Consider the following 111,736-nt stretch of genomic DNA (forward strand, 5'->3'; position numbering starts at 1 on the left):
GGCGCAGGAAGGGAGGAGTCCTATTTTGGTCTTGAATCTAAGCACTGTTGCCCCATCTAGCCCTAAATACCTATCACACTTGATTGAACTCAGTTTGTATCTATTGTCAGTCTAGGTTAGAACCCAGCCAGATGATTCGTTGGCACCTTCCCTCATCTCTAAGAGCACATGGGTCTAATGTTCTTCAGCTTTCCCAGACTTGGGAATAGCTGTTTTTGTGGAAGCATTGCAAAAGGGTGTATGAGAGGATGTCTATAAAACACTCAGATCTTTAGAAGAAAGGCCCCTAAGATTCACAGGGGACCACTAGCATAACTATGCTTCCCAAGAATATGTTCTTTTTTTTTAAAAAAAGATTTTATTTATTTATTTGACAGAGAGAGAGATAGCCAGTGAGAGAAAGAACACAAGCAAGGGGAGTGGGAGAGGAAGAAGCAGGCTCCCAGTGTAGCAGGGAGCCCGATGTGGGGCTCGATCCCAGGACCCTGGGATCAGGTCCCGGGCCAAAGGCAGACGTTTAGCGACTGAGCCACCCAGGCACCCCCAAGAATATGTTCTGACTTGTTCCCAAGGACCTGTCTTTGATCTGTCTTTTGATGTCTGTGTTTAAATGCACACAGTTAATGATTGGGTTGGTGGTAAGGGTGAGGGGATGAGCATGGATCACAAAGTACCCCACCTATTCCCTCTGTCTTCCTCCTTCTCCAGCTCCCCTAGAGCATCTGACAAGCAGAATTAGCTCACATAAAGCAAAGAACTCTCTTGTTAACTTAGCCCCCAGGTGTCAGAAGAAACAGCCTAAGTCCCTGAAACGTGAAATGAAGATGTGCCCCCCAGCTTAATGATATAACACCCCATCCCTCACACACCACACACCGTAGGAAGCTCTAATCACATCCGTTAAGGACCCAGTGGCAGAGCAGATATCAAAGGAACAGGGCAGGACTGAGGAAAGACAGTTATGTTTAACAAATGAATTTAAACAATTATACAGCCACCCACTGAGAACAGAGCTTTGAGCTCTGCTTCAAATGGGATATGAAAAGAATCAACTGAGAAATTGTATTGCAATCAAAGCTGGCCGGCTCTTTCAGAGAACTTTTTCGCAGGATCCGTATGCAGACATTATTGGTTAGAGAAATCTAAAAGGTGCTCTCTTATCAGATCTCTAGTGAATCTACAGTAACCGAGTCTCTGTAATCATCAAAAACCCAATAATAACCATTTCAAAACAGTAAAACCCCACTCCTGGTGGTCAGTGATATTTACTCATACTCATGTTTGTCATAATTTGCAACTGCCAGCATCCTTTGGACACTCTTCCTACCATTGAGGAATTTTCCCATTTTACCTTTCTACCCCAAAAGAGAAGCCAGGAAAGTACTTTCTCATTTTATCTTGCAAATGATAGAAGGATGTGATGTAAGTTCTGCCAATCAGATGTATCCACATGAGGCTTTGATGGGAGAAGCAGCAAGCACCAAGTAGGTAGGATCTGTTTCTAACGATGGAGGCGAAGGACTGGAGTTCTCTGAGCAGCCGTGGTCATGGTTCCATCCAGGGCCCACTGTTGGGCTGTCACTGCAGTATCTCCCCTGGGCAGTCCTGTGGGGCTACAGCCCCAGAACCTGGCATTGGCTCTCTGGGGGTTCTTCAAGACCCCCATTAATGTTGAATAAAGTCCTTTTCTGCTCATATTAGTTAGAACATTGACTGATACACATTGCTTTTCAGAAGCTAAATGATAGGAGAAAAACTTGTTAAGTGCTCTGAAAACTATAAAAGGCTGTACCGATCTATGGTAGCAATTACAGTACTTGGATTTTAAAGGCAAGAAGCATCAACCCAAGCTTGCAAATAAATAGACCACTCATGAGCTTGCTGAATTTTTGGCATTCTGCAGAGTAAAACATGGGTCACAGGATAAATGTCGTAGATGTTCCTTTTAGGCACATAGCAGGAAGTCTCACCAGGATGACGAGTTGGGTTTTCGGAAGTTTTCCAAAGCTACTCTTGGTGTAGGAACTAACTGAGGTTATTCCTGCACCCATACTCTGACATTGGACACTTGTCCTTTGGGGGGGCAGACAGCAGGAAACCCCAAGTTGGTGGGGCTGTGCAGGGTTTCAGTCTAGCCCTGATTGAGGTCCCAGCCGAGAGCCAGCATGAACCACCAGGCACGTCACCCATGCTCCTTCCTTTGTAAGGCTGAATAATCTTCCATTTTATGGATTTACCACATTTTGTGTGTCTGTTCATCTGGTGATGGACACTTCAGCTGCTCTTTCTGACATAGACCTTTCAATTCATTTCGCACAGCCCTTCCCTCGGACACAGCCCACTGGGATGGCAGACAGAGCTCTTCTGTGTCAGCTGCCATGTGACCCAGCACTGAATCTGCTTCCTTATTCCCACAGTGATTTTTCACTCATAGCCTCATTGCCCTACTCTGATTTGGGGGCTTGATTATCAGAGTTACTCTGGCACATCTTTGAACTTGCCCCCACTTGATGGAGGGACAGAGTGCACACTACCATCAATGGGAGAAGGAAAATATGGCTTCTTTATTGTCTTATCCATTCTTGCTCATGGAGCTCCGCCTTGTAGGGAGAGTGAGTGGGGGGATTTCCAGTATCGCAGCCTCTTCTCCGTTAAGTAGAGTGCATTCAAAATCCACCTCCCTCACTAGGTGGGGTTAAACACTCAATTGCACCATGCAGTCTTTTTCAGGTAAAGGCACTCTCTCTCTCTGTTCACGTTCCTCCCTACCATGGGTCTGGGTGTAGGGTGGGTAGGGACTGGAGGCTGTGGGACACAAAGCCCTTGGATTTGTGCTATGTCTTGTGGCACTGGAGGTCTTTGCTGCAGGATGCTGGCTTGTGGATGGCCCTGTGCACATCTCGTAGGCTCCCACTGCTGGAGGCTGGCTCCTATCATGAATTCTCTGAATACTGTGGCCTGTTCATCCCAACCCCATTCCTCTTGGTCTTCTATCTGCTCTCCAGCAGGAGCTGGGGGTGGGGGAGACTCTGGGTCATCTGCACACCACATAGACTGTGTGGAGCCAAGAGCTCGACTCAGCCTCTTCTGTCTGCACCCCCATATCTCCCTCCACTCAAACACTAAGCTTCTTGACTCAACTTTAATGACAGGAAGAGTGTTCTCAACACACTAGGAAAGAAGAACGTGGAGTCTCTCAGGTCTGGCTCCTAGAAGGTTGAAAGGAAGAAGCTTTTACCAGCTGGGGATTCAGAAAAACTCAACTTTGAGACTCAGATGATGAATGACCTCTTCGATTTCGGTGGTACCTGAGGTCCTTCCTGAGACTTCTGGCTCTGCTGTGGGGATGGAAGTCCATGTGGGAATGTAATTTCTGGCCCAAATGAGATTATTTTGACTTCATTTTTGAAAAAGATAATGTCCATTACTTGATTTCAATCTTAGAACAAGCAGAGTTGTTGTTCCCTTCCCTTTTGGAGACTCTGTTCTGCTGCAGCCAATTTCCCCACAGAATCCCAGCAAATCTCAATGATCACAGGGGAAGGTGGACATGGGTCCATTTACCAAAGAAGGTGAGGTGGGAGCTCTACTTAGATGAACAATCTGGTTATACCCCCACCATCAAAGAATGGGTGAACATTTGCTTAACTTTTTGTTCCTTTTTAAGGAATTAAATGTAAATTACGTTTCCATCTTCAGAAACCAAAACTTGCCAGTAAATCCCAAATGGCCCATCCCAGATTATTAAAACCAACTCCCTCTTCCCTCAGCTCTCTGCCACGCTGACATCTGCACCTCTGACCCAGCATCCTGAATCACTGATGAAGTCTGACGTCCTTTCACTCACACCTGTAATTGACCCAATTCATTCCCAGTCTCTGCTTTTTGAAAGTCTGGAAGGCACAGTAATATGCTGAACCAAAGTCCTTGAATGGACACAGAAATTCCTTGCAAATACCCACAAATATCCTCAATGTCTTCTCTTTGTACCTGCTGTCTCTCAGGTGCCCAATCTCCCAATAAATTTCTGTAAGTGTCTGTCATTCCATTTAATTTGATTTTGTGTATATGCTAGAATTAATCTTTATTTTTTATTATTTTGAGTCAAATGTACAGTGTTTAAAATAAATGACAGATTAAAAACATTTTTGGGGGGGCTTACATACAAGTCAGTTATTTTAACCCACCAATTCACAAGCTAACTTTCTTTAATATCGTAGGAAAAAATATATAATGTCAGAAGGGCAGGGAGAACGTCCTCTTTGTTACTGCATATCTCTTGTGTCTTGTACAGTACCTACCTGTTTATTTATTTATTGCATTTTAGTTATTGATATAATAATATAATATTATGATTATATTTCATATATGATATTTAGTATATCATATTTTATATTATTATTTTATAATTCTGCATTATATTATATATTAATACATATATTAATATTTTATGTAATAATTGGTATTCATATCAAATACTAACTATTTATTGAGGCAGACTCCAATAAACATTGGTTGAATAATTAAGGGTTCAGAAACAATATCTTTAGACTCACACATCAGTATGCCAATGTCAATTTCAACAAATACTTTGTAAAAAGTCTTTGTTAAAGTGATAGAAGTCCTAAGGCTGCTTGAGTCTCTGTCACCTTGAAATCTATTAAGCAGAATTCCCAATAGCTAGAGGATTATGCAAAGGGAAGGCCATCAGTTAATTTAGGGATGAATCCTGGCATTCATGATTGTGTCTCATCATCTTGTGAGAAAGAAGAACCAAGAAGGTGTTTAATAGAAGAAAACAGAAGAAAAAAATCATCACATGGTGGTTAGGGACATAAGTCCTAGCCATGGTTTTGCCATATTTGCTGTATGCCTTTTGTGAACATTTAACTTCTAATGAAACTTTATCAATAAAATAAGGAGATTTGCCTATTCTTGAGAAACTATCAAAACAGCACTTTTCAACATTTAAATCAATGGCACCCCCTTTTTTTTTTTTTAAGCAAGATTACCAGCTAATCAAGAGAATGGGAAGATAAGCCACAGACTGGGAGAAAGTATTTGCAAAACACATATCTGATAAAGGATTGATATCTGAAATATACAAAGAACTCTTAAAACTCGACAATAAGAAAACAAACAACACGGTTAGAAAATGAGCCAAAGAACTGAACAGACACTTTATTACAGAAGATCTACAGACGGCAAATAGCAAATGAAAAGATGCTCAACCTCATGACATTAGGGAAGTGCAATTAACACCACACATATCAGAATGGCAAAAATCCAAAACACTGACAACCCCAAATTCCCGCGAGGTTGTGGAGCAACAGGGGCCCTCATTCACTGCTGGTGGGAATGCAAACTGGTGCGGCCACTTTGAAAGGCAATTTTGCAGTCTCTTACAAAACTAAACATACTCTTATCGTAAGATCCAGCAATCACGCTTCTTAGTATTTGCCCAGATGAGCTGAAAACTTATGTCCACACAGGAACCTACACAAAAATACTTTTTTTAAGATTTTATTTATTTATTTGAGAAAGAAAAAGAACACAAGCAGGGGGAGTGGAGAGAGACAAGCAGGTCCCCTGCTGAGCAGGGAGCCCCATGCGGGGCTCGATCCCAGGACCCTGAGATTGTGACCTGAGCCGAAGGCAGACGCTTAACTGACTGAGCCACCCAGGCGCCCCCAACAAAAATACATATAACAGCTTTATTTATAATTGCTAAAACTTGGGAAAATGCAAGATGTCTTTCAGTAGGTGAATGGATAAATGAACTACGGTACATCCATACAATGGAATATAATTCAACACTAATGGTGGAGATCAGAGATGGAGGAATTTGGCTCTCTCCTGTCTCTTCCCACAAGGGCAATAATCCCATTATTAGGGCCTCAACCTCATGACCTAATAACCTCCCAAAGGCCCTATCTGTAAATGTCATTGCACAGGGGATTAGGGTCCCAACATATGAATTTTGAGGAGGGACACAAACATTCAGTCCATAGCAGAACCTAAATAAACTCTTTTTTATTTTTTTTCACTTCAAACATTGAGAATTTTATTTTATTTTATTTTTGATAATAATATTTTTTATTATATTATGTTAGTCACCATACAGTACATCCCTAGCTTTTGATGTAAAGGTCCATGATTCATTACTTGTGTATAACACCCAGTGCACCATGCAATACGTGCCCTCCTTAATACCCATCACCAGCCTATCCCATTCCCCCCCTGCCAAAGCCCTCAGTTTGTTTCCCAGAGTCTTTTTTAAAAAATAGTAAAAAATTAACTAAAACCCATTAATGTAAAAGAACAAGAAAAGTACATTCTATTATTATAGATTCATTTTGTAACTGCAAATGTATAATATTTACTTAATATAGTCAATCACCTAGGGTGATAAGAAATGTGGAATCAGCAGTTACGGTTAACAATTTGAGTCAGCATCTAAACTATATTTCTGTTTTATTTTGTGTTTACTTGTGTTTTGTTTCTCGAGAAAAATCTGATTATAGAGATAAGTGATTGTAGGGAAATGCTGACTCATGACAATTTGCCTTAAAACCTCAGGGCACTCTGTAATTCAGCCCAAAGGCTTGAAGAAAAGATGACAAAATCTTTGCTTCAAAGTTGAATCACTAAGAACATTTCCTAAACAGAAACACGAACATTTTATTAAAGCAACTGAAATTTACACCGTCATGTGTTAGTCCCTCACTTGCTCTTGTAGAACGGTTCTCATGTCCCGTATGTAGACAGCATGAAAATCCCAGGGAAGAACACGAATCAAGCTATGCCCATTGGAGCAAAGCAAGTGCACATTTAGCATCTTTGCCTAAGGTTTTATGGGTTAACAGAAAGAGACATTTTTGGCTAAAAACCAGCCTGTGCTTTGCTCCCCAAGCAGTCTGCACAGCATGTGCCCAAAAGAAGGAGCGTCTTTTCCTAATCCACACACAGGCATCATATAAAGGTAATAAGGCACCATATAGTCAGCAGTGTGAGGGGTAGTTATGTATTCACACATACAGTTTTGATTTTATATGCACGGATATTCACAGGCCTGAATTTTTTAAGAGAGCAATTCAGAGTTTAAATTTTCCTAGTCAGTGGTGTATTTGGAAGCTGGAATATATGCACAATAATTCAGAGAAAAAAATGTATTCAGCAGTCTGTATGAGGATAAATGAATAATGGCTGCATAAGTAAATGTGGTGGTGGAAATTCAGAATATAGCACATCTCGGGGCGCCTGGGTGGCTCCGTCGTTAAGCGTCTGCCTTCTGCTCAGGGCATGATCCCGGCGTTCTGGGATCGAGCCCCACATCGGGCTCCTCCGCTGGAAGCCTGCTTCCTCCTCTCCCACTCCCCCTGCTTGCTTTCCCTCTCTTGCTAGCTGTCTCTCTCTCTGTCAAATAAATAAATAAAATCTTAAAAAAAAAAAGAATATAGCACACCTCGAGTGTTGTCATTATTTTAATAAAAATATTAATAAAAATATTTTTAAGATACATGAGTGAAGACTAAATGTGCAGCCTTATAGGCTATCTGCATAAAATGAGGTCACATATCCATTTCATCGAAATTAAAAATGGCTTAAAATTCTCAGCCCCTTCCCCAGAAGGATTTGAACGTCAAGCATTGCTGGAGCTGTTGCTTGGGATGCCATTGTTGGCACTGCCACCTTGCAATGACAGAAACATGCACAAGTTATTACGGGATCATAAAGAAGAGACACAGAAACCTGATTTAAGGGAAGAGGGTGAAAAAAATATGAGGGAATAACTGAACTCTGCATCAGAAACTATTGATACACTATATGTTAACTAATTAAATGTTAATAACATAAGAAAAAATATCAGGGAAGACGAGTAACCAAGTGTTTTTTTTTTTCTGTATTCTGATGCTTTGACAATCAGAGGCCTTGCCCACGCTGGAAGGACTGCCCCTCCCAGGGTTGGTCAACTCCTAGAGAGAGTTACCAACTCACCTGGGAGTGTGCTTTTTAATGCAAAGTAATGAATCAAGAGTCTGAATCCCTGACCACCTTCTCTGTGGAACTCACATTCAGGGCCCTAATCACCCCAGGGCCAGGTACCAGACAAGCAGGGACAGCCCCTGTACCCCAGCTCCTGCTGAAAGTGTTCAAACCAGCCAGTCCTAACCTGCTGTCCCTGCTTCCCCCATTCCTTCCTGCAGAAACCACAATAAAGACCCTTACCCCCACTCCCATCCTTCCCTGGTGGCTTGGCATGCCCCCTCCTTCTGGGATCTGTCAGTAACCAACTGTCTTTTCAATAGCAGAGGTCTCCTGGTCTGTTGGCCATACTATCCCTAAATAATAATAAAACCCGTAAGTCCAAACAAAGACTTCCTGGAGGAGGTGATGTATGAGGTATACGATGTGTGAAGAATGTCTGGTAGTATTATCTTTGTATCACAAGGCAGCAAATAGTGTTTTAGGCACAGAGAGCAGTAGGCATGGCCACCTGCAGGTAAGAGAAAGCCCAAGCCATCCAAGAATTCACAGTAGTTACTGTGGCTAGAGCACAGAACAGGAGGAAGGAGTGGATAAAAGTGGAATTGAAGAGATTGTGTAAATGGTGGAAACTGTTGGCTCTGTGTTGAGCCTGACCACCGTGCTTTCTCGTCTTCCTCTTTCTGGGGACAGGATGCCATTCCCTCTGGGTAATTTCTCCCATGCTTTATGCAGTCTGAGGGGGGGCACACATATAAACACACACAGTGATTGGTCCGCCTGACATCAATAGGACCAATCAGAGTCTCGCTGGGATTGATATGTAAATGATGGGAATGAGAGGTTCTCTTTTTAGCCAAGTTGTGGGCTTTGCCGGAGGGGATTCAGGAACTGGCAATGGCCATCTTCCCTTACACTTGAAGAGACTCTGCCGAGACACGAAACCAGCCACATGGAGACAAGTAAACATGAGACAGGGACAAAGAGGAAAATTTCCAATCCCTAGCTCTTGATTCTGAAATTTTAGTTCTGCAGCTCTTCTTTTGATTTTATGAACGACCACGGTATCCTTCCCTACAAGAACCTGAACATTCCTTTGTTTTGTTTTGTTTGCTTGCTTTTTACCTTGTGTTCAATCCGGTTTTCTTTGGATTGCTGTCAGTTGCAACCAAAGGGTCTTGCAAAAATCCCACACCAAGGAAATTTGCATGTCCTTAGGAGATACTCATTTTCAATAAGAGAAGGAAATAATGAGATGTGCATTTTAGAGTGATCACCTTGGAATAAGTTTAGAGGATTAATTGGTGTGTGTGTGTGGGGGGGGCATATGGCTGGGGATGAGACGACAAATTGGAAGACTGTTAGAGTAATTCCGGCAGAGTGTGGTGAGTGCCTGAAGAGGAAGAGAAAAAGGGGCAGTGGAAATATTAAACATACACAAGTGAGAAGATTAATGAGACTTTGTGAAATCCAAATTTGTGAAATCCAAAATTGTGTTAGGGTTTTAACACATTTATTTTGGGATCAAATATTTTAAAAATTTCAAATGATCTTTGGTGGTGATGGCACCATGATCTTTTCAGTGATTAAGAACTCTGAAATCTTAATCTGGCCTGGTCTATATATTGTCAACTGGGCCTTGAGCACAATAAAAAGCCATTGAAGGGTTTTACACTGGTAGGTGGAGGATGGTCACGGGATTCCTTTTGCATTTTTAAAAGGTCATGTTGGCTGCTGTGTAGAGAATGGGTAGAATGAAGGCAAAAATAGAAACAAATCATTCTTCAGTATTTATGGAACACCTACTATGTGTCAGGTACTGTTCTAGACCCTAAAGATAGAATAGTTAACAAGAGACCAAATAAATTTGGTGCCCCCGTGGGGCTTTCATTTTAGTTGTTGAGTGAGAACATAAACAAATAAATATACACATATGTCAGGTGTTGACATGGGCTAGAAAGAAAACTAAGCTGAGTAAGGGGACATGGAGGGTGGGGGTTTAAGGGAGCAGGTTGGTTTTTTCTATAGGATTGTGTCAGGGAAGTCTCCCTCGTTTGATCCAAGACCTGGAGGAAATTAAGAAACGGGCAATTGTGCTATTTGGAGAAGAGCATTCCTAACAAAGCAAACAGCAAGCTCAAGGTGGGAGCACATCTCGTGTGTTTAAAGAATGACATGCTGACCAATAGTGCTGGACAAAAAATGAGCAAGGGGGCAAGTGGTAAGAGATAGGTAAGGAGGGCAGTGGGGTCAGATCACGTAAGGTCTTGAAGGCCATTGTAAAGATCGGCCTTTAACTTTGTGCCAGATGAGAAGCCCTTGGATGGTTTTGAAGAGGCTTGACTTGACTTAGATGAGAAAAGAATCACTCAGGCTGCTGTGTGCAGAACAGATTTGTGGGGTGGGGAGCAGGGGTGGAGGCAGGAGATCAGTTAGGAGGCTATTTGCATTAAGGTAGATTGATATTTCATGACCTCTGTACCATTGACATTTGGGGTCACATTAATTTTTGTTGTGGGGGGCTGTCCTGTGCACTGCACGATGTTTAGCAGGGCTCCTGGCCTCTGACCACTAGATGCCAGTAGCACCCTTTCCCCCAGTTGTGATGACCAAAAGTGTCTCCAGACCTTGTCAAAGTCCCCTGTGGGGCAGGTGCACAACACTCTCCTGGTGGAAGACCACAATCTGGGTGAGAAGTGGTATTGGCCTGGACCAGAGTGGTAGATGTGGGGGTGGGGAGAAGTGGTGAGAGTCTGGGTGTATTTTGAAGGTAAAACACACAGAATTTATAGATATATTAAGTGCGGAGCCTGTGGAAAAGATAAGAGTTGGGATGATTTTACGATTTTTTCGGCCTGAGGCACTGGAACAATGAAGTTGCCATTTACTAAGATGGGAAAGACTACAGAAGAAGCAAGTCTGATGGGAAACAGGTGTTTGGTTTTGGAGAAGTTACATTTGAGATGGCGGTTGAATACACATGGTTATGCCAAGCAGGCAGTTGAATACATGAGTTCAGAGTTCAGGGATGAGGTCCAGGCTGGAGACATAAATACGAGCGTCATTAGGATACAGGTGCTATCTCAAGCCCTGAGAAGGAGTGGACTTACCTACACAGGGAGTATGGACAGAGGGGTGTTCGGCAGCATTCTAAGGCAGCTTCATGATATCTGTCCCCTTGTGTTTGTCCTGTGCGTGTGGGCAGGAGTGTGGATGGGACCTCGGACTTGCTTTTAACCAGCAGAATTTGGCAAAGTAAGAGGATGTCACCATTATGATCACATTATATGAAATCAGACTCTGTTTTTACTGATTGGAGTGAGAGGTTTTCCTGCTGGTCTTGAAGAAGCAAAGAGCCATGTTTTGAACCACCCGTGGAGAGAGTCATATGGCAGGAAACTGCAGGCGGCCTCTGGGAGTTGAGGATGGTCTGGAAAATCTCCCCCCGACCTCCCACCAAACCACACAGGTGCAAGGAAATGAGTTCTGCCAACAACCTGAGTGAGTTTGGAAGCAGAGTCTTCCCTAGTGGAGCCTGCAGGTGAGAGCACAGCCTGGGTGACACCTTCACTTCTCCTTAGAGTGAGACCCTGAGCAGAGGACCCCAATTAACCTGTGCTTGGCCTCCTAACAGACAGAAATGGTAAGAAAATAGACTGAGTCGTTTAAAGCACCTAAACTTGCTATTATTTGTTATGAAGTAATTAATGTAAACAAGACAAGAGGCCCCAAATGGAGTTACTTATGCTAAGCCCCACGTCACCCAACCGAGACTTAATTCTGACTTCAGCTCTCCCAGAATTGGAATCTGAAACCAGTCAATCAGGCATCACCTGATCGCACTCGTTAGGTCATCTGCCAGACAGACTCCTGCCATCCCCGGAAGCAAAGTCCCCTTGCCATAACCAACCTGCTTTTTTGCCTAATGTGACTTTCTTGCTCCTCCTCCTCCCCTCTGCCTATAAAAGCCTTTCATTTTGTGCAGCTCCTCGGAGCTCCTTTCAGTCTGCTAGATCAGATGTTGCCCATTTCATGAATCACTGAATAAAGCCAATAGGTTCTTTAAAATTTACTCCGTTGAATTTTGTTTTTTAATGCAACAGGAAACTCAGACTGAAGGTCTGAGTCCTAGTGCACACTGATGTTTCAAGATCAGGAAGTTCAAGAGAACCCAGCAAGGAAAGGAGCCATCGGTGAAAAAAGCATGGAAGAGAAAGGGAGAGCCAAAATCTCGATGAATAAAATACAATATTTCAAGAGAAGTGAAGGGACTTCTGTGTCATTTAGGACTGATGGGTTGAGTCATTTGAGATCTGAGAACTAATCGTTGGATTTGGCAATGTGGTGGTGATTAGCTTCGTAGGTGTAGTCATGGGACCAAAGCGTGTTTGCAGTATCTGAAATGCAAAAGAAATTCAGGGTTTGGGTTCAAAGGGGAGCAGTGGTTATGAAGAGCAGTGATCAAGTCTGACTTCTGTTTTGGAGGTAAAATCAATTGGCTTTGCTGATGGATTAGATATGAGATAAGGGAAAGGGGAACTCATCCCAGGGGTTGAGGGTTTAGCCAGTAAGTAGATGGGGATGTTATTTACTAAGATGGGGAGACTGGCACAGGAGCAGGTTCGGGAGGGAGCAGGTTAGAAATCACGGTGAAAATAAGACTCTTGTTACATATTCATGGAGAAATGCCGCAGGCAGCAGGACAGTTGAGTCTCAGCTCCAAGGGCAGGTTAGGATTAGAGACGCTAACTTCAGAGCCCTCAGTTTACACAAAGCACTTAAATCAACGATGCTGGGTGGAATCATCTAGAGCAGTGGTTCTCAAACTGGGACTGGGAAGCAGGGGGTTTTGCTCCCAGGGCAGATTGAACAATAATTGGAGACATTTCTGGTGGTCACAAATGGGTCTGGGGTGCTACTGGCATCGCGTGGCTAGAGACCAGATATGCTGCTAACTTAAACATCCTGCAGGACACAGGACAGCCCCACAGCAGAGAATAATCCGCCCAAGTGTCAATAGTGCCAGGTTGTGAGAGCACGGCTACGGAATACCCAGAATCAGGCTCGTCCGTGGTGCAGAGATGAGTTAGAAAAGCAGGTTGAGAAGACAGGTCCAGGATGATAGGAAGAGAAACCACGTGACTAAGAGGGCACTAAGGAAGTGGGAACCTAGAGATGCAGAGGGTATGTCCACGTTCGCTAGTAGTAGGCATGTACGGTGCGCAGACCCGCCCACGAGAATTCATGCGCCCTGCACATTTTGAAGTGGACCTCTGAAAATTTTAATCATAAACTATTCATCGCAGTTTGTGTATATTTTATTATCTAGACGTTGAAAATATTAAATGAATATTAAAATATTCATTTAAAGAATGAAATAGGAAAGGATTGACTTCATTGGAATAACATTTTCCTGCTACGATTTGATTTTTTAAAAAGCAGGACAACCTAGTTTTCTGTTATTTTATTTACCAAACCACACTGGAATGGAACAAAATCATTAAAATGCTTATTTGTGTTTTTTCCTATTATGTCCCTAAAAATATATCGTTTAATTTAAATATAAAGGAATCAGTGTCACTAACCCAAAATGATTGTTTTTTTGATTTCAGAGCACTTCAACATCTGCCCAAACACGCTCTTTCCAATACTAACCTTCACCCTTAGTAAGGAGAGGAAGCCCTAAAGTTGGAGCCCCAGGATTACCCACAGAAGGACGTTATTTGAAACAAAACTGGCATTTCAACTTTGGTATCAGCCCAAGTCCTCTGCTCTAATAAGATTGGGGAGGAGTGTGCCAGGAAGTGAGAGCAGTATCGTGGCATCAGACCCATTTTTGGGCATATCAGTTATACTAAGAGCATACACAGAGTTTGGATCTAGAAATGGACTCCCTTAAAATGATCTGCACACGAGGATTCTTCAGAGATTTTTCAAGTATCCTTGGGGACACGGTATCCTCATAGGGCACCCACAGGTGTAAAGAAATATTTTACAAGTTATGCTGGGAATGAGGTAAGGAAAGAAATATAGAGGTTGCTGTGGGAAGATAGAAGCTTAAGGGAAGTCTTTGTTTTGTTTTGTTTTTTTATTTTTAAGACAAAGGTCATTTGTCTGCTGACTGGAAGGATCCATTGGAAAGAGACCTGGATGTGAACCATGGGAGTGGAGTCCTGGCAAGGGCTGGAGGGAATGAATCCCAAGTACAAGGAAGGGGACCCAGCTGGGTGGGTTAGAGCAGGGGCACACACTTCCCTGGGATAGTGTCTCCCTGCTCTTTTCAATAACCCTGCTCTATCTTCAGCTCTTTCTGTGTTTCTTATACATTTCTCCCATGATGCCAGGAACTTTTCTGTGTTGTTCTCCACAGATTTACAAACACTCAGGGCAGTGTGTAGCACATAGTAGGTACTTACTAAATATTTGTTGAGTAAATGTTTAAAAACAAAAAAAATGGATACAAATGCAAGTAGAGATTTGATTTGATGGTGTTAAGATAAGGGAATTCCTGCATAAGCGGTTTTATTTTCTTGACGTGTGACACTAGGGCAGGAGCTGAGAGTGAGGGGACATTGTTCAGAAGAGGTGGGGGTGGGGGTTGTTGAGGCAAGTCTCGAAGCTATGAAGTAGTCATCCATTAGAGGGAAAGCAAACCCACTGGAGAGACAACAGAGTTTGAAATCAGTGTTGAGTATCCACTGGAGGTTTGTGGTCAAGTGTTTTAAAGTACAGCAGGTTGGCTCTGTTGTGTGATTGATTCCTGGGTTTCTGGTACAGGCCATTGGCATTGGTGGAGCCATTTCTAAAGAAACAAAATGACGGAGGATAAGCAAGTCCTTCAGAAAAGACGATGAATCAAGTCTTCGAACATGCTGAGTTCTGAGGCACCGGTGGGACCTCACAGCGAATTAGCACAAGTAGGTGGTCGGTCACGTGGGTCTGGTGGGGAGGAAAGAAACAGATGGTAGTGATACAACGGGAGAGGTGTTGGCTAGGGCATGGGAGGTGAAACCAAGGGCACAGTTGATATCTCTACAGGAGAGGGTAGCATGGAAGAGAAACGTTAACTGAACCCTGAGAAACACTGATGGGAAGGTCATGTACATTTGTCAGGCACGCCAATGTCGACACAGACGACCGTAACCCCTCAGGGCCAGGCACCAGGGAGGTCTTCAAGCCTCATTCATTCACCCCCTCTGCCATAGCTCTGGCCACACAGAAGGTAATTCTACAATTCACTCGGATTTGATTTCTCTGCACTTTTCATTTACCAGAATCCTATCACAGTTTAGTCCTGGACATGCTGCTAGTGTATCATTTTCTTAAAAAGATTAAATAATGACCTTTTTATAAATATAAGCTGAATGCTTGTAGAGATTTTATTTAATTCATTCGTTAACAAGGCAACCACTAAGATGTTACCACCACTTCAAGGGAGAATCTCAAGAGCAGACACATATACAATCGGTAAGACTTAAATGAATTTGCTTTGATAGATGCAAATCGATATGCAAATAGAATGCAAATGGATGCAAAAGTGGCTTCTACCAAAGGAAAGGGGGTCAACTGTACTTCCAGTGGACAAAATTCATTTGCATGCCTGTAGACAAGATCATCTGCATCCATAGCAATTATGTACGATTTATAGAGTTGCAAAATAGCTCAAAGACAAGAAAGGCACAGATTATCCCATAGAATCAGTTAGTCCTGAATGGTATGTGAGGACAACACCTGTTTTCCCTTTGAAGAGACACTATAATCTTTTAGGTTCATTTCAAAGTCTTTCATGATTTTCCTTATAGTGCTTAAAAAAAAGTTATCCCTATCATTCTTATTAGTTTGAAAAAACACTAATAAAATATTAGTCTGTTATAAAATACACATGGAAGAATGTTCTGGCAGTATCATACCCGATCTGGGGTACTAACTGATTAGGGAGATGAGGCAGAATTTGGGAGCCCCTAGGTTAAATCTGTTTTCTAGTTGGAAGGGGAAATATTTAAGAATCAAATCAAATGACCTCAAATCCACTTTGGAATGAAACAGGGTATAACGAAAATATAGAAGATGTTGAAATGGCCCTGTTGGCTCATTGTGAGCTTTCCTGGTCGAAGGGAGCCCTCCACCATGATGCTAGTCCTCCTGTCCCACCTGCCCCACGCCTGCTATCCTGACGCTGAAGGACCGCAGACTATAGGATCAGCCTGCAGTTCAAAATGGAAACCCTCCGTTCCCACAGTAGTGAACAAGGAGGACTCTGGTTGCTGGTGGAAGAGTCAGCTGCTTTAGTCCAACAGTTCAAGAGAGGATCAGAAGAACATAAGGATGATATTGGAGAAAATGCTCGAATGAATTTCCGGAGCACAATATTTCTCTTTGCAATTTTCGAGTGTTCTGTAGCAAACCTGCCAAAAATGTGACAACTATAAATAGAGAAGAGTGGGAAGGAGAAATGAGGACCTGTCACAGTGCCAGCAAAAATAGGGAACCGAGAATTTTCCAGAGATTCAAAGTCAAAGGGGGTTAATATTTACTTAGAAATGAAGTTGTGGGCACAAGCTTTAGGATGAAATGAAGGCAAGAAAGACAAATTAGGCAATAGAGAGAGAGAGAGACCTGAAGATAAAAAATGTCAACTTAAAGTCTCAGTCCTCATTAAGGAAAGTACAGATCAGAGAAGAGGGGAGAGATTAGGACATACTGACTGCCGGTTACATCTGGCACTGATTAGCAGCTTTGTATCTATTTTTTAATTTAATCTTCCAGCTCCTGTTTCCTGGATTCCAGCTCCTATGGAAATAAGATGATAGTAAACATCTAACAGTAGACAAATATTTAACAGCACAGATAACTAACCAAACAAAAGCTGGCCAGAGGACCCCTGCTGAGCCACGTGTTACCCTTCCAACGGCTGGATCTCCAGGCCATGGTAGGGATCTCAGGAAGGGGTCGGGGTAGCAGGGGGACACACAGCAGGCTCTGGCCAGAGGCTAGTCACCAAACTTTGCGTGGCTGAAATGGTGTGTACCAACTGAATATCCGCTCCAAGCGGAAATTGAGGACAATGTCCTTTGGGCAGGTTTCAGCTTACTTTCCCCGCCTTTCCTTTGTCCTCTCCAGGGTGTTCCATTGGCATCTGGGGTCTTTCCTGTTGCTCCTGGCTTTGGTGGGCTGTACCACTGCCACAGCCTGTGGCTCCAAGTGGCAGCCCACTGTATGGGGTCTTGGCTGTTCCCTACTGACTTTTGGCTGTTCCCTACTGACTCTTGGGAGGAGAGCAGGCAGCAGGGATTTTCATTCTTTGTTGGCACCTAATCTCTTCAGCATCCCCAAGATTAGCACCCCAAGCTGCACAAGTTCAGGCTCATGTCTTTACCAAAGGCCCGGCAATAATTTCAGAAGGGAATTACAATGAAGGTAAGAAAGAGATCAATTACTAGCTCATCTAGACTTCTAGGGCAGGCAGTCGTTCCCAGATGTCTTTGTTTGGTCTGCCCAGCATCCTCGCCCCTCCTCTTGGTGCTTGGTGAAGACTGTGGGCTTTGCAGTTCGTGCTGCCTGTACTTGGCACTTATTAGCAGTGTGGCCCTGGGCTAAAAGTCATGCCTTTCAGAGGCAATCTAAATAGCTTATTAGACCTATTAATGTTGGCACTGTGGGCCTGTATGGAAGTATTATTTCTTCTTCATCTCTTCTCCTTCTTCTGCATCTTCTTCTTCCCCTCTTCCTCCTCTTCCTCCTTCTTCTTTGATGTGTAAACCAAGGTATTTGGGGAGCAGGGAATGATGTGCTGTTTGGGATTTGCTTTAAAATATATTCTAGACCTCCCCCCTCCAAAAAAAATATAGGGTGGCGCTGCAGGGGCCGTGGTAGGAGGAGGGCATATGAAACAGATGACTGGGGAAGCAGAGTGATGAGTACATGGGAGGCGGGGATCCTTTTGCTCTCTACACTTTTGTGTATGTCTGAAAATTTTCATAATAACAGTAAACAAACAAAGACCAAGTAACAAGGCTTTCATTCCCTATAATCCAAACAAACATAACAGGAACATAGAGTGCACTTTTCATAATTGTTCCTCTGGCAATTTATTCTGATTCTCCAGATAAGATTCCAGCTCTCATCCTATCTATCATATTCTCTGGGTATTGGCTGGGAATATTTTCTTCAACAAGGCTTGCGAGGCCCACTGCTAGGAAATATATTGTTTCAGATTCTATAACCCACGTTTTTAAAAGGTGACCAGTTTCTAGTTTGGAGTGACTTGAATATAAGATTCTCATTACAAGATATTGTCTTCCACTGTTCCATCCCTTCATAAGGACGATTAAGGGTTAATGTTATCTCTAGGAGAACACAGCATTGGGAGGGGCAGCCTGGGCCTGGTTCATCACAGCAAGGCTGCAGAGTAGAGTGTGAGGTGAGATTTGTGGTTTGAGGTATCAGAGTCTCAAGGAGAAAAAAAAAGAGAAATGAATCATCAGCATTTGACCATGGCATTCACACTAAAGGGGACGACAATGGGAGAAAGGGCGAGGGAAGAAGAAAAATCTCAAAATAAATGTGGGATGGATGGGGGGAGGAGGTGGGAGTCTCAGAAGTTGGGGGGAGGTGTGGCGATTGCACCAGTGCCGGCCACAAACGCACAGTTTCGCCCATTCCTGGCTTAGATTAGAAGGAAACATGCATGCACATCTATTTGTCGGCTGTGTTTTGTCAGCCGGTAGCGACGCGCTCCTTTAAGAGCCTTGAGGACCCGAAGTTGTGCTCAGAGGCTGGCCACCCTGGAGCTGAGCCCGAAGTGGAGCAGGGAGCTGCCCGGATGACCCAAGGCTGCCCAGCTGACCACCTTCCTCCCTGCAGATCGCTGGAACCGAGCCCAGGGGAGGAGAAGCTATACTCGCCCGTGGGGGCCGGGGCTAAGGGCTGAGGCCAGGCTCCCACAGCGGCCTGGGCGCCCAGGCGGCAGCAGGGGCGGCGCACTGGGACCGGAGGAATGGCGGGATGATGTGCCCAACTCTGGAAGACCGGCAAAGGGCCAGCATCCCGCCACGGCTATGCTTCCCGCGGAACAATCTCGGGGAGAAGACACTGGAAGAGCCTAGCAAGCCGATTTTCCAATGGAAATGGTGGGGTGGGGAGGGAGCGCCCCTGACCCTCCCCGCCTGTCCCCTCCCGGGCTCACCCGGCCTAGCCAGCGGGTGGGCTGCCCCCTCAGAAACGTGCGCGAGGCCGTAGTGCCGCCCTCCGACGCACGGGGGCAGCACCACCTGCCGGCTCAGCGGCGGCGGTCCGCGCGCCTCTCTTGGCGGCAGCAGACGGAGGCGAGCCCGCAGCGTCCTCGCTCATTGGCCGCGGTGCGGGCGCTGCCATGTTGGCGGAAGCGGTGTGTTCTGTGCCGTGGAAACTGGCCGTGGCTGCGGCCGCAGCGTCAGGGAGAGCACCCTCCTACCTTTCCTCCTCGCTCGAGTCGCGGCGCTGAGAGACGGCGGCCGGCGGGATGGAGAAAAGTAGGATGAACCTGCCCAAGGGGCCAGACACGCTCTGCTTCGACAAGGACGAGTTTATGAAGGTGCGCGCCGGGGCTCCGCTCCCCGGAGCCGGGCCGTGGGTGGCCTGCCCTCCTTTGCCCTCCGGGGCCTCTACTCGGGCTTCTGCGCGCTTCCTGGGCCGCGTTCTCCCCGGACGGGCCCTCGGCGGGGACCTCGCTGCACTTCGCAGTGAGTCTCTTGGCCTCAGGTTTGGTAGGTGCAGCCTGGAGAAAGCACTTCTGTGAAATCGTGCACATTGAGTGAAAAGGCCTGAAAGTTCAGGGCCAGTGGTTTTGAGCTAAACGTAAAAGCCCCTATTAGGACCCGACTCTGTTACCATGCGGTACAGTCAGACCGCCGGTCCCCTGGCCTGACAGAAGTCTCACAGTTCCTTGCACCTAGAAGCTCAGCGAATGTGTGTTGGACACATCTCTGAACGCGCGTTCTTACCCAGGAATCGGGTCGGGTGAAAAAGGCATTTTCCTAAAGTTTTTGCCTAACTTTCGTCTAAAGCTCCTGGAATGAGAAATTTGAAAGACTGTACTGCCCTTACTGATTCTGTTGCAGTACTACAGAGCAAACCAAGCTCCTGTTCTAAAGTTGCCCTACTTCTGTTCCTAAGGCCAACTCGAAGCTGGTCTGCAGATAACTGTAGGACATAAACTTACGGAATAGAAATTTAAACTGAAAACATTTTACTGACAATAAAGGTTCATCGGGCATAGCCTTGAAAATGTCCAAAATTTGAATCAGAGCTAGGAGGAACTTTATTTTGTGTATCCCTGGGGTCTGTACTTAAACTACCAAAAAATATATGTTTAATTTCCGAGGATTGGGATTTAGTAGCTGGTTTCAGTGTTAGAAAGTTAAAATGTTTTGGCTCTGTAGGCACCTAAAATTTTGAAAGAGGGAGTTTTAAATTTCTTATTTTTTGATGACTTGAGGTCATAATATATTTTTTTTCTTTCTTGGGTTAACCAGCTAGTCCCTTTTTGATATTTGCATTCAGATCACATCTCCCAAACTTTGGCTTTAAAAAGTGTTTGGATCTTCTGCAGTGTGGCCATATTATTTTTAATATGTAGGGCTGTCTGGACGAAGGAATATTGTACCCTTGTTCTTGCACAGTGATGTTTCTATTAAACCACTGTAATAGAAGGTGTGACTTGAACGGAATGTCTGAAAGAGGGTACAGAGTGAATTCACTGATCCAGAAACCTTTTGTTAACTAAGGGTACATGATGAGGGGAGGTCACTGGAAGAAGAAAAGGCACACACAGAGACTTAAAGAATCTCAAGCACAGAAATCTTTGTCTATCTTTGGACTTCTTCAGGCTTCTTTTGGGCCTAACACCAGCATTTTCTCAGACTTACTAGCCCCGCCATCTTTCTCACTCTGAGCTAACAGAATGCCTTTGGTCAAAGCAGCTTTGGAAAATAGAAATCTCAAAATAGAAGTTCTAAAGTAGGACTCAGAGGTAGGGAGAGAGCAAACTGGGAAACTGGCTAGAATGCCAGCAACTCTGTGTTCTTTCGTGGCTCTTAAACTTCTGAATGTAGCATACAATTTATAGTGCTAATGAACGTGACCATGTCATACGTAGAAGAAAAATACACAGAACAGCTGTTCTGGGTAAAGTGTTGTTGATTTTCTAGGTGGGGCCTGGAGATAAAGGTGATTTGTAATGTGTGTTTCCTTCAGAGAGACATTTTAGAAGTTACAGTTTCGTGGTAGAAGTGATGAGTGGAGGGCTTGCCGTCGGGGTTATATTTCTACATACATGTCTCATTCAGCACATTTTGGAATGAGACTGGGAAGACAGAAAGGTAGATGGGGTGGGGCTGCCAGTTGTACCTTGGACAGTGCAGTGAGGTTGTTGTACGTTGATGCAGTATTTATTGTGGAGTTACGGTCAGGTTTAAAGCAGGAAATTGCACGTCTGTTGCATTGGAGCTGACTACAGGAGACTCCTTAAAAAGTCATATTAATGGCTTTTATGAGATCTAATGAGAAAGACAGAGGAGGGGAAATGTATGTGAAAGACGTAGGTGATCAAAATGCAGGAGTGGCACATGGGGAAGAATCACCTGGGGCAGAGGCGGTGGCAACATCATACTTTGTCAGCTTAGAAATACAAAAGTCCTTAGGGTTGACAGCCAACTAATAGATGAATAGGGTATAAGGTATTGGTAGTGGGGAAGAGGAAGTGGCATAACAGAGATAAATTAGACCCATTTACATGGGTGTGCTGTTGACATCATAGCCCCTTCCGTCGTAGCATATGACTTCATCTCCAGTTGTGCAGAAAAAATAGCAACCTTCATATGGGAGCTCCTTCATCCTGCCGATCACAGTCCCGTTCTTGTATTTGTACCCTTCTCCTCCTCTCCTGGTATGTGGAGGGGCTCTCCTTCCTCCTCAGGTTAAGTGTCCACCCTCGCTCAGAGTCCGCGCCCTCCTGGCTTTCAAGGACCCCGTGAGGGTCCTCTCCCCTGCGCTCCTTCCCATCCCCTGCACACATGCTCCTCTTCTAGGCTCTTCCACTTGACCCTCTGGCCTCTAGGTGTTGCCTTATCATTCTTGCGCATCACAGCCAGCGCTCAAGGGTTGACTTTACTTTCTCACCTTCCACTCTTAAGGCCCCATCGTTCCACGAAAAAGTTCTTACCAAAGCTAACTAGGTGTAAGTCAGTCCAGCAGACCTTTTCTGTCTCCTTACTTGACCTTTCAGCTGACCAAATGCTTTGCGTTGCTTTCTGTTTTCTTCATACCTCTCTGGTGTGTCTCCTGTGCATAATCATGCTCCTCCTGGTCGCCACTACATGGCTGGTTGTGGGCTCAGCCACGTGTTCTCTCCTTTCCCTAGATGACCTTCTTGGAGCTTCATGACCACCTATAGGCAGGTGAGGCCGATTCCTGTCTCTGGCCCAAATGCCTCCTGAGCGCCAATCCTATATACTGAACTTGCTGACATCTCTTCTTGGCTATGTCTGTGGCCCCTCAAACTCATCATGTTCAAGACTGAATTCTTAAGCACCTCCTGCCCTGAACACCAGCTTTCTCGTCCTCTTGCCTCTCTCAGTAAACATCCCACCATCCATCTAGTTCGGAGTCAGAAAACCGGAAGTCAACTCCTCTCTTTGTCTCCTTTCCAAAATCTAGTCTGTTACCAAGTCCTGTGGATTTCACTTCCTAAATACGCCTTGATTCCGTCGACTTCTCTCCATCTCTTCTCATACCTTCACAGTGCTCTCTCGCCATCACGCTGTAGAGGCTTCTTACCCAGTCTCTTTGCACCTTCCTTGTCTTTTTCTGGCCCATGGTCGACACTGCAAGCAGGGCACTCTTTTCAGAATGCATATGTGATCTTGTATGTAACAGGTGACTAGTCAGTCCACTGGCCCTTGAAAAAACATTTTCCAGTACATTTGGACATATTTCAAAGAGACTCCATTCCCCGTGGGGTAGTTTTTATTGGTGAACAGTTTGTTTCTGTGCTGAGCCAGTCTGCCTTGTTTGAACTTCTCTGCATCAGTTCCTCTCCCAAAGCCCCAGCTCGTAGTGGCTTCGTTGGCACCCCGGTGGGTAGGCACACAGTACTTTTTTCATGAGAAGCAAAATCAGGAGCCCTCCTTATGGTGACTGTAAGCATGGACCGTAGGTTAAAGGATCGGTGGGGGTAAGTCATCGAGGCTCCTCCCCGTTCTAATTGGGTGAATTGGGAATATTGAAACAGGAAGCGTGTCCGGAGTGTCCCTGTTCTCAAGGAGCATGCATTCTAATGGACAAAATGGAAAAGGGAAAAATGACCAGGTGCTCAGATCTCTTGGTATTGTGAGAGTTTGAGTAGCTGTGACCTGGAGGTGTGGGTCCCACTTCAGCTCTGCTGTCCGCTTGTGTGTGACTTGGGGCAAGTCACTTGCCTCTGGGCTTCCGTTTGCTTGTTAGTATAATGAGATGTGCTTATCTACATGGTCTTTGCAGTCTCTTCCAGCTCTTGACATTTTGTGCTTCTGTGAAAAAAGGACAGTAGTCCATTTTTTTGGTTTGCAGATAAGGAATCTGAGGCCTGAGGTGTCATGACTTCCCCTAAAGTCACACAGCTAGCTGGGGCAAATCACAGGCCTTCTCCTGACCCCCCGCATGCATCAGTCCTTGGAAATCATACTGTAGCAGGTTCCTTTCCAGAGGCCACAGGTGGGAACTTTGTGAAGTGGGATAATCAGAATATTAAGAAGAGCCCAAGGATGGCACAGCATCCGTACGCTGAAATGCCTGCATTCACCAATAGGGCCACCTCTTGCTTAGAAGAAATTCGACAGGGCTGGTGATCTGGACTCTCGGCATGTAGCTTAGCTACAGCAAACGGGACCAGAAGGAAAAGACGGCTGTTTGAGGCAGACTTTGTTGATGGCAGCAACAGATAGCGGCCAACAGAGAAGGAAGAGGGAAGAGTCACAAATGGCAGACAGCAGCGGGTAAGCATGTCAGCCACTGTTGCCCACCGTCCCCCATTCCTGGGAGTCGCTTTCCTGTGACAGGACCTGAGCGCTTACCCTGAGGGTTCTTAGTTTGATGTCACGTCTTGATGGCAAGATTCCATTCCCTTCCGCATCAGTTTGAGACAGACATCATAATAAAATTCGCATTCGCCAAATATGGAATATAAGGCTACATCTCATTTTATAGAGAAATTTTCTTTTTCCTTGATGATGGAGGATTTGTATCATCAGACAAAGTTTATCAGATTGGCACTTGGTAAGAAGAGGTTCTGGGAAAAAGAAGTGTTTTTTTGTCGTCCTCGCTTTTGATTTTATTCTTTTTTTTTGTATGTGAGCAATCATTTATAAAAAGATACAACAAAATTTAAAGTGATAACAAAATATCAGTTTCAAAACACCAAGAAGTGAGCACATAACAGAGGAAATGAGTAAGTAGAATAATTCATGCGATAGCGTATTGCTTGTATGAACTGCCAACAGAAAAAGTGGGTAAAAGAAGGCTGAGGAACTCTGTCTTTTAAGAATTAGAACCGAGGGGTTCCATCATCATCTGGCATTCGCTCAATGTTGTATCTACACTTAGAAATGTCCATGGTGTGAACTCCACGGATCTTTTGCATCTGGGTCAACTGATGAACACAATGTAACACTCTGAATTACTGTCTCTGCTAAGCGGTCATCTGCATAGGTTCCCTTGTGTGTACATGGTAATCGTTCGAATCTTGGATCCTTGGCAATCTTTAGAGCCCCTCGATACTTTTACCCCACTTTCTCAGTTTCAGCCGTTACACAGTCAGTTATACGATGGATACACTTGGCATACAGTCCATCACTGTACCAGGTCAAGCTTGGCTTTAATGGAAAAGTTGATTAAGTTGGTATCAACCAGGATGCGGTAAGCTGGCCCGGCTGTGTGTGTATATTGGAAGACGAAGCAGGAAGGGTGTTGGGGGACTTCTCTTTCCTTGAGTGTGCTGGGATCTTTCTTTCTAGGTTTTAATCTGTCCTCTTTAAGCCTCTGATCTTGGAGCTAAACATTTACTTCATTGGTCACATACTTCTTGCTTTCTTTTGCTTCCCCATGTTCTCGCCACACTCTTTTCTCCTTGCTTTTGATTTTCTAATTCATTCTCTGTAATATTATAAAACTTATCATTCGAATAAAATGTTGGCCTACTGACTTACTGATTATTAGTAATTTCTTTTTCAAAATTTGAGAGCAAGAAGCATTATGTAAATATATCTTTTTGTTATTTGACTAGTCTTATAGCATTTAGCATCAAATTTCTTTAAACATTTAAACAAATTAATCACAAACTGGAGCTTGGGCTTTTTCTTTTTCTTTTTTTTTTTAAGATTTTATTTTTAAGTAATCGCTACGCTCAATGTAGGGCTTGAACTCACAACTCCGAGATCAGGAGTCACACTGACTGAACCAGCCAGTTGCCCCTTGGGCTTTTTGTTTTAAAGTTCCTCAGGTGATTCCAATGTGCGACCAGTGTTGAGACCTCTGGAACTAGATAATTCCACTAAATACCTCAAGAAATTAAGTTGGAAAAGCAAACTAAAACCCTACATAGTTATGATTGGTGTTCAATTGGGAAAAGGAGAGGTAAAGAGAAGAAATCTGCTGGAGCAGAGTGTAATTAGGTACTCAAATATTTATTAGATGGATGAAAAAATTTACAGGTTCTCTTTGTCTTTTCATAAATATGTCAAACAGCTATATAAATTGAACAAAGGAGTTAGATATAAAATTGATTAAAATGTTAGAACAGAAGTTCCTTTAGAATTTCACTGTTAGTATTTCATGATACTTTTAAGATGATCTCTCTGTAGACAGTGGGAAGAACTCATTAGCAAAAGGTTTTAATTTCTCAGGCTTGAATAATTTAGTCACCAAATAAAGATTTAGAGTGAGTTTTGGGAGACACAAGTCCTAGACGTGTCACGTGCCTGTCACCCTACCTGGGTGAGAGATTTGAGGGCAGGGGCAAGAGGGAAGAGCTCCAGGGACATTTTTGCACACATGCTGCTCCCTCAGGCAAGAGCACTCTTCCCACACTTGCTGTGGCTAGCTCGTTTGTGTTATTGGGATCTCAACTCAGATGGTCATTGTTCTGTAAGTGTCTTTCCTGATCATCCAAGTTAAAGTACATCCCCTTTGTTACTTTTATGGTGTCCCGTTTTCTTTTTAGCTTTGATCACTCTGCATTCGTATCATGTTTGTTTACATGTTTATTTTTTCATTTCTGCATCAGAATATATGCTCCTTAAGAGCAGAGACCTTATCTTTCCTTTTCATGGCTGTGTCCCCAGATCTGAGAGCAGAGCTAGAGTGGCATGATAAATATTTAAGTAATATTTTTGGGATATATAGGGGCACTTATTCATCTGTGTTGCCCACTGGTCTTCAAGAATGTTTGGAAACATATGCTAGCTTCTTATGTCTTTCACCCCCTATATAGTGTGCAGGTTAGTGCTTAACTATTTTGGGTTTTTTTGTCTCAGTGAAGTGGAACATGTTTCAGGGCAGAGATCATAAATTTCATGTGCCCTTTTAGTACTTCTCATAATTACAGATACAGAGTGATGGTGCCAGGGGGATTCTGGTTCTGTTGTGGAGATAGTAGGTAGTGATTTTATAAGTCTGTGTATTGGGGGGGGTGTTTTACTTCTTGGTGGCTTAGAGAACTTTGATCTTTTTCAAAGTTCTATGTAATTTTCTTTTTCTCTTTTTAAAGATTTTATTTATTTATTTAACAGAGAGAGAGACAGCGAGAGAGGGAACACAAGCAAGGGGAGTGTGAGGGAGAAGCAGGCTTCCCGCTGAGCAGGGAGTCAGATCCAGGGCTCGATCCCAGGACCCTGGGATCATGACCTGAGCCGAAGGCAGACGCTTAATGGCTGAGCCACCCAGGCACCCCTAAAGTTCTATGTAATTTTCATAGTGTTAAAGATACTAATATTTGGATTTTTGGTAAGTTTTAAATGATTAATTCCCAAATTGTTTTGAACTAGCCTTTGTTTGCCATCCCTGAAAGCAACTAGTTAGTAAAGTAGCTAAACTTTTGAACTCTATATGGTTTTAATTTTGAGTGATATCACTGCTTCTCTGATGGTTGATGGTTCTTAAATTGCCTGCAACTCATCTGGTTTGCTGAGTTCTTTCCTGTATTCCAACACCTTTTGTGATTTCACAACCTCTGGCCTTTTGGGGGATTTGTACTTTACCTGGGTTCAAGTAGGAGATACCCCTGAGTACAAAGAGAAGCTATTTTTCTTCTAATTTCAGTATCTCCTATTATTAATGTCTTGCATTGTTGTGGTACATTTGTTAAAACTGATGAACTAGTATTGATACAGTGTTAACTAAAGTCCATGGTTTACATTAGGGTTCACTCTTCTGTCTATAGTTCTGTGGGTTTTTACAAATGTATAATGTTTTTTACCTACTATCCGTATCTTACAGCTTGGTTTCACTGCCTTGAAATCCCCTGTACCTCACCTATTCATTTCTTCTTCTCTGTCTGCAACCCCGGATCTTTATACTCTCTAAAGTTTTACCTTTTCCGGGGTGCCTGGCTGGCTCAGTCACTAGGACATCTGACTCTGGATCTCGGGGTTGTGAGTTTCAGCCTCCCCCACTGGGTGTAGAGATGACTTAAAAAAATAAATAAAAAATAAAAATGCTGGTTAATTTTTACCTTTTCCAGAATGCCGTATAGTTGGAATCATGTAGTATGTATTAGCCTTTCAGACTGGTCTTTCACTTAGCAGTATGCATTTACGTTTCTTCCAGGTGTTGTGGCTTAATAATTCATCTTTTTTTTTATTGCTGAGTAATCCATTGTGTGGATGTGGTACAGTGTATCCAGTCACCTACGGAAGGACATGTGGATTGCTTCCAAGTTTTGGCACTCAGGAATAAAGCTGCTGTAAACATCTGTGTGCAGGTTTTTGTGTGGACATAAGTTTTAAGCTCTTTGGGGTAAATACCAAGGAGCACAATTATTGGATCTTATGGTGAGAGTGTGTTTAGTTCTGTGAGAAACTGCCAAGCTGTCTTACAAAATGTCTTCCATTTTGCATTCTGACCAACAATGAATGAGAGTTCCTGTTGCCATGCATCCTTGCTAGCGTCTAATATTGTTAGTGTTTTGGATTTTTGACGTTCTAAGTCATATATAACAGTACCTTGTTTAAATTTGCATTTCCCTAATGACATACATTGTTGAACATCTTTTCAAATCTTTTCTCTTTTTTTTTTTTTCCCAAGATTTTATTTACTTATTTGACAGAGATCGAGCACAAGCAGGGGTAGCGCAGGGAGAGGGAGAAGCAGGCTCCCTGCTGAGCAGGGACCCTGGGATCATGACCTGAGCTGAAGGCAGACACTTAACTGACTGACCTTCCCAGGCCCCCTCTTTTCTCATCTTTAAATTAGGTTTGATTTCTTTTTTTATTTATTTATTTGAGAGAGAAAATGAGCAGGGGGGAGAGGCAGAGGGAGAAGGAGAAGCAGGCTCCCCGCTGAGCAGAGACCCTGGGATCATGACCTGAGCTGAAGACAGATACTTGACCAATAGTCACCGAAGTGATTTCTTATTGTTACTAAGACATCTTTATATATTTGGTTTTAAGTCTTTTACCATGGATGTGTTTTGCAGATATTTTCTCCAATCTGTGATTTGTCTTTTCATTCTCTTAACAGTGTCTTTTGCAGAGAAGTTGAATTTTAACAATGTCCACCTCATCAGTTTTTTTCTTTCATAGATCCTGCTTTTGGTTTTGTATCTGAAAAGTCATTGCCGAATCCAAGGATCCCTACATTTTCTCCTATATTATCTTTTAGAAGTTTTTCGTTTTACGTTTAGGTCTTTGATCCATTTGAAGTTAATTTTTTATGAAAGGTGTGAAAAGTTTATGTCTTTATTCTTTTTTTTCGTAATGTCGATGTCTCATTCTCAGTACCATTTGTTGAAGACTCTCCTCTCCATTGAATTGCCTTTGCGTGTTTGTGCGGATCTTTACCTGGGCTCTCTGCTCTGTTCCATTGATTTACTTGTCTCTTTTGCCAGCACCTTTCTTAATCACTATAGCTTTAAAAGTAAGTCTTTTTTTAAAAAAATATTTTATTTATTTATTTGAGAGAGAGAGAGAGACAAAGAGAGAGAGCACGAGCTGGGGGGAAGGGCAGAGGCAGAGGGAGAAGCAGACTCCCCACTGAGCAGGGAGCCCGATGCGGGACTTGATCCCAGGACCCGGAGATCATGACCTGAGCTGAAGGCAGGTGCTTAACCCACCGAGCCACCCAGGCACCCCTGATAGTAAGTCTTGACATTGGGTGGTGACAATCCTCGGTTTCCTTTTTTTTTCCTTCGGTATTGTGTTGACTACTCTGGGCTCTTGCTTTTCCATACAGACGTTAGAATCAACGTGTTGATATCTACAAAATAACTTCCTGGCATTTTGATTCGGATTGCATTGAATCTGTAGGTCAATTTGGGAAGAACTGACCTCAACAGTGTTGAGTATTCTTATCCAAGATTATGGACTGTCTCTCCATTTTAGATTTTACCTTCCTTGCTATCTTTCATCAGAATTTTGTACTTTTTCTCATATAGATCTTTTGCATATTTTGTTCAATTTGTACCTAAGTATTTAAATTTTTTTGTCTGCTAATGTAAATGGTCTTGTGTTCTTAATTTCAAGTTCCACTTGTACATTGCTGGTATATATGAAAGCAATTGACTTTTTAAAATTTTTTATTTAAATTCAATTTAGTTAACATATAGTGTATTATTAGTTTCAGGGGTAGAATTTAGTGATTCATCAGTTGCATACAATACCCAGTGCTCATCCCAACAAGTGCCCTCCTTAATACCCATCACCCAATTACCCCATCCTTCCCCTCTCCTCCAGCAGTCCTCAGATTGTTTCCTGTAGTTAAGAGTGTCTTGTGATTAGCGTCCCTGTTTTTCTTTTCCCTTCCCTTCCCCTATGTTCATCTGTTGTTTCTTAAATTCCACCTGTGAGTGAAATCATATGATATTTGTCTTTCTCCCTGTAGTTCCATCCATGTCATTGCAAATGGCAAGATTTCGTTCTTTTTGATGGCTGAGTAGTAGTCCATCATGTATATATACCACATCTTCTGTATCCATTCATCTGTTGATGGACATGTGGACTTTTTCCATAGTTTGACTATGGTGAACATTGCTGCTATAAACATTGGGGTGCATGTGCCCCTTCAAATCACTATGTTTGTATCGTTTGGATAAATACCCAGTAGTGCAATTGCGGGGTCATAGGGTAGCTCTATTTTTAACTTTCTGAGGAATCTCTGTACTGTTTTCCAGAGTGGCTACACCAGCTTGCTTTCCCACCAGCAGTGTGAGAGGGTTCCCCTTTCTCTGCATCCTCGCCAACATCTGTTGTTTCCTAAGTTGTTAATTTTAGCCATTCTGACTGATGTAAGGTGGTATTTCACTGTGGTTTTGATTTGTATTTCCCTGATGCCGAGTGATGTTGAGCATTTTTTCGTGTGTCTTTTGGCCATTTGTATGTCTTCTTTCGTCTGTTCATGTCCTCTGCCCATTTCTTGACTGGATTTTTGGGGTTTGGGATGTTGGGTTTGATAAGTTTTTTATAAATTTTAGATATTAGCCCTTTATCTGATACGTCATTGGAAAGCAATTGACTTTTGTGTATTAACTGTGTATCCTGCAACCTTGCTATAATCACTTGACTGGTTTCAGGAGGGTGTGTGTGTGTGTGAAGTCTTTGTATTTCTGTGGAGAGTCATGTCGTCTGTGAACAGAGTTTTATTCTTCCCCAAATTGTGCGCCTTTTATTTCCTTTTCCTACCTTATTTCATTGGTTTGGACTTCCCGTACAATGCTGAATAGTAGTATTATGAGGGACGTCCTTGCCTTGTTCCCCATCTTATATTTTCTCAGTATTACTACGATGTTAGCTGTGGGTTTTTTGTTTTTGTTTTTTTTTTTTAAGATTTTATTTATTTATTTGACAGAGAGACAGCCAGCGAGAGAGGGAGCACAGCAGGGGAGTGAGAGAGGAAGAAGCAGGTTCACAGTGGAGGAGCCTGATGTGGGACTCGATCCTGGAGCGTCGGGATCACGCCCTGAGCCGAAGGCAGACGCTTAATGACTACGCTACCCAGGCGCCCAGCTGTGGATTTTTTGTAGAAATTCTTTATCTGGTTGAGGAAGTCCTCCTTCTATACCTAGTTCCTGAGGGTTTATAATGAAGAGGTGTGGGTTTTGTTAAATGTTTTTTCTCCCTCCATTGATACGATCATGTGATTGTTCTGATGATGTGATGGATCACATTGATTTTCTAATGTTGAACCAGACTTGCATTTCTGGAATAAATCCTACATGATCCTGGTGTATAATTTTTTAATATACCGTTTGCTTTTATTTGCTAATTTTTGTTGAAGATTTTTATATCTGTGTTCATGACAGATGCTAGTTTGTAGTTTCTTTCCTTGCAGTATTGGTTTTGGTATTATGGTAATGTTTGGTTGAATTTACCAGTGATTGAGATTGGTAGTCCTCCTTTCATCTGATGTTAGTAATTTATGTCTTCGACCATTTTTTCTTTGTTCGCCTGGCTAAGGGTTTGTCTATTTCATTGATGTTTTCAAAGAACCAGACTTTGGGTTTATTGATACTTTAAAAAATTTCCTGGTTTTAATTACATTGATTTCTGCTCGTTTTTTATTTTTTTCTACTTACTTTAGATTTGGTTTTTTGTTGCCTGAAATGGAAGCTTAGATTATTGACTTTATATCTTTTTTCTTTTCTCATATTTGCATTCAGTTCTATAGTTTCCCTTTAAGCAGCATCCCACACATTTACTTAGTTCAGAATACCTTCTTCCTTCTCTTGAGACTTGTCTCATGTGTTATTTAGAAGTGTGTAATTTAATCTCCATGTATTTTGGACTTTTTCAGCTGTCTTTCTGTTACTGATTTTTAATTCCATTGTGGTCTGAGAACATACTTTGTATAATTTTTTTTTTAAAGTTGTGTTTTGTGGCCAAGAATTATTCTGTCTTGAATGTTCCATATGAGCTTGAAAAGAATGTGTATTCCACTGTTAATGGATGAAGTTGTCTGTGGATGTCCATTGTATGTTAATTGATGGTGGTGATGAGTGAGCTATGTCTTGACTGAATATCTGATCTGTCAGATCCTTATTGCCCTACTGCTAGATCTGTCCATTACTGATGGAGAAGTGTTGAAGTCACCAGCTTATAATGATAATGGATTTGTTTATTTCTCCCTGCAGCTCTGTTAGGTCTTATCTCACCTTTGTTGATTAGGCACATATACATTAAGGATTATTGTGTCTTCTTAATTTCTTTATCATTATGTAATGCTCCTCTTTATGCTTGATAATTTTCCTTGCTCTGAAATCTGCTTGTTCTGAAATTCATACAGGTACTCCAGTGTTTTTGTGATTAGTGTTACTTTAAATTTTTTAATGTATCTGAACATTTAATTTGATATTTAAGTTGTTTCATTTTTCATTGCGATATAATTCACAAAGTATAACATTTACCATTTTATTTATTTATTTATTTATTTTTTTTAAAGATTTTATTTATTTATTCGACAGAGATAGAGACAGACAGCGAGAGAGGGAACACAAGCAGGGGGAGTGGGAGAGAAAGAAGCAGGCTCATAGCGGAAGAGCCTGATGTGGGGCTCGATCTCGTAACGCCGGGATCACGCCCTGAGCCGAAGGCAGACGCTTAACCGCTGTGCCACCCAGGCGCCCCAACATTTACCATTTTAAAGTGTATTCTTCACTGGTTTTTAGTATATTTACTATGTGTGTGGTGCATATGTCACCACTGTCTTAATTCCAGAACACTTCCGTCACCCGAAAAATAAACCTATTAATTCCGATTCTCCCCTCCTCTTATCCCCTGGCAATGATGAATCTATTTTCTATTTTTATGGATTTACCTATTCTGGAACATCTCATATAAATGGAATGATAATACGTGACCTTTTGTGTCTGGCTTCCTTCAACCTTAGAGTAGAAGGTGTTTAGAGTTCCCTCATGTTGTAGCATGTAACAGTACTTTATTTGTTTTTATGGCTGTGTAAGAGGCTCTTCCACATTTTAAGTATCCATTCTTCAGTTGATGGACGTTGGGTTTATACTTTTTGGCTGTTACGAGCAATGCTGCTGTGAACATTCATGTACGGGTTGTGGTGTGAACATCCGTCGTCAGGTCTATCAGGTATTATACCCCTAGACGTAGAATTGCTGGTATGTGTGACTTCTTGAGCAAGTGCTGAACTGTTTCCACATTAGCGGCACCATTTTACATTCTCACCGGTGATATAGGAGGATTCCAACTTCTCTGCCTTCTTGCCAACACTTACCTGCTTTTTTTTTTTCTGTTTCTTATTTTATTGTAGCCATCCTAGTGTGTGTGAAGTGGTATCTCAGTGTGGTTTTGATTTGCATTTCCCCAATGACTAATGATGTTGAACATCTTTACATGTGCTATTGACCATCTGTGTATCTGCTTTGGAGAAATGTCTATTCAGAAGTCTTTTGCTTGTTTTTAAATTAGGTTATTTGTCTTTTTGTTGAGTTGTAAGAGTTCTTTGCATATTCTGGTTTAAATTAGACCCTTGTCAGATATACGATTTGCAAATACTTTCTCCCATTCTGTGGGTTGTCTTTTCACTTTCTCCATAGTGTCCTTTGACACACAAAAGTTTTTATTTTGATCAAGTTCAGCTTATCTATTACTTCTTAATGCTTTTTGTAGCATATCTAAGAGAGCGTTCCCCAATCCAAAGTCACACAGATTTTCACCTCCGTTTTCTCTAAGAGTGTTATAGTTTTTGCTTTTATATTTAAATCTCTGATCCACTTTGAGTTACATTTTTGTGCATGTGTGAGATTGGTGTTCCAAATTCGTTCTTTCCATGTAGATATTCACTTGTCCCAGTAGTAGGCACTTGAAAAGACTGGGTTTTTTTCCACATTAGATGGTCTTGGCATCCTTGTGAAAAATCAGTTGACCATAAATGTATGTGTTGTAAATGCTTTCTTTTCAAATACTTGGTAAACCTACACTATAAAAACCCATTCCTGGTAAGTGAAATATGTCTGTATTAATGCCACTGTGAGTTTGGACTTGCTCGTTGTCATAGCAAAAGCTGCCTAACCCAGTACTCACAGACGTTCCGAGTTAGTCTTGTGTTATGCAACATTTGTTTATCTGAGAACAAATACATCAATGGTAAGTTGAGTACTAATATTACCTAATAGCATTTTTTCAGTAGGGCTGAGTTATACAATTAGAATGCCATCATGAAGTCCAGAACTTCAAGGAATATATAACTGAGGCAGGCAAAGTGATCAGCCTGAAGGCATATAGCTGGTCAGTAGCACAGCCAGGGTTAGGAGCTGAGTCCTGCTCCCTTGTTCTTTCTCTGATGTGCTACATAACTGTGGTGGAAGGTGTTGTCTGGGAGGGTCTCAAGAGACGAAAGTCCAGGCAATTTCTGGCCCCAGTTTAAGAAGCAGGTGGTTTTCAGTCGATGACTGTGAAATTATGGTTTGGTTTGAAGTCCTCTTCTCTGACATTCTCAAGGTTGGTGTTTGGTTGATTAAGAAAGTCAGTTTAAACAGGTACTCTTAAGGAATGGTGCATGTAGTTCTTAGCATTTTATTTGAAAAAAAAATATATATATATACATACATTTATTCTCCGTTGGGGTAGTGCCAGGCTCTTTTCTTTGAAAACTGGTCTGCTGATTAGATTTCTAAGTTGTTGGGGCACCTGGATGTTTCAGTTGGTGAAGCGTCAGCCTTCAGCTCAGGTCATGATCCCGTGGTCTTCGGATCAAGTCCCACATGGGGCTCCTTGCTCAGCAGGCAGTCTGCTTCTCCCTCTGCCTCTTCTCCTGCTCATGCTCTCCCTCTCTGTCTCAAATAAGTAAATAAAATATTTTTAAAAAAAGATTTCTATGTTGTCTTTTTTGCATTCAGTTTCAGTTTCTTTAACTGAATTGAATGAGAATCCTATGATCACCCCCTCCCTACCTGGTACATGGTCATCTCACCCATACCTAATTTAGCAAAAATGTTCTTAGTGATTTCATTGTATCAAGTCTTTCCAGAGTATCTGCCTTAGTTTTCATAAGAACAGTGCTCTTTTTGCACTCATGTTTTGTTGGGTTACACAGTGTTTAATAAAATTACATAGTTATGAAGTAAGTGTAAGTGGCCTTAACTGGTTTGGGAATCATCACATCTGATTGTTGCTGACTACACAGCCCAATGAGTAGCAAAGTCACAGGCGAAGTACATAGTAATTTGCTGCCTCGAAGCATGTTAGCCTACCAGGGGCATCACAGTGTTCTAGAGGGGAAACGGCGCATAGCTAATCCTGTGAGACCAATACTTGGAAATTGATTATGAAAGATTCGGAACATCTGTTCAATGGAACACTCAACATCCACAAAAAATATGAATAGAAATGTATGTGTTTTATGAAAAGACAATGAAGTTATATTTTTAGATGGGAAATAGTTTAGAAGAGCATGAGTATTAAGCTTTGTGTGTGTGTGTGTGTGTGTGTGTGTGTGTGTGTGTACACAGAGAAGGTCTGGGGTTTCTGTTCACGATGGTGGTGTAGGAGGATCTTGAACTCATCTCTTCCGTTGGATACACTGAATCTATAGCTCCATATGAAAAATTTCCTCTGGAAAAACCCCTAAAACTAGCTGAGTGACTCCTACACATTAGATGAATAAGAAAAAACCTACATTGACGTGAGATTCAGTCTTGCCATAAACCCCACCCCTGGCATAGCGACCCCTGATTGGGAGTGTACTTACAACCCCAGGCTTCTCCCTGAGGAGCAAAGGGTTTGAACCCCACATCTGGCACCCCAGCTTTTAAGACCTGCATCTGAGAGACAAGACCCCAAAACATCTAGCTTTGAAAGCCATCAGGGCTTGCATCCGTGAGACCCACAAGCCTGTAGTGAACTGAGAAACCGTTCTTAAAGCGGTTGTGTGAGTGGACTCACCCACCCCAGAACTCAGCACAGAAGCAGCTGACTGAGCAGTGTTCAGACTTTCTGTAAAAGAGGCTCATTTGCTTATCTTAAAGCCCCGAGGGGCAGGTATCTAATTTAACACACATCCTGGGGGCCTAGTAAGGTTTTCTCCAAAGGTGGAGCCGGCAGGTGCCATCTTTGCACTGTCCCTCTGCCTCGCTCCTGGTATCTCCTGGAAAGGAGCTTATATGCTCGTATGATGCCCTAGGTTTTGTAGTTGCTACCTAGCGAGTACCTCTAGATACCTGGCTCCAGTGGTCAGCAAGACTTATACTCAAAGTAGTGAGTGTTGCAGTATTTGCAAGAGCCAAGACTTGGAAATAAGTGTCCACCAGTGTGTGAGTGAGTAAAGAAAATATGTGTGCATACAATGGAATATTATTCAACCATAAAAAGAAGGAAGTCTTGCCATTTATAACAACGCGGATGGACCTTGAGGATATTATGCTAAGTGAAATAAGTGAGACAGAGAAAGACAAACACTGTATGACCTCCCTTATATGTGGAATCTAAAAAACAACAAAATGAAGTCATCAAGAACAAATTGGTGGTTGCCAGAGGCGGTGGGGGTGTGGAGGGAATGGATGAAGTGGGCAAATGGTATAAACTTCCAGTTAATAAGATAAGTTCTGGGGATATAATGTACATCATGGTGACTGAGTAAATAATACTGTATATTATTGTATATTTGAAAGTTGCTAAATCTTAGGAGTTCTTAGCACAAGAAAAACAATGTGTGTGTGTGGTGATGGATGTTAACTAGTCTTGTGGTGATCATTTCACAATAGATAAAAATATGGAATTGTTATGTTGTACACCCGAAACTAACATGTGTCCATTATATCTCAATTTTTTAAAGTAATTTATATTTTAAAGAGAAAGTCCAGGGCGCCTGAGTGGCTCAGTTGGTTAAGTGATTGCCTTCGGTTAAGGTCATGATTTCAGGATACTGGGATCGAGTCCCACATCAGGCTGCCTGCTCCACGGGGAGACTACTTCCCCCTCTGCCCCTCTTCCCACTCGTTCTCTCAATCTCTCTCTCTCTCTCTCAAATAAATAAAATCTTTTTAAAAAAGTAAAAAATAAAGAGAAAGACCAAAATAAAGTCTGGAAGGATGTGAATCATAATGTTAAATAGTGAAAAAAAAAAAAACCCATTAATAGTGCTTAACTGTAGAGCATCAGAGAGTGGGTGGTTTTTATATAATTACTTCTTTGTTGGTTGAAAGTTTGTCAATAAACATTTGTTACTTTTAAAATTAAGAAGATGAAGCTGTTTCTATTTTGAAAGGAGCCTCTTTGATATGTATAATTAAAAAAAATAAAATGCCTTGTATAATCTAGGCAACAGGAGAGAATGCTCTTGGTGAGGGGGCCCCTTTCCTGCCCCTTTATGAAGTGAGCAGACCCCTGCTGTCCCTGTGTGTACTCAGAGGCACTTTTCCCCTGCAGTAATATAGTCTCTTAAATGAATAGAATGGCATTTCTCTCTTATTCTTTCTCTGATTTTACTTTTATATGTAAAGTATGATATCAGTACACTCATTTTTTCTTTCTGGTTTGACTTTCAGGAAGATTTCGATGTCGATCATTTTGTGTCTGACTGTAGGAAGCGTGTCCAGCTGGAGGAACTGAGAGGAGATCTGGAACTCTACTATAAACTTCTTAAAACAGCCATGGTCGAGCTCATCAACAAGGATTATGCAGATTTTGTCAACCTTTCCACAAACTTGGTAAACCTGAAATTCACAAGTCCTACACACACAGACACACTTTCTCTCTCATTCATATTTATTTTTAAAAGTACACGGTGTTTTTAGAAACCTTTCAGTTGATTTTTTCCCCCTTCCAGGAACTTGAAGAGATTACCAATCTCATTAATAAAAGAACTAAACTTTTTGGAATACACTTTTTTGGTTTTAGTTTTTATTCACTTAAGGCTGCTCTCACTTGATTATGTTTTGAATTCGTTAGTCAGTAGTGAAAAGTAAAGGATAATAATACCTGAGTTGTTGTTTTGTTAGTTGCTAAGTGATTACCCCTGAAGTCTTACTTGGTTTAGACTAATTTGCAGGAGCAAATAACTACTCGTAAGGAAATGGTTTAATTTACTCCCAGGTGTATGTGTTAGCCAGAGCTAGGTTGAGGGAACATTGGCCAGTATTGATATTTAGAAGGTTTGGTTTTATAAAAATGTTAAGAGTGATTTGTAATGAGTATATCAGTTGTTTGTAAAAGCTGTTTAGAAATGTTGAGTTTTATTACTTGGCAAAAAAGTCTCCTTGTTGATGTTTCGTTTTGTTTTAAATCTGTTTGTCCAGAGAAGTACAGAAAGTAGCAGCTCCATGGGAATTTCAGGAAGCATTAAAATTAATGAGGCATATTTGCTTTTGGGAAATACACCACTAAGATAAATGTTCCAGTAGTATTAGAAACCTAGAAAATTTTATTTCTGTTCTATTTAATTTGGATTTTTCTCAAGGGTTATAATAATGTTTGGGAGAGACATAGCCCATCAGACTTCCACATCAGCTGGCTGAGTATCATATATTACAGACAGAGAGCTGTTCACCTTCCGTGAAAATTTTTCACATTCATTTAAAATGTCATCTAAAGGCAAATTGTTCATAAAGAAGCTTTCATTTATCATGACTTCCTTTATTTTTATAGTTTCATGTATATCAACAGATTTTTTTCATATTCTGTGAGCAACATTAATGGCAAAATAACATTTCTGTTGTTTAGCTAGTGACTTAGCAAAATATGGTTGTGCCAAAAAAATAACTTAAGCCTGGTACTGCTTTGATCATTAAACAGATGTGTCAGTGTTACTCCTGATTGTGATGTGTCTGTGCCAACCTGATTTTGCCTTTAGGTTGGCATGGACAAAGCCCTCAATCAGCTTTCTGTGCCTTTGGGACAGTTACGAGAAGAAGTTCTGGTAAGTCTCCAAATGATATAAAACAGTCTACCGTGAAGCATGTTGTCCTCGTTGGCTTTTCTCTAAGAATTCCTTCTATCCGTTAGGTGGTTGTTGGTGGTTGTTTTTTAATGGTTCATGATTATAGTATTCACCTTCAGAAAAGTTGTAAATGGTTTTCTATTTTTGCATATGCTATTACAACCTAAAAAACATGTTCGATTTGAAGAAGACAGATTCTCCGAGTAGACAGCCTTAAAATGTCAGGGGAGAGGAAGTATATTTCCAAATTCAACTTATTAATGCCACTTTGCTCATATGTAAGTGGTTTCCAACTTGTGGATGACTTGTATTTTAACAATTTGTAATCCACCCCCCCCCCTGTAATTTACATGTGGTTAGGTTCTTAGACTGGTCTGCAAAAGCTATGTAATCCCTAATGTAACTGAAGTCTAATATTAATATAATATAATACCTAATAAATGTTACATTTTAATGTTTAACTCAGAAAAATCTCTGCTGTAGAAATGAGGCTTTCCACCTCTAAGCCATTGGGAATAGGAACTCCACCTGGGTGAACAGTAGAGGGGGAGTTTGGCATCACTTCCAACAGAAAACTGTGCTGACCTGTCCTCCTCGCCTCCCCCAGTCCGTGTCTGGTGCCCTGACTTCCAGCCTTCGTCTGTTCTGATGCACTGTCATCAACTTGGTGCATGACACCATCCTTCCTTGTGTGTTTCCTCTAGCTTGAGTGGCCTCATGCACCTAGCCCCTAAGACAGTACCTGCAACCTAAGAGACTATAAGTAAAAGATAATTTAAGGGAAGACACAGTGCATGGTTAGAACCAAGAAAAATGGAGAGTAACAGAAATGTCAGTGCTGAGAAGCCCGGGGAGGGCTAGGCAGGGAAGAATGTGTGAAAGAGGTAAATCTTGAACTGTGCCTTGAGTTAGCCAATACTTTCCATTGTTTATGTCTTGTTTGAATTTTACATAATCTTGTTAAGGTACTTTCCCTTGGAGTGGAAGTGATTTTTGTGGTCTGCTGCTGGATTCCACACCAGCCACTGTGTGGCTCTCCCGCCACCTTTTTGGTGTGCCTCTTCCTCCCCCAGCCTTGTAGTGGTGCTGTTTTCTGAGCCCAGCCTTCCTTTGGCCTCCTACTTTTCTCTCGAAACCCCCTCCCTGGAAGCAGATTTGCTCTGCTCCCACAGGCTCCCGTCCCACCTCGCCCCCTGCGAGCACCGTAGCCCCTCCCTTTTCCATGGCCTATCTTTATAGCCACTTTTGTCCTGCCCAGCCACAGCCCTGACCTGCCTTTCTGGTCCCAACTCATGAAGCTACTCTGTGAGATCCTAAGATCACTGAGGGATACAACTGTTTCTGTCTTCTTCGTCATTGTGTCCCCATGGGCTACCACAATACTGACGTCCAGGAGGTATTTCATAGTGGTGATGGAGTGAATTCACCTTCCTGTAGAATTTTTGTGGTATGTCCACTTTATTCTAGTTGTTTCCATTACCTTTGTTTTGGCCCTAATTCCTAATTACCTTGTACTTGCCTTCATTCATTAGCTTCTGGACATGTTTCTCCACCTATGCACTCTCCCTTTTTCTGGCCTCCGGTTCTTATTTTTTGATTCCTGGTATTTCCAAAACAGCATTTCATCGTGATGCATCAGTGCTTTGACATTCTCTAGTTCTCCAAAATGTGCAGAATCTAAAGACCTCATCTGAGTGAAGTCCTCCTAAGTTGACCCTCCCTTCCTATTTCTACTTCTCTCCAGAAGGAAGCCTGCAGTGCACACGGCTGTGTGTCCGTCCGACTCTGACCCCGAGTGCGAACGCACTTATATCTTCTCGACATCCCCTCCCCACCTCGGCAACACGCAGGCTTCCAGAGTCGGATTCGAGCCCCACATCTTTTCCAGACTGTCCTATACTTTGCTTCAGATTAGCCGCTCTCTGCCCTGACCCCCGTGACTTTCTCTGTATATGTATTATTATTCTTCTGGCTGTGCGACCCTGCCTTTGTGTCATTTTGCCCCCAAATCATGAGTACCCTCAACAGCAACTGTGTCTAGTATTTCGTGGTTTTGTCAATATCTGGGTAGTACTGGCGTGCAGGTATTAACTTGTGTGGAATTGAATGAGACGTATAAACTTGATATGTGACAAAACAGTTTCTACAACACATTTTCTCTATTCTTTTAAAGAGTCTCAGGTCATCTGTCAGTGAAGGAATTCGGGCAGTAGATGAACGAATGTGTAAACAAGAGGACATAAGGAAGAAAAAGGTATCCTCCAGTAGAATTCTTATTCTGCATGCCCGTTAAAGCCCTCTCGTCTTGTCTCCTCATACTTGTCAGCACTATTCAACTTTTTTTCCAAAACTCTCATGCATGTGCGTATTACACATTATAATGTCACGTTATCTACTTGAAATAATAAGACAGAATTTTAGAGGTACCCACATGGTCTCAAGATCACTTTTTCCAGAACAAAAAACAGTAATAACTGATGTCGGCGAAGCACTTGACAGTTTAACCGCCATATAAATTTTCAGCACTGCTGAAAAGAAAACATGCCTGCTTAGAGATTAGGATAGAAGTGGGCTTTCTAAAGCAAACTTGGTATCCTGCTGCAGGTTTGTGTTTTAAAAGAAACAGTATGTTGCTCTCTCGTTCTGCCATGTGTATTTCTTCTTTTGTTTCCCTCCCTTAAGTAGACCTCTGTATGCACTGCCTTTACTGTTCAGTGTTCCTGGGTTTTAATTTTATTTTCTGATTTTGTTTTCTTTATGTTCTGGTGTTAACTTTTATTTTTTTAATTCCCGGTAGTTAACATGCAGTGCTGAATTAGTTTCGGGTGTGCAAGACAGGCAGCGGCTCCGTGCATCCATGGTGCTCACCCCCGGGAGTGCGCGCCTTAGTGCCCATCACCTGTTTCACGCATACCCGATTTTATTCACGATCATAAAGATGTACGGGCACAGTGGGCATTGGGATGGCAGACTTCTCACCAGCCTGCTGCTCTATACGGTGTTTCCCTATGTGTATTTATTAGCATCTTTGTTAAAATCTCATGGGGGAGAAGCCTCTTTGAGAGACCTTCTGTTTAATTCTCCTTTAGATCTCCTCTCAGCTTTTGTCCAAAGAATTCACGTAGTGCGTTTCCAAACAAAATGATAAGCTTCATGAGAGCAGGGCATTTTTCTTGTTTAATTCACTCGTGTCCCCACTGTCGGGAAGAATGTAAGCTCCCAGGGGGTGTTCAGTAACTATTCGTTGAATGGATGACTTTGTATTTTTTTGTTCTTTTAAGGATGAGAGTTCTCATAATGTCCCTCAACCTCTTCGATAATATTTGTAGTGCAGAAGGTCTTTAATGAGTCGACACTTGGGCATATAGGTGTAGCATGCACATGTAGACTGAGAGGGTAAATATGATCTGAAACTAAAATTAAAGCATGAATAAAGGGCCATAAGAAAATAAATGGAGGGGCGCCTGGATGGCTCAGCCTGTTAGGCTGCCGACTCTTGATTTCAGCTCAGGTCGTGATCTCAGGGTCATGAGATCGAGCCCCAGATCGGGCTCCGTGCTCAGCAGGATGTCTGCTTGAGAGTCTCTCTCTCCCTCTGCCCCTCCCCCACACATGCACGTGTACTCTCTCTCTCAAATAAATAAATAAATCCTTAAAAAATAAGAAAGAAATGGAGTGCCCATAGGTTCGGGATGGGAAAAAGAAGAAATAAGAGTACAGCATATGAGAAGGCAAAAGTCTAGGGTGTTTCTTTTTTTTCTATAAACTTGGAATAGAATATTGAAATATGCTTGTTTTAGAAAGCCAAAATTAAGCTCTGTGTTTTTAGAAATATTTAAAATGTAGGATGCTCTGTATATTTGAAGTTGACTTTTGGTTTTATATTTTTTGCATTTAGCATGGGAAATAAAGATGATTAAGAATAAAGATCGTAACTTTTTTTGTTTGCTTAATTTTTATTTTTACAGATGTGTGTGTTGAGGCTTATACAAGTTATTCGATCAGTTGAAAAAATTGAAAAAATCTTAAATTCTCAAAGTTCTAAAGAAACATCTGCACTAGAAGCAAGCAGGTAAGCATTTTTGTATAAATAGCACGTTAATTAATACATCATATCCAGTCTGATTTGGAGGTGTTTTTTTTTTTAGCTAGAATTCATTTCTGAACAAGAAGAAAATCCCGGTCTGTGGCTGAGTGTTTTTGGATGTAGCTCCAGGAGAGTGGAGCCCATGAAATGGCAAAGTTTCTAATACGTCCCTATAAACCCTTTGGCTATAGGCCACAGTTCTGACATGTCACCTTTCAGGGGGTCAGAGGCAGTGTGCTTCCAGTGGAAAATTTTTATATTTGGAATCACCTTCCCTGAGGACTAACAAAATCCTGTTGATCTTCAAGGTGTACCATTCATCTTTCTTAGATTTTTTTTTCTACACATGCCCAGAGTATTGCCATCGATGTATTTTGCACCAACATTATATCATTATGAAACTGTATAGGACACATTTAGTTGAAATGTATAAACAGGAAAGCAAAAGCTTATGAGATAAGAAAAAAATGATGGCTTTCTTTTTTTTTTTTTTAAGATTTTATTTTATTTTATTTGACAGAGATAGAGACAGCCAGCCAGAGAGGGAACACAAGCAGGGGGAGTGGGAGAGGAAGAAGCAGGCTCATAGCAGAAGAGCCTGATGTGGGGCTCAATCCCATAACGCTGGGATCACGCCCTGAGCCGAAGGCAGACGCCCAACCACTGTGCCACCCAGGCGCCCCAAAATGATGGCTTTCTTTGTTATACTGTAACTGTCTTATTCCCTCCCTGGTGTGAACTTTCAGTCAGCCAGGTAGATGAGTGACTCAGAAAATGAGTTGTTAGGTCCTGTCAACGCCAGTGGGATGCACGGTGGTGCAGTGGGAAGAGCACAGGCTTGTCCTGCATGTACCAGTTGGGCCTCATGAGTCAAGGTCGTCCAGTGCCTTGTGTCCTCTGTCATGTCAGGCTAACAGTCACTCCACCTGCAGGGTTATCTCGACCGCTGAGATACGCTCAGCCATTCCGGGCATACACAGGCCCTCATATGGGTCAAATTTCGGTCTCACGTGAGCTTTTCTTAAAATCACATTGATAGCTGTAATATTTTTCCATGAGTCATATTGGATAACCTGCAAAACCAACCAACCAAATCCAAGTTGAATGCACCCATAGTTCAGAGGCTTGGTCATCCTTTAAAGGTATGTTGGATTTCTTAATTTTAGGAATTAAGTTTTCAGATTTGGAAGGGACTTTAGAGACCGTATGCTCCGCATCTCTAATGATGTAGCTGAAGAACGGAGACATCCCAAAGGAAGCGATTCTAGGATCTGAGGTCTCTGCCTCCTTTCATATCAGGCTGTGTAACTAAGTGGTCAGTCCCTGCCGTGTTTGTGTTCTCAGCCCGTAGCGCTTGTGCTTCTGCCCCCGTTCGTCCGCACTTAGCAGAGACTCCGAGAGCGTCCGTTCTGACCAGTCCGGTGGGGCCTGTGTGTCTCCAGCAGCTCCGCTTCGCTGCGGCCCTCAGCAGCTGTCACAGCCTCTCCAGCCATGTCCTCGTTTGGCCTCTGGGAAGCCTGCCTTCCAGTGTTCTTCCCATCTTTGCCATTCCGCTGTGCTCCTCTGATAGAAACACCTCCGTGATCTCTGTTTCTATAACCCTGTCCCTTTGCAGTGCTGTCTTTGATAAATAGACATTCTGCTCTTTCTTGCTCAGAATTACCTTTGAGGATTTTTTTCTTGAGAAGAGCAGCTCTGAGCTGTAGAGGAAGGAAAGCCGGAGCAGGTTCGGTGCATAGTAAATACAGCGTGCTTGCCAGGCCGAGAGACGTTGAGATAAGGATAAATGTGAAACGCACACGAGCTTAGTCAGTAGAGTGAGGGATTAGGCTTCGGGGTTGGTGGTGCTGGGCGCTTGCTTTCCCTGCACACTAGTTTGGATGCTATAGGACGGGGCACACCGCTGCCAGTCTCCATACATCTTGTGTTTCCTTATGATGTGGGCTCTCCTCACCACCTGACTGCTCATCATCGGATGTAGGATGCCTCAGAAAAGCCTTTATCGTTTTTTTTTATTATTATTATTCAGCTTCCTTTGGTGTTGATGCTTTATCATGTGTTTGGGGGTCGGGAGGGAAGTGCATTCATTACACGTGGTGGCAGATTCACAATGAGTGTTCTCTCACTAGGACCCAGAGCATGGAGCTTGCTCTTTCCACTGTTCAGTAAATGTAAACTTAAAATCAGCTATTTTGAGGTGTTTCATTTATTGCTGCTAGAGGGCCAGTTTTGTTTGATTGAGGAGACAGCAGTAGCTGGTACTTTAGAAGTATTAGAGGTGTTTTAGAGGGAGGGAGAATGAGGCAGGCGGAGAAGAAGAAGATTCATGTATGAATGATAGGATAGGGCGAGAGAGAGAAGGAGATTAGATAGGAGGAAGGTCATGAATGGGAGAGCCTGAGGAACGTGGTGGAAAGATGCAGTTGTACCCAGACTGACCTAGAACAGCTCCTGCTACCCGTCTGGGCCCTGTGGCTGGGGCCCGGGCAGCATCAGTGGCCTCTACGGAATGACCCCTCCCCCCTCCCCAACCCCCCGCACCTGGAACCTGCTGCACATACAGTTTGTCGTGACAATTGATGGCATGCAGGTGCAGGTGCCCTAGCTGTGTCACAGCGGGGCGTGGGGACACGCTGTGAAGAAAGTTGTAGCACGGGGGTGCGAAAGCCTCACCGTTGCTAACCGGGTGATGTCTCAGAAATTAAACAATTTTGGGAATTACATTTCTACAATGGTCTCTACTAGCCCACTTTGGACTGGACAGATTTTGGAGAGAATTGCCACAGAATTTAACCAGTTACAGTTTCATGCTGTTCAGAGCAAAGGCATGCCTCTTCTGGACAAAGTAAGACCGGTAAGTGTGATTTAGATGTTCCTTTTGCTGTTTGCGAATTTCCCAGCTGATTGGGCTTAACCTAGCATCACCCCTGATAATTGCTGCTCTATAGGATTTTGAAGCTCTCTTTGAATTTTTTCTTTCAGTTTTTGTTGCTTGGGCCCCTGCTTCCTATGTGTCACGCTGTGTAGGTTTTGTGGAATGACACAAGCATATCCTCCAAACTATACGAGTAAAATTAATTCTGACTTCATGTAACTTGACACATTATATGATGTAGTCAGAGTTCATTTATCCAAAGCCCTTGACTGGGTTTAAATGCACATTTGTCAGGTTTACTCTCTGTAGCTTAAGAAAATAACTTTTTGTCATTCTGTAATTCTGTCTAAATTTTCCTTCGATGAAGCAAAGATTTACTTACAAAGAAATCGGGAGAAGAAGAGATATGTGTTGTTACTCTGCAGGAAATGTTAATATTTTAATCTTATATATATTCTGGTAGAATAAGAGGTTCATTTTACATATATATATATATATGTATTTGAATTTTTAGAAACTGTTCTACCTGGAGCTTTCTTTACTTGTCTGTTTCTTCTTGCAGCGGATAGCTGGCATTACGGCCATGTTGCAGCAGTCCCTGGAAGGCCTGCTGTTAGAAGGTCTTCAGACATCCAACGTGGATATAATACGGCACTGCTTACGGACCTACGCCACAATCGACAAGACTCGGGACGCGGAGGCCTTAGTTGGTCAAGTCCTGGTGAAGCCATACATGGATGAGGTTTGTGCACCTCACGTTCTCCGTTCAGCAAACACTCACAGAGCATTTGCTCTGACTTCAATTCTTCACTGGGTGTGAGAGAGAGAGCAGGGATCTTTCTGTGAAGATTCTCCTAGTTATTGCACTTCCGGGTGTAAGAAAGGATTAGTCCCCGTCAGTTACCGCCAGTGCGGCAGGAGTCAGGCATGTGCTCTGGTATCTTCTCACGATGCCATAGCTCGGGGATCATCTTAATTTCGTAGGGGGTCTTGCCTAGGAAGAAGGTATGGATCAGAACATTTTCAGGTCAGTTTTAAGTTCTGTAAATTATACGTCAGTGAAGTTGACGAGAAGGATGTTTGCAGTGCTGGGGTCAAATAGAACAGGTAAGCAGATGACCCCACACGGCGCACGTGCCTGCTGGAGGAGCTGGAAGACAACCCCATGAGCGTGGAAAGTCCGTGAGGGGAGATGTCTGCACAGAATAGATTTAGCCTAAGTCTTAAAAAGCGTGGAGGAGTTTGCCAGGCCAGGAAGGTGGGAGGGAGGGAATATTCAAAGATGAAGGGCTTTTATGGGCAAGTTAGCAGGGTAGTACCTTCAATCTGGCACTTGGTTGCCCAGTGTCCTTGACCTATGAGGATGTAGTTCATATAGGAAGTAAGTACATCCTGCCTCTGAGCAGCCAGGGATAGGCTGCGCCGTATGAGGTGTCAGCCCTCAGCAGTTTCCGACTTAGAAGGTGTCCGTTTCATCTGGTTCAAGCTGATAGAAGTCACGAAGCCCGTCCTCGGTGTTTGAGGACTTGCTTCCAGTCACTTGCCAGTGTGCATGCTCTTTCTGTCCAGTAAGTACAAAGCTACCCACCATGACTTCAGGATGAAAGTCTTCCGGTTTAAACAGGACAGTGAATCCCATTGATAAAAGTGAAATTGAAGGATTGATTTCAGTAATCCTCTCAGCTTCATTAGGATTACTAAAACTAAATGATCTGTCAGTTCTCTGTGTGTATCCTATTATATTTTGTAGCTATCTCTTGGGGGGGGATGAAAAAGATTATGTTATTCTTTATCAGTAAGTGAAAATATTTTAGTTACTAATTTATGCTTTTTTCATTGAGCTGAATCTAATGTGCTAAATTAGGGAAGTACTTTAAGTTTCAGTGGCATGTTAAATGAACTATGGCCACGTTTGTATTTTGTTTGCTTGTCATTCACCTCCTGAAACTCAACCTTACCACAAAAAATAAAATACTAAAGCAAAATAAAATGTGTTTTCTTCCATCACTCTCTGTCTCAACCCTTTCCCTAATGTGGTGATGGTAGATGACAAGGCCAAGGTGAAGACGGTACAGAACCGTTGTCTGGGAACACGGTATTTTCTTTCAAGCTCAGAAGGGAAGCAGATGAGTGTGTGTGATGTTTCAGCTTGTCACCCAGCCTTTGTGTCCTCCAGGGTCAGAACTGTGTCCCCTAATCCCAGGACCTAGTTTTTAGTGCAGCTGTCACTCACCTCCAGTTTAGAAAGTGTGTCACGTGGGGAGGAGGAATGAGGGAACGTATTTTTAAGGTTTTTTTAATTCTTTTCTCTGTAGTGTACAGTTCATGCTTCTCTTTCAGGTTCTTTAAAAAAAAAATGCTCTTCCTTCTGGTAGGTGATCGTAGAGCAGATCGCTGAGTCTCACCCAGATGGCCTTCAGATCATGTACGATAAGCTCCTGGAGTTCGTTCCTCACCACTGCCGCCTCCTTCGAGAAGTCACAGGAGGAGCCATCTCCAGGTGACGTAAACTGCTGTGCTTGCCCCTCAGCTCAGACCACCTGTTACCTCCTGGCGTGCTGCTGATCATTGGCGTCTTGTCTGACCTGGGAACGTGTGCACTTTCCTGTTCCTCAGTGCCGTGAGGCGCGGGTATCACTAGCCTGGGTTTACAGGGAAGGAAACGAATAGTGGGAACGAATCTTGAAGGTTATATTTCTCTGACTCCAGAGCCTCTACTGTTCCCTTCTCACACTTTCTCCTTAATCAGGTTTGAATTCAAAATTGGTTTCATCATCTGTCTAGAAATATCAATTCAGTTTAATTCAACAAGTTTTATACTGATTGTGGTTAAAGTCATGTTCAATTTTCCCTCCCTCTCTTAGTTCATTTCCGTGGCTTTCCAGTTCTGTTTTATGAATATTCCATTTCCTTCCACCATCGCCATCGTCCCAGTCCAGACCTTTGTCGCCTTTTGTCCGGGATAGCAGGCTCTCCCCATCTGGTCTCCTCGGCTCCACCTGTCCGTCTTCATTGCAGCCCTTGGCTGTCCCATCTCCCCAGAACTCTGCCACCTTCCTAAGTCTTTTGTGGCTTCTCATAGCTCATGGAGGAACATCCAGTCTTCCTGGCGCAGCCTGTGAGGCCCCTGATGCTCTGGTCCCGGTTGTTCTCCACTGTAGAACTTTCCCCCATACCACTGTGGTTCCCGGCCAGACAGTAGCACTTGACCTTCTCTAACACACCTTGTACAGAAGATCCCTGACTTCACATTGGTTCAGCTTACGGTTTTTTGACTTTACGATGGTGCAGAAGTGATGTACATTCAGTAAAAAACGTACTTCACATTTTGACTTTGGTCTTTTCCTGGGCTAGCGATCTGTAGTAGGATCCGCTCTTGTGGTGCTGGGCAGGGGCAGCGAGCACAGCTCCCAGGCAGCCATGCGATCACGAGGGTCAGCAACCAACACACTTACACCATCCTGTTTCTTGCTTTCAGTGCAGTGTTCAGTAAATTGCATGAGATATCAGACTCTTCATCGTGAAATAGGCTTTGTGTTTGGTGGTGTTGTCCAACCGTACGATGCTGTAAGTGGTCTGAGCATATTTAAGGTAGGCTGGGCTGAGCTCTGATGTGCGGTCGGTTAGGTGTATTAAACGCATTTTCAGCTTATGAGATTTCCAACTGAACGATGGGTTTATTGGGAGCTGACTCTGTCGTAAGTCAAGGAACAACTGTGCTGTGTGCTTCTGTGCTTTCCCTCATTGTCTCCTGCCCTTCCCATTCCCTTGTCTTTCTGTTGACCTCTTACTCCACATAAAGCTCCAGCTCAGATACCACTGTTTTTTTAGATTATTTATTAATAATATTATTATTTATTAAATGACAAGATCTCATCCCCAAGGTAAATATTTAATAAATAATTGTATTTATTTATTTGAGAGAAAGCACAAGCAGAGGGAGGGGCAGAGGGCGAAGCAGGGTCCCTACTGAGCAGGGAGCCCAATATGAGGCTTAATCCCAGGACTCTGGTGTCATGACCTGAGCCGAGGGCAGGGGCTTAACCGACTGAGCCACCCAGGCATCCCTGAGATACCGCTTCTTTCAAGAGACCGTCTTTTATCCTGATGTTCAGCGTTAAGCACGTCCTCTGGATTCCAGTACAGGTTGGCTTTTGCCTCTGTTGAGGACTGATGTCCATAGGCTTAGCACATGCTCACCTTCTGCGCTGCCCACCCCTTCCTGCTCACACCTGCTAAAGATAGCAACGACCCAGTGTCTGCAAAATGAAAGAATTAATCTATTTTCAGCATTAAAAAGGCAAATGAGGTCCCTAAACTTTATGAAATAAGCAAGCAATATGTTTGGTCTTGAATTTTTATTCTTTGGAAAGAAAAATCTGGTGTACTAAATATGCCACCTGACCATTGAAGTACCCTGTTTCCACTACGTGATTTTAGAGAAAGCCTGGTTTTGCCACTTGTGTTTAGTAGCCATGAAGATTTAGTTGGATTTGGATTTCATGTGAGAATTTAGAAGTCATGATGTAGGGACATGTGGGTGGCTGTCAGTTGAGTATCTGCCTTCTGCTCAGGTCCTGAACTCTGGGTCCTGGGATCGAGCCCCGTGTTGGGCTCTGAGCTTAGTCTGCTTCTCCCTCTGCCCCGACCCCTGGCTTGTGCTCTGTCGCTCTCAAATAAAATCTTAAAAAAGTCATGATGTAAAATTTAAGAAGTCACAGTTAGGAAACAACCAGTCATTAGATTGGACAAGGCTAGTCTTGGTCCTGAAATGTCAAGTTTCAAAGCTTTCCAAGTTCTTCCACAGTTTTCATTGTGGCAGAATTCATGTAGAAGCCTCAGAAATTTGAGGAATCAATTTTTTTTATTTAAAGATTTATGTGAGAGGGAAGGGGAGAGAGAGTGGGGGAGAGAACATGAGTGGGTGGGGCAGAGGGAGAGGGAGAAGCCAGCTCCCCGCTGAGCAAGGAGCCCAACGCAGGGCTCGATCCCAGGACCCCAAGATCATGACCTCAGCCGAAGGCAGATGCTTCACCACTAAGCCACCCAGGTGTCCCATTGAGGAATTTAAATTGTACCTTAGTAGGTCGTTATTTGCCTCAAGCATCCTCATTATGCCGCCCCTGACCCCCCCTTGCTTAGCTCCTGCCTTCAAATTTCCACACACTTAGCTCAGTGCGTCCCTTGTGCAGTCTTTACTATTTGCCCGTGTTGCCTCAGTATGTGCTCTTTATAATCTGGCAACACCAGTGGCCTGTAGCATTTATCTTCCAAAGAATAAGGATTTACTTTTCTCATTTGCCATCTGGTTCAACTGTTAATCTTGAGGATGTAAATTTTCTCTTGGGGCTTTAAGTAGCTATTTACCTTGGGGATGAGGAGACCTTGTCATTTAATACTGCTTATATTCTGTGCTTCTGTCGTTTTAAAATCCTTAATGTTATTCTTTCCTTCTCTAGATACCTTAATAGAGCTAGTTCTTAGTACGAGGGAAAGTATATATACTACTGTGAAGTGTGGCATTGGGTATGTGGAAGTACGCATCTTCTTTGCCCTCCCCAGCCCTCCTCCAAACCACCGGTGATTTCTTATCAATATTGAACTCTATAGTAAGATTATTTGGTATCCCTTTCTGGAAGTGAGGCATAGCTTCCTTGATAATCCATCTTTCCTGATAATTTTTGCTAAGCAGGAAAATTATGAAAGCATTTTTCTGTTTATTTTTAATACCAGCATAGTAAATCCCGATTTGCTATCACAACTTAGCTACAAAACTCCCAGTTTTGCTGAAATAGGAACTTATATAGAATTGTTCACCATTGTTAAAATTATCTTAAAATAGAGCATAGTGCACAACATACAGCAGTCAGAGTGGGTAGTCGTTGAGGTGGTATTTGCCTCGAAGATATTTAGTTATGTGTCTTTAAGTTCAGGAGAAACTTGAGGAATCTGCCTTATTTATTTACTTATGTATGTAACCATTCCTAACATAGCACTTACTGTATGCTAGGCCCCAGCCTAAATGCTTTACAGATGGTAACCCATATGATGCCCCTGTGATCCACATCCTATCATGTCCATCTAAAGATGAAGACAACCAAACACAGACGTTAAAGGGCCCACGATTTGAACCCAGGCACTCTGGCTCCGAGTGAATGTTTCATCTCAGTGTTGCCTCTCATTGACGTCTGTGACTTAGAAATCCAAAGTCCAGCCCTTTTGCTAAAAAATGCAGAATAAAGCAGGGACACACACACAAAAATTAATGTGGCAAGTTTTTTTTATCAGGATTTGTGATCGAGATTTTACTTGGAACAGTCCTAGAGTTTTAGAACTAAAGGTGATAATTGGAGATGGCTTCATCTTCACAGAACTGTTCGTAATTGGTAAATTAGCGTAATTTACAACGCTTCAGAGTTTAACGGTATTAAGATTGAACGCAAAGATTGCTTTTCCTGTGTTACTAGACTACTTCTTTTCCAAGGTAGAGTGTAAATATGGTGGCCTAATTAGGGGAGGAATCGGGCCAAAGCAGTTTGACACCAGCTTGCTCTCCTGTGTGGTAAATAGAAGAGTCAGGATACAGAGGACATACCAGCTTCAAGGTGAGACTGGGATCAAGGAGTAACATAGAAGTGTGGGGTTCTAAACCAGCTAACTAACAGAGAGAGTTTTTTGTAAAGATTGAAATAAGTTTTAGGGTGAGGAACTTCTAGTAAAATCACCACAGTAGAATTTCGCCCTTTATAAAAGAGCACAGCGTATCTGACTGAGATTTTGCTGTTGTCCTACAGTGAAAAAGGCAATACTGTTCCCGGATATGACTTTTTGGTGAACTCTGTCTGGCCAGAAATAGTACGAGGATTAGAAGAAAAATTGCCTTCTCTTTTTAATCCTGGGAATCCTGATGCATTTCACGAGGTACCTTTTCCTCCATCATCTTGATTCTTGAAGATACTAACCAGAGGCTTGAGACTAATCATATTTTCTGCACAGTTTTGGTTCTGTGGTTTTTTAAAAATAAAAATTTGAGTTCGTGAGTAGCATTTACAAAATTGTTTAATCCAAGTAGTAGTCTCCGATACTTTTGGGAATAAATATTTTAATTTGGGAATGTATACTAAAATCCGGTCTAAACACAATTGTGACTAGATACGTACATTATTTTCTCACTTTAAAAAGAGATCCTAAAGACCATTAAAAACCAGTCTCCTTGCAGTTGTTTTCCATGAAAAATTAGGTTTGCAGATCTGTACTGTATAATTTTTAAGGAAAACAAAAGGTATTGATTGGATTATAAAATCCTTATTAATTTTTAAAGTGTAGAGAGGTAGACAGCACTTGTGGTGAGCCTGTGGCCTAGTGGACTTCAAAAACGGGTAAAACAACAAATTTGGAGCTTTATTATTCCAGAAATACCACTTACCTATTCTCTTGACTAATTGTGTGATGTTAACAGTATGTCGAACGATATGATTACTTGGTGTCACTTGGTAAATTATATGACAGTGATTTTTGTGATTTTAAAAATTAGGGCTCTTAAAAATAGATACTGTAGCAGAATGAAATAGTGGTCTTAGGCATGAACCATTTAAGACCCTTTACGTTTTGCTGTACTCTAGAGAATTGTACTGATCATGTTAGGCTGGGGAGATGTTTCAGCTCAGAAATGACACTTTCTCGTAGCAGGTTGATTTTAGAATTCTAAACCAGTACTTAATGTTGGTGGGTATATTTCAAGCAAGCATAGCATCTGTCAGTTTCTTTCAAAAAATGCTTTCAGCTTTCAGCATTGCTGTGACAAGCTTCTTGTGAAGATAGAAACATTTTTGTATTCCTTTAGCGTCCCATCGTATGCAAAGGTAGATTTGTTCTATCCCAAAAGGATGAATAATACCTTTTCCTCAATTCCACACGCCTAGACCACACTCGGGATTCCGTAAGTGTTGCTCAGAACCAATTGAAAGAGATTAAAAACGTGTGGTATCAAGTGCACTACGATTCTGGCCTAAGCACAGACTTCAGCGTATTTAGGTAAATGGTTTGGGGAGCCAGAATTGAGCCCCTCTTAATTAAGTATATGGAAGGTCCACACACATTCCCTGTAGAGCCTGGGCACTTGGGGCCTGGAGTACCCACAAAGGAATGTGCATTTCATAACAGCTGTGGTTTTGCTCTGCTGACTGACCACGGTTCTGTGTCCTCTATTAGCCTTGTCTTTGGGTAAATTCTCTCTGAGCCTAAACAGAAGAGGAAATGTCATCCTTAAAATACTAGCAGTAGTAGTTACCTGATGGGGTAGTTTTGTGAGCGAAAGTCAGTAGGGCAGTTTTAGGCCCAGTGCACAGGTGGTGAGCGCTGAGTAAGTTTCAGCTGGTGCACGTGTGAGCGCCCTGTCAGCTTTTGTGCTGTTTCGCCTATAGAAATGACGTGATTACTCACCTGGTTTGATTCTATCCTTTTAAAAATGTTCTACTTCTTCTTCTGGAGCGGCAGTGAAAATGATACCACTTAATTTACAGTCTCTTCCAGTTCCGATGGACTAGGTTAGGGGTCCCCTAGAATATGAGAGCTGTCGTTTACAGAGCAGTGGGTTTCCGGATGGGCTTGCCACATAAGACCTTGAGCAGGTCACCGAACCACTTTGGGCATTACCTGATCTTCAAGTCAGGACCTGGGAAGCACGAGCTCTCCAGATCCTTATCAGCTCTGGAAACGGAGTCAAAGTGTTCACCTTCTTTATCTTGCTTACAGCTTTCCCTGTATGTTCCTGTCTCTGGTTAATTTGCTTACAATGAAAATTCCACCTGTTCGTTCTTATTTTAGAAATACACCATAAGTATGGATTTTGTGAGAGCATTTGAACGGCAATGTGGATCACAGGCCAGTGTGAGAAGATTAAGAGCCCATCCTGCCTATCACAGCTTCAATAATAAGTGGAATTTACCTGTTTATTTCCAAATAAGGTCAGTAATTTATTTCCTCCCCTCCCCCCCAGTCTTCTAAAATGGAATTTGAATACCAATGCAGGGTGTTGCTCTGCTTAACAGCCCTCTCTTTGAGATCATCCTACTGTTCCTTGGGAGGCAAAATCTAAAATGGAAACATGCAGGAACTGTCTTGTTTGCCAAAGTTCTGGCTTGCGCGACAGAAAAGTGATTTCGTAATTAGAAGGCTGAGAACACCAGCCTTGGACTGAGGTGGACACTGGGCCTAGCTCCATCCCCCCCCAGCTCCACACACATGACTAGTATGTCCTCATCCAGCCCACAGAGGCAGACAGGAGGGGCTCTGGAGCAGCACGATCTTTCTCCTTTCCCCTTCTCACCACCTGCCTCTGTCAGACAGCGGACGCGGCCCACATCTGTTGTTGGCTTCTCTGGACAGTTCTTTCCCTCAGAGGGAGTGGGGAGAAGCGCAGCCTTAAGTATGCTTTCTATCAGGTTCCATCAATCAGTTTATGAGAATCCTAGTTATTATTCTGGCTTTTCTTTATAATCTTTGACTTTTGTTCTCTCTGTTCTGGAAAATGGTGACGCTTCTAACAGATGTCATGATGATAGCACATATGTAAATAAGTACTTCTGTAAACTATTTGGGGAAATTTAGGATAAACTCTTAGCTACGTATGTTCTGCTAGAAAAGTAGATGAGATCAGGCATTTTTGCAGAGTGTCTTGAATGAGGTCATGGTGAGTTGCTTCATAGCATGTCATTAACTAGAGTGCTTTAGATAGAATGGTCTGTAAAGAGTCATGGGCTTTTTGTTTAAATCTCTGAGTGCTTTCATTATGATGTCCTTTTCCCCAGAGTTCTGAGGGAAAATCACAGGGAAATATATTAAGGATTAGGTACCTTGATTATAATTGTTTGCCATGATTGAGAATGTATGTAATCATCTTCTGATAATGAAATCACAGTTATCAGAATGTTAGGGAAATGCCCTTTCTCATACGACACTGTGTTTTATGCTTAATTTGCCAAGGTCACATCACCACGTAGCTTGTCTCTGAGTAGGAAACTAAGGATTTGTTCATCTAAGGTATTCACGGACCACATTGGAAGTGGTTGTTACAGGATAATCGAGATCAAGCCAGGGCGCAAGAAGCCCTTTGGATTCAGGAGCACAATTTAAAATAGTGAAGCATTATGTCACAGTATAAGACTGCAGTAGAGAAGAGATGTCTGCATTCTACCATTTCTTCTGTAGTCCGCGGTTTGAGTTAGATTGCTTTGGACGCCCAGTACCATCACATCACGTAGTTCTGGCTGCTGCTCCAAACTCCCCTTGCTAGTTGTTTCCCCAGATCCCATGACCCCACGCCTGGGGATCTTGCACTGTCACCCCACCTCCTGGACCCACCCTCCTGGAGCTCCAGTGGGCTGTTTTGGCCCGAGCTCGGGGCTCGGCCAGGCGGGGCCCCACAACGACAGCACAGCCTCGCTTCAGCTGGTTCTCATGGGGCTGGCAACTGAGCCTTAAACTATGTTCAAAGTCAGCCAGTTCCCTGAAAGATTTTGTACCTTCACAAGATTTTAACATTAAGCATTCAAAGGGATTGGTTAACTTTTTGTAAACTATCTTAAAATTTGTGAAATTTTTAAAAATGACGTTTGAGTTACAAAGTGTAGAACTTGTATTCAATATGTTTGTTTTTCCATTTTAAAAATAAATTCAAGTAACACTTTATAGGACTGTTGTGTTGATTTTTACCAGGTGTCGAACTGTTTACTCTGAGGGATGAAAGAAATTTCCACAAACATGACTAGGGTCAGAGTTGTATTGTTATCTCATTCACTTCAGGGTCACTTGAAGCTCAAAGCCAGTGGGGTGGTATGCTTTGACATGTTTATAGGGAGAAATATTCATATTGCACTCTTGGGAACAGATTTATGCTTCTGGTCTGACTGTAGGCCTGTATCCCCATCATCTTAGGAAGAAAGGCAGCACTCCCAGCCAGCACCTTCTGGGAGCACACTTGTACCCCCACACTGTTCCTGATACCCTGCTGGGTCTTCATTTCACTCATTCTTACAGGTGTATTGGAAAGTAGCTTTAGGACTTAGTTTCTAGGAGGAAGAAAATAAATGCAATTCTGACCAAAACTGTGTCAAATTGTCATGAGCCAGTGACTACCTAGAAACTGGTGTTAGTCCCTTAAATGCCAAGGCTAAGTTGTAGGTCCTTTTTAATGGAACTCTTTCTAGAGTATTACATACTCCCAGAACGATCACGGTATATACTATATTCGGTACATGCTGAAGATAGTATGTCTCCTCCTTAATGATGTGGGGTCTCTACAGCATTGACACACTTTCCCTTCACCCTCAAGTGTGCATGTGCATGGAGAAGAGGCGTGTAGAGATGCGGCCTGCAACATTTCTGATCCTGCCGAGCAGAGGGGGTGTCTCATTGCCGTACGAATTTTTATATAAGCACTTTTGGATGCTTGCAGACCTGTAGCATGCATGGAGGAATATGTGTAGAGACCTGCCCCAAACCGAAATTTAAGGATTTAGAAACCTTTTATTTGGGGTTTGCCCTTGTTGCATATATCCTGGCAAGAGCAGAATGGCATCACACGTCCATGTGCAAACTATAGCACGGCTTCTGAAGTTTCACTAAAGTCACTTCTCACTTTTTGCTGTTTTGCAAAAAGGACTATAACCTGTCACTTCAGTCCTGGAAGTTAGCTGCCCAGCACAGCTACGCGACGGGCTGGTGCTGGGCTCCTAGCTGGGAAGGCAGAGCTCTGTCAAGTGACCTGGGCAGTTGTACTTTCACGGCTCTTCCCACTTGGTCGCACAGGCAAAGGGTTGTGTGAAGGCAGCGAGATCCAGGGGTCCTGGTGCGTTTGGTTCTGGTACCTTCTCATGTGTGTGTTCTCGTTGTTAGCATAAATGTACACATAATTTTGTGTCCAATGTCTTTCCTTGCTACTAAATTATATTTGCTCTTCTTACTGCGTGTTGCTTCAAGCCGACCTCTTTGTGTATCACATTCTAGAATGAATGTGCCACACGGTACTCAACCATTTCCTTACTCGGGGCTGTGTAGCTTGCTTTTCCCAGCCATACACAGTGCCTGGTTAGCTCTCAGGCCCTTTCCTTGTCAGAGCTTACTCTGTATTGTATGGATTTTGGAAAAAGTGATGTGAGGGGCCTGAAGCTGAGACCTGGGGCCAGTGTGCTCTCCCCGCTGTAGAGCACCCCTTCCCACTTCTCTTCATTAGGCGCAAGGTCACCCTGCCCCCTTTTGCTGCCATTTTTGGGCTCCCTTCTCTTACCCCACCTTTCTGCCTGTCGCTTGCTCTCCCGTGCCTCCCATCTGCAGCTCGGGGAGATGAGCCTTCTGCGGACTTCCCTGAGCCATAGGAGGATAGGTTCCTTCCACATAGCCTCCAGGAAGCTGTAGGAAACCGGCCAGCTCCAACGGTGCAGGGTGCAGGGCAGCCTTGGGGTCTCTGGCTCTGAGCCGTGTTGCATATTCGTGGAGGGCACAGCTACTGCTCTCTGTCTGATGTGCTGTTCTTTTCATCCTTCAGCCAGTTTCCTTCAGCTCCGTCTCTGAACCGCTCTTAAAAAGCACACATATACTATAAAAAACCCAAACTGCTCAATTAGGTAAATTAATCTTGAGCGTGTGTCAGAATTGATTGCCAGCAAGGGAACTGGCAGGTGACAGGAGCATGCTGGGAAAGGTGTGACGGGGGACGTTACATAGTCGGGAAACAGAACGCTACCTGAGCAGCTAGTTTAAAAAATACACACTTTCATGTCACAAAGTCCTAAACGTGTCCACATCAGTTATTACAACAGAAGTTGGGGGCAGGATGTCTCGATGGCCAGTGGGCCAGCTGAGACACAGGAGAACTGACCAGAAGCGGTGGTGCAGACGCCGGCTGGCCATGCCGACAGGGTGGGCGCCGGACAGCACGAGAGGCTCCACAGAAATGCACAGAGCATGAGTGGCCAGCCGTTGTCGTGCTAACTGGCTGCCTGCTGTGGCTTTTCTCAAGCTTGCAAACAAAGATGCAGAATACAGCCTCCCCGTTCCTTAGTTCGGGTACGTTTATTCTGCTATGATAGTGCAAATCGAGATGGATTGGAGAGACCCACAGTCTCATGGCCGCGAGGGGACGGCACGAGGACAGGCAGGTGGGACTTGCCGGGCATGGCTTCTTGATGGCAGCTGAAACGGGCAGTTTGTTTAGTTTGAAAAACATGGTTTTAGTTGTAATTCCAGTCAGCTGCAAAGAAACAGAAAAACCCTGCATAATAGTGGCTGAATCAAGAGAAAGGTATTCCTTGTTCAGTTAAAAACGTTTGCGAGACTGGGCATTCTACGGCCGGTTGGGCATCACTAAGAATGTCAGACTGAGGGACAAGCCGGTGGAGGAAGTGCCTAGTCCTCGGGAAGGAGGGAGAACAGGTAGGGAAAGGCATCCAGCAGCTGCATAAACCCTAATCTGTGCCCTTGTTTTTGTCTCAGATTTAGAGAAATCGCAGGATCCTTAGAAGCAGCCCTTACGGATGTACTGGAGGACGCTCCAGGTAAATTCCTGAAAGTGACCAGTGGCAGAGTGCCACTCAGTGAGCGAGGGAAGCCCAGCCAGTCACCCCGACCTTGTCCTGTCATGCAGTAGGTTAGACCTTAAAGACGTAACTCAACCTCTTTTTTTTTTAAAGAGGCTAAAAGAAATCAATTTTTTTTGTTTATAGAGCTTCTTTCTTTATAAAAAGAAATGGGATATTGTTTCAGCAGGAAAAGGAAGGAAATCTTGCCATTGGCAAGGGAATGAAGTCAGAGAAAGACAGATACCATATGATTTCACTCATATGTGGAATTTAAGAAACAAAACAAGCGAGCAAAGGGAAGAAAAGAGACAAACCAAGAAACAGACTCTTAACTATAGACACCAAACTGATGGTCACCAGAGGGAAAGGGGAGGGGGGGGAATAAGTGATGGGGATTAAGAGGACACTTACCATGATGAGCATTGAGTCATATACAGAATTGTTGAATCACAATATTGTACACCTGAAACCAGTACAACACTGTATGTTAACTATACTGGAATTAAAATAAATTTTTATTTTATTTTATTAAAGATTTTATTTACTTGTCAGAGAGAGAGAGCACAAGCAGGGGAAGAGGCAGGCAGAGGGAGAAGCACGCTCCCTGCTGAGCAAGGAGCCCGAAGAGGAGCTCGATCCCAGAATCCCGGAATCATGACCTGAGCTGAAGGCAGACTCTTAACCGACTGAGCCACCCAGTCATCCCTAAAATAAAATTAAAAAAAAAAAGCTTTAAGAATATAGGAAGCAGACCTCATTTTTGTTTCTGAATATAACATGGCAAGGAGATTAGCCCCTGGTGATCAGCTCTTTGTGTAGCAAACTGGCTTCCATCTGCTTTCATCCCAGGTGGAGGTAAATATCAGGATGGCCCTTCCCTCCTGGAGGATGATTCACAACTGGGGTTCCTGTGCCAGGCCTCTAGAGCCCTTGGCCCCCATCCTGGGGTAGTGAGCAGGTGACCGTGGTTGGCGGGTTCCAGACATGCTTGCCTTCCTCCACAGCCTCATTAATCTCATGTCCTGCAGTCCTTCCTGGTGGCCACTCGCATGCTGTATGGCTCTTTCCATAGCCACACAGGTCTCTAGGCTGCCCCACTGAAACTTCTCATTTCTGTGTGGCTAAGTCAGCCTGGACTGCACGGTTTTAGCCTCAGAGTTGGTCTTCACCCGTCTTTGCCAAACATGGTCATACGTCACTGACTTCCTGCATATAAATAGCATGTTCAGGTAGAGGAACAGAAGAGCAGACAAATGAAACAGGACAAATTCAGAACCAAAGTCGGAACCCTCGCAAGGGACCGCCACTCCTGCTTGTGTTTACTGATGTATAAAGTACCTGTTAACAAATGATTTAACATAATGCTGTACGTGCTTAATATTTATCAAACACCTGGGAGGGAGAATTGTGTAAAGTTAGAAAACGCATTGCCACGAAAGACGTGGTGGCGTGAATGGATTATGGCCCCCTTCTGCACTCCTGAATTATACGTTGAAAATGTTCGGATTGAGCCCTGAGTTGCCTGAGATTCCGTACGTGTCTGTTTCCTCTCCAGCTGGCAGCTCGTTTTGCCTCTTGGCTTCTCACAGGACGTGGGGCAGCCTGCAGCGCTGCTGGTCAGACGAGATGTTCTTGCCGGTGCTGGCGCCTCGTCTGTGGAGGCTCACGCTGCAGATCCTGGCTCGGTACTCCGTGTTCGTCAGCGAGGTGAGGGCTGGCCGCGCCGCCCCCCGACACCGGCGCTAACGCCAGCGCTCTTAGGGATTCCACGCACCTTCCGCGAAACGTGCTCAGCTGTTACAAGGTTGTCATGAGAGGTTAATCTGGAGGCCGACAGTAGGCGCATTTCTCATTTCGTGGCTGGTGTTTTCACTCTTGCCACCCTCGCCTTTACGGGCGTTTACGATCCCGCACTCAGTGCTTCGTCTTGTGGGAAAGCTCTGCGCTGTTGAGCTCGTATTCCCTTCTCCAAGCCCGCATCTTTGAGATGCCTCCAAATTAAAACAAAGATGCTCATTTTAATGAAAAGGAGTGGAAGTAAAAATACACACATTTTAATCGTATTTGGAAGCTTAAAAAAAAAATCATACGATCATCGAGATGAAAAGGTAGGAAAACTAACCTTTCCTTCATTTCAAAATATCCTACTCTTTTCCTTGTCAAGGTAGTTGAATATATTAAATATCTGCATGCCTATGAAGATTTATTAGGTTTAGTGCGTAAAGCATTCGTACAGCTCAGCACGCAGGCAGGCCCCACACCAGCGTCTTGGTGTCAGAGAGACCCTGCCTCCTGGACAGTCTCAGGCGACAGACACGCAGCCGGTTCAGTGTGATGAGTATGAGAATACTCACGTATTTCCGTGCGTGTGCTAGCTCTCGGGAAGGACAACACGAAGAAGCCTCGTCTGTGGAAGGAATACAGTCTTAGTTGCAGCAGGAGATGAGCACGTCGTCGTGTTGGGAGTGTTCTGGTGGAAGGAGTGCAGGCTTTAGTCAGAATCAAACCGAGGTTCTGCCACTTTTATATTTCGTGGCTTTGGGAAAATTAGCTCTGGGAGTCCCAAATTCTTCATCTGTAAAGTGGGGAAACAGCTTCCGTATGTGGTTGTGAGGAGTAAAGAGATCATTTGTTGACCAACAGATTGTTGACGGAAGTGCCTGGCAGATCCTGGGAGATCAGTGGAAGCCAGTTTTCTTTTTCCCTTTTGCCTTCTTCTGCTCAGAAGGGTCTTAGCAGACCAGGCTGCCCATCAAGCTGTTTCTGAAGACCACCGTGCAGTCGGTTCTGGGGGCACAGAGGGGTTGGTGCGAGTCTTCAGTCAGATCTGAGTCGGCTGCGTCATGCATTCCTACCAGCCAGCAATTCTTACGTCTCTAATAAATTATTTTGCCTCGAACATTCATTATTCCATTTTTTTCTTGATGCCAGGGTACTTCTCTCTGGTTTTTCCCTTGTAACAGTACGTGATGTGAATAACACTTTTGTTTGTATTGTTTGAAGCATAATGAGGCTTGGATTTTGATTTTCTTATCCTTACTAATTACAATGCTGAATTTACCAAGCACACTTGGTAAATGATTTACCTAATAGAATTAATGAAATTTTTTAAATTGTGATGTTCCAGAAATTAATTTTCGTTCAGTTTAGGGACCTATTTTATTTTTGCCAATTACTTTTTATCACCGGAAATTAGACACAGGTTTAAGGAGGATAAATGTACGTGGGGTTGTAGCTTGACCTTATTTCTCCTTGTCTTGCTTTCGTTGGTAAACTTGTAGTGAATACTTTGTAGATAGCTATCACTTTAGGTAAGCTGTTGACCCACAAAAATAAAAGCTCAGAGATGTTGCTGGTGGAAAAGTAATCATTGAAATGGTTTTTCAGCTTTTACTCAGGCCCATCTCTAATGAAAGTGCCAAGGATTTTAAAAAGCCTTTGGTAACTTGTAGCAAAGACCCTTCAGTTGCCCAAGGAAGTGGTGAAGACCAAGGAGGTGGCCCTTCAGAGACCAAGCCTGTGGTCTCCATTTCCAGTACGCAGCTTGTGTATGTGATTGCAGACCTGGACAAGCTTCAGGAGCAGGTAGGCCTGTGTCCCGGGAGAATTCCAGGTGCTCACTTCAGTGTTGCCACAGAAAGCAGTATGTGCAAAGATCTGACACCGTATGGCCTCACGAGGCTTAGAATCGTGAGGCCCAGGGGTACCTCGAGAGAACGTGTTCATCTGCCCTCCGAGGTGTTTCTCCAGCTTTACCCCCCAGGTGGGCTCCGTTCCTCCTTGCTTATCAGTCTAGTCACGAACTGGGTGAACCTGGGGCCTCTGCTTCCTTTCCGGTGGTGCTGTGATGAGCTCCAAGCGAGCCACGCCGCACAGTTCATTAGCTCTGCTTACTCCATGAGGCACGATCACTAACGGGTTGGAGCTTAATTGTCTCTACCCCACTTGACCACATATTTCCTGGTAACGTTTAATCTTCAGCTGTACTTTGAAAGTGCTCAACTGTTAAAACGTCTCCCTCTGTTTTCCCGGATAGGGGTCCATGTTTGGGGCCTTTATCATTAATTAAGAGGGCTTTGTGGGCCGAATGTGTGTGTGAGTGCTCTGGTACATAATTCCGCTCTCCTCCGGCTTAAATATATTGTGGTGCTTGAACAAATATATGTTTTGAGCAAAAACAAGGTCTTTGTTGCAAGCTTGTTTTGGTACCCGGGAGAGCCACAGAATAGAAAATGGTTTTCATATTCCCTGGGCCAGTTAATAGCCATGCACTGCTGTTTCCCATGTTGTTGGAGTCTGTTTTTGTGAAACAGAATTTCTGTTTTGTGAAAGTTTTACTTTCTTCTGATGAAGATGACAGAAAGTCCCAAGTTTAGTTTCAGTATTCATTAACAATATTTTAGGGTTTTATAGATGCAAATAGAATTGCCTCTTCCTTTGCTTTATAAAAAGTAACTGAATATATGAAGTGTGTATTTATTTCAGCTTCCAGAACTCTTGGAAACAATCAAGCCAAAACTTGAAATGATTGGCTTTAAGAATTTTTCTTCTATCTCAGGTAAAAAATGAATCTTTAGACCTAGCAAATCTTTGAATAAGAAATCATTTAAAATGAAACTTTAGAGCTTGTAGGATATATTTACCATTTTCTTCTCTAGTTGTAAATCCTTGGTTGTTTCTGTATTCTGTTCTGTGATTTTAAATTCTCTGAATGAGATATTTTGTTTAATTCTAATGATTTGATTTGATTTATTGTCGTATACTCTCTAAATACTATGACACTGTCTAATTTAAGATTCACTTCTGGGCCGAAGTAAGTGGTCACATGCAATCTTTCTGTCTCAGCAGCAGCCCTGGAGGACTCCCAGGCGTCTCTGGCAGCCTGTGTCCCTGCCTTAAGTAACAGGATCATCCAAGACTTAAGTGAGTCTTGCTTCAGTTACCTGAAAAGTGCCCTGGAGGTCCCCAGGCTTTACCGAAGAACCAACAAGGTCAGCACCACTCACTGGAAAGAATTCTGAGGTGGGAAATATATAGTAGGAAAGCTACCGAGGGAGGGAGTGGTTGAGCAAGACACAGAGAGGTAGGTTCCCAGGGCAGCCTGAGGCAGAGCTAATCGGCCTCATCCAAAGACTGTTTTTTTGCGGGAAGGGGCCCCCGCAGGTGGATGGTTATGGCCAGCTGCTTTGGGAATTGGAGTCAGACAGTACAGACTTGTTCAGGATTCCTGTGGCCTTAAGGAAAGATAGTCATTTCAAAAGAAAGCATTTTTATAAAATATGTTTGACTCATACTCTTTTGGTCTTTGTATCTTATATTTGAAAAATATTGAATTTACCTTGTTCGCTTCATATTATCCTAGTAAGTACCTGCTTTCTTCTGTTCTTTAACTCGATAAGATTTGAAAAGCTGCATTAAGAATATGGAAAGCATTTCTGGGGTGAAAAAGCGTGCATGCACACTGGCGTTCAAAGTCGAATTCTCCTGTCGTCACATTTTATAGAATGGCGATTTGGGGACTTCGTGTTGACCAGTGGTGTAGGTTCCCCTCCTGAGCTCTTATTTTCGGGCATTTATATGCCCGTTTCCTTCTTGCTGTGCGTCACTTAATTTTCCATCGAATTTTCTTTCTTCCCAATTGTAGAGTTGGATGTTAGGCAGTTTACTACTAAAATTATTTTCAAGAACTCTGAAAATTTCCCAGGACACTGTGCTGTGTGCTCCTGCACACGCCCTGGTTCAGGGCAGCCTCTGCGTGTGCTGAGCGGGGGCCTCTTGTCCCGTTTGTGTCACTCTTCGCGTCCGACTCGGTGTTGCGGAGGCAGCGAGGGCTGAACTGAGCTGGAGCAAATCTCTTTTGTGGCTGTTCTTCTTCTCCTTTTAAAATCTGGGGTGTGCGGTAGGATTACCACTTCCAGCAACAGTACTTTGTCACCTGATTTTCCCTTTCTGGTCTGACTTGAAGCTCCCACTTCAAAGTGGGAGAGAGAGGGGCGCCTGGGTGGCACAGCGGTTAAGCGTCTGCCTTCGGCTCAGGGCGTGATCCCGGAGTTATGGGATTGAGCCCCACATCAGGCTCCTCCGCTAGGAGCCTGCTTCTTCCTCTCCCACTCCCCCTGCTTGTGTTCCCTCTCTCGCTGGCTGTCTCTATCTCTGTCGAATAAATAAATAAAATCTTAAAAAAAAAAAAAAAGTGGGAGAGAGAGACCTACTTTATATTCCCAAATACGTTAATTTTCTTCTGGTAAGCTACCAACTTTCCCTGTCTGTTCAATACGATGTTAATATGTTTACCAGGTGCTTGTGGGTCACATACTCTCATTTGTTCTTCTATAAAGTGAATGCCGGTGTCCTTGTTTTCAGATGAAGCTAAAACTAAGGAAAGTGAGATTACTCACCCTAGATCCTTGCTCCTCCGTCTGTCTACCGGCAGCCTTGGCATCGCCCGGTGGGAGCTCGTTAGAAATGCGCAGTCTCGAACACAGCTCTCCCTCTGCCCCCCTCCGCCCTGGTACATACTTCAGTGCTTGTTCTCGTTCTCTCTCCATCTCTGGCTCTAAACACGATTTTCCCTTGCCTTACGCTGCTGGGCCCCCTCGTGTTCTCCAAGGATCTTTCTGCAGACAGCTGTGGGGGAGGGAGGGAGTTTGTTCTTGTCGCAAAACTCGTACATCAGTAGCATCTCTTTGAAGTTTGAGTAACTTACTCTGGTTTTTGTGTGTATATTTTTTTAACCCCTACTGTCATTATTCCAGGAGGTGCCAACAGCAGCCTCCTCTTACGTGGACAGTGCTCTGAAGCCATTCTACCAGCTTCAGAGTGGGCACAAGGATAAGCTCAAACGGGCAATGATTCAGCAGTGGCTGGAGGGCGCACTTTCGGAGAGCACTCACAAGTAAGTACCTGAGACGGCGGCTGTGCCACACGTTCTCAGACAAGCCCTGAGTCAGAGACCACTGAGCCATCGGAGGGTTGCACGTGGACAAGGCAGTGAGCGCATCAAATCAGTGTGTCGCCAGACGGGTCAGGCACAGGCGCTCAGTCCTTCCGTCTGTGTTGATGGTTGAGCTGCGTTCACTCCACTCGCCCTGCACCCAGAGAGCATCGGGCCGCCTGCCTCCCGGTGTCCCCGGGGTTCACACTGGCCCCGCACCTCCCTGAGCACGCCCGGGCTTTGCTGCCCGTCATGCGCCTCATGCAGGCCTCTTTCTGCAAGTCCAGGCCACCTTTTTCTTCGAAGATCCTTTCTCTCCTCAGCCGTGTCTGCAGTGGCTGTGATCCCGCCACATAATCAAAGGCTCATCCCGGTGAGGCCGCTTTTGTCTAGAAAACATACACTCTGAAGTATCATTACAACGAGTAAATGTTTTGTGTCTAAAACCCTGCAGCCCTTGAAAACATAAGGAAGTCTTCGGCATCCTTGTGGTTGAATGTCTCTTCATTTCTCATTTAATCGACTCTTCCCCAAGTGCCAGCATTGAGTGATGTCAAAAGTATATCACTGTTTTATTATTGAATTTTGTTTAATTATTTTGCAATAATATTTGATTTATCTCACTTGCCCCTGAATTAAGTGACGTGCGGGTTAATTTAGAACATGAGTTACTAACAGTATTGTTGTTGTGGGCACATACATTCCGAGTGCCAAGTCACCAGCTTGTAAACAAAGTTTTGAAACGCAACTCATTTGTTTTTTGCAAATTTCATTGCGAATAATGTGAAGGTAATTAGTTTTATTTAAAAATTTGAAATGCTTCCATTCTTTAAAAGATGAACTGTTCCTAGAACAGACTATAAATGAGTCTGTTACTTGCACTTGGGGAATGAGCTCCAGCTGCTCACCCTTCACGTGGGAAAGACCATTTGGCCCACAGTTTCCTCTTAGTGTTCGGGAGTAAAATTGTACACGTACGTATTTCTTCAGTTCTGAGGGAATGCAGTGCTACGGAGTCAAGACCCGCTCTTTGGGGGCACCTGGGTGGCTCAGTCAGTTAAGCATCTGCCTTTGACTCGGGTCACAATCCCCGGGTCCTGGGATTGAGACCCCCATTAGACTCCCTGCTTAGCAGGGAGTCCGCTTCTCCCTCTCCCTCTGCTGCTCCCCCTGCTTGTGTGCTGTCTGTGTCTCTCTCTGTGTTGAATAAATAAAATCCAAAAAAGACCCCAAAACCCTATTTTTTTTTCAGTTTTAAGAAACATTGACAAATTTACCATGGCTGTTTTTTTTATTGGAAATGAATTTCTGTCTTAAAAATCTCTTGTTTTGGCCCTCAAAGCCAGTTCATCTGTTTGGGGGCACACACAAACACCTCGGTCTCACCAGTGATTGTGTCGTGTGCTCCAGGTACTACGAAACCGTGTCAGACGTTCTGAGCTCGGTGAGGAAAATGGAAGAGAGCCTGAAAAGGCTGAAACAAGCCAGGAAAAGCACTCCCGCCAACCCCGTCGGTCCCAGTGGCGGTGGCATGAGCGACGATGACAAGATCAGGCTGCAGTTGGCCTTGGATGTGGAGTACTTGGGAGAGCAGGTAAGCCCCGAGCCATCGTCAGCCCGGTGCATCTGACGCGAGTTCTGTGGGCCCAGCGGTCTCTTGGTGGCTCCCCCGAGCCTGTACTTGCTGCCAAGGGGGCAGGGGGTGTCAACTCCTGGGGCTCGAAGAGTGGGTCAGGACCCCAAAATACTTGAAGGAAAAGGGCGTGCATAACCAAATACTAAACATTGACAGTTGAGGTCCGACAACCTCCTCCTGGCTCAGGGGCGCCTGTGTTCATGAGGCCCACTTGAGTGTGAGCTCACAGACAAGATGGCGTCTTATTCGTCCACCGCCTGCAGAGTGCCCAAGACGTAATCAGGTGGTTAGACTAACTAGAAGAACATTAGCCCGTGGATTTCTCAGTGTGGCCCTTGAGAAATCTCTGAGCCTGACTTCTCTGCTTCCCTGGCTGAGTTTTCGGTTTTCCCTCAAACACAGGTTTTAGAGTCACAGCGGATGGACGAGCATTGCTGTACACAGTGTCACTTAGGAGGCCGATAGGGGTTCTGTGCAAGGCCTCCGTTCACACTGGGTGACTTGCTCAAGGATCGTGAAGCTTCTCGTCCTTGAGCAACTGGCTTTCTAAACTGTTTAGGTTCGCTGTATAGCACAGGCCCTCCAGGAAGGTCTTCTGCTAGAGGAAAGGAAGTGAGAGCCTGAAGTCTCCATCAGGAGATACTTGGCTTTCTAGCTCGCTGAGGACTCTCCCACGTCAGGGTCATCACTGGAGATCCAAATTTTGCTGCTTTGAGGTGAATTTAGAGATATATCCTGGCAGAAGTCCATTGCCCTGTTTCTTTATTTCACAAGAGAAACTTATCGAGTCTTTTTACAAGCAAGACAATTTGTTACAGCAATATGAAGAACAAAGAAGCCAAAGAAAGAAAGGGAGGGGTGGGAGGGTAGCAGCAGGGGGACGAAAAGAAATGGCACTCCTTGGTTCCAGTCCCCAGAATGAGCAGCAGTGTGCCAACAGAAGCTAAATCTGGTGTAGATTTTTCCAGATTTTCGTGTGTGTGTGTGTGTGTGTGTGTGCGTGTGTGTGGTGCTTGCTGCTGTTAAAAGCAGGAACACGGTCTGCCACGACTCGGTTACCACAGTAATCCACGGTGCTCGCTCTGCCACAGCGTCCACAATTCATCAGGCTCTGAGAAAAGGTTGTTGGTGGCATGTGAAGAAGTGAAGAGCTCAGGCCAGTGCTTTTTTGAAAACTCTCCAGTTAAAAAATAGTTCACTTGATGATTCTTTTTGTGTGAATTTTCTTTTGCGGTCCACAAAAGAGCCTCTTATGCTGGTAAGAGCCTGGCGTGATGGACTGAGATAAATGAACATGCTGGCTTCTTAGAATGCTAAGTGTTTAGCCCCGAAATGGGAAGCTTGACCACGAGTCAGTCCTTTGGTGTGAAGGGAAATATACCCCGCCACTCATTGGGGAGCGCTCTTTTTCTGGGTTCGTGGAGGGTGGGGGTGGGTATTCTGTGTGTCCTTTATAAGGGTCTTTTGTTTGCATTCGGCTGAAACCACAGGACCTTTATTTGCTCTCATGGCCTTTGCAGATACAAAAGATGGGCCTGGCAACAAAGGACATAAGAAGCTTCCCCGCCCTCGCAGAGCTGGTCGCTGCCGCCAAGGACCAGGCAACGGCAGAGCAGCCGTGAGCATCTTGGAAGAGCCTGCGGGGAGAGGAGAGTTGGACGTCGAGCCCGAGGGGAAGAAAGTGGCTCTGTCCTCTTTCCAGGTCTCCGTGGCCCAGAAGTGCTTCCACGGCGTCTCCAGCAACAGGCCAGTGCCGCTCCTCTCTGCACACTTGGGTCTCTTGTTGCCCAGAACAGAACACAGAAGCCTTTTTCCGTTGTATGGAAGATCGTTTTTAAGACACTTGAAACTTTCTACTATAGTTTACAGAGCAAATTATTTTATTTTTATTGTAAATCTTAGCGTGGAAGAGCCGATTTCTAAAATACGATTAGAGTAAATAGCGGTGTGTGGCTACGGAAAGTTGGCCCCCTGGCCCCGCAGCGGGAAGCACCCGCCTGCAGGGGTGACTGCGAGAGGGCTCAGCCTCCCGTGCCGGGCCGTAACCGTGCAGGTGGCGCTCTGAGAGGCGGGAAGCAGCTCTCCTCCATTCTCCCAGTGGGCGTTCAGCGAGAGTGCTTCCGCTCACGGTGTCGCTCCTGGCCCGAGTTGGAACCAGGAGGGAAGACATAGTCCCTGAATAAAAGACGTGTCTTCCAAAAGCGCATGTGGCCTTTACTTGTGGATCCAGGGCAGGTTAAATGGTGGTCCCCCCAGTGCCCTGTGGGGCGTGTTTCCTCCAGGACACCTGCCTCCCACAGCCCTCAGCCGTGGGGCCTGCCGGTGGAGACCTCCTACAGGTGTGGGAGGTGACAAGGCCTGAGGCCCTGTGTGTCGGGAGGGAGAGGCTGGCTGCAGGGATGTCTGGAAGAGGTCGGAGCACGAGGTGGGCTGCTGCTGACCAACCCCACGAAGGCAGGCGCGCTTCTCCCTCCAGCTTGCGTTTCCTTGCGTCTCAGTCTCCTTTGTTCAAAGTTCAGCTCTGGGGAGAGAAGGGAAGAGAATAAGAGGCAATTAAGAAAGCAGGTCTGGGAGCTAGTGGGAATTATTTTGTTTTTTGTTTTAAGTGCAGTGATGAGGCAGAGTTAGAGAAATAGGGGGCACGAGAAGAACCCCAGTAAAAGCAAGAGCAGCAGTGAGGGCAGCCCGAGCTCCAGGCCGTGTGGCTCCCCCTCTGTTCAGGGCCTGCGCCTGTGCCCTTTGGAGGAGGACTGCGTGCTGGCTTTAGCCATGAGCGCCCTGCCCCGGCTGGAGCGGGCCCTCTGCGTGGTGCTGGGCCTGTCGGCCGCAGGGGGTGCTTGGGAAGGAATGCTGGACATAATGTGAGAGCGAGCAAAGCTGACCTGGAACCAGTGGAGATAAACTGGCACCCACGTTTGTCTCTTGCTGTCTCCAGACCCACGTTCCGTGAGGGGGTTCTGCAGAAATTGTGTTTCTGCACACACCCCCAGCCTAGGATTTGAGGGAGCCGAAGGAGATCCAGCGGGGTCCTTCCACCCCATGCCAGCAGGCAGGCCTGCAGCTCCGCAGGACCTGTGTGAGCCGCCACAGTGGCTGGCCCTGCACTCGCCTCTGCGTGTAAACTTACACCCTTGTGGGTAACGCCACCCTCCCACTGTGCCCAGCAGGACCTTCTGGGAGCCGAGACCCAGCCTGCCAGGCTGACGAGCTCTGCCTACCTGCCTACAATCTGCTCAGCGGCCACGTGGCTGAGGCCTCCAGCCAGCCCAGCACGAGTCAACACTAGCCTCCAAGTGGGTCCCCTCTGCCTGGTTGCTTTGCCTTTCTCATTTGTTTCAAAACGTGGTTGACGGGGATCCAATGTATTAGCCCTTCCAGCTCCATGTTATCCCCACTATGCAGACGAGGAAACCGAACTCAAGGAGTTAAGATAGCTAACAAGCGAAATTTAAACCCAGGCAAGATAGTTCTAGAGTCCAGTTTGTTCACCACTGGGTAATTCTCCCTCCAAGATATGAGCATCAGAACAGAGAAGCTGATAGTCCAGGTCTGGAGCCCCAGGCTCGGCCTGGGCTCAGTAGCACTGCGTTCTGGGCTCATTTCAGGAGAGCTACACGCTTGGGGTCCAGATACCGATTTCCAGGCTGAAGAAACAATCTTTAGTTAAAAGCAGAAAGTTCCAGAATGCTTATCCCTGGCTTCCCCAGAATGTCTCTGTTAATGTGTGTTCTGTTAGTTAGATTTGCCTTGAATCATAATTGAACAAAGTTTAAAGACGAAACAATCTATTTATACAGTAAACTAGAAATATTTTTTACTTTAGAACATGAGAGTGAAAAAGCCGTCTCAGCACAGGAGACGTGTCTCTGGCCCGTGTGATGTGGTGCCCGGAGGCCGTGCGCAAGTTGGTGGGGGTGCTCCCCGCGGTCATTCAGGGACCCCGGCTGCCTGCCAGCCGCCACCTCCATCCTGTGGCTTCCGCGTTCGCCGAGGGGGACTTTCTGTGTCGGTTCCCTGGCTGTTGTAACAAATTATCGCAAATGTGGTGGCTTAAAACAGCAGAGTTCTGTTCTCTCAGAGTTCTGGAGGCAGAAGTCCCGATGCGGTATCGCGGGGCCCCGTCTGCGGGCTCTATGGAGACAGTCCTCCTTGCCTTTCCCACCTCCCCTCGTGGCTCCAGGGGTCCCTCGGCTCATGTTAGCACAGCTCAGTCTCTGCCTCCATCTTCCCACGGCCTCCTGCCCTTCTCTCACAGGAACCCTGTCCTTGGACTTCGGATCCACCTGCTTAATCCGGGAGGGTCTCCTCATGAGATCCCGAACCTAACTGTGTTTGCAGAGGTCCCTTTGCCAAGTAAGGTCCCCGTGCACCAGGCACGGTTCCGGGGCTTCCGCTGTGGGCAGCCCTTCTGGGGGCCACCATTCGGTCTCCCCGTCTGCTGCAGCCAGCTGGGGAAGGAGAAGCACATGGCGGGCTGCGCCAGGGGGTGGTTGTAGCCCCGCGTGGGAGAGCACACCACCCTTCCACACATTCCGTGTCTGGAGCTCAGCCACGTGGGGGCTGGAAATTGGTCTGGCTGTGTGTCCAGGAGGAAGAGAAGAAAATAGATTTGGGGGCTTCTTTAGAGACGCACCTCGATCTCTTGTTGGGAGTCTTTACTGGTAAGTCTTCCAGCTCCCCGGAGCTACTACATGGAGTTGCCCTCCGAGAGCCACTCGGCCACCAAGGCGCGTGTGGAAAAGGCTGCCCCCGGGCCTCGGGCCTCTCTCGGTGGCCTAAAGCAGGGCAGCTCGGGGCCGCAGGGCTTGGGGTGCTCAGCGTTGCCCTGCCTTCAGGCCAGCAACAGCCCTGGCGGCGCAGTAACGGGCAGACCTGACCCTGCTGCCACTGAGACCTTCCCGCTCAAGTTTCTGTTCCAGAACTCGAGAGGGTGACGGACTGCAGACGAGCGAGTGGTAGATTCTTAAGCCGGGTCTGCGGGGGGTTCTTCGCTGCAGGCACCCTTTATTTTCGCAGTGCCTGGCGTCCCGATACACAAGACAGACCCCTCCCCGTGGCCGCCCGACAGCGCAGATGGAGGCTGCCCGCCGTGGGAGAAAGCGGCCCTCTCCCCGTCCGTCTCCTCCTGCCTCAGGGTCAGCCGCTCTGAAGGAGACGCCGTCACTGACCCGTGCGGACGTCCCCGCAGCGCCCGCCTCCCTGGACTGGCCGCTGGGCGTCGTGTGGGACGGCGGCGGAGGCTGGGCGGGCGCTCCCTCCCCGTGCTCCACCCAGCCTTGTTCTCGCTTACACACTGAGTCTCAGAACACCCGGGATTCTCCTCTTGTGCCCGCTCTCCTTAATGTGGGACTGAGTGTGTCATTAGTCTTCGAGGTGGCGTTTCGATTGTTAAGGAGCCCAGCCTGATGCACTCTCCCACCTTGAGCAACTGATCAAGGCCGGGGGCGGAAACGGCGCGGTGTGGACACTGGCCAACAGCAGTGTCGGATCCCAGAGGAAGGGGAACCGAGCCCTGTGTGGACAGTGGCCAGGCCCCGGCACAGGAGGCCCCAGAGCCTGGCGACTCTGGTTTGAGTTTGGAGGCGGGGGTGCCAAGGAGGCCAGAACGTGGGGGGCAGAGTGTGGACAGGAGGTGGCTCCCGTTATGTAGCTGGGTGCTGATGAGCCACTGGTGTGGGCAGGAGCCTATCGAGGCGAGGAAAGGGTCCCCAGTAAGGAGCGGGTAGAACAATCTTCCGAGCTCGACGGGCCCAGGAATAGTGGGTGTTCCCACGGGCCGGGATGGAAGGGCTCTGACAGCGGCCACGAGTAGGGTCCTCAGGGGGCTATGGCCTCAGGGGTGGCCCCAAATTAGCCTAACCAAAGGCTGGTCTCCACCCACTTCACAAAGCTTACAAGCAAGCCTCAGAGGATAACTTTTTGGGTAACTCAACAGAAGTGTGGAGCAACTTGCATGCAGGGAGGTGGGCTACGGGACCCCGACTTCCTTGAAGTGACGGAGTGACTGACATTCGAAACCCACGGTGTTTGAGCGTCTCTCAGAGGCACCCTGAACGTCTGCTCATTCTGCAGCTTTAAAAATCATGTGGCAGGGGCGCCTGGGTGGCTCAGTCGGTAAAGCGTCTGCCTTCGGCCTAGGTCATGATCTCAGGGTCCTGGGATCGAGCCCTGCATTGGGCTCACCGCTCAGCAGAGTCTGTCCCTCTCCCTCCGCCCCTCCCCCTGCTGGTGCTCTCTCTGTGTCTCTCTCAAATAAATAAATAAAATATTTTTTTAAGTCACATGGCAAACCTGTGTCCACACAAAAACCTGTACACGGATGTTTATAGCAGCTTTTATTCATAATTGCCAAAAACTATTGGAAGCAACCAAGTTGTCCTGCAGTATGTGGATGGACAAACCAAAGGGTGGCCCATCCAGACAATGGAATGTCATTGGGGGCTAAGAAGAAATGAGCTATCAAGCCATGAAAAGATACGGAGGGATCCTAAATTCATATGGCTAAGAGAAAGAAGCCGACCTGAAAAGACTGCATACTGTAGGATGCTAGCTGTACGACCTTCTGGAAAAGAATGACTGTCTATGGAGAGAGTAAAAGGATCTGTGGTGCCAGGAGGTGTGGGGGATGAATCAATAGGGGGAGCACAGAAGATTTTTAGGACACCTACTAGCCTATGAGAACTCTGTACTTTCTGTTCAATTTTGTTGTGAGCCTGAAATTACTCTTAAAAAATAAATTCTAGGAGGAAAAAAAAATCACATGGAATGATATTCAAATCCAAAATCTGTCCAAAGCCTTCAGTACATGTTTCAGAGATCCGAGCTTTTCAGATTTTAGAAAGGTAACGTGGTTTCCCTCCTGGGTACCATGGGCCACGTGGAACAGCACCTGCTAAACAAACACATGTATCTTCCTGCAGCAAATGCAGGACTCTTGGCACTTCTATAAACTTCCGTAATGTAAGCATCTTCAGCAGCCTCGTGTCTGTTCAGGCTGGGGTTTGCTGCCAAATGCATAACAAACAAAAATCATTTCGTTTTGTCTAAACTCGGTAGGATTTGGGCTCTGATGAGCTTTCTCGGTGGGCAGGGAGGCACCCGGGCCACCGTCCCTGCAGGCCCCACACATGCCCAGGCTGGAGATGAGCAGAGCTGCTGAATCATTCCCTTGTCTATGGGGGGGGGGGGTGCACTTTGCAATCCCAGGAAGACTTAGAATTCAGGGAAGAATGGTTTAAGAGAAACAGACCCCCAGAACTGATATATTTGTGTTAAGCAATCTGCAAAATGTTGGTATTTTGTATCCTGGTAACAACCTGACCCACTTCCCATTTATAAAGGAGCCGGAGGACAAAGAACAGCCGTGGGCCGGTTGGCAACATCGCACTCCTAGCAACTGCTGGCAGCCGCCCGAGCCCCAGCAGCCCCAGCAGCCGGCTCAGCGGGAGACGTGCGCTGGTCCCTCCAGCTGCTTTCTGAAATGAAGTGGAGAACACCAGTGTTCTCGTCCTCTGGCTGCAGCGTGACCGTGCTGTCCCGTGTCACCATGAGCAACTTCAAGACCACGGTTCACGAGGCAGGATGATGTCAGCGGCAGTGCCTCAGTTTCCCTGCCGGCACCCATGTGGGAAGGGCTGTGCTGGGGGTCGGGGGAACAGCTCTGAACCCACAGTGCACACATATATAGAGACCGCTTCTCGTCTGCAGTTGTTTCAGGAAATCACAGGAGAAGCTGTCATGGTTACAGTTCTGATTGAAGATGTGTCATCCCCCCAAGGGCAGGAATCCAAGAGCTGGCGCCACTGGCTGAGGCCCCAGCCCTTCTAGAAGCCTCTGCCAGGAGGGGGATTCCGTGCCAGCCCTAACCCTAACCGTAATGTCCAGGGTGCATTTGCGGGCCCCCTGGGAAAATGCAGATGCTGACCCCAGGGCCTGGATGGGGCTTGAGGCTCTGCGTCTCTAACACGCTCCACAGGCCATGCTGAGCGCACCTGCTTCCTGAATGTCCAATTCTCCCCAGAGACTTGGCATCTAGTAGTCGTTCCAAAAAGCCCAAACCAGAGAGGAGCTGGGTGCCAGCTTCTGCCCCACACTGAGCCCCTGAGGGAAGAGGGGCCCAGGGAACGCAAAGCATGGTGGACAATAAACCCGGCAGGGTCAGGCCCTGGGGTCAGGGCTGCTGCGGGAGCAGAGTGTCTGCCAGCGGTGGAAAGGGGGGCCCTGATTAGCGCCCACGGTGCGTTAATGCGTGGCGGGGAGGGCTCAGGATGTCTGGATTGCTGCCTTGTCAAAGTGACCACGCAAAGCACAGGTGCTGTGTTGTGTTTATCCCCCCGCGGGCCCATATCGCTCAGGCTGGTGTCCTGGGAGGTCTGGGGGTTTGCGGGGAATGTGCACACCTTGCTCAGGCTCCTTCACTGTCTGAAGGAGGCAGCCAGCCTCATGCATTAGAACTTTCAAGCCTCCATCCATAGCCATGTGACGTGCCTGGGGCCTCCTTGTGCAGCCAGAAAGCACAGGCTGATCTGAGGAAAGGGGAGCAGGGGGAGGCGGCCAGGAACTGAAATGATCCCCAGCAGAGAGCTTCACCTGCAGCTTTAAAGACAGGGCTGGGTGCTGCTGCACCCCAAAACGCTTACAAACTCGAGACCCTTCCCAGAAGCTTCCCCTGGGACATTTCACCTGCTCTGCTCCCCAGTTCCCAGCCCGGCCCCTGTAAGGTCAGCGGTTCTCTTTAATGGATGGGGGAGCACGAGCCCTTGAAGACGATCCCAAAGGGGAGACTCTTGAAGAGCCTGGAATGTGGGGGGAGCAGCCTTGAGGGTCCCCCAACGATACCGTTAGGAGACTTGCTTGAGCGCGTGTGCCATGCTGTTGCACGTTTCCTGTTGCTGTAACACGTGACCACACGGGTAGTGGCTTACAGCAGCACATGTGGATTCTCTTACGGTTCTGAGGCCAGAAGTCAAAGATGGATCTCACTGATCAAAGTCACGGGGTTGGCCAGGCAGTGCTCCCTCTGGAGTCTCTGGGGGAGGCTCCTTTTCCTGCTGAAGGTTATGGAACCGGACTTCCAGACAGGGTAGAGGTCATGACGTTTTTATGGACTGACTGCCATTAAAACGGTGGCGGCTATTTCTCATTTATTCGTTCAGGTATTTCCCACTTTGCACAGAAAAGCAGGGAGGCCCAGAGAAGGGAAGTCACCTGCTCCGGGTCACAGTAAGTGTCGGAGATGGGCTTCCAGCCCGTCCATCCTGGAATCCATGCTCCTAAGCGCCCACCGTGCTGCCCCTCACGCGCCTGGCCCAGCTGTCCCCTGGACATCGGAGCGGGGGGTTGAGCCACACTAGCTGGGCGCTCGGGAACGTGAAGGGGGCACTGGGGTTCGGAGGGCATTGCAGGCCTGCCTCGTCCTCACAACACACTCCATCCCCTCTGGACCTTGGGCAGCACAGTCGTCATGCAAGTAGAACACAGATGCTTCTGCTCACACCACGGAAACCGCACACGGGAGAGAACTGGCTCAATGCAGCATTGGTCATCCCCACTCTCACCTCTGGGTGACTGTCCAGCTGCCATGTGCCCCCGGGCCCTCGTCGGTGGGCGCCATGGTCCATAGCCTGCCTAGTTATTTAAGTGTCTAAGGAGGGAGCCAGGGAAGGCGCTTTATGTATGTCAGGAAATGTCTTCACTGTCGTCAGCAACAGCGATCCGACCCTGTGTCCCCGGAAGGGAAGTCATGCCCGTCGGCCCCGTTCCTTCCCATCTGCAAGTCGGGGCATGGGAGCCTCCCACACACCCACCTGCCGCTTAGGGATGGAAATGTCCAGAAGCAAACATCTCCAAATGATGGCTAAGTACCAGCCCTCACCTTCCATGGAAATTCCACCCAAAAGACAGCTCAAAGCCCTAGGAAGAACTTGGTGTGTATGGTCTGTTAGCCAAATGGTAGGTTTTGTTTTGCTGCTAAGTGACAGAATTTTTCTTTTTTTTTTTTTAAGATTTTATTTATCTATTTATTTGATTGATTTTATTTATTTATTTATTGAGAGAGCGTGCACGCAAGCGAGAGCAGGAGTGGGGGCAGGGGCAGCCACAGAGAGAGAAGCAGACTCCCCACCGAGCAGGGAGCCCCACACGAGACTCGATCCCAGGACCCTGAGATCACGACCTGAGCCGAAGGCAGATGCTCAACCGACTGAGCCACCTAGGTGCCCCAAGAATTTTTCTTTTTTGTTTATTGTTGCAAGACATGTATTAATAACACAGGGATAATCAGCCATGGCATTATATTCTAACGTAAATTCAGACACTTGTGTGTTTCAGAGATCCCAGTATCCTGGTAAAGAAGACCTGGAAACCAACCAAAGTTAAGGCATCAGGGGGGACGGCAGCTGGTCCGCTCGTATTCCCTAACCGAACTTACACCCAGGGCAGTGAAAACTGTAACTGTAAAACCCAATTTCTGTTCTCTGATAAAAGGGACACAATTTTTGGTTTCACCAACCAGTTGGTCTGTTCAGACTTTCTCCTGAACGGTGTCCTGTGCTAAACTCTGGCTCCTGGCCCCCCCCCACGTGGCCCGAGATAAACCCAAGAACCCGGAGGCCTCCTGCCCGCAGGTTCTGCTGCTCATTAGATGGAGGAGACCGGCTTCTTTCCAGCTCCAGGCTGACTCACGGGGAGGCAGAGTGACAAATCAGCATTGCTGTGGCAGCTGCCCTTGCCTCGGTGACAGCTGCATCTCGGGGGCGGGCCAGGCCTCACACCGTGCTCAGCGGGTTGGCCACACGGCCCAGGAAGTGGAGGGCAGTGGAGTCTTGCTCGTAAATGGCGAACAGGAACGGGCGGCTCAGGGTCACCTCCAGGGGCCCATCCGGCTGCGGGGCAGACTCTGTGGGCTGCTCTCCCTCGTCTGCTTTTAGTTCCAAAAGGATGCTATTCAGCACCTGCAAAGCAGCAAACGTTGGGATGGCTCCCGAAGGCCCTCCAGGCCCAGGGAGAGGGTGCAGGACAGCTGTGTCTCCAGCCTGCCCGCACCACGTATGCCCCTCGGTGTAGACGACTCCCACTCGGCCCAACTCACGACAGCTCCTCCCCAAACTGTCTCTCCAACCCACCGGTCCCCACTTTCCACCTTGCTGTCCAGGGCAGGACCCCGGGCCCCTCGGCTGTGGTCCACCAGTGCCTGGGTCATCCCACTCATTTAGCAAGAGGGCCCATGCCCCCCAACAGTGATCTCCGAGGCCAGAACTGTGCGTGGCCCCTCCCCAGTACCCAGCGCAGCGCCCGGCACATCCAGGCACCCCAGCTGCAGAGATGCATTGTTCCACGTGGCAGAAGGACAGTCTGTCTACTGCTGGGCGTTCCCTGTCAGCCCTGCCGAGAGCTGACGCTGGGCACTTACTCCCATGGCCTGAGTCCTGACCCTGCTGTGGGTTCTGGGAAGGACCGCAAGGCTAGGCCAGGCTGGGCAGAGCCAAGGACACATGGTGGGGAAGGGTTTGCTGCTCTCCACCTGTCCCCGGAAAGCCCCGGAAGTTCTGGTCATTTCTTTCCCACCCTGGGTGCACACCCACCTAGCCATGCTTTCCTCCCCTCCTCTCCTGCCTGCCTCCCAGAAGCTCCCTCCATGCCCCAACTGTCTACGCCTCCCACCCTGTGAACACACAGAATCCACTCGGGCCCAAAGAGACACCGCCGGCACAGTACCTTTCCAACTCTGAGATTGTCCTCACTGATTTTGCCCAGGTTCGCCTCGGCGCCCAGCAGGGTGGGCAGCTTGGCCTGGGCAAGCAGGTCCTGCAGGTCGTAGGAGGCTCTCAGTGTCAGCTGGGGCATGGTCAGGCGGATGGCCCTGAGGGGACGATCACGCTTAGGAAGGTCCCGGGTGGCTCCCCCTGGGAGGCCCTGGGGCCCCCTCACCCAGCTAGGCTGTCTCGGGAAAAGTCCGTCAGCAAGAAATACAGCAAACAACTTGCATGTCCTTGGGAATGCTGTGAGAAGGATGTAATTTAGAGCACTGCTCTCTGGGGGTTTGACGATGACTTGTCTGTTCTTCGTTCTACTACGGTTTTCGGTTGGCTGCATTGAAGCTGTATTACCTGGATAATTGTAAAATGCTATTCTCTGAAATAATGTATCGTGTCTTACTAGCCACCTTTCAATGGAGTTCTTGACATAGAAACCCCCGTGGAGGGGAGAGCGATGGGAGGAATGTCCCGTCACTCTCCGTGCTGGCCATGCTGCTTACGTCAACTCGGCTGACCTTCCTGTAGGACCTCTGCCTTCCTTGGGCATCCCTGAGAGCCCGTGGATGTTTCCGGGGACATACCAAACCTTCGCAAGAGTTACAGTACACCCACGTCCACAGCAGCATTATTCGCAATAGCCAACAGGTGGAAGCGACCCAAGTGTCCATTGATGGATGAGTGGATAAACGAAACGTGTCTGTCCATGTAATGGAGTATTAGCCGTCAGAGGAAGGAAATCCTGACCCATGCTGCCACATGGATGAACCCTGAGGACATCATGCTAAGCGAAATAAGCCCGCCACAAAAGGACAAATGCTGTATGAGTTCCCTCACCTGAGGTCCTGGGACAGACACATTCACAGAGACTGGAAGTCGAATGGCCGAGGCCAGGGGCTGGGGGAGGGGGAACGGGGAGTTCGTGTTTCCGTTTGGGAAGACGACAACATTCTGGAGACGGGTGGTGGCGAGGGACACGCAGCCATGTGGGTGCTTCATGCCACTGAACCGTGCGCTTACAGACGGTTCGCGGTAAGCATGACGTGATGGGTTTAGAGCCACCACAACAAAGACTGATTTTAAAAGGAGCGTCGCCCTCCTGAGGCCAGTGCGCCCCTGAGTGCCTTCTCGGGGCAGGTTTCCGGACCCCACTGCTCTGGGCCGGGGATGCGGGTCAAGTGCAGCACCCCAGCGGAGGGGAACGGCTTTCTTCCCGCCATAGCTGGAAAGAGGAGCAAAGCACTGGGGCAGCAAAGTGGGGAGTTCTGGAGTCAGGGACAGCTCCCCGTCCCCCAGACCTCTCAGAGGGGTCCAAACCCTTCTGGGACGCCAGTCCCCAACAAGCTCTTGGAATGCAGCAGATTGTGGGAGGGAGCACTGGTGGGGGGGCGGTGGCACGACAAAGGTCCCCATTCAGGACAGGCTGAAATGCAGTCCTTCAAAACCAGTGGGTAAGCCCAAGCCCACGGAAAGCACACTCCCCACTCCTTTACCTCTCCTGCGCCCAGAAAGAGACGGTACCTGGAGAGCTAGGTCCGTGGATGGATGGATGCAGGGGTGATGCGTGAACGCACCGGCCTTCTGCCCCCGGAACAGCAGGGTCACCTGGGCCTTCCCCGTCCTGTGCCCAGGGCTCAGCCATCACCCGCCCATCTGCTCACCCCACGTCCGTCCCCTCCCACCCTGCGTGGAGGGATGGGCCCAGCTCCCCACTTTCCAGGGGGAGCAGCCCCCGAGGGGCCAGGTGGTGTCCCAGGAGCCATACCGGGGAGACAGGTTCTTCAGCCACGTCAGGAAGTTGTGCTGGAAGGTGAGGGCCTCCACCTGCTGCAGGTCCGAGGCGCCGTGGGGCTGGACCAGCAGCAGGCAGGCGTTCTTGCTGAGGGGCACACGGGTCAGGGACAGGTTGTTCTGGGCGTCGCTCCAGTGCTGGAAGGTGCCCGTGCCCGAGATCATGGGGACCGACACCGAGGTGGCGTTGTCCACCCAGAAGTCCTGCAGCCCCGGCAGCAGGGAGAACCCCTTCAGCTTTCCTGGAGACCCAGAAAGGAGACAAGGAGGGACGGGCAGCTGAGGCAGGGGCAGGCGTGTGTGCTCAGTGCTGGGGACACCGAGGAGCAGAGCCGAAGCCCAGCCTGTGCCCCAGCCTCGCCCCGCAACGTCCCAGGCCACGGGGCCTTTCCCCGCCCCAGCACTGCCCCAGAGCTTCACAGCCCTACCCAGGACCCCAAGGGCCGGACGAGTCTTCCTCCTGCAAAACCTGACTGTTTGAGTTCACTTGGGTGACACCAACTGCCCGTGTTGAAGACATTTTACACACCAGGTGCCACTCTGAGATTTTACACCTGTCACCTTAAGGCCCACAAAGGAAACCAGAACACTTAGGGAACTTAGGCCACTACGAAGTGACTGGGTAAACTCACCCCAGATCTGTCCTGGCCCAAAACCTGCGATCCGCCATGCTCACTGGCTTCTTTTTTTTAATAAATTTAATTGTTTTAGAGAAGTTAGGTTCATAGCAAAATTTAGAGGAAGGTGTAGAGCTTTCTCGCATACCCACCAGTCCCACATGCACAGCCTCCCGCACTATCAACACCCCCACCGGAGTGGGACATCTGTTAACACTGATGACCCTACAGGGACACATCATTGTCACCCAGAGTCCAGGGTTGACATTAGGGCTCACTCTCGGGGCCGTACGATCTATGGGGCTGGACAGATGTGCGGTGACCTGTATCCACCAACCACAGTGTCACCCGGACCAGCTTCACGGCCCTACGCATCCTCGGGGCGCGCTCGCTTCTCAATCTGTGAGCTGTGACAGTCTCCCCTTCTCAAGTCAGGACGCAGAGCTGAGCACACCTGTCTTGCAATGCGGGCGCCACGTCTCAGGCCTCCGTGCTGCCCAGGACAGACATACAACCTGGTGTGGCCAGTGGCTCCGAGCAAAGCGCTCCGTGCGAGCTCGCCCTGGGCCCTTGGGGCGGGGGTGAGCCCTGTCTGGTGCCCTCCCTGACGGGGCTGTGCAGGTGGAGGCGGAGGGGAGCGGCCAGCTGGCTCTGCTGTCATGGGAGAAGGGGCAGACGCCTGCTGAAGGCCCTGTCCCTGGGGGTCTGTCCATGACTGCAGCCCCTGGCACAGCCCCTCCCTCTGCGCTCTTCTCAGTCACCTTGAGTGCCTAGTCACACATGGTGGGGCTGTTTCTGGGAGGAGAAGGTGGGGGTGAGTCTGTCACAGAGCAGCTCCTGGGTGCTGGCCACCTGGGTGTCTGAGGAGAGGCAGGTTAAAGACCCAGGGTGCCCTTTCCCTGGAGCAGAGGTCTCCAAGGTGTCAGGGTGGGGGCTGGAGGGACAGGTCCTCCAGGAGGGGAGGGGAGGGGGTGGACAGGCTGCCTTCCCAGGGCCTGGTCTGATGAGAAGGGACGGGCAGAGCCACAGTGACCTTCGTCCCAGGCTCCCTGGGGAGGGCCTCAGCGTTGGCCCACCAGGTCTGGCCAGGGACTTGTTAATTAGGGGAAGAAAGGACGAAATCTTTTCTCACCAAAACAGAAAGATGTGAGAATCTGAAACAGAGGTGGCTTCCCCGTCCCGCCCACTCCGCTGAAAACACAGCACACTCCTCGTCCAGAGGTTAAGTAAACCTCTCAGGGTTAAGTCAACTGGTGGTGTGGAAGCTGCCAGAGCCAGCGCCAGCTCGGGACGACCGCAGGGTCTGGGCAAAGGGCGCCCTGTGGCTCAGGGGCTCCCATTCCCGAGCCTTCGCCAGTCGGGAACATCCAGCTGTCCGCTGAGGTCGTGGTACTAGAACGTCATTACCAAAGGGCAGCTTAGAGCTCCTCAGACAGCCTGCGGCTTCATGAGCGGGCACGCGGTGGTGGGCAGGGAGGGGCTGTGCAGCTCTGTCTGGTGGAAACTGAGGCACGGAAAGGTCAGGGAGCAAGATCAGAGGGTGGTACATGGTGGGGCTGGCCCAGCATCCAGGCACCTGTGGCTCTCTTGCTCTCTCGCCTTTTTTGGGGCACGACTTTCTCAAGGAACTCTCCTCCTGGGGCTCCTCTTAGGAACGGCAGGCTGAGCGTACGAGTCCCCAGTCCCCCCCGGGGTACGGTCACCCTCAGCTGGAGGCCGCCTGTGCTGAGCTCTGCTCCCACGACCTGTCGGCAGTCCTGGGTCTCTATCATCTTCCTCCTGCACCCAAAACGGGCTGGAGGTCCTTCCCCTTGGCGGTTTACAGACTTCCGGGATGGCTTCAGAGTAAGAAAATAGTCATGCTGTCTCTGGTTTCATCTTTGGCCTGCTGTCTCCCTTGGCTCGCGAGCGCACCCTCCCCGGCCCACCCATCAGTGTGCAGAGCCACGACCTCAGCACGTGTCCCCCGGTCAGTGTGCCTGTTGCGTCACCGTCCCGGGACCCTCCCTGCCTCCAATGCACACAGCCCCGGCTGCCCGGATGACCTCTGAGCAGAACATTTTGCCTGCTCCAGCACCCACCACCCTTCCCAGCATCCCATTCCAAAATCTGGCCCGACCCATCTCTAGGGCCCTGCCTTCCACTGGTCACATCCACTCCGAGCTCTGGCCAACCCCAGGCGCACTTGCTCTGGTTCCTGTCCCTGAACTCGCCGGCCTTTGCTCACACATTTGTTCTCCTACAGCACTTCTCCCCTCACCGCCCCCAGGCCTCTGTCCTCTCTCCAGGGACCCTCCCTCCTTCAAGTGCTTGGCCCCCCCAGGGCACTTCTACTTAGAGCTCTGTAGCTGGGGGCATTTGCCTATGGGATCTATCTCCCCTCTTGAGCTTGAATAGGCAACCTGGGGTCTGGACCTGTGCATCCTTCCTCCCTGGCCCCTCTGAGCCGCCCAGCTCAGGGGCATGCACGTAGTAAATCTTCAACGATCAGTTGTTGAATGAGCAAACTATCTTTGCAGGGATTGGGGGTGGGGTGGTAATGACCCCTCCCAACATGAAAGTGCTGTAAGCAAACAATTTGGTTATTTTTGCATGAACTTTGACCTTCTCAAGAAGCAAGAACCCCTCCCTCCTGAGGGCGGAGCTGGACCACAGGGCCGGGAGGGGTGGGTTTGGATCCTAGGACCCCCACTTGCGGCTGTGCCATCTTGAGGAAGTCACTGTGTTTTCTTCTAGAGGTAGTAACGCCTCTTCACCACATCACAAGAGGATTAAATGATCAGAGTACAAGGATGTACTATAGAAGCTGCACATAGTAGGGCAGCAGGTAGAGAGATGGGTACTCATCCAAGGAGTCCACCGGGCAGCTACTTCCGGCTCCTTGAGAGCGGCTCCCAGGTACTTCCTCATGTTCGCCACCCTGCCCATCTCCAAGGCCCGGACCTGCTGAGCTGAATGCTGGACATGAAGCCCACAGACGAAGAACTGGGACCCTCTGGCACCAGCCCAGGGACACCCACGGGGCTTGCCTTACCTTGGAAGTGGACGTAGGTGTTGAAAAGTAGGGTGCTGTCTGGGCTGACTCCTGACACGGGTCTGTCCATTTTCCACCCTGTCACTGCCTGCATGAACCTGTTTATCTTCTCAGCAGCAAGATCCGGGTCGGTGGACAAGTCCAGAGAGCGCGGGAGGGTGACGGGAGCAAAGGGAGCCAGGCCCCGCACAAAGGGCTGCTTCAGACGCAGGCCAGGGGCTGTGAACAGGCCCAGCACCGTGGAGAGGAGCAGTGTGGACTGGCCGCCAGCCCCTCCCTGGGCGACCAGAAGGCCCTGGATGGTGTGCAGGGCGGAGAGGACCTTGTGGCCATCCAGCCGGGAGGTGCAGCCCTGGTCCTCCCCGGGGACCCCCAGGAACGCCTGCAGTCTGCTGGCCGTGGGGTCCAGCGCACCCAGGTAGAGAGAGGCCAGGGTGCCAAAGAGAGTCGTTGGGGACAGCACGGTCCCGCTGGCCGTGCTGCAGGACTCGCTCAGCATCCTGTACATGTGGAAACCCAGGAAGTTGAGCATCATCCCCACTTTCGCTGCCCGCATCCTGTCGTCCTCCTGCAGCTTCTCAGTGGCCAGCGCCAGCTGCTCTCGAAGGGCCTCCTCGTCCACAGGGGACGTCTTGGCCTGAATCGGGACCGGCGTGAAGGTCAGGGCCTTGGGCGTCTCCGCACTGGATTTCTCCAGCTGCTCACAGCTGCTCTTGCTGTAGACGAGGAGGTGGAAAGGGTGTATGTACACCCGGTCCGCAGCGGCCAGGCCGGCCCAGGCCAGGAGACAGAGGACGGTGGCCCCCAGGCTCACCCCAGCAGCAGCCATCTCTGTACCTGAAACATCATTCCATGAAGGGCGACAGATTACTAAGTGAGTAAGTGCCCTCCAGCCAGACTTCTAGCTGTTCCCATATTCCCTGCGGTCCCTGAATCCAGGAGAAATGTACCCCAGTCTACACATTTCGAAGAGAAGCAATAGATTCAAAGCTCTGAGGAAAATACCTCTGTGATCCACTACACACTGTGATGGGCTGAGCTGTGCCTTTACAGGGCCTATTTCGGGGTCGGTTTTGATATTAAGACAGTTGTAGATTTTACGAAACACGAAACTGTCCATTACACCAAGTAAAAACATACACAAATGTTTTCACAAAATACTATAAGTGCTTCTCTTCGAGAATATGTGAATGGCTGATATTATTTTTACCTTGTGCTAATCAGTGATACTATGCTTTAGTCAACAGTTATGTGTTTAATAAAGAATAATATGGGTGGCTCAATCACTTAAGTGTCTGCCTTCGGCTTGGGTCATGATCCTGGGGTCCTGGGATCAAACCCCGTGTCGGGCTCCTTGCTTGGAGGGAGTCTGCTTCTCCCTGTCCCTCTGCCAACCTCCCACCGCGTTCGTGCTCACACTCTCTCTCTCTCAAATAAATAAATCTTTTTTTTTAAAGAGTAATATGAAAACATTTAATCTTATTTTTAAAGAAACTTTAATTTTAAAATTAAAAAAATTTTGCCTGTTGCCTTAAAGTTTTTAACTTCGTATGTTGATGTCCTTAATCCCACTCCCTCAAAATGCACTATATTGGGAGATAGAGTCTTTAAAGAGGTAATTTAGGTTCAGTGAGGTCATCGGGATGGGCCCTCATCCAATCTGCCTGGTGTCCGTCTTAGAAGAGGACAATAGGACACAGACACACAGACGGAAGACCCTGGGAAGACAGGGAGAAGACGGCCATCCACAAGCCAAGGAGAGAGACCTGAGAAGAAGCCAACCCTGCCGACACCTCAAGCTTGGACTTGGAGCCGGTATGTGATGAGAACGTTATCCCAGAAGGAGCACATCAGTTCTTGTCGCCTCCGTAATCGTGAGAGAACAGATCTCTGTCGTTGAAGTGACCCAGTCTGTGGGACTTTGATAAGGCCACCTGAGCAAACGCATGCATTCACAGGCCTCTGGCCGTGAGTTTTCACTGAGAAAACCAACCGTGGAGCAGATGGCAAGTCTTCAGGAAGCCCCCTAGCCCCAGGGAAGGTGGGAAACCAGTTTGGACTACAGGACTAACACACACAGAGGTTTTGCCCATGTTATAAGTTGGCCTGGCAAGAAAGATCGCACCGTGTAGTATTGACCAGGAAATGTACCTGATTTCCCAGACAGGGTGCATGATTTAAGAATACAGATATTCTAACTGGGTAGTATGTGACAGTTCCCAGAAGCCCCTGCCCAGAGATTACCCTGTCTAGTCCCTGCGCTATTCATAGGAGGAGGGAAGGGCTTCAACTCTCTGCAGACACAGAAAGGGGAATTCTGAGGCCTGAGGAAAAGTTCCCAAGGTCACACAGCAAGCGTGTAACAGACGTAATTCAGACCTGCGTTTATCCCCGCCGGTCAGTCCCAGCCCCGGTTCCCACTGGTCTCACCTGGCAAGATTTAGTGACTGTGGAAGTCCATCCCACCCCCAGAGATGTCAAACTGGCCCTGGGGTGTGGCCCGGGAATGGGATTTTCAGCCTCCCCGAGGCCCTAACAGGCAGCTGGCATCGAGCACCAGAGGCTCAGCCTGAAGCCCTGGGGTTTCTACCTGTCCCAGCACCCCAAACCAGCCGGCAACTATTTCCTGCAGGGTGGAACCCCAATGGAGCTCGACACCAGCCCCACCAACAGCCTGATGGCCCTGGTCAGCGCTGGGACCGGGTATAGATTGTTGTAATGACTTCCCAGGTAACTCTACGAAGCCAGGAGTAGAACAATCTTCTGCCCTTGACGTGGTCTCTGGGGTTGGCGGGAGGCTCTCCAGCACCCTTCTCTAGAGCCCTGGGAGTCTGCTCCAGCCTCCGCTCTCGCCAACAGCACACAGAGTAGCCTGAGATCCTGGAAGACAACGTTCTTGGGCTGGGTCTGCTAACTCATTCCACTGTCTAACTCTCTGCATTTGTAGGAGATCCATGTTCGTTGTAGGGGTTCATTCGGTTCCAATCATTTCAGCGATATCTCACTCATTTCTGGTGAAGACGTGGACTGTATTATCAACTCACTTCGCACTCCCTCCTCATCGTCGCTCATCCCCCTGACCTACCACCACAGGCCAGGCATCCCTGGAGCGGAGGTATGTCTCCACTAACTCGAGGTCACCTTGACACCTCCGTCTTTCCTGCACACCTATGCACACCCAGTTGTCCCCTTCTACCGGCACTCTGCACTCCTCTCCTGGGTCTGGTAACCTGCACCCACTTTCAACTTAAAAGCACTGTGTGTTTAGTTCTGCTCTGGTCATCAATTACCAAAGAAACTTTGACTTCTGACCTCAGCCACCACGTCACCCTCTTCCCTGTGCATTTGACTCAATCCGCTGTTCTTGTGAGAAGCCACATGACATACAAAAATGGAACAGAAAATTCTCCTTCCTGTCCAGACAGGCCTCGGTTGCCAGCTCATGGCTCATGTAAAAAGTCAAATCATGGGGTGCCTGGGTGGCACAGCAGTTAAGCGTCTGCCTTCGGCTCAGGGCGTGATCCCAGTGTTATGGGATCGAGCCCCACATCAGTCTCCTCCGCTATGAGCCTGCTTCTTCCTCTCCCACTCCCCCTGCTTGTGTTCCCTCTCTCGCTGGCTGTCTCTATCTCTGTCAAATAAATAAACAAAACCTTTAAAAAAAAAAGTCAAATCGTGCTGAGTTTTCAGGGGAAACTTGGAGAAGCCGAGGGCTGGAGAAATCGTGCAGTAATGGCACCCAGTCCCGGGTTGGGGCCCTGCAGGTAAGGACAGTCCCCTCCCTGCTTTGCCAGTCCCTTGCGGGGCAGGCACTGACTCAGGTGAAGCAATTTCACAGATCATTGTCAGGACAGAGTCTGCTGTTGCTCTCAGCCTGGATGGGTGGCTGCTGCACTGGCTGGTCCTAACTCAGCACACAGCGGGGTCTCCAAATAAACGGGGGCTCCAGGCCCCTGTGGATCTGCCCTCCTCCACCACCCCTGCTCAGTCTCCCTCTCCACCTTCCTGCTTCTCGGTATCCCTACCCCTCGTGGTTCCGTGGCTTCGTGAAATGGTGACACCGGCAGCCGACACTGTTCTAATGCCTGTCATTGCCAGGCAGTGTTCTAGTGCTTTCCATGAACCAACTCGTCTCATCCTCCTAAGGCTTCTGTGACACCCCATTTCACACTGCAACTGTCCCCCACCACTCCTGCCACCCTGAACTCACTTACCCCGCTTTACTTCCTTTTACCACGGCACTGACCACCTTCTGACCTTATACATAATTAATTCTTATATATTTATTTATGTTTACTGTTTATTGCCTGTCTCTTCCCACGTGAAGGCAAACCCCACGAGAGCGGGGTCCTTGCTCTCTTTTTCTCGCTGAGATAGATAGATAGATAGATAGATAGATAGATAGATGATAGAGAGATAGATAGATGATAGATAGATAGATGATATATAGATGATAGATAGATAGATAGATGATAGATAGATAGATAGATAGATAGATAGATAGATAGAGAGAGAGAGAGAGAGATAGATGATAGATAGACACCACATTTACAGAAATGTTCCTGAGACATACTCGGTACTTGATAAGTAATTGTTAAGTTGACTAATTAATGCTGTTTTGCAGATGAACAGAGAAGTTTCATGACTTGCTCAAGGTCACACAGCTGAGTGAAAGACAGAATCAGGATTCAGACCCAGAACCCCTGATGCCATAGTCCATAGACTTCAGCACCCACCTATAGTGCCTCTTGAACAAAATAATAAGAATCTGTTTTTTTATTTTCTCCTGAGTTTAGAAAGCACTTTCACATTATACTAGCTCTCTTAATTTATACCATAGTTCACAAGCAAGGGAGGCTAAGCATTGCTATTTGTCCCATTTTATAGATGAGCAAACCAAGGCTCAGGGAGACAAAGCGATGAGTTGAGTGCACAGACCCAAACCTCAAACCAGGACCAGAAGCAGCACTGTGTCAGGCGAGGCAGAGGGAGACAGAAGCAGGCCACTCCTCCCCTGAGCCTCTGGGGACGCAGCCCCGGGGTAACTGAGTCTGCTCCCCCACCCCCCTCCCAGCTCCAGCACCTGCACAACAGCTTCGTGTGTCCCACCGACTAGAAGAGACCCAGTGGACTCTAGGCCACCGTGGCTCTGCTCCCGTGCCAGCCCCTGAGGACCCGGCCCGGCTCAGAGGCAGTGGGAGGACCCGGCCACCGTGCCCTACTGCTGGGGAGGGGCAGTTCCTCTGTTAAGACCTGGGGTGGGCCAAGGGGGAGGACAGTGTGTGAGAGGACGTCCACTGGGACGGGAGGGGAGAGACATTCTCTGCGTCGTCTTCAATAGAGATCCCCCTGCAGCACACGTCACCCCTGACCCCTGGCTTCTGGCTCCCAGCAGCTTTTCCCACCTCCCCCCAGAGACCCCTTAGCTTCTACTCCCAGCAGATAACTCAGCTGCCCTGAGAGAGATGGGGAGGGGGTAACAGTGAGGCAGGAGTGTGGATGGAGAGGGACTCCCCGCTTACCTTCTGCTCAAGTTCCCAAAACAAAAGCAGCCTCTTCCCCTGGCTGGGCCACCGAGGCCCTATTTATAACAGAGGGGTGGGGATGGAGCCGTTCCCAGACCATTCTGTGCCCAAGCTGGGGAGGAGGGAGGTGACATCACTTGGCCTGACCATGGGGGCGGGGGCCTCAGGCAGCCAGGCCTGACTGGGGGACAGGAGCCAGAGCAACTCTCAGGCTGGGACTCCTTCCAGGAAGTCAGGGTGATCGATACACACTTTCAGTGCTGAACAGAATAAGCCGGTGTGCTGTGAAGTTACACATTTACCCAAGCTCACCGGCACTGGGGCCGCGGTGATGGACACGGGCGTGTCCCACGTAGGTGTGTGTAAGTGTGTGACAGCCCGAGGCCAGCCACCCAAGCCTTCTGACAGAGTCCTCTTGAGGTGTGCTTCTGAGTGTCCCCAGGAATGTGCTTGAGTCCCCAGAGGGCAGGAGAAGAAGCAGTGCAGGGCGGCCTGGGAACAACTTCTGACCCCGCAGTCTTGAGCGGCCCAGTGGTTGTCCAAATGACCTTTAGGCACCTGCTCCATGAGAGGCCCTTGACGGGCATGGGGAGAGACACACGACCAAGCAGAAGCACCTTCTAGAGACTTGTGATGTAGCTGGGGAGACTGCTAGAGGCCAACAATGGTACGGACGGACGGAAAGGCACCAACAAGATGCTTTCAGATCCTGGCAAGGAACAATCATTAAAACTGGAGAAGGTTTCAGGAAGAATTGTCATTTCAGTCAAAGCTTGAAGCATAAATAAGTTGGGCTTGGATGTTGAAGAGGGGATCTTTAGAGGCTTATAGGATAGTAATGAAGGGGTGGGAAAGCATGGAGCTCGTTTAGGGGACAGCAGCACCCCTGAAGATACTACGAGGGAAAGCAGGGATCACAGCAAATGGCCATTGCTCCCTGTGCCTGCCCCTGTGGCCGATGAGGGCCCCCCATCTTTCCTGCATGTTCCCCGGACAAAGGGCTTCAGGCCAAACTTTCCAGGATCCACGCTGACACAGGAGACGAAACCCACTTGCTGCCCCAGATCTGTGGCGTGGGACCGAGTGATGTGGAAAGAAAGGACGCTGGTTAGAGCCTGAACACCAGCTCCGAGGTCAACGTCGATGTCACGGGAGGGAGGCATGGAAGACGTCTGAGCGGGGGAATGCCATGGAGCCTGATTTCTGCTTTTACAAATGTCCTCTAATTGTGACAGGCATCAAATTTCCAAGCTCCAGCCTAGAGAGAATGCTGAAACAAATAACCAGGAAAGGGACCGTGGAAGCTCATGAGCTTTGGGGAAGCGATGGGAAGAGTTTGATCTTAGATGGGTTTCTTTCGAGCTTCTATTGGATCCCAGCAGAGAATACTCGGGTAGACGATTCCCACCCTCAGGATGGAGATCTGGGCTGGAGACATAGATGTGAGGAGCTAATGCATCATGGTGGAATTCAAGGTCTGTGGGTGGAGATGTCCCCCACCCCACCCCGAAAAGAGTTAGAAATAAGGCTAGGGGAGAAGAGGGAAACCTAGGGAGTTGGGGGATGGAAAGGGAGTCAGCACAAGAGGGGGGTGGGAGAGGAGGGGGGGGTGCAAGACACAGAAGGTGGTGTTCCAGAAGCCAGGGGGAAGTTCTGAGAAGTGAGGAGTTAGGGCCTGAAGGAGGTCTTTGGGCAACATGTCAGAATGGCTTCAAGTCATTGGTGCAGAGATGTCTCCACCCAGAGCATTCTTGATGGATCATTTGCTGACTCTTTATTGCTCATCAGAGACCATGAGGAGGTGGGTAGGAGTCCCGAGGGAGCTGGAGAGCTGCCCCAGGAAAGGACGAAGGAGGGGTCCAGCTGAGATGATTCGAGAAGCCAATGGAAGATTGAATTGTGAACTCCTTTTTATCAAAATGTGGTAATGTAGGGGTGCAGGGACTGGAAAACTCCGTATTCTCAACTCCTAGACAGAAGGAAGAAAGAATTCATATTTATTGAGCAGTTTGTTAAAAATCAAAATTCTACCAAGCAGATGTGAAGATGTGATTGGCTTTATTAAATGATTCATGAATCGGGCAGCACCCCATCTAGCAAGTAGAGGGGAGCTCCACTGAGCAAAACAAAAGAAAGGTTTTTAAAGGCAGAGAGAGGTCATGCAAACAACAAATAGAGGAATTTATTAGCGAGAGCAAGGAGTGCACTGTTTAGGCGACGTTGCCTTCCTAAAGGGAGTGGAAGGGGTCTATCAGTAAATCTCCTGGTATCGACCAGAAAATTCTATGTTGTCTGCTGAAAGATCATGTTCTTGGGGGGTTGAAACTGCAGTTAGGTATTAAGTCTTGGTTTGCTGAGTTAGCCTAAGTGACACCATTTTGGGCCTGTGGTTTCCTTTCTAACATGGGGCTCCGTGCCCGGTGAGGAGATCTTCTTAGATGTCTGCAGTGCACATTTTAGCATACCCGCAGCCATCCAGGGAGAGAAAACTGAGGCCCCAAGAGGTTCAGCAATTTGCTAAACGTCACCCAGAAAGAACGTGGTGAATCCAGGTCTGTCTAAAACCCACATCTGTTCTTTTCCTAGCACATTCAGGCATTTGTCCGACAACTATTTATCAAAAGCCTACTATGGGCCAAGAATTGAAGTTCAATGTCTGTCTGAGCCCAGCTGTCCAAAGAACAGCAAATATTTCACAGAAATGACAACATTAAGGGGCAGGAGGACATCTGCTATCTAGACAAACCATACCACACACATTTTTCTTAAACTAGTGAAGTTTGGGGGAGAGGTCCTGAACCCCAAATATGTATAATTCTAGATTTTACCGTATTATCTCAAAATGGCCCAAAACAATGGGTAAACCAAAGCATGAAGAGTTGAATCATGGGACCACAGAACTGGAAGGAGCCTCCCAAAAGTACTAGAACACCTTCTTTTCAATGTTTTAAGTTCTCTGGTGCCTGGGATGGTAGGGTAGCAGGACCATGACCTATGTGGTCCCTGGTTCCTGTTTCTTCCCATTAAGACACTCCCTCACCTTCTACACATTCCCCACGTTGCATCAGGGGGTGACCAGTTGCCTGAGTAGCTCTAGGACTCTCGCCTATGGAGTATCCTAGGTTTAGGAGGGCAGTCTGCTCATCAGATCACTCTTGCAGACTCGAGCAACATTTCTTTCATTGATAATAAATAGCAGGATCACATAAGATTGGGCTATCAGGATGGTACTGATGTGCTTCTTTGGGGACTTCTGAGCTACCAAGAGCCACTGCCAAACCCTTGGGCTTGAGCCATGTGTGGGCCCACACATCTGTCTCTTCCACCTGTGTCCCATGTATCTTTTCTGCTCTATACTGCCTCAGGCTATGGACGGCAGCAGGCATCCTTCTTCCTGTGGACCCCCTGCCTCTGGCCCTCAGAATGCTCACCCCACACCTTCCACAGGCTCTGTGTCAGGAAGTCCTCTAAGGGTGGCTGTCCTCTCCCTCCCAAGGCCTTTCAAAATCAATGGCCATTCACTAACTGGTCCCTCTGATGGATGCCTTTTCTTGCCTCAAATCAATGTAGTGACATCGTACTCTCTGGGGTGGGCTTCAGCCATGCCAGATGAGAGACGGACATTCCCTGGGACAATGAGATCCCCCTCCAGTTTCTCCCTCAGATCACGGCTGGTCTCCTGTCCTCCCTGCTCCTGCTGGGTGCCGAAGGTAGGTCAACACTGGAAGAGATTATACTCCAGGAGTGCACCCCAGGCCTGCACAGCCTATGGAGTTCAGGGGTATGATCGTAAGACATGTTATTCTGTTTATGCTCTGAAAAATCCAAACAGTAAATTTAACATGACCAAAAAAGAAGTCTCATTCAGACTTCCCTATAGGTCAGACTTGCCTTTGTGGTTTGTGGTCAACACAGGGCAGGGCAAACTTGCTGAGTCGTTGGAAGCCAGCATTCCCAGATGGTACAATGGAGGACACAGCTTCGGGAGTGTCAGGCAGCTGCGGAGACAGGAAGGTCTGTACCGTCTCAACACAAAGAGGCTCGAGGAGCCACAGTATATTTGCTGTGGCAGAGAGGAAACTACCCAGGAATGGCACATTTGACAATAAAGAACAGGAGGAATCTTGACATTCACCTGATTAGACAGTAGGGACTTAAGTACCTCTTCTCTAACCACTATTCCAAATCTTCTGTTAAAAAAAAAATCACTGTATCTCACATGGGCCCATGAATTCTATCACATAATTTTACAATTATTTTGCTCATATGTACAAGTTCCCCCTCAAAGTTTTTTGTCTGTGGTCCCACACAGCTTAGTGGCAGCCTGGCCTCAAGGGAACATCCAGTGTGTCCCTCCTCTGAGTGCCCCCCCACTCCCTAGGCCCAGGCCACCTCCACCCCGTCTGTGAGCTTCTGCAAACCATGCCCCTGAGTGCCCTTGAGTGATTCCCCCCCTCTCAATTTTTTCAGCCCTGAGAGTCCCCGTCACACAATTACAGCTTTTAGTATATTTGAAAGCAGCTTCTCAGGGATTAAAACACATGTCAAAGTTCATTTCAAACTCGTTACAAGGTGGAGAGAGGCCTCTAAGCAGACATTTCTCTCTTGGCAATGACATGTTATTGGGGGAAAAATAAGGAAGGAATCATTGTTAAGTGGGACACAGTAAAGGATGTTGGCTTCGACTCCTTGCGAGATTGGTTCAAGGCCATTAATCAGCTCCCAAGGCTGACTATCAGCTGGGTGGATTTTCGATGCTGGGCTTTTAAGCTCATTAAAATAAATCAGAAAATTGCTAGAGCATTTGATCAAGACCGTAAATTATTCCCCGAAGAAGCAGCCACTCAAACAGGCCACAGACTTTTGACCCGGTTCAGATTTAGGACAATTTTCTTTCTAATAGATACCGTTTCTTGTGTCCGCTCCATAAGTGGAAGTTAGGGAGTTTATCTGTGGCTAAATGAAGACTGTGGAATGAACAGCACACACTGGCTGGGGAAATTGAGTAAGCCATCCCTCAGAATGGGGTCCATGAACACAGCCATGGGTAGGAGGCAGCACTGGGCCACGGTGATGTATTGGCGGGGGGCTGCTCCTCAGGCTGACGCTCCTGGAGGTCAAGTCCACTCTGTGGTTACGGAGATGAGGCTTGGTCTAAACGAAAACTCCCGCTTTTCCACCTCTTGACCAACCAGCCAGCCACGGGACAAACACACCTAAACTCCTACTCCAAAGCAAAACAAAGCCAAACTGGGAGAGCAGACGATGCTTTGTTTACATACATGATGCAATCGACTCCAAGGGTTGTAGAATGAAGTAAGGAAAGAATGAGGCATGAACACGGGAACCAGGTTTCTATTTTTGCTTCTAGGACAAAACTCAATATTTCATGGGGGACTTGCTTCTGCCTGGATCTTGTCCCCCGAACATGCCTGGTCCGGGACACGCGAGGACAGAACACATCATTTCCTGGAACCAGGCAGCAGGGAGGAGCTCCCCATCCTGCAGCCAAGTTTTTCTTTTTATGACAAGGACACGTTCCACCACTTCTGAGTCCTCATCCCTGCTCATCTGCACCAGGGGGACTGGACCAGCTCTTGAGGTTCTCCCAGTTGGTAAAATGGACCCATCAGGGAGAAGTCCATCTCCTTCCAATGAAGGGTACTCAAATACAAAGACCGAGTTCTCAACTCACAAGGGCTTTAGATTCCTGGTCCATAAAACAAAGTAGTGCAGCTCCCCCGTCTCAGCAGGAGGCACCTGCTCCCCCGGGAGCCCTGTTGGACATCACATCATTTGGGAAATTTTGTGATTGGAGCATATTTCAGAAGTTAGAGCCAAACAGATGGCTTTTCTTGGTCACCACATACAGTTGTATCAATAAGAAGTGGATTATTTGTTTCTATCAATGTCAATATTGGGTGATACAATTAGCGAATCCAGTTCCCAGTGATTGTAAAAAGTAGTAATAAACTTTATGCCAAATGCTGTTGGATGCTGACCTCTCCTCTCCCCCTGCACCTTTCTCCTTTGTCCACATCCACGTAGAAATTGAGAAAAGTAACTCTTCCCTTTCCTAGCCTCCCCTGTAACCATTAATGGTCAGGTAAGATGGTTCTGGCCAGTGAGACATAAACAGAAATTCGAGGGCCTCTGGGAGTCTTTGTACTTTCTTTGTATTAGAAGAGTTAGTGGCTCGGACGTTACTACCCCTTCTTCCTCCCTCAAACGTTACGTAATGCCTGGATACAGAGCAGCCATGTTGCAACCATGAGACAACAAACATAAGGACCAAAGGCCAACAAACTACTGAAAGACCAGAAGAGCATCTTCAAAAATTCAATTCCAGAGAGCGTGGGCGGTGTAGTCAGGAAAGGACCCGACCCTTGGTTTCGGCTCAGGTCATGTGAGGCTCTGCTTAGAACTCTTCCTTCTTCTCCCTCTGCCCCTCCTCCCCCAAAGAAATAAAATCTTTAAAAAATTCAATTCCGTTGAGTACACTAAATTTCCTGTCAAATTTTAGCCTCTTCGTAGTGGGTCTCCCTTTTACATTTGTTTTAGTTGGATTTTTGGTTTTTCCTTTCTTTTTTTTTTAGTTTAAGTACAGTTGACACAGAGTGTTAGATTCATTTCAGGTATACAACATAGAGATTAGACAACTCTGTATGTCATGTTACACACACAGTGTCATTGTTATTGATTTTTAAGGAAGTAATCTAAGTATAAAGTATGACAATTTCCCAGTTAAATTCAGAACTTAATCTCTTATGTCTAGATAAGGTTCATGAAAACTCTAAACCCTGAATGAATAACATTAGTGTCATGCCTAGCTTTACAATTAGTTTTTATTTTATCATATAATATGCTCCATCCGTAATGAACACTGTGATGAAGGTTGGGAGGATCGTTCTGCCTCCTGTTTCAATAAGATGGGAATATGATTACCTTCCCTTTATCCCTCCCCAGGATGTTTCATGGTTCTCGATTTAAGTCCACAGGGTGATGAGCTCCTCTAAGAAACCTGGTTACGTACGACCCTGCTGACATACCATGGCTGGTGGACAGGACCTTTAATAACAGGTGTAATCCTGCGAGGCTGGGTGAAGAGGAACCATTTCTAATGTACATTCCAGGAGCTCCCTACCCAGAGTCGTCTATGGTCAACCCTGGCAAGTAAACAAATAACAGAATAACGTTCATCTATTCCAGGGACTGGCAAGCTATGGCACACAGGCCAAATCTGGACCACAACTCCATAAATACAGTTGTATTGGAGGACAACGAGCTATCACCTCACGCCAGTCAGAATGGCTAGAACCAAAAAGGGAAAAAATAACAAGTGTTGGCCAGGATACGGAGAAAAGAGAAGGCTCATGCACTGTTGGTGGGAATGTCGATTCGTGCAGACGCTGTGGAAAACAGTGTGAACATTCCTCAAAAAATTAAAAATAGAGTTACCATATGACACAGCGATTCCACTACTGGATATTTACCCAAAGAGAAGGAAAACACTCCTTCGAAAAGATATAGACACCCCTATGTTTACTGCAACATTATTTCCAATAGCCAAGATATGGAAGCAACTCAAGCATTCATTGATAGATGAATGGATATAGAAGATGTAATATCCACACATAATGGCATATTACTCAGCCATAAACAAGAATGAGATCGTGCCATTTGAGCCAACACGGATGGACCTAGAGGGTATTATGCTAAGTGAAATAAGTCAGTCAGAGAAAGACAAATACCATGTGATTTCACTCATGTGTGGAATGAAAAAACAAAACAAACAAAAAACAGGCTCTGAAATACAGGGAACAAACTGGTGGTTGTCAGAGGAGAGAGGGGTGGGGAAATGGGAGAAATAGATAGAGGAGACTTCCAGTTATAAATTAAATAAGTCATGGAGATGGAAAGTACAGCCTAGGGAATCAGTCAATAATATTGTAATAACATTGTACAGTGACAGATGGTGGCTGCACTCACTCCGGGGAGCACTGAGTAGTGTAAAGAACTGTTAAATCAATATGTTGTACATTGTATCTTAATTATACTTCAATAACACATATAGATATATATTAATCTATATGCAGTAAAGTCTTAATTGAACACAGTCATGCTCATTAGCTTCCATACCTTCTATGGCTACTTTCAGGCTACAACAGCAGAGTTGAGTGGTTGCAACTGAGAAGATATGATCCTCAAATATTTATTATCTGACCCTTCACACAAAAGGTGTGCTGAATCCTAAGCTATCCTGTTAATTCAGATTGCCAGTGACAAAGGAAACAGACCTATACTTGTACGGCATCCTTCTATTTAAAAATTAACTTTGGAGGGCACCTGGGTGGCTCAGTCAGTTAACTGGCTGACTCTTGATTTCAGCTCAGGTCATGATCTCATGAGGTTGAGCCCTGCGTTGGGCTCCACGCTCAGTGGGGAGTCTGCTTGAGATTCTCTCTCTCCCTCTGCTTCTCCCTCCTACATACACTATTTCAAATAAATAAATAAATCTTTAAAACATAAATAAATACTAGCTTTGGAAACATCTACTCTATTTACAGCAGCGATTTCATGTATAATTTTATTATTTTATTCCTGCATGAAGAGATGACTATCCAGAAAATTCTGAACAAAGTGACACACAAAAAAGTTAGATAACACCTTTTAGCCCCTTTGTAATGAAAAGGACAGGTAGAAATAACTTATATAACCTACCCAGATGATGGCTAGAATTGCACATTACAAACTCACCACCAACAGAAAACTGATTTAAAAAACTACACTGTTGGTAAAATTCAGATCTGCCAACTTTAAGCCTGAGACATTGGACTTGACCAAAAGGGCAGGGGGAGAAAAACAAGAGGAAACTTTAGGTCTGGCCATAAAAGAAAACTCTGAGCAGCAGGTACTATAATCAAGAAATTTTGATGAGGACAAAAGCTAACTGATTAATCAGCTCTTCACGATAAATTTTAAATGGAAAAGAATTTATCCTGATGAAAATCACTTTTGAGAAATAAGAATGGAAAATGCTTCATTAACTTTAGAAAAATAAAAATGATTTAACTACTCCATACGATTGAAATTGATTAGTGAATTAAATTGGCTGTATGGGTTTTATCCCAGAAAATACATCAATGAAAATTCATCAGGAGTCACACAGATTTGAATTCAGCATTCCTGTTTAAGATGGCACATTCTCGGGGGTCCTCAGTTTGTTTTGTGGGTGCCTCCCTGGTTGGGGGATGGCCCTGGACAGGCCTGGGGTTCTGTTTCTGTGTCAGTAGAGGGAGTTACTATGAAAGCAGATACAGAAAGTACTGTTTTCCAGATCTATTTTCTCTATTCAGACCATCTTGCACCTGTATTATTACAGCAAGGTGGCTAGCCTCCACGTGTTTGCTCTGGCAGCCATGTAGTTGGGAAAAGTCTACCAGGGACAGTACTGCTCGCCATTTAATAAGTTTAGATAAGGAATGGCTGTCCAATGGGAAAATGTTGTCACCCTTTTCCCACCAAATCTCCATACTGATGATGATAGAGATGCTGTCCTTCTGGGCCCGAGTTTTATCTCTTGCGAAAACTGAGTTCCAGAAATAGTGTTTATGTAATGATCAGTTCTTCTTCCATGGAAAACATTGCAAAGAAATTGGGGACGAGAAATCTGAGGAAGTGCCTTCCTGCCCCAAACAGGAAGGAATGGAGAAGTCAGGGTGCAGTGAGGAGGCCAGCCACAATAGGGGTGCCAGCAAAAGCTGCCAGCCAGAGCCAGCCCTACAGTGGTGGCCAGGATTCCTGGGTCACCACCGGGGCGCCTCCTTGTCATTGTGGAGAGAGCTAGGTGACATGTCCTGTCTGAACTTCGGTATGAAGAGAAGTGCCCACGATAGTTGCTTTGCCCATCTTACCAATAGAGGGACCAGCTGCCTTATCAATGGTTCCATGGCAAGTGGTCAAGCTGTCTGTTCATTGGGGCTTGGCCCAAGATGTCATGTTATGAGCCAAGGTGGAAGAGGACTCTATTTGGTTTGCACTCACAATATTTAAAAACAAACAAACAAAAACACTGAGGTGGTTGGACCACTACACTACTTTACCAACAGTAGGGAGTCTGATGGGTGTATGAATCTCTTCGAACATCCTGTCCAAACATCCCTGCTCCCTGTTTCAGTGAAGAATTCCATCTGTGTATGTTCTTCAACAGAGCCTTACTGGGAGAACCCAGCCACTGTGTCTCCTTAGTTCTTGTTTTTCTACTGCATGCCATTCCCTTGGATCTCAAAGTGTTTCTAAGAAGACACCCTGGCTATCTGAGTAAGGGTAAGGAATTTGGCTAAGGGATCTGAAAGTCCTCCCTTCTCCCTCTCCCCTGGGTAGTAATGTTAATGGCGACTTTCTGGAGTCAAGGTGGCACTGTGGATCGTGAATGGTGGGACTTTCTGGCAAGGTCAGAAAATTGGCACCCCAGTATTAGAAAGCCTAAATTCATACCAGTGGTCCTCAAGTATGACCCTGTTGCCCAAAAAGGATGATATGTCCTCCTAAAGATTCTAGGCAAAGGAAAAATACGATTCTTCTCAGCTCCTTGCTCCAGACATTAGTGACCCACTATGCCAGGAACTGCTTCTCATACCTGAACCCATTTAAGTGATCTCCCAGGCCAGAGCAGAGAGACCATCACATAACACCAAGCACTGGAATTATGAATCCCAGAGGTCTTCTCCGGGAGGCAAATACCCAACCGCACTCTCTGGGTTATTCCACGTCATAAGCTAAAACTATTGATCAGACTGTCAATTAATATTTACCAAGCACACATAAACAGACTACAGTTACAAAGGAGATTAGGAGACTGAGAGAGAATACCATATACAGTCTTATGCCAGGAAATACCAAAGCCTATGTGACAATGACAATTCTCCAGCAAAATTCAGATCATCGATACAAGCTTGGGAAGTACTAGAAAACTTCAGTAAATAATTGAGGAGTGCACAACAAAGTTCTGCTGAAGTCCTATCCTCCAGAAAGACACCATGCCCGAGGGGGGAAACGGCAAGTTCTATCCACTTCTGAGGGACCGATAATTCTCATCTTTTGTGAAAAAATTACTGAGCACATATTCTTTTTTTTTCTTTAAAGATTTTATTTATTTATTTATTCAACAGAGATAGAGACAGCCAGCGAGAGAGGGAACACAAGCAGGGGGAGTGGGAGAGGAAGAAGAAGGCTCCCAGCGGAGGAGCCTGATGTGGGGCTCGATCCCACAACGGCGGGATCACGCCCTGAGCTGAAGGCAGACGCTTAACCACTGTACCACCCAGGTGCCCCACTGAGCACATATTCTATATCAGGTCTGGACCCAGCCCTGGGAGGCACAACACAGGAAGTTCTCCAGCCTTCCAGGGTCTTATGTCAACCTAGGGAGGTACTATGTATGCACCTGAAGATGTTACCTGTGAGATCACAGCAAAAATTATAAGATGCTGCCCCTTCCTAAGCACTTCTGATGTGCAGGTCACCCTTCTAAGACTTCACACCTGCTACTCCCCTTCCCTTCTCCGTAACAGAGCATGTGGTGAAAGGGTAGAACGTACTATGCACCATAGTTCTTTGGGCATGGGCATTATTTTTGATCTTGTATCATATACTCTTGAATTAAGGTCAGGGAACAAATCGGGCTCATTGTTATAGTCTCTGCAAGCCCCAGGAGAAAAATTCGTATCTCAAGGGTTGTGATGGGTATTTGGCACACAGTGTGCTGTCACTCATGAAAGGTTGGCTGGGGATGTGGTTTTCAGCCAGGTGGCTGGGGAGAGAGCTAACTCTGTTGGGCTGACAGCAAGCAGAAATCAACGGTAATCTGACCCTCCACCCGACCCAGAGCCGAAGGTCACTATCTTGTGCACTTTGTCCACCCTCTCCCTCTCTGGGCTCCCACACTGCCCTTTGGCCTCCCCGGGCTTTCATCCATGGCCAGCAAGAGCCCAGTGGCACCCAACTAGTCTTCAGCCCAGCTCCCCTGCACTCCTGGGCAGTGTTTCCAACACACAGAGGGCCCTGTAAGGACAAATTCAAATTAAATAATAAGAGACTCTGTTCTGTTCTCCCTGTTGAGAGTGGGGGAAGGGATCTCCCCTTCCCCATCCGTTTTTTCAGAGCACTTACCTTAGAAAACTTGCGTTGTCAATACAATTCTCTTCTTTTTGAAATAAAAACAGGACGGGCCAGAGCTCCCCTATCTCCCAGTCCCTGAGGCCGTGCATAGGAGCCTAAGCTGAGTGGGGGCCCAGCTCCACGCTGCCAAACTACCTCGTGTCGTTAAGTTGTGAGAAGTGTGCCTCTCCTTCAATTAGCAGATGGTCACTCCAATTACCAGGTAAAGTTAGACGGACTCTGCGTGACCAGAGTGCCATCGTGTCCTCTTACTTGAGGACTAGCTGTCGTCTGTCTTGAGAACATGCGTGTAATGGTGGTATTTTGCCATCTTTTCATGGATTCCCTGTGATGCCCACCACATGCGGTTTAATGCTTATTCACTCATAAAAGTGTTTTCTTTCTCTACGGCTTTGTGGAGAGAATTGCCGAGTTGGGAGAAGACTCTGTTTTTTAATTAAATGTCCCCAACAGTGCCCCATAACTGCTTGTCTAATGCATGCATGGCTCTGCCACATGTCCCACAGGCCGCCTTACTAAACTCCCTGCTTCCTGCCCCCACAGCTCCCTCCCATCTGTTGTTCACACGGCATGCAGTGAGGTCTTTCTTCAGTGTAAATCACATCACTTCCCTCTAGGACCAAGACTGTCCAAAGGCGGCCCATTGCAGTTAGTGAAAAATCAGAAGCCATTTACACAACCTGACCACTGCCTTCCTCGGTAAGCCCTAGTACACGCTCCTGCTTGTCCTCCGGGCTCCGGCCACTCTGACCTCCTTCCTGTCCTCTGAACACAGAAACCACCACCCAGCATGATCTCTTCCTCGATCTGTGAGCAGGGGCTCATTACTCGTCAGTTCGAATCTCACCCTTCAGAGGCCTCTGTGAGCACCCCAGAGGAGCACCTTGCCCCACACCTTATCCCATGACTCCTCCTTACCGTCCTTATACCGGGATCATCGCATGAAATTATACGGTTTACGTATTGAACTCTGGATGATGAGCTGCTCCGAGGGCTGATTTTGTTCGTGGCAATAATTCCACATCTTGAACCTCAGAACCTGTCTGGCCACAGGTGGGTCTCGAAAATCTGTGTGTCCACCAAGGTGGAGTGGCCCTGGCTTTCTTGGTGAACTGGTCCATGAGTGCAGCAAATTAGCACAAGAAATTTGGAGAGGGACCTAAAACCATCCTGCGCATGAGAGGGCTCAAACTAGTAGCTGGTCTATTAAAATTCAGCCCCTTTTTGTGAACATTCCTTCTGCTTGAAATGATAGAATATTTCTATCAACTCCTGAACTCCGCTCTTTACTGGATGTTTCCAAGCACTCTTTTACGTGTTCACCAGGTTTCAAACAAACAAACAAACAAACAAACAAACAAACAATTTAAAAATCTATTTTTTTTTGAGTAGGTTCCACGCCCAGCATGGAGCCCAATGAGGGGCTTGAACTCATGACTCTGAGTTCAAGCCCTGAGCTAAGATCCAGAGTCGGACGCTTAACCAACTGAGCCACCCAGGTGCCCCAACAAATAAGAAATCAAAAGGCTAAAGCTTGTGAAAACAAGTACCTGTGTATACTACCATCGGGGACCCCGAGCCAGCACCTTTGGCCTAAGGCTGCTTTTCTTAATAGATTTGTTCGCACTTACGTACACCCAAAAAGCTGTCTCATTTGCTACAATGTAATAAACCCATGCAGGCCAAAATGGCGTCTTTGCTATGGTGTGAAAATAGGAAGCATTTGAAGGATTGACTTTTCCTCTGGAAAACTTGCCAGTGCGGTTGAGATGGGGTGAAATCATCTGATCGTGTGGATTTCCACAACTGTTATTTTCACCCCAGGCTCTGCCCACTGGTGACATCTGGTTTGATGGGGCCACTTGAGAGCCACGGCGATGGGGACTAGAGTCTTCATCTTGGCTGGCCCGTCCTTGGGCCACCCCCGTGCCCTCTTTTCTCTCTCTTCTACTGGGAGACCACGTTCTGGAGACTTGTTTTGCCAATCACTCAGGGACCACCACCGCCATCTGCAAGGGGAGGGGGAGGGCTCAGGCAGCAGCTTCGGTTTCACTTCTCTGAACCGTAAGGAGCTGAGTTCAGGCCTGTCAAAGCTTCTCACACACTCTCTTGCAGGTGGCACGTGCATTTTCTATTTCTCTTGTGTGGACGATCCTGCAACCAGTGAGGTCAGAGTCTCCACTGGAGTTTGCACAAGTGTGTTTACATTATGTTTGTTTCACTTAAATCCCTCATGCTTTGTTCACAGTAGCCAGGAGGTGGAAGCAATGCAGGTGTCCACTGATGGGTGAATGGGTCAGCATATGTACATGTATGTACAAAGGAATATTACTCAGTTTCAAAAAAGAAGGGAATCCTGACCCAGGCTACGACGTGGCTGGACCTTGAAGACATGATGCTGAGTGAAATAAGTCATCCGCAAAAGGACAAATACCATATGATTCCACTACTAGGAGATCAAATTCATAATAACAGAAAGAGGATGGGTGGTGGCAGGGCCTGGCGGAGGGGAACGGGAAGCTGTTGTTTAATGGGAACAGAGCTTCAGTTTGGGAAGATGAGAAAGTTCGGGACCTGGATGGCAGTGATGGTCACACAACATGGTGAATGTCCTTAATGCCCCTGAACCGTGCACTTAAAAATGGTTACGATGGTCACTTTACGTTAACATATTTTACCACAAAAAGACTCCAGGAAAGAATTTAACTCATAAATTCTCTAAATAATTGGCTGTGCTTATCAGCTTAACAAAAGACCAGAGCCAGAAGCACGCAGGAGGAAAAGGTGGGTAATAACCAGATCACTCATTGGTTCAAGGAACGATGCTCAGGGCTGTGCTCGCTGTTTGGGGGCTTCCCGCTCAGCACTGCTGGCCCCCAGTACCCTGCCTGCCCCCCGCACCCTTGCAAACAGCTCACTCAAGACTCCCACCCGCCAGCTCCCTCCTGCCCTCACCTCCTGCCCTGTCCCCTGGGAGGCTGATTGACATGAATGGTGCCACAGGGCTCCCATGGCTTTCCGTTGGTCCCTGCCAGTGGGGGAGATGATCCTTATTGATCGTGCCCACCACTCCCGCAGCCCCCGCTTCCTATAGGGAGTCTCTCCGGGGACTACACCCTCTTCAATCAGCTCCTGCCCGGCCCCCCCTTCCTGGAAATGCCCCCCTCCTGCCCCCTCCCAGATGTGGATGTTCTAAAGGTGCCCTGCTGCCCCAAGCCCCGGGGAGCTGCTCAAGCTACTGTGAGTTTTCCTGTCTACATCCTGGTCAACAAATCATTGATGAAAGTCTTCTCGGTTGTCCGGTGGGTGTAACTCCTGTTTCTTCCCAGGACTCTGACTTTACTTTTTAAAAGAAAAATGTCTCATGTACATTTAGGGGAGCTTGGGAAAGGGTATCAAAATTCAAAGAGTGACGATATCTTAAATCCAAAGTGTTTGCTTTGGTGCGACTGAGAAAACACGTGCCGTTCAGTAATACTCAGTAATACTCTGCTTCCAAGCTCCTGAAACAAATCCAGTCTTTACATAAAAGGTTTAACACAAAGTTGCTGCTGTTGTTTTTAATTTGATTGATTTCTTTTCACTTTGGTCTAGATCAGAAACATTATTTCAAACATCCTTGTTTCCCCAGGATTTTCAGAACATGTGGCGTATGAACACTGGGCTGAACAACAAATGGGGGCTGAGCAAGGAAGAAATCTGTTACTCGGGTGTTCAGGGTTTAATTAAATGTGTTCTCCACTCCCGATTTCTTTTTCCTGAGTCAGCCACATGCTGCTATACTGTCAAATGTAATTCTTTGAGCAGCTCTTTGGGACCACACTGGAAAATCTGGAAGCTCTGTTTCCTGAAGGTGCCACCAGGTTTGCCCTGGACAAAACCAGAAGCGACCCTGGAGACTGCAGTGGACATCAGTCACTTTTCAGCACCTGTGGGTCTCGGGTAGAATCTAGAAGGGCTGTTAGTTAGAAGCTCTGTCCCCCTCGGGCTCAGGGACAGGTGCCCGGCATTTGAGTCCAGAGCACAGATGTATAAACGGCTCCCAGTCACCCCAGCTTCCGACCCTGCTGCAGGAATGTTCCTGTTCGCAGATTTTTTTTTTTTAAGATTTTCTCTTTTCATTTGAGAGAGATAGCAAGAAAGAGCAGGAGCAGGGGGGAGGAGCAGAGGGAGAGGGAGAAATGGACACCCAGCTGAGCAGTGAGCCTGATGCAGGGCTGGATCCCAGGACCCCTCTGGGATCACGACCTGAACCAAAGGCAGACGCACAACCGGCTGAGCCACCCAGCTGCCCCCCTGTTCGCAGCTCTTGGATCTCCCCCAGGTCCTGCTCATCTTCATGCCCGCTTCCTAGTTTTCCTATCCATTGTCCATTTTCTGGGTTTCTCTTTTATAAGCAGCTTTATTGAGATATAATCACATATTACACAATTCACCTATTTTAAGTATATGATTCAACAATACTTAGTATGTTCACAGGTATATGCAACTATCACCACCGTCCATTTCAGCACATTTTCATCATATCAGAGAAACCCCGGATTCTATAGCTATCACCCCACTTCTACCCCACCCCCCACTCTCCCTTCGCCCCTGGCAATCACTAACCTAGTTGCTGTTTCTACAGATTTTCCTGTTCTGGACTTTCCTCTGAATGGAATCATAGAATATCTTAGTCCATTTGGGTTGCTGTAACAAAGATACCACAGACTGTGGGGCTTAAAAAACCAACATTTGTTTCTCACAATTCTGGAAGCTGGGAAGTCCAAGATCAAAGCCCCGCCAGATCTGGTGTCTGGTGAGAACTCATTTCCTGCTTCATAGATGGCCGTCTTTTCCCTGTGTCCCCAGTGGTGAAGGGGACAAGGGGGTTTTCTTGAGCCTCTTTTCTAGGGCAGTAATCCCATTCATGAGGGCTCCACCACCAAATACCATCGCCCTGGAGGTTAGGTTTCAACCTATGAGTTGGGGCCACGAGGAGGGGACCCAGACATTCAGTCTATGGCATACAATACATGGATTTTTGTGACTGGTTCTTTCACTTGGTGTAATGTTTTCATGGTTCCTCCACATTGTAGCATCTGTCGGTGTTTCATTCCTTGTCATGACTCGCTCATATCTACTGCATTTTGGTTATCCGTTCATCAGTTGATTCGCGTTGTTTCTCCTTTTGGGCTGTTATGAATAATGTTCTACACACGACCATGAGCAAGGTTTTGTGTGGACGTGCAGTTTCATTTTGGAGCGATATGCCTTGGAGTGGGATTGCTGGATCACGTGGTAACTATGTATAATCATTTGAGGAACTACTAGACTCTTTTCCAAAAATGTTACAGGTTTTACATCCCCACCAGCTCACACAGTTTTTAATTGCCTAAATTAAACAGGAAATTATATTTATACATCAGTTACAGTAATCGAACCCGTGACTGTAGTAGTTCATATCATAGTACCGGGATGAAGAAAAGTTCTATCCAAAATGAGTGACTCGTACGTTCCTTTACGTCCTCACAGCTAGGACTGACAGTCAGTGACTTTATAAATTATCTTTTCATGGGAGCCTAAGCTAATAAATCCCTTTGAAAGCTGGAGCATAAGGATTGCTATGAGATTTTATGAAAGCCATTAGCTCAAAGGAGACAAATAGTTCTTCTCCTGAGCCATTCATCCGCACAAACATAGCATGTGTTTGCTGCCTAATGGCGCCTTCCCAACGTGGGAGAAGACAATTTATGAGAGTCTGAAAATGATGTGTCAAAAAGACGAGATGAGAAGTGACAAAAGATGAGATGTGTGAAGAGTTGCTGAAGATAAACCTTTACCACAAAAAGATGGGAATTAAGCCTATGTCAATTACTAAATAAGCAGCTGGACCGTATGATGTAGGAGAGAGCTCAAATGAGATATTTGTAAATATATTAATTATTTTAATAAGCCCAGCAACATTATGGAGAATATAAAAATCTCTGCAATGAAAGGATTTTTTTTTATTCCATCTCTTTTTGCTATGGAAAAATTTTACAAACTACCGGTGACTGTCCTTCCTCCTACAGGATGGAAGCTGCTTCAGGACATTACTCTGCATTATTCACACCCAGAGCCAGGTGACTTGTTGGCAAAACTCCCCGCTAATTGGCTTCCTGGAGCTTCGGGTCTCCCTTACTCCAATCTCCCTAGATGTGAGCTCAAAATAAAATTAAGGTCCAGGGGTCTTGCTTGATGTCATAGAAAATCTGAGGGCTCTCCTCGAAGCTAGGCTGGACTCACCCCAGGACCCTGGGACAGGTTGTGTAATTGTGAAGACTTCTGGATTGGGGACGATCCAGGACAGCTGAGTGTTCTGCCTGTATCTTCTGGGATAATTCCTCTGGTGTATCAGAGGGAGCCTGACATGGTGCTTGGACTTAGGATGGAAGGTTCCTTCAGATGCAGAGCAAACTCCCCATAGCATCTTTGGGAAGGAGGGAAGGAGTCTCCCAGACTCATCCCAATCCATAGTTCCTTTGGGTGATCTAGGGGAGATTTAGGGGTGGATTAGTAGCTGGGACAGGAAATCTTCTGCAGAGGAATTAGGATCAGGACAAAGGATACCCTCACAGAGCCAATGGGGCCAATGCCATGGGAGCGTCTCTATCTCTCGCATGCTGCGTTTTCATCCAAGCCAGGAGGCCCCAGTGATGGCAGTGATGGCCCTGTACCAGCCCCCACACCTCCCCTGGGTCTACCTGGGGAGTGCTTGTGCACCCCCAGGTGGAGCCTTCCCCAAAGGTAACTGAACTGATGCTTTTCATCAGTTCTGAAGACTGGAAGCTCAGACCAAGTGTAATTTGATTTAGAAAATGATGTGTAACAGGGATATTTTTTTGACACTAAATCCCAAACCAGTGTATTTTTACCTCCAGTCATGCTCGTTTCTGAGCTTCCTTGTGACGACTGTCCCATTAATTCCACCACAGTTATTGTCTCATGGGACGTTTATCAGTGAGCTTTTGCTACTTAACAAACCACCTCCAACTTTAGGGCTTTAAAGAATACGTGTTTTTCATGAGTCTGTGGTTGGCGTTTTCCATCAGGCTCTGTGGGGCTGTCCTGTTCTGGATGGGCTCTGATGTTTGCACCTGAGCCGGCTCAGAAGGAGACAATGGAGCTGGGATGGCTCTGGACAGCAGAGATGGCTGGACCCTCTCTCCCTGCAGCCCCTCACCAGCAGAATACTAGCCAGGCTCATGGATGCGGGTGGTGTCAGAGGGGTTCTCAGCACCAGAGCAGAAGTCCCAACGTGTCCGGAGCCCAGGCCAGGCTGGTGAGGGTGGGGAGAAGTTGAAGGTGAGAGTGGAGCTCCCATGTCTGAAGTCATTGCCTCCACCCGCCCCAACACTCCTCTTAGTTAAACACACGGAGGGAGAGCAATGGAAAGCTTCCAGATGTTTGCAGGAGACTCCGAAGACAGTGCGCTGTGCACCAGGTTCTGTGTGCATCCGTGGGAGCAGACAGCCTCGCAGGGGGCTCGTGTGGGTACCAGACAAGAAGGGGCACCAAGGCTGTGCAGGTAGAGGGAGGCCTGCGAGCCCGCTCAGGTCCCAGGACCTGAAGATCATCACCTGGAAATAAGCCAAGGGTGCCCACAGGCCCCAGGATTCCTAGCCACAAGCCAACAGTTGCTACTTGAAGCAGAAGAACATTTATTAAAGTAGAGGGAGATGACCATTTCTAGGGAAGCCAGAGACTCAGGATGGGGAAGAACAAAGCCAGCGCCATCCGAGGCTGCTTTTGAGAAAGGCCCTTTCATGGTCACTCGCTGGCAGAGATCTTGTTCCTCAGGCCAAACATGCTAGAAACTCGCACAGGATGCCGTCGAGCGGACACCAAAAGCTTGGCATGCAGGCCAACCCCTTGCACCGACAACACACAAACCAATTTCCTGCTCTCCTGCTTCTCTGCCTCTCACTCTGAATCAATCTCACAAGGGGGCATCTGAGGAGCAGAGCCTGAGTCATGCAGCCCCTGGCAGCCAGGAAGACCTGGGAATAAGGTCTGCTCTCATCCCTGGGAAAATGGAATTTATGAAATGGGAAACTCTCTAGTTTGGAAGAAGGGTGTTCAAATGGTGCTGCACAGCCCCAGCACGACAATCTCCACTGTTGGGGGCGGGGGTGTGGCCGAGAAGCAAGAGTCACTTTTCCCAGGCATTGCCCTGAGCAGGCAGGAGATGTGCTAGGGAGGCTGCGGAGCTGAGAGCCCAGCCAGGGAAGGGAACCGAGGGCCAGAGATTGAGGGGGCCCAGAGAGACCCCAGCAGAGGGGCTCCCATCAGGGAAAGAGGTTGGAGCCATGCTGCCCCCCAGTGAACTGCATGATAAGAAATTGGAACACAGGTTACACTGGCTGTGAGCCTTCAGCAGCAAACACAGTGAGGAAAGAGGTGAATTCCCAGAGGCCCAGAGGCCCCGATGCCCTGGATAAGTCAGAGCCCCTGTTCCAAGTGCCACTGTCAGAAAAAAGGGAGAGGAAGACCGCTCAGTGGGGAGGGATGGACTCAGGGGGTGTTTGAGCTCTGAAGGGACTGCTAGTTGACAGAGCAAGAGACTATTTTAAAATGAAAGAGGGTACCATATGGCAA

At 46.5% G+C, this 111,736-nt stretch overlaps 2 protein-coding genes and 1 pseudogene across 3 annotated transcripts; 1 reads left to right on the top strand and 2 right to left on the bottom strand.

Annotated features, from left to right (window-relative positions):
• The first annotated feature begins 19,349 nt into the window (after positions 1 to 19,349).
• On the top strand, positions 19,350 to 70,418 carry COG2 (component of oligomeric golgi complex 2). 2 transcript variants are annotated; one of them, XM_008689535.2, is made up of 18 exons: positions 19,350 to 19,558; positions 37,718 to 37,879; positions 39,022 to 39,087; positions 41,282 to 41,362; positions 43,077 to 43,180; positions 45,941 to 46,049; positions 46,633 to 46,812; positions 48,446 to 48,570; positions 52,865 to 52,991; positions 54,897 to 55,036; positions 59,562 to 59,623; positions 61,203 to 61,354; positions 63,035 to 63,232; positions 64,133 to 64,205; positions 64,493 to 64,638; positions 66,403 to 66,542; positions 67,992 to 68,175; positions 69,738 to 70,418. In XM_008689535.2, exons 1-18 carry the CDS (start codon positions 19,487 to 19,489, stop codon positions 69,837 to 69,839), a joined length of 2,223 nt encoding a protein of 740 aa, XP_008687757.1. In that variant the 5' UTR covers positions 19,350 to 19,486; the 3' UTR covers positions 69,840 to 70,418. The 2 variants fall into 2 exon arrangements, with proteins under 2 accessions (XP_008687757.1, XP_008687758.1); XM_008689536.2 differs by having other exon boundaries at positions 64,496 to 64,638.
• LOC103661963 lies at positions 21,542 to 26,039 on the bottom strand (annotated as a pseudogene).
• Positions 70,419 to 78,441: 8,023 nt separating the features above from the next.
• AGT (angiotensinogen) lies at positions 78,442 to 91,017 on the bottom strand. Its single transcript, XM_008689537.2, has 5 exons — positions 90,935 to 91,017; positions 85,413 to 86,249; positions 81,736 to 82,003; positions 79,933 to 80,077; positions 78,442 to 79,169 (listed from the first exon to the last, which is right to left on the bottom strand). Exons 2-5 carry the CDS (start codon positions 86,239 to 86,241, stop codon positions 78,984 to 78,986), a joined length of 1,428 nt encoding a protein of 475 aa, XP_008687759.1. The 5' UTR covers positions 86,242 to 86,249; positions 90,935 to 91,017; the 3' UTR covers positions 78,442 to 78,983.
• Between the last annotated feature and the right edge of the window lie 20,719 nt (positions 91,018 to 111,736).

Source organism: Ursus maritimus, unplaced genomic scaffold (genome assembly GCF_017311325.1).
Source record: "Ursus maritimus isolate PB19 unplaced genomic scaffold, ASM1731132v1 scaffold_7, whole genome shotgun sequence".
NCBI classification, from domain to species: domain Eukaryota; kingdom Metazoa; phylum Chordata; class Mammalia; order Carnivora; family Ursidae; genus Ursus; species Ursus maritimus.

Bases quoted from the DNA above. Each gene is read 5' to 3' on its own strand.
- COG2 (XM_008689535.2), top strand. From the start codon at position 19,487: ATGGAGAAAAGTAGGATGAACCTGCCCAAGGGGCCAGACACGCTCTGC. The intron at 46,813-48,445 runs GTTTGTGCACCT...TCCTTCTGGTAG, and splicing joins TGAAGCCATACATGGATGAG to GTGATCGTAGAGCAGATCGC. The intron at 63,233-64,132 runs GTAGGCCTGTGT...TATTTATTTCAG, and splicing joins TGGACAAGCTTCAGGAGCAG to CTTCCAGAACTCTTGGAAAC.
- AGT (XM_008689537.2), bottom strand. From the start codon at position 86,241: ATGGCTGCTGCTGGGGTGAGCCTGGGGGCCACCGTCCTCTGTCTCCTG. The intron at 82,004-85,412 runs GTAAGGCAAGCC...CTGGGTCTCCAG, and splicing joins CACCTACGTCCACTTCCAAG to GAAAGCTGAAGGGGTTCTCC. The intron at 79,170-79,932 runs GTACTGTGCCGG...GCTGCTTTGCAG, and splicing joins ACAATCTCAGAGTTGGAAAG to GTGCTGAATAGCATCCTTTT.